The following is a 144,179-nucleotide window of genomic DNA, read 5'->3' as shown; positions in this document are numbered from 1 at the left end:
GCCTCTTAAATGTGGCAATTGTACCAGCCTCCACCATTTCCTCTGGCAGCTCATTCCGTACACGTACCACCCTCTGCGTGAAACAGTTGCTCCTTAGGTCTCATTTCTATCTTTCCCCTCTCACCCTAAACCTATGTCCTCTAGTTCTGGACTCCCAGATCCGAGAGAAAAGCCTTTGCCTATTTATCATATCCATGCCCCTCATAATTCTGTAAACCTCTATATGTTCACCACTCAGCCTCTGACGCTCCAGGGAAAACAGCCCCAGACTGTTCAGCCTCCCCCTCTAGCTCAGATCCTCCAACCCTGGCAAAATCTTTGCAAATGTTTTCTGAACTCTTTCAAGTTTCACAACATCTTTCCGATAGAAAGGAGACCAGAATTACACGCAATAGTCCAACAGTGGCCTAACCAATGTCCTGTACAGCCGCAACATGATTTCCCAACTCCTGTACTTAATACTCTGACCAATAAAGGAATGCATACCAAACGCATTCTCCACTATCCTATCTACCTGCGACTCCACTTTCAAGGAGCTATGAACCTGCAGTCCAAGGTCTCTTTGTTCAGCAACACTCCCTCAGACCTTCCCATTAATTATATAAGTCCTGCTAAGATTTGCTTTCCCAAAATGCAGCCCCTCGCATTTATCTGAATTAAACTCCATCTGCCACTTCTCAGCCCCTTGGCCCATCTGGTCCAGATCCTGTTGTAATCTGAGGGAACCCTCTTCGCTGTCCACTACACCTCCAATTTGGGTGTCATCTGCAAACTTACTAACTGTACCTTTTATGCTCGCATCCAAATCATTCATGTAAATGACAAAAAGTAGAGGGCCCAACACTGATCCTTGTGGCACTCCACTGGTCACAGGCCTACAGTCTGAAAAACAACCCTCCACCACCACCCTCTGTCTTCTACCTTTGAGCCAGTTCTGTATCCAAATGGCTAGTTTTCCCTGAGATCTAACCTTGCTAATCAGTCTCCCATGGGGAACCTTGTCGAACGCCTTCTGAAGGGCATATCGATCACATCTACTGCTCTGCCCTCATCAATCTTCTTTGTTACTTCTTCAAAAAACTCAATCAAGTTTCTGAGACATGAATTCCTACGCACAAAGCCATGTTGACTATCTCTAATCAGCCCTTACCTTTCCAAATACATTTACATCCTGCCCCTCAGGATTCCCTCCAACAACTTGCCCACCACCGTGGTCAAGCTCACCAGTCTGTAGTTACCTGGATTGTCTTTATTGTCCTTCTTAAACAGTGGCACCTCGTTTGCCAACACCCAGTCTTCCAGCACTTCACCTGTGACTATTGATGATACAAATAACTCAGCAAGATGCCCTGCAATCACTTCTCTAGCGTCCCACAGAGTTCTTGGGTACACCTGATCAGGTTCTTTGGATTTATCCACCTTTAACCGTTTCAAGACATTCAGCACTTCTTCCTCTGTAATCTGAACATTTTGCAAGATGTCACCATCTATTTTCCGACACTCTATATCTTCCATATCCTTTTCCACAGTAAATACTGATGCAAAATATTCATTTAGTATCTCCCCCACTTCCTGTCGATGCACACAAAGGCAGCCTTTCTGATTTTGAGGTGCCCTATTCTCTGCCTAGTTACCCTTTTGTACTGAATATATTTTTAAAAACCCTTTGGATTCTCCTTAATTCTATTTGCCAAAGCTACCTCATGCCCCCGTTTTGCCCTCTTGACTTCCCTCTTAAGTATACACCTATTTCCTTTCCACTCTTCTAAGGATTCACTCGATCTATCCTGTCTATACCTGACATATGCTTCCTTCTTTTTCTTAACCACACCCTCAATTTCTTTAGTCATCCAGCATTGCCTTTTTCCTACCAGCCTTCCCTTTCACCCTGACAGGAATATACTTTGTCTCGATTCTTGTTATCTCAATTCTCAAGGCTTCCCATTTTCCAGCATTCCCTTTACCTGCGAACATCTGCCTCCAATCAGCTTTCGAAAGCTCTTGCCTAATATCGTAAAAATTGTCCTTTCTCCAATTTAGAACTTCAACTTTTAGATCTGGTCTACCCTTTTCCATCTCAGGTGTACCCGTCTCAGAGCGATCTCTTCCCTCACTTTTTTCCCTTGGTCCCACCCTCCCCACCTTATTAATTTAAATCCTCCCAAGCAGTTCTAGCAAATTTCCCTGCCAGTATTTTAGCCGCCTTCCAATTTAGGTGCAATCCGTCCTTCTTCTACAGGTCACTTCTACCCCAAAAGAGATCCCAAAGATCCAAAAATGTCAATCCTTCTCCCACACACCAGCTTCTCAGCCATGCATTCATCTGCTCTATCCTCCTATTCCTGCCATCACTAGCTCGTAGAAATCCAGATATTACTACCCTTAAGGACCTCCTTTTTAATTTTCTGCCTAACTCCCTGGAATCTCCCTTCAGAGTCTCAACTTTTTCCCTTCCAATGCCGTTTGTTCCAATGTGGACAATGACCTCCTGCTGGCCCCTCTTCCCCGTGAGAACATTCTGCACCCTCTCTGAGACTTCCTTGATCCTGGCACCAGGGAAACAACACACGATTCTGCTTTTTCTCTGCTGGCCACAGAAACGTCTGTCTGTACCTCTGACTACAGAATCCCCGAACACAATTTGTTCCTGGAATGTGAGCATCACATCATCATGCCTTATTTCCCCTGGAAACTTGACGGTTAACAATGCAGATATGAATATTGGGTGAGGACAAGATGAGATTGAGTAGCAAGGCCTACTGTGGGAAAACATATTGTACTGGCTTAAATTGTACCTTGACAAGACAGAAACTTTGGGAGGAGAACAAAAATTGGAATTTATTCTTAAATACTGATGATCCCATTTATATCTCTCAAAAGGAGGTTGTTTCGTCGATCAAATTTGTAATGGCTCTTTTATTGAATTATTTACCTGTATTGAATTATATATCTGGAATCATTTCCTTTTCAAGAATTTTGCAATTATCGTTGCCTTTTACTAGCTCCATCACCTCTTCAAGATCATTCCAAATCGTATTAACTTGCTTGTTTTCTTAAAAATGGAACCATCTCACCCCTAGCCCAACCCCTTTTTAAAAAGCGGCTGCACTATTTCCAATCTGGTCATGCTTTCTAAATATTACCATGTAATTTTAATTATGACCATGTCTCTTTAGATTTCAATATATCTTTTCAAACGTAAAAATATCCATAAATGTACATAAACATGTAGTTAAGCCCTTTAAAGGTGTTATGTTCCACGAAGTGCAATCTTCCCCCTCGATAATGTATATTTACTCCTTTAGATATGACTATGTCTCTTAAAGGGATATTTCGGATTAAAAATAGGGCAGTATCTCTTCGAACCACATCCCTATGAAATATACTCATGTCTGTTTAAATCTCTTTATTTGCAGAAATAGCCCGTTAAAATGTCCATGTCCCTTTAAAATGCAGATTTCCCCAATTTGATATGATGATGTATCGTTATATGTCGGAATATCTCTTTAAATTGAGCCGTGAGCTTTTCCAATGTAGACAGGGCTCCTCGAAACGTGGCAGTGTCCCCCCTGCAGCTGCAAAGCGAGACAGGAGAGTTTGTTTTTGTGAATGAGCAGTTGTAGCGCGAGGTGGCTGTTACTTGGTGACGGTGAGGCTTCCCGGCCCCGCCCATCCCCCCTGAGCTGACGTCACGCGGGGGTGAAGGCGGTTGGGAGGAGAAGTCGCTCGAGCGGGGAAGGGGCGGCCGTTAGGAAAATGGCGCCGTGCGGCCCAGGGCAGACACACGTCACTGGGCACCACCGCCTTCCTGGCGCAGCTGCTGTGTCACGGCCACACCGCCCGGCTGTACAGCAGGTAGGAGCCGGTGACCATTCTGGAGGCGGATGGGGTTAAGGGCCTGTTTGGGAACCCGTCGGCCGCCTGGGTGGTGGAGTTCTACTGGTCGTGGGGCGGCCTCTGTGTCAACTCTGGGGCCACCTGGAAGGTACTGGGCCCGGGAGGTGAAAGGTGAGGCAGGTTGGGGGGGACGGAGGGGAAGGAATGTGGGGCCTGTTCTGTCATAGTGACATTATACACTCACTTTCCATCTGCTTTGACTGGCGCTTGTGCTTTTTAGGGTCACTTTTTAAATCCTTGTGCTTTTTACCTTTGCGGACTAAAATAATTTATAGATTAGGGTGTAGGTTAGGGAGGATTGGCTGTACTATATTACCCATAGTGCCCGGGAATTTGCAGGTTAGTGTGGATTGGCCATGGGAAATACGGAGTAAGGGGGTGGGTATGAGTGGGATGCTCTTCAGAGGGCCAGTGTGAATAGATGGACTGAATGGCCTGCTTCCACATTCTTGGGATTCTATGACATTCCGACCCACAAAGGAGTATTTTATCTGCATTTATCCTGTCAAGCTACTTTCAGAATTCTACTGGTTTCAATAAGATCACTTCTGGTTCATGGAGGTGTACAACAGAGAAACAGACCCTTCGATCCAACTCACCCATGCTGACCAGGATTCCAAACTAAACTCGTCCGACTTTCGTGCATTTGGCCCATACCCCTCTAAAACCTTTCTCTCCGTGCACCCATCCAAATGTTGTTTAAACGTTGGAACTGCACCTGCATCAACCACTTCCTCAGCCAGTTCATTCCACACAAATACCACCCTCTGTCAAACGTTGCCCTCAGGTTCATTGTAAATCTCTCTCCTCTAACCTTATAAAAAAGCCCCCTTGTTTTGAACTCCCCTCCGCTAAGGAAGAGCCCGTTGCTATTCACCTTCCTTCCGCCCCTCATCATTTTATAACTCTCAATAAAGTGGAGAAGAGGTCCCAGTGTCTCCTGAAACTCAAACCCTCCAGTCTTGTCAACCTCCTGGTAATCTTTACCAAACCCTGTTACCCCTATACTTCCTATTACCGGACCACCAGAACTGTACTCAGTACTCAAAATGGCCTCAACAACATCCTGTACTGTACTCAGTACTCAAAATGGCCTCAACAACATCCTGTCCAACCTCCACATGATGTCCCAACTCCGAAACTAAACGGTGTGAACCATGAAGGCAAGTGTGCTGAATTTACCAGAGATGCAAAGAACCAAGCACCTGAAGTCTTTGTGTTCACATAGTCTACTATGACACACTACTTATTGTTATCCACTAACGGTCTCCATTTACCCTCCCACACAGATCGTTATTCACTCCTTTGTCCCTCCTATTGTTCTCACTCTGAGCTGGCGGGAACGAGAGCAATGTACACTGGAGACTCTGAGCCAGCTGAAACTTGCTCAGTGTGAAATACATTACACTTTGCTCCAAGAATTGCAAGCAGCAAAGAGTTTCCAGAACATCTGCTTGTCATTCACGTCCGAACCGGCGTGGCAAATTACTGCAGGGAACGGACGAAATCGCAAAGTATGCGTTTGAACTTTATCAGCTCATTGACATCGCGACTCAGTTCATAGGAAACCGACGAAGAACAGGAGAAGACCACTCACACCTCCAAAAGCATGTTATTTGAACCGTGTGAGTTTCCCCCGTGCATCATACAGAACAGAACCATTGCAAAGGAAAGCTGCCCAAGGAGACATTACACAATAGCAGAGGTGGATTTTGAACCTTCGACCGCTGGGCTATGGGCCCAGCAAGCTCCCGCTACGCCACTCTGCTCTGTTAAGTGCCACCTTTTCCACAGGTCCCTTCAGTCTTTCATCTGGCGCGTGGCATGCACGTTCGAGATTGATGTCAAAGATCTCCACTGCTGTCGTCTTTTTGGTGTTGCGCAGACGTATGGAGGCTGTGTAAATATAAACTTTTTTCTAACTTCCCACATTCTGTTGGTCGAACTGTGATTTCACTCTGAATCACAACATTTGTCACAGCGCAGACGGAGGCTATGCGGCCCACCTTCGCTCTGCTGATTCTACACCGTAAGTAAACGTTTGTCTCTATTCGTATCATTTTCTTGCTTTCTCCGTGTAATTCTCCACATTGTTATTTTAAACATGACCCCCGAATTCCCTTTTGCGTCTCTTAAATCTGCCTCTTTGTCAATGTCAGACAGGGATTTGCTGACCCTAATGACTCCCTGTACGAAAGCATTCTTCCTAATACCACTTTTAGTTCTTTTCATCATGACTTTAAAACATTGTCGAATCGTGGCCGATCCTTTCAGGCGTGGGAACATTTTGACTACATTGCTTTCTCTGTCTGGACCCCGCATGACTTGGAAAACTTCAATCAGGCCAGATTTCAAATTTCAGTTCTCCGAGGAGAGCTGTTCGAATTTTCCAATCAACCCGCATCACTGACAATCCTCAAACAGCGCCACTACTCACGACAACCTGTTCAACGCTATCTCCAATCATTTCACTTCCCTACCAACATTCTGGCCCAATCGTACTCCAGGGAGCCCAACCTCGTTTTGCGAAGGTGCTTTTTGAGAAAACTAACCAGGCGCTTTTTCGCAAATCATGACATGCGGGCTTGTCTGGGATTATGAACCCGGGATCTCTCACAATTCTGCGGAGAAGAAAGCCCAAAACACGAAGTATACGCCTAGACCAACGAACCAGTCACCGGGCACGTATGTACACCGCGCCCAACCTCTTGAACCCACTGAGTCTTGCTCTGTGTGAAATTGATTTGACATTGCTCTAAGAATTGCAAGCGACAAAGAGTTTCCAGAACAGTTGTTTCTTATTCTGTCTCCCGGCTGCTGTTTGTCCCGTCCCCAGGAACCGGGCTCTCTCCACTGGCAGATAATTCAACCGTTTTGTTTCTAAACCTTTCTCTGACACTGGAGTGACCAGTGACAAGCATTGCCCTCCTCAACATAGGGTACACGAAACAGGAGAAGACCTCGCAGACCTCCACGGGTGTGTCATTTCAACTGCGCACATTGGTCCAGTACATCAATGTGTCATATTTATGTCAAAGTTTTTTGGGAAGCAGATGAGAAGGCAAGGTGCAGGACAGACCACCGTTCGATGGGAATGCTGCTAAAGACGACATTGAGCGAATAGGAGAGATGGTTTCCCATCTGGGTTATGCTCCCATCACGCACCCACAGACATATCGTGCAAATATGAACTCTGTCTAAATTCCCTCATTGTTTTTTCGAACCGTGATTTCGCTCAGAATCTCACAATTTCAACACTCGCAACGTTCACACTTTAACAAAGTGCTCATAGATATACTTTGCAAACACCTGGAAACATTCTTCCAAACGTCCCTGGGGAATTTCGGTTTGAGGGCTCTTGAACTTTAAGTGGAAGAACGGAAAGTTTGTTTCGAGGCTGTGCAACGTGGAGATGTATTCCCCATGTTAACTGGTAGTGGTTGGCCATCTCAGTGCTTCCCGATGCGGGGTTGCCCTGACCCACAGGGAGGTTTCTTTGATAAACTGTCCCTGAGCTTCTGGTTGCCTGTCACTTTAACACGCCACCCTGTTCCCTGGCCAACATCTCTGTCTCAGGCATGCAGCAGTGTTCCAGCAAAGCTCAGCTCCAGGTGGAAGAACAACGCCTCATTTTCCCCTTGAAGACCCTATAGCCCTCCAGTCTTCAATATTGAATTCCATGACTTTAGGGCCTGAAATCTGCCATGTCCTATTCTCTCCTATTCACTCAATGTCGTCTTGAGCAGCTTTCCCGCATAAGGGCGCTCTGTTCTGCACCTTGCCTTCTCACCTGCTTCCCAAAAATCTTCCACATAATATTTCACATTGATATTCTGGCCCGACGTGCATAGTTGCGGTGACACCCTCGTGGCGGTCTGAGTGGTCTTCTCCTGTTCTCTGTACCCTATGTTGAGGAGGGCAATGCTTGTCACTGGCAACCTTGGTGTCAGAAAAATGTTTAGAAACAAAATAGTTTAATTACCTGCCAGAGGAGAGAGCCCGGTATCTGGGGACGGGATAAACAGCAGCAGGGAGACAGAATGAGAAGCAGCAGTTCTGGAAACTCTCTGCCGCTTGCAATTCTTAGAGCAATGTCAAATGTATTTCACACTGAACAAGTCACAGTTAGTTCAAGAGGTGTGGCGGGTGGGTGCATGCCCGCTTTCTGGCTCGTTGGTCTAGGGGTATAAATCTCGCTTTGGGTCTTCTACTGCGCAGACTTGCCAGAGATGCGGTGTTTGAGGAATGTCAGCAATGAAGCTAGATTGGAAAATTGGGACAGCTCTACACGGAGAATGGACGCTTTGCTAGTCATGAGGGACCTAGAAACAGAGAATAATGTTGTGAAAATGCTCCCACGTCTGAAAGGATCCACAATGATTCTGCAGAGTTTTAAAGTCACGAAGAAAAGAAGGAAAAGTGACATTAGGAAGAACGTTTCCATACAGGGAATCGTTAATGTCAGTAAATCCCTGCCTGACAGTGACAAAGAGGAAGATTCATTGGACACAGAAGGGAATTCGGTGGTCATGTTCAGGTGTGCAGATTTACACAGGGAAGGCAATAGAATGATACGAATTCAGACACACGTTTACTTACGGCGAATAACCAGCAGAGCGAAGGTGGGCCGCATGGCCTCCCTCTGCGCTGTGACACGTTGTGGTTCAGAGTGAAATCACAGTTCGACCAACAGATTGTGGGAATTTAGAACAACGTTTATATTTAGACAGCCTCTATGTGTCTGCACAACAGCATATTACACGACAGCAGTAGAGGTCTTTGACATCAGTCTCAAACGTGCCTGCCACACGCCAGACGAAAGGTTGAAGGGATCTGTGCAAAACACTCCGTGCGGGAAAGTAGAGTGGGTTCATGTCACTCGATCGAAACTATCGTCTGCTATTGCTTCGCTTTGTAACGGTACTCTGTTCTGTATCTTGCCTTTGCCTCTGCTTCCCAACTCTTCGAGTACCTGAACTGAGTATGTCACTAAACACTGGCCCAATTTGCACAACTGAGGGGAAGTGCTTGTGGAGATTTGAGTTGTTTCCCGACAGTCTGCTCTGAACTGAATCCTAACACCTCTTCTCTGAAATCGGAATGAGCTGGTGAAGTTGAAACAATTCGAATTCGAATCCCTACCGTGTGGAAACAGGCCCTCCTCTTCAAGAAGTCCGTATCAACCCTCCGAAGAGTAACCCGCCCAGACCCTACATTTCCTTCTGACTGATGCGCCTAACCGGATCTCTGGGCATGGTCAATCCATCTAACCTGCATATCTTTCGACTGTGGAAGGAAACAGGAGCAGGAAACCCACGCAGACATTGAACAAACTACACTCGAACAAACTGCACACGGGTAGGATCGAATTCAGGTCCCGTTATGAGACAGCAGTGTTAACCATTGAGCCACAAAGCCACATTATTTGCGGTCGTATTCATTCCCTGCAATAATTCCCCACTCCGGTTCAGACGTGAATGACAGGACGATCAGCATTTCGAAAGCAGCATCACCACACAGACACAGTTCCCATGATGAGGACACATATCACCGATTGGGAATCATCTCGGAGAGATACAAGTGACAGAGAGTCACATGGAAATGATGGACTGAACGGCTTCAGGCTGCGGCGGAATGACGTCACGCGTTGATGCCGTCCCTCTCCCTGTCTCTGGGACAGAGCGGCTGAGGGAGAAACAATGGCTCATTTTCAACTTCATCTGGGACAGTTGGGGCTCAGATATTCACTGCTGCCCGTTCGCAGCAAAGAAACAGACGCCCGTGTTAGAAAGGTCTTTCTGCAGGATTGCTGTGTGAAGACGAATTCTGAACACCGAGCAAGCTGCACACAAATACACTCATATGAATTTACCTGAGGGAACAATTTCTGGTGTCCATTTCTCTCTGTCCCGCCATCACAGCATCTTTCTGTTTCTTTGATTACAGACCTTTGTAATGTATTTAAAACTTGCCAATTTCCGACGCATTAGTGGAACTGACGTCTCCCATCCAAAGTGATAGAGAGAGAGCAGAAGAGCGGATGGGCTCTGCCCTCCCCAGAACAGTTTGCAAGTAGAAACAAAATGGTTTAATTATCCACCAGTGGAGAGAGTCCGGTTCCTGGGAACCGGACAAACAGCAGCGTCCTGGGCGCAGGGAGAAAGAATGAGAAGCAAATGTTGTGGAATCTCTTTGCTGTTTGCATTTCTTGGAGCAATGTCAAATGTATTTCACACTGAGCAAGTCTCAACTGCTTCAGGGGAGGGCATTTGGGGTGTCAGGGGTCAGGGCAGAGACGGAATTCAACGGCCATTGGCTCGCTGGTCTAGCGGTGCGAATTTCGCTTTGGGTCTTCAGCTACACGCTCGGGCGAGAGACGCTGGGTTGGAATCCCGAACGAGCCCTCATTTCTTAAATTGCCTTGTGCAAAATTTCTCAATGAAACGAGATCAGACTGTCTGAAGGAAGGATGGGGCAGAGCACCAATTGCAGTGAGCTATGCGAAGGGATCATTTGTGAAAAGTGGAGTCAAGAATTGTAGATTGTTCGCCCGCGCAATCCGAATCATCCAGCTGCATTACTGTTCAGTTCTGAGTGCGAAATTTCAGGAAGCGGGAAGTGAAGTGATTGGAGACAGTGCTGAACAGGTTGAAGTGAATGGTGCGGTGCATGAGGAATGACAGCAGTGAAGGTAGATTGGAAAGTTGGGAGCTTTTGATGAACAGAAGGCTGAACGTTGGCCTGATTGAAGTTTTCCAAGTCATCAGGGGTCTAGACAGAGGAAGTAATGAAGTGAAAATGCTCCCATGAATGAAAGGATCGAGAACCATTTGGCAGAGATTTAAAGTCATTAGGAAAAGTAAAAGTGGCATTAGGAAGAATGTTTTCGCACAGGGAGTAGGGTCAGTAAATCCCTGTAAATCCCACAGTGACAAAGAGGCAGATTCAATGGACACAAAAGGGAATTCAATGGTCTTGTTCAGTGTAAAAATGTGCAGATTTACAGGGAGAGTGCGACAGAATGATACACACAGAGACACTTATTTATATATTGTCTCGAGCCAGCAGAGCGAAGCTGGGCTGCACGGCCTCAGTCTGCGCTGTCACGCATTTTGTGGTTTTGAGGAAAATCGGAGTTGGACCAACAGCATGTGGGACATTTGACAACCGGTATATTCTGTCCAACAGGATACTCCATCACAGCAATGAAGGTGTTTTGACATCATTCTCGAAGGTACATGCCACAATGCAGATTCAAAACGGAGTATTCCTTTGAATCACTGAGTAATTTGTTTACAGTTATTCAGTGAAGGTGAGCGGAGTTGCGCATTGGGAGCCACTCCAGCTGATAGGTCAAAGCCGTTTTTTCCTGTGTGATAGTCCCACCAGCACTCCAACTTGCTGCGCTTCCAGTCAGTAGATGCAAATAAATGTCCCATTCTGATATACAGACCACGGTGACCCAGCTGTGGTGACAAGCTTGTGCTGAGTGCTCTTCTCCTGTTGTCTGTCGGGCTGCTATGATCCGAATCATCAAATCTCTCTTCTCCGAGATAGGAATAAACTGGTGAAGGTGAAACACATCAGTTGCGGTGTGTTCCATGCGCAGGAGGCCCTGCAGTAATTCCCCACGCTGTTTCACACAGCAGCATCCTCTCGGTGAATTTCGCTTGGCAAAAAACGATTGAACCAAATCAGTGTCCGCGACTGGATTTTACTGACACCGTTTATAAAATTCAGGCTCACCGTTAATGTGGAGGGAGGATGTCAGACTGTAGTTTCCGCTCCTTCTGTTGGATAAAAATAATTTTAACTGTGTCCAGTGAGAGGAAAGAATTTGCTGTTGGTGGGAAACATTTCTATCTGAACTCGCTGTCACTCTCCTGATAGATTGAAACAGAAAGCTGGGAGTCTATAGATTATGTTGTAAAAACATCGGAATAATGTTATGCATATCCGCGCTGTCACCAACTGAACGAAGTGGCTGCCCACAGGGAGGCGGCAGTGTGTTTAAAACCCCTGATGAGAACAGTTCATATTTTACTTCTCACACTGGGGAAAGCTGAGCATTTACCCAAACAATGGGCACAGCACCTCCCTGACACAGTATTCACAAATCAAACTGACAGCAAAGCTTCATGTGTGATCGAAAGTGTCCGGGTAGCAGACTTGGCTCAACACACACCCGCGAGCATGTTCCTTTCTTGAGGTATCGTTGACTGCAGTGAGCCGGACGTGATTTGAACACGTAATCTTTGGAACTCGAATCAGATGCGCTACCGTTGCGCCACAAGCCTACAGAGAACAGTGTGTTTCTATTCATGGTTAAGGGAATTGATCGCACTGCAATGATTTTACGTTAAGAGGAACAACGGAGATCAACAGTTCATGTCTGTTCTATCTCTCCCCCCTCTCCCTCTGTCTATCGAAACAATTTCCAATTCTCTCTCAATAAATAACTGAAAGAATTGCGGATGCTGTATATCAGAAACAAAAAAAACAGGAGTTGCCGGTGATCCTTCCATAGAACTGATGGTGATTGCGAAAATGTCGGTTTATATGGGAAAGATATTGTGGGAGGAAGGCGGACGCAGTAAATAATAGATCAGGACAGAGCCCAAAGCGAGGGAAGAATTTTTGGACAGGAAAGGGAGTTGATAACAATCTGCGTGGGAGGGTGAACAACAGTAAATGGAGACTGTCCGTAGCTAAGAATACGTAGTGTGTAATGGCAGACTATGTGATAACAAGGCTTGGTGTGTGTGGAAGGGACGAGGATACTATGGAGTTCAGGCCCTAGATTTATTGAATTCGATATTGGGACCGAAAGGATGTATGGTCCCCAAGTGCAATATTTGGTGCTCTTCGTTCTGCTGGTACTGAGCTTCGCTGGAACACTACAGCAAACCTGAGACAGAGATGTTGGCCAGGGAACAGGGGAGGGTGTGGAATTGGCAGGAAACTGGAAGCTCGGGGTCTTTTTGCGGGCAGGACGAAGATGTTCTGTGCAGCAGTCACCCAGTTTACGCTTCATTTCCCCAATGGAGATGAGACCACATTGTGAGCAACAAATGCAGTGGACTGGGTTGTGGGAAGTGCAGGTAAAGTGCTGCTTCACCTGGAAAGTATGTTTGGGCCTTCGCATAGTGAGGAGGGTGCAGGTAGATGGGCTGGTGTTACACATACGACAGTTTCAGGGGAAAGTGCCTTGGGACGATTGGGGTGGGAATGGGGGTAGGGTTGATGGGAATGAAGGAAGAGTGAACCCAAGGTATAACTCCTGCCCATTTACTTATCCGTCAAATAGAGAAATGTATTAAGTGTGTACAAGGAAATTTTCTCAATAACAATCTGGATGTACATACTGGGGAGAGTGCAAAACCTAAGGGCCAGCAACCATAATTCTATTAACATTAGAATAGTGATTGAAAATAGTATATCAGATCTAAAAGTTCAAGTTCTAAATTGGAGGAAAACTCAGGTATTCGGCAAGATCCTTCAAAAGCTGATTGGGGGCAGATGTTCGCAGGTTAAAGGACTGCTGGAAAACGGGAAGCCTTCAGATACGAGATAACACGAGTCCAGACACAGTATATTCCTGTTAGGGTGAAAGGAAAGGCTGGTATGTTGGGGAATGCTGGATGACCAGAGAAGGTTAAGACAAAGAAGGAAGCATATGTCAGGTATAGATAGAGAGATCGAGTGAATCCTTCGAGTATAAAGGCAGTACGAGCATACTTATGAGAGAAATCATGAGGGCAAAAAGGGGACATGAGATAACTTTGGCAAATAGAGTTAAGGATAACCCAAAGGGTTTTTATAAATACATTAAGGACAAAAGGATAACAAGGGAGAGAATAGGGCCCCTCAAAGATCAGCAAGGCAGCCTTTGTGTGGAGCTGCAGTCGATGGGGGAGATACTGAACGGATATTGTGCATCAGTGTTCACTGTGGAGAAGGGCATGGAAGATATAGAATGTGAGAAAATAGATGGTTACATGTTGAAACAATGTCCATATTACAGATGAGAAATTGCTGAATATCTTGAAATGCATAAAGTTGGATAAATTCCAAGGACCTGATCAGGAGTACCCTAGAACTCTGTGGGAAACTGGGGAAGTGATTGCTGGGCCTCTCACTGAGATATTTGTATCATCAATAGTCACAGGTGAGGTGCCAGAAGGCTAGAGGGTGGCTAACGTGGTGCCACTATTTAAGAAAGGTGGTAAGGGAAAGCCAGGGAACTATAGACCAGTGAGACAGACATCCGTGATGGGCAAGTTGTTGGAGAGAATCCCGAGAGACAGGATTTACATGTATTTGGAAAGGCAAGAATTGTTTAGGGATAATCAGCATGGCTTTGTGCTTGGGAAGTCATGTCTCACGAACATGATTGAGTTTTTTGAAGAAGTAACAAAGTGGATTGATGAGGGTGGAGCGATGGACGTGATCGATCTGGACTTCAGGAAGGCGTTCATCAAGGTTCCTCATGGTAGACTGGTGAGCAAGGTTTAATCTCATGGAATGCAGGGACAACTTGCCATTTGGATACAGAACTGCCTCGAAGGCAGAAGACAGAGGGTGGTGATGGAGGGTTGCTTTTCAGACTGAAGGCTTGCCACCAATGGTGTGTCACAAGGATCGATGCTGGATCCACTACGTTTTGTCATTTATATAAATGATTTGCATGTAAACGGAGGAGGTATAATTAGTACGTTTGTAGATGACACCAAAATTGGAGGTGTAGTGGACAGCAAAGAAGGTTACCTCAGATTTCAACGGGATCTTGATCAGATGGGCCAATGGGCTGAGGAGTGGCAGATGGAGGTTAATGTCGATAAATGTGAGATGCTGCATTTTGGAAAAACAACTCAGAGCAGGACTTTTACACTTAATGGTAAGTTCCTTGGAAGTGTTGCTGAACAAAGAGACCTTGAAGTTCAGGTTGATAGTTCCTTAAAAGTAGAGACGCAGGAAGATTGGATGGTAAAGAAGGCGTTTGGTATGCTTCCCTTTGTTGGTCAGAGCATCGAGTACAGATGCTGGGAGCTCATGTTGCCACTGTACAGAACATTGGTCAGGCCACGTTTGGAATATTGCATGTAATTTTGGTCTGCTTCCTCTCAGAAACATGTTGTGAAAGTAGAAAAGGTGCAGAAAAGATCTACGAGGCCGTTGCCATGGTTGGCGGGTTGAGCTGTAGGGAGAGGCTGAGTAGCCAGTTTTCGCTGGAGCGTCGGAGGCTAAGGGGTGACCTTATAGAGGTTTATAAAATCATGAGGGATATGGATAGAGTAAATAGACAAGTTCTTTTCCCTGTGATGGGGGAGTCCAGAACTAGAAGGCATAGTTTTAGGTAGGAGAGGGGAAAGATATAGAAGGGACATAAGTGGCAATCTTTCCAGGCAGAGGGTGATGCATGTACGGCATGAGCTGCTGGAGTAAGTGATGGAGGCTGTATAATTACAGCATTTAAAATGCATTTGGACGTGTATATCAATAGGAAGGTTTTATGAGGATTAGGGCCAAGTGCTGGCAAGTGGGACTAGATTAGGTTAGGGCATCTGGGCTGCATGGACGAGTTGGACCGAAGGGTCTGTTTCCGTATTGTACATCTGTGTTACTCTGTGAGACTCCATGGGATTCTCTTCCCAAGACAGCAGTTGAGACAACTTCATGAAGTATATTGAAGGCACAGTTGGATGGGTTTTTGCATTGAAGGGGAATTAAGGGTGGTCGGGATAGTGCAGGTTGGTGGAGCTGTGATGTTAATGAATGACGGAGCAGGCTTGACTAAATGGTCTACTCCTGCTTCTGTTACTATGAATCTGTAACACTGCATTTCCCGCGGCAGGAGTTTCCCCAGGGCACAATTGGTTTTCTGAAATAAATTTAAACCACTTGCTTTGCTTGAACTCAAACTGCATTGCCTTGGAGGCGTGTGGGAGCTTGTGGCTCGTTGGTCTAGGGGTATGATTCTCGCTTCGGGTTTTCAACTGCGCGAGCATGTGAGAGATCCCGGGTTCAAATCCCGGACGAGCCCTCGTTTCTTACATCGCCTTGTGCAAAAACGGCCAATCAATTTTCTCAAAAAGCAGCTTCGTTGAACGAGATCCGACTGCCTGAATTCGGGGTGGGGCAGAGCTGCGATTACAATGAACGCGGTAAAGGCAACACTAACTCAAATTGAACACAAGTTTTACTTGTGGGCGTTTGGAACGCGTTGCCAGCAAAGGTGGTAGAGGGAGGCACGGTAGATTCGTTTAAGATGCGTCTGGATAAATGCATGAGTCGGGGGGTGGTGGGCGGCGGTTCGGGTGGCGGGAGTAGAGGGACACAGGTGCTGAGGTTTAGACAGGACATTTGTATCGGCTCAGGCTTGGAGAGCTGAAGGACCTGTTCCTGGGCTGTAAATTTTCTTTGTTCTATATGGTGTATATCTGATATTGTTGGCTGTTGTAAAAGTTTCTTTGCAATTATTATTCACCTTCTAATGTAGTAATGGAGTTACGTCATTTTTTGTCATTTTTTTATTTAATAGGTCAGTAGGAAGCTATTCAGCATCTTTACTGGCTTTCTTTTCTCAAGCAGCCTTAACATTTCATTTCCATATCCTTGATTCAGCTCCATTTCCAGCATCTTTGTCGGCAGTTTGTTCCATGTTTGGGAGAAGATTTGTAGCTCGGGTGCTCGTTGTTGTGGTAATAATAGTGTCGTCCCAGTCGAACTCATGACAAGCAACATGAGTTCTACTGGGACAACACTACTATTATAGGACAAGCCAAACAGAGAACAACCAGGGAATTCCGAGAGGCATAGCACTCATCCACTGATTCAATCAACACACACATCGACCTGGACCCATTACACCGGCCACTACTGCGGACAGCTGGAACTGACAACCGGAAGCGGCTGGTACAAATCATTGTAAATGCCGGAGGAAACATCACAGAAGCGCTTCACAGGAGGCTCCCAAGCACTGAGGATGTCACCTAGATAGGGGACGAGACGTCTGCAACAAAAATTCCCAGTTCGGTGAACAGAACCACAACAGTTTGTTCCATGTTATTGTCACTGAAATTAAGTTTTCCTCCATGCACAGCTGAGCCGACCTGGCTGCAGGAGGGTTTTCAGGTTTCTGTGGTCTGGATAATATGTGATCAGCAGATATCTCACAATCTTTCGGAATTGCCACCTATGTTATGTTCATGAACTGTACTGACAGTGATCACTTATTTTGTGATTTTTCTTCGCAGGAAGACGTGTAGAAAGAAATCGGAAAGCAAATGATAAATCAACTTCTGACAGAGCCACTTGATTCATTGAGACTTGAATATCAGCAGCCATTCCAATCAAGAAGACATGTTTGCTTTTGTTTGCTTGAGAAATTCTGGGCACTGGTGCGGCAGGGAGAATACTGAGACACCGGAGTGAGGGAGATTCAGTGCGCTGACTGTGAAAAGTGCTTCAAACCAATTACTCAGCTTGGGGAATCAAAGTCTCACCCCTCACGGTGGGAAAGACTATGTCCCCGTTCTGTTTGTAATTTCAATCCCAGAGCAACACAAGGAAAGTTCCCTCCAAAGGGGAAACCGTGCAAATGTGGGGACGATGGGAGAGGATTCCCTTCTCCATCCGTGCTAGAAAGCCACAGATGCATTCACACCTGGAGAGGCCATTCACCTGCTCAGTGTGTAGGAAGGGCTTCAGTCGGATCAGCCATCTGCAGACGCACGAGTGGGTCCACAAGGGAGAGAAACCATTCACGTGCCTCATGTGCGGGAGAGGGTTCACTCAGTCAGCTGCACTGCTGACCCACCAGTGGGTCCACACTGGACAGAGGCCATTCACCTGCTGTAAGCACCTGCTCCTCCCACCTGCGGAGGCACCAGCGAGTTCACGCGCCATCGCAGGGGGATTGAAGGAGCAATGGCCGAGTGCCAAGTGCTTATGCAAGTAACGTCGATTCTCCTGCTTCCTGGATGCTGCCTGACCTGCTGCGCTTTTCCAACACCACACTCTCAACTCTGATCTCCAGCATCTGCAGTTCTCACTGTCTCCTCGAGGACAAGGTTGGACTTCTCTTTTATTCACTCATTCATTCCTTACAACCTGTCCTTTGTTGTGTCCTAACTGCACATACATCAATGCAAGTTTCAGAAAGATTTCTGCAGCTTTAAAGAAAATAACATTCTTCCCGACTTTAACGAAGTTTCTGAATGTATGGTTTTAGTTATTCTCAATTTTAAAAATCAGCTATTTCTCACATGCCGTGTTTCCCAGATAAAGTCATCACCATCCATTCTCTCTCTCCCCAAGAAAGACTTCAAACAGCGACCAAAGAGGACTGATGCACGAGAAAGGACGATTGTGTTGGTTGGGGAGTGAGGGGGTCGCTGGTGATGGTGGGTAAAGGAGGGAAATGGACAGGGGAATAGACTGGGGTTAAGAGAGTTGGGAGAGAGATTAGACGGTGCAGTGTGAGGAGAGAGAACGGGAAGGGGGCAGTGGATGGGAAGAAAATGGACAGAAGGGCAGAATGTGAAGAGAGAGACAGCACAAATCCCACCTCCTCCAGGAATGGTGTCAGTGTCCCACGAACTGGAACCCACTCCTCCCATATTTCTCAGTATACGCGTGGCCAAGGCAGCGGAACCATATCATCCCTACAGGTCATTCACACCGACCTACCTAACAGCATCCCGCTCAGACCCACTCGATTACGCTGCAGCCCTGCAGCTCCCTCTGGCTATTTCCTGATGAAGGGTTTTGCCCGAAACGTCGATTCTCCTGCTCCTCGGATGCTGCCTGACCTGCTGTGCTTTTCCAGCTCCACACTCTCGACCCTAATCGCCAGCATCTGGAGACCTCACTTTCGCCCAGTAAGGGGTTAATGTTCCCTTCTTAGTCTTTTAGATCTATTAAAATCTTTCCCCCTCACCTTTACCCTCTAGTTTTGGAATACCTCTACCCAGGCGAAAAGAGAGAAACGTTGAGCAGCCAGGCAAAATGTGGAGGCACAGGGCGAAAAAATCGGCAAAAAGAATGGCTTCAGCATTTTTCTCTTGTATTCACATTTGGACGCTTAATATTTGTCATGATCGGGAGGTGCCCATGTTGGACTAAGGTGTACGAAGTTAAAAATCACACAACACCAGGTTACAGTCCAATAGGCTTGTTTGGAAGCATGAGCTTTCGGAGCGCTGCTACTTACATCAGGTGGTTGTGGAATATAACATCGTAAGATCATAAATTCTGTGTCTTACGATGTTATACCCCACAATCACCTGATGAAGGAGCAGGGCTCCGAAGCTAGTGCTTCCAAATAAGTCTGTTGGACTATAACCAGGTGCTTTGTGATTTTTTAACTTAAAAATTTGTAACAAATTCCTGCACACTGAGCATGCTCCGTGGTGTCAGCAAAGCACTGCGCATGACCGCCAGTGTCGGCAAAGCACTGTGCAGACTCTTGGGTGTCCACAGAAACGGCGTGCAAGCTCCTTTCCATGGTGCAATGGAGAACCTTGGAGGACCGGAAGGACTCTGGTCCTCCTGCCAATCAGAGCCGGCCATTGTCGAAATGTGGCGATTGGACCGTGAGCTCTGAAGCTGGAGCTGCTCTTTTCTCTCTGCATAAGATTAAACGTCATCCCTGACTGTAACTTCCTTCCTCTGTCTCACCATTGTGAGTATAATAGTGTTTTTCTCACCACTTATTCATTCTGGGGTTCAATTGTTCACTTGCAGCAATTGAAAGGAAAGAGTGAATCGAGGGAGGGGCAAGACTCTGGAAAAGTTGATCCCGGTCTGTGTGTCAACTTGCAAACACATGGCAAATGCAAGAGCACAATGTGAAGTTATAGCCTTTGCAGTGGCAGATGCTGGAAACCAGATTCTGGATTAGTGGTGCTGGAAGAGCACAGCAGTTCACGCAGCATCCAAGTAGCTTCGGAGGTATATGGGCCAAACACAGGCAGGTGTGACTAGTTCAGTTTGAGAACATAGTCAGCATGGATTAGTTGGACTGAAGGGTCTGTTTCTATGCTGTATGACTCTGTGACTGTTCTGTACTGGTCTTAAAAGCCATTTTCTCACCTTCCCCCATAAACATCCTCCTCTTTGTAGTTCAAAAAGCAGATGAACTCAGCCTTGAATATATTCAATAATTCCCGAACTGTAGACAGGCATCCCCACTTCTGAACTCAATTCCACTTGCTAATATACCACTTGCATTGCTCGCTGCACCTGATAACTGACATTGACTGTTGTAGAAGGATGCTGAGGCCCCTTTGTACATCCACACGTCATTCCTGATGAAGGGCCCGTGCCCGAAACGTCAACTCTCCTGCTCGTCGAATGTTGACTGAGCATTTCCAGCACCACACTTTTCGACTCTGATCTCCAGCATCTGCTGTCCTCACTTTCTCCAAATCCCAATATGTCCCCATTTAAACAATGCACCTCTTTTCTGCATTTTTTTAACTCCGCAAAGGCTCTAACTTCACATTGGGGTACTGAATTTCCATGTGTTGGCCAATTGAGGTCTTCGGGAGACAGAGGGGAAACGCGGGGAACGGTTCGCCGAGCGTCACAGCTGGGTCTGCAGAGGCCGACCTGGCCTCCCAATCACCACCCATTTTAATTCCCTTCCCACTCCCTTTCTGACATGACCATCTTAGGCCGCCTCCATTGCCACAACAAACCAAACTACAAATTGGAGGAACACCACCACATCTTCCACTTGGGCAGCCTACAGCCTGGAGGACTCAACACTGAGTTCTCCAATTTCAAATAACCTCCTTCCCCACTCCTCAAATCCCTTCCCAGGCTCATCCCCACCCTTCCCTGCCACCAACCAGAATCCTTCCTCCCAGTGACCAACCAGTTTGTTCTCTCTACCTGTCTCCACCTATCCCCAATTCACCACCCTGCTCCCAGCACACCCGTGTTCTGCAGCTCTCCCAACACCCACCCCCAGTCCTGAACAAGGGTGACACCCAAAGCAAGGAACATGTGCAATGCTTGTTGATACAGAGGAACGTATGCAATTATGCTCAGTGGCGATGCTGGTATTATTGACAGATTTTGAAGTGTCCAAATGCCAATAGGAGAAAAAAAAAGTAGAACTTTCTTATGTCTTTTCCCTAGTGTAGGGGGTGAAGGTCTGCACTACAGGGCCTCGGTTCAGTGTGAGAGCAGAAAGATATAAAAGGTACCTCAGGGGCAACGTTTCCATGCAGAGGGTGGTGCATGAATGGAATGAGCTGCCCGAGGAAGTGGTGGAGGCTGCTACAGTTAAAGCCCTTAAAAGGTCTCTGGATGGGTCTATGTGTAGGAAGGGTTTCGAGGCAGATGAGCCAAGTGCTGGCAAGTGGGACTGGATTAATTTAGGATATCTGGTTGGCATGGACGGGTTGGACCGAAGGGTCTGTTTCCGTGCTGTACATCTCTACCATTCTAAATAATAAAATGTATACTTTGATAAATTACAAACTATATCCATGTTAATAAGGCTTAGTACACTACACACTTCACTAACCATTCTCAACAGGTCCTACCCCTTCAATGACTGAGGAACATCCGCCTCCAGAATGGTCACCGGCTCCTACCTGCTGTACAGCCGGGCGGTGTGGCTGTGACACAGCAGCTGCACCAGGAAGGCGGCGGTGCCCAGTGACGGGTGTCTGCCCCGGGCCGCACGGCGCCATTTTCCTAACGGCCGCCCCTTCCCCGCTCGAGCGACTTCTCCTCCCAACCGCCTTCACCCCCGTGTGACGTCAGCTCAGGGGGGATGGGCGGGGCCGGGGGAGCCTCACCGTCACCAAGTAACAGCCACCTCGCTCTACAACTGCTGCTCCCTGAAGCGGGAAATCTGCATTTTAAAAGGCCATTTAACGGGCTATTTCTGCAAATAGATTGAAATGGACAAGATTACATTTCAAAGGGATGTAGGCACATTCAAAGGGATATCTTAATATGCAAAATGACGCAGTCATATCTAAATGAATCTACATTTCGAAGAGACGTTGCCCTATTTATAAGTAGAAATGACGCTTTAAGAGACAGTCATATCTCAAGGGGTAAATATACATTATCGAGAGGCAAGATTGCACTTAGAGGAACACAACACATTGAAAGGACGTAATTACATTTGAAGGGGCATTTTTATATTTAAAAAGACACATTGAAATCTCATAATTAAAAGAACATGGTAATATTTAGAAAGCATGACCATGTTTGAAATAGTGCAGCCACTTTATAAGAAAAGGGATTTGGGCTGGGGCGCGGGGGAAGATTTAATTTTTAAGAAAGTAAGCAAGTTATTACGATTTGGAATGATCTTGAAGGGGTGATGGCACCAGTAAGTGGCAAACGTTAATACAAAACTCTTGAAAAGAAAATGATTCCAGATATATGCGGATGCAGGGAAATAATTCAACAAAAGAGCCATTACAAATTTATGGAGCAAACAAAATCCTTTTGAGAGATATAAGTGGGAGCATCAATATTTAAATAGGAATTCCAATTTTTGTTCTCCTCCCAAAATCTGTCTTGTCGGGGTGCAGTGTAAGCCAGCACAATTTGTTATGCCAGAGTAGGACTTGCAACTCAACCTCATTGTGTCCTCACCCAATATTCATATCTGTGTGCTAAGCAGTCAAGGGAAAGAGGGGATGATGAAAAATACTGGTTTTGCCAGTGATGCTCACGTTCCATGAACAAATAAAACAGATCATGGTGCTGCCATCACTGCATGGGTCAGAATTAAATGATCAGAAAAATTCTGAACTCACTACAAACAGTTTGTGCATAATGCTGTTATTTCTACTTATTTTGATTGCAATTTAGTCTGTACCAAATTAAGAGCAGCCTTGGTTTACGTTTCATTGGCAATTCTACATGTTGACTTTCTATTATAAAAAAATTAAAGAGATTGTGATATGTATTTAAATTAATCTTCAGATTGTTCACAACTGAATGACATTACCAGACTGAAAATTCACAGCCTAAAAAATGTTTTGGCATTTGATGAAGTTATTTGGGCAATAGCAAATGAAATATCAAAGAAATACAAAGTTATGAGGAGGGATACATATCTTGTTTAATCAAGCACAATGGCAGTGCAGAGAATTTCAGAAATGCACAATAAATATTCAGTGTACCCCTTATTCAACTCATTCAAGAACTTCAAATTGTGTTTGAGGCAATTCAATGGCAAATGGCAACATTTGTTTGTTAATACACTCACCATAAATTGTGAATATAATTTGATAAATAATCTATGTTTAATCCCAAATGGAGCAATTAAGTGCAAAGTTACTTTCAACCATTTAATAAAACACTGCAAATTTTATTTCATATGAAAATACAATTGTTTTATAAAATCTTTACAAAGGAAATATATTAAACAAAATAGCTTTCCTGGGTGTCAATATTTACAGCAGTTAAGCAGCTATTATTTGGCAATCGACCAACTAATTGAAATAATTTCAGAATAAATTAGCTGTTTCATTATTATACATTGAGATATTTTAATTAAAATGTCACAAAGGAAATCTTTAACACAAAGCAAAAGTTAGATAAAATACAAAAGTATCTTGCAGAATTCACTTCAAATCATATCTGTTGAATCACAAAAAGATTATGCTCAATGTACTAACTGATGGACAAACATTGTAAAGAATGTATATATCTCAATTATATCTTAAATGAATATTTACTCTCCCTTGGACAACAACAACTGAAAGTTTTTTAACAAATTGACAACTACAATAGCAAAGCTTTAGAAAATCCACCACTGAGCCAAATCTTGCATAAAAGTTTTTTTCAGGAAATCCTTTAAAGATTTCAGGCTTCTCCAGCTTCAATTAGCTGAAGAAGAAAAAAATGCATCTGGTTGGAGACATGAATAGAAAAGAATCAGAGGGATATGGACCAAATGTTGGCAAATGGGTCCCGAGATTAATTTAGGATATTTGGTTGTCTGGACTGAAGGGTTTGCTTCTGTGCTCTACAACTCGATGACTCTATTTCTACATAGTCAGAATCAATTTCACAAAACTAGTATTAGGCCATTCATCCTTTACAGCCTGTCCTGGGCTGTGGCCTAACTGCGCATGTTTTGATGCAAGTTTCAGAAAGATTTCAGCAGTTCTTTTCAAAAAGTGAACATATATTCAGAAACATTGTTAAAGTCTGAAAGTATCAATGTAACTATTCTCAATGTTAAAGATCAGCCATTTCAGAAAGTCATTTAAATGTAGAGCTTTTCTAACAATAGGTGTGAATTCTGTCTGTGTCCCAATACTGACATTGTTGTTTGAAAAGCTCTGCATTTAACTGACATTCTTGAAGGTAATTTAAAACAAATTCTGGGATTAATGTACCAAAGAACCGAAGCCCATTCTAAAATGTGAAAGATTTAATCTAAAATTGTTTAGTGAAGGACATCTCCATGACCGTGGACTCCTTTGGCTATAAATTCTGTGATCATGATCTTATTGTCCATGACCACCTGATGAAAGAGCAGCACTCTGAAATGGAGTGATCAGTAAAAATGTCTCATTTGGATACCCCAAGGTTAGAAATGGAAGCATATCTCTTCAAGGTTACAGTTTGATTTGCCCTTTCAACGATCTTGAAATGTAAGGTGTTCCATTGTAGTGTTCAATTCTGATCCATTAAAATCAGTATCCAGTCTCATCTGAGTGCAGAACCAACTCAACTGACGGAACAAACAAAAACTTTTCGGTTTGCTTTTTAGATATGACATCTTCTCTCCCTCCCTCTCTGGTGACCCAACAGGACTACCAGAGCTGGAAGTACCACACTTGAAATACGATTGCTGACCTAGTTTTCTTGTGCTGCTGAACATAAGGATTTAAAACCTGGTAGCCTGATCTCTCACAAAGCACAAAAACAGACTGCTAACCCCTGTCTGCGTAGTGGAGAAATTTCAGGTGGAACAGATCACAAAATAACTGTTACCAGTCCCACAACACGTGTTTCCCATGGACAAAGTTAAAAATCTCACAACACCAGGTTATAAACCAACAGATTTATTTGGAAACACTAACGTTTGGAGCACCGCTCTCTTATCAGGTTGGTTGTGGAGAATGAGATCATGTTCATGGAATTTATAGCCAAACGAGTCCAGTGTCATGGAGATGTCATATATTAAAAAAAAATTAGATGAAATCTTTCATCTTTTAGAATGGGTTTCTGCTCTTTGGCATGTTAATTCCAGAAATTGTTTTTAATTTTCTTCTCAAGAAAGTCATTCAAATGCAGAGCTTTTCTAACAATAGGTGTGAATTCTGTCTGGGTCCCAGTGTTGAGTCAGACAGACATTTTTCTTAGAAATGTTGTGCATTTAAATTACATTCTTGAGAAGGTAGTTTTTAGATTAGGGTGTAGGTTAGGCTGGATTGGCCATGCTAAATTCCCCTTATTGTTCAGGATATGCAAGGTAGGGGGATTAGCTATGAGAAATATGAAGTAAGGGAGTGGGTCTGGGTGGCAATGGTGCTAAATGCCTTCTTAACCATCGAGTCTACCAGTTCTTTGCAGGTTGCATCACTATGTATCTGAACCCTCTTATGTCTCTGTTTTAACTGTACAAGCCCTGTCCTTCCTCGTTTTAGCAAAGTGCAACCCCTTGCTTTTATTCATACCTCTCTCATATACGCACACCCTAACACTCTCACACACTCACAGATTTATACTCCATCACACTCAACCAAGCATGCACACACTCTTACATGCACTCTTACATACAAACTCACATACGCACACACAACTCTATGAAGTGAATTTTTATTGTCAGAATTATATTTGCAGATACTTTCAATTTTGCTCACAAAGCACACAATCTACAAGTAGTCAATCCATGTAATATTTTATATATTCCTACTTTCAAAACAGAACGAGTCTGATTCAAGATTGGCATACTGACAGACTCGAACCTCACGACTTTAATGTATTGTGTGAGCTGAGATGTCACTATATTTTTTAAATATAAAACCATAAGTCATCTCAAGAACATGACTTAGATGTTGTTCTTGGAGTAACATATTAATGAACCGAAACCTGCAACCCATTCTAAAAGATATCAGTTGCATGACACTGTGAATTTTGCTATAAGATCTATGTCTTATGATCCTGCTCCACAGCTACCTGTAGAAGGAGCAGCGCTCCGAAAGCTGGTGCTTCCAAATAACCTGTTGGAATATAACCTGGTCTTGTGTGATTTTTAACTTTATCCACCCCAGTCCGATACTGGCACCTCCACATCGTTTCTAGTGAACACAGCCCATACCTCCCAGTAAACTTTACAATGCCAGTGAAACAATACAGTACACTCCTGAAAAATTTACAATTTCTAATGATACTAGCTCCCCATTCACTGCTCCATCTGATACACAACATTGCAAACTTAGTGCAGGAGGCTGAAAGAAATGAACAGCTTCAAAACAAAACACTTCTTGGGGCGGCAGAGGGAGAGACAGGAAGGGGCGGAGCGATAGGGCGCAGAGACGATCGGGGTCAGGGGAGGGGCGACTGGGTGGAGCCAGAGGCGGAGTGCGGCCGGACAGTGGCAGGAGCAGGTGTCAAGCGACGGCCTACGAGACAAAGGGGCGGGGCGAACGGCGGCTCCGCATTGCGCCTGCTCCGGATTGACAGGCCACACTGCTCTGCACAGTTTGCAAAAATCTTTTCCCTTCAGAGAATCCGCACGATGTAGAAGCAGGTCACCCGGCCCAATGAGACCACACCGACCCTCCGAAGGGTAACCCACCACTTCCATTCCCTTTCCTCTCCTGCCCGATATTTACCCCCCGAATAGACCTCACCTGCATGTACCTGGGCACTATGGGTAATTTAACATGGTGAATCCACCCTAATCTGCACATCCCTGGACCATGTGGGGCAATTTAGCATGGCCAATCCACCCTCACCATTCACAGATTAACTACTCTCCGGGAAAAACAGCTCTTCCTTAAATCTACTCCCCCTAATTTTATGGCCGAGTCTCATCCACCAGAAGAAACTACTAGACAGGGCAGGGAGCTGGTGGGCGTGCGTCTGGATGGCATGCTCTTCAGAGGGGTTGAATGGTCTATTTCCACACTGTAGAGATTGAATGATTTATTGCAGTCGTGTTTGCCCCGGATCTCAGCGCGCAGAACCTCCCACCTTCCACCAAATCAAAAGACAAGTCCCCTCTGCCCTCTCGTATGTGTGTTATCGGTCGGCTTAATCGTTTCCAGTGAATACGGCCCAAACCCCGCTGCTGTCAGTAAACTTTAAAATGCTTCGGAAACAATGTAACGAGGACATGCCGCAACCCAAAGGACTAGCCACACTACCATACATCAGGAGCATTTCTGAACTGACAGCCAGACTACTGCGAACACTAGGACTCATAACAGCACACAAACAAACAGCCACGCTCAGACAACTCACCAGAACGAAGGACCCGATACCCGGCATGAGCAAAACTAATGTAGTTTACAAAAATCCCATGCAAGGACTGCACAAAACACTACATAGGACAAACAGGAAGACAATTAACGATCCATATCCACGAACACCAACTTGCCACGAAACGACACGACTTAGTAGCCACACACACAGACGACAAGCAACATGACTTCAACTGGGACAACACTACCATTATAGGGCAAGCCAAATAGAGAACAGCCAGGGAATTCCTAGAGGCATGGCACTCATCCACAGATTCAATCAACAAACACATCGACCTGGACCCAATATACCGGCCACTACAGCGGACAGCTGGAACTGACAACCCGAAGCGGCAGAGACAGGCCACTATAAATGCCGGAGGAAACACAGAAGCGCTTCACAGGAGGCTCCCAAGCACTGAGGATGTCACCTAGACAGGGGACGAAACGTTTGCAAGACAAATTCCCAGCTCGGCGAACAGAACCACAACAACGAGCACCCGAGCTACAAATCTTCTCCCAAACTTTGAAAACAATGTAATACCTGAGGTACTGAAAACCGTAAGGTTTCTAATGATAACAGTGACTGATTCACTCCTTCTGATGTACAGCAGTGGAAATACAATGTTGGAGGCTGAAAGAAATGAGCAGTTTAAAACAAGAACCCACCTAACTCTTCACTTAGCACCCCACTCAGCACACTGTACTTACTGCCGGTAAAGCACTTCATCGCCACAGTGCAATGAATTCCCACCTTCCACTAAAATTCTGGATGTACTCATTCACTCAGTTGCTGTCCCACGAATTAAAGATTTCACTGTAACTTGTTCTGTGCAATGAACCAGAATTGATCAGGGACCTCGAAGTGAAGGAGCCATTGAGAAGTAGTGACCATAATGCAATACGCTTCAATCTAAAATTTGAGAGGGAGAGGGTACAATCGGAAGTGACAGTATTTCTGTTGAATAAAGGGAACCGTGGAGCTATGAGGGAGGAGCTGGCCAAAGTTCAATAGTGCAATACCTTGGCAGGGATGACGGTGGAGGAACAATGGCAGATATTTCTGTGTATAATGCAGAAGATTCTGGATCAGTTCATTCCAAAAAGGAAGAAAGATCCTAGGAGGAGGTATGGGTGGCCGTGGCTGATGAGGGAAGTTAAGAAACATAAAAAGTTAAAAGAGAAAAAGTATAACATAGCAAAAATAAGTGGGAAAACGGAGGACTGGGAAGCTTTTAAAGAACAACAGAGGATTACTAAGAAGGAAATACACAGAGAAAAAATGAGGTACAAAGGTAAACTGGCCAAAAATATAAAGGAGGATACTAAAAGCTTTTTTAGGTATTTGAAAGGCAAAAAAAGGGTTAAGACTAAAATTGGGCCCTTGAAGAAAGGGGAATATATTACGGGGAACAAAGAAATGGCAGAAGAATTGAATTGGTACTTCAGATCTGTGTTCACTGGGGTAGACACAAGCAATCTCCCTGAAGTAACAGTGGCTGAAGGACCTGAACTTCAGGGAATTTATATTTGCCAGGAATTGGTGTTGGAGAGACTGTTAGGTCTGAAGGTTGATAAGTCCCCGGGGCCTAATGGTCTACATCCCAGGGTACTGAAGGAGGTGGCTCCAGAAATCGTGGATGGGTTGGTGATTATATTCCAGATTTCGATAGATTCGGAATCAGTTCCTGCGGATTGGAGGGTGGCTAATGTTGAACCACTTTTTAAGAAAGGTGGGAGAGAGGAAACAGGAAATTATAGAGCAGTTAGTCTGACCTCAGTGGTGGGAAAGATGCTGGAGTCTATTATAGGGGATGAAATTACGACACATCTGGATAGTAGTAACAGAATAGGTTAGAGTCAGCATGGATTTATGAAGGGGAAGTCATGCTTGACTAATCTTCTGGAATCATTTGAGGATGTAACTCTGAAGCTGGATGAGGGAGATCCAGTAGATGTAGTGCATCTAGACTTTCAGAAAGCTTTTGATAAAGTCCCACATAGGAGGTTAGTGAGCAACATTAGGGCACATGCTATTGAGGGAAAAGTACTAACTTGGATTGAAAGTTAGTTGGTTGGCTGACAGGAAACAAAGAGTAGTGATAAATGGCTCCATTTCGGAATGGCAGGCAGTGACTAGTGGGGTACCGCAGGGATCAGTGCTGGGACTGCAGCTTTTTACAATATATATTAATGATATAGAAGATGGTATGAGTAATAACATTAGCAAATTTGCTGATGATACAAAACTGGGTGGCAGGGAGAATTGTGAGGAGGATGTTAGGAGATTACAGGGTGACCTGGACAGGTTAGGTGAGTGGTCAGATGCATGGCAGATGCAGTTTAATGTGGATAAATGTATGGTTTTCCACTTTGGTGGCAAGAACAGAAAGGCAGATTACTATCTAAATGGAATCAATTTATGTCAAGGGGCAGTACAAAGAGATCTGGGTGTTCTTGTACACCAGTCAATGAAGGTAAGCATGTAGGTACAGCAGGTAGTGAAGAAGGCTAATAGCATCCTGGCCTTCATAACAAGAGGAATTGAGCATAGAAGCAAAGAGGTCACACGGCATTGCCCTTTAATGTTAAGGGCCACTGCTTGTCACTGCCCACTCAGGTGTTTCCTTCCTTTTGGAGATTGGATCAGTGTGTGACTGTGACTCTGTCTGTGTGTACGTGCAAGAGAAAAGAAATAGAAGCAAAGAGGTGCTTCTGCAGCTGTACAGGGCCCTGGTGAGACCACACCTGGAGTACTGTGTGCAGTTCTGGTCTCCAAATTTGAGGAAAGACATTCTGGCTATTGAGGGAGTGCAGCGTAAGTTCACAAAGTCAATTCCTTGAATGGCGGGACTACCTTACGCTGAAAGGTTGGAGTGACTGGGCTTGTATACCCTTGAGTTTAGAAGGGATCTGCTTGAGACATATAAGATTATTAAAGGATTGGACACTCTGGAGGCAGGAAACATGTTGCCGCTGATGGGTGAGTGCCGAACCAGAGGACACAGCTTAAAAATACGGGGTAGACCATTTAGGACAGAGATGAGGAGAAACTTCTTCACCCAGAGAGTGGTGGCTTTGTGGAATGCTCTGCCCCAGAGGGCAGTGGAGGCCCAGTCTCTGGGTTCATTAAAGAAAGAGTTGGATAGAGCTCTCAAGGATAGTGGAATCAAGGTTTATGGAGCTAAGGCAGGATCAGTATACTGATTAAGGATGATCAGCCTTGATCATATTGAAAGGTGGTGCAGGCTCGAAGGGCAGAATGGCCTACTCCTGCACCTATTGTCTATTGCTCCCAGTAAGGGCAAAACATCTTTGAAAGCTGCTCTGAAAGTGCTCTGACTCTACTGCTTTCAGCAAAGCTGATTAGAGTTATAAAGCATGAAAACAGACCCTTCGGCCTAGCTTGTCATGCCAACCAAATATTCTAAATTAACCTCGTCGCATTTGGCCCATATCCCTCTAAACCCTTCCTATTTATGTACCTATCCAGATGCCTTTTAAATGTTGTCATTATCTGGTAGTTTGTTACACACATGCACCATCCTCTGCATGAACACCTTGCCGGTCACGTCCCTTTTAAAACATTCCCCTCTCACCTCAAACATATGCCCTCTAGATTTGGACTCCCCTACCCTGGGGAAAAGTGCTTGGGTATTTACCCTATCCATGCCCCTCATAAACATCTATAAGATCACCCCATAGCCTCCAATTCTCCAGGGAAAATATCCCTGGCCTCTTCAGCCTCTCACTCTAGGTCACAAGCATGGCAACAGCCTTGTATATCTTCTCCAACCAATTCCAAAGTTTCACAACCATTTTGCTATAGCAGGGAGACCAGAACTGAACACAGTATTCCAAAAGTGGCCTAAACAATGTCTTATCCAGCTGCAAAATGCAGCACCTCTCATTTCTCTAAATTAAACTCCATCTGCCACTCCTCGGCCCATTGGCCCACCTGAACAAATCTAATTTATAATGAACTCTCTTTCCTCTCTTATTCCCTAGAAGCTGAAAATCTCCATCCCACATACTCTCTTTCCATTTGCTGAACCTAATCCCTGCTGTGCCCCATCCTGAAGGGTCTGCTTCATGCTGACTAACAGGCCCACACTCAGGAGAGATCTAATTGAAACACAGAGAATACTGAATGGCCTGGATACAGTGGACGTTGGGAAGATGTTTCCGTTGGTATGAGAGACTCGGACCCGAGGGCACAGCCTCAGAGTAAAGAGAAGGCCTTTTAGAACATAGATAAACATAAAACTCTTCAGTCAGATAGTGGTGAATCTATGGAATTCATTGCCACAGAAGGTTGCAGAGGCTAGGTCACTGAGTATATTTAAGACTGAGACATATGTTCTTGAGTACCAAGGGGATCGAAGGTTATGGAGAGAAAGCAAGAGAATGGGATTGAGAAACCTATGAGCTACAATTGAATGGTATGAGCAGGCTTGATGGGCTGAATGGCCTACTCTCTGCTCCTATGTCTTATAGTCTCTTGCTGTCCTGGACACAGAGTGAGAACTGGGAACAGAAGTCGGCCATTTGGTTTTTTGAGCCTGCATAAGCATTGAACAGATCATAACTAGATATGAATCTAACTACATCTAAGTGGATAGGCTGGGACTTTTTCACTGGAGCACAGCAGGCTGCGAGGTGACCTTATAGAGGTTTATAAAATCATGAAGGATATAGATGAGGTGAACGGCGGGTCTTCTTTCTCTAGGGTGGTTACAAGATTAGGGAGCAAAGTTTGACAGTGAGTGGAGAAAGATTTTAAAAAGACATGAGGGGCACCAGTTTGTTTTAAAAAAACACAGAGCGTGGTTTGTGTGTGGAATAAATGTCCAGAGGAAGGATGCAGGTACCGTAACAACGTTTCAAAGAAATTTGGACAAGTCCATGAATAGGAAATGTTTGGAGGGATATGGGCCAAACACAGGCAGCTGGGACTAATATAGTTTGAAAACATAGTCAGCATGGACTAGTTGGACTGAAACTGTTCTAAAACCCTTTCCTTGCCTTCCCCCATAAACATCCACTTATTTGTTGTTCAAAAATCAGACAAACTCAGCCTTGAATACACTCAATGACCCCCCTAACTGCAGGAAGACATCCCACTTCTCAACTCAATTCCTCTTGTTAAAATACCACTTGCCTTGCTGATTGCTTGCTGCCCCTGTCTGACAACTGCTATTGACTGGTTTCAATAACATTCACACATCATTCCTGATGAAGGGCTCATGCCCAAAATGTCAACTCTCCTACTCCTTGAATGCTGCCTGACCTGCTGTGCTTTTCCAGTGCCACACTTTTCGACTCTGATCTCCAGCATCTGCAGTCCTCACTTTCTCCACACCCCAATACATCACCATTTAAACAATACACCTCCTTTCTGCTTTTTTTCACACCATAGGCTATAATTTTACATTGTGGGACTGCATTTGCCATGTGTTAGCCAATTGTGGACTTCTCTACATCGGGGAGACTTGGAGAACCCATCGTGCCTGGGCCCGCAGAGGCCGACCGGAACTCCCAGTCACCAGCCATTTTAATTCCCCTTCCCACTCCCTTTCTGTCATAACCATCTTTGGCCTCCTCCCTTACCACAATGAATCAAACTGCAAATTGGAGGAACAACATCTCATCTTCCGCCCGGGCTGCGTAGAGTTGGGAGGACTCAACATTGGGGAACTCAATTTCAAATAAGCTCCCTATCTTTCTCGCTTCTCCTCCTCCCTGCCATCAACCAGATTCATTCCTCTCATTGATGGCGGCTAGAGGGTGGGGCTGGGGAGAACAGAAAGAATGGACGGGGGCTGGGAGAATAGAGAGAATGGACGGGGGCTGGGTGGAGCTTTGGAGAACAGAGAGAGAGAATGGACGGGGGAGCAGAGGGTGAGGGAGAGGAGAAGGACTTGGGGGCGGGAAAAAGGCCTGCAGGGCAGAGCGTGGGCGACCCAGAGAATGGGGGGGAAGGGTCTGAGAGGGAGAATGTGGGGCTAGAGTGTTGGGGGGGCAGGAGAGAGAATGGTGTGGGGTGCAGAATGTGAGGAGAGACAGAGAATGGACGGGGGCAGAGGATAGATGGAGAGGGAGAATGAGTGACAAGGAGAGGGTGGGGGAAGTGGAAGAATGGGCAGCAGAGAGTTGGTGGAGAGAGAGAGAATAGACAGGGAACAGAGAGATGGAGAGCGGAGGGTGAGGGGAGAGAGGGAGGATAGATGGGGTCAGAGGGCGGGGAGAGGGAAATGGACATGGGGCACTTTGGGTAGCAGGGTGGAAATAGACAGGAGGAGCTGTGGATGGACAGGGGGTGCTGAGGGTGGGGGGGCGAACAGAAAGGAGGTGCTGTGGGTAGCAAGAAGGGAATAAGTGACCTCAAGGACAATCTTTTTATGCAGAGGGTGGTGAGGGTGGTGTGTGTGTGTGTGTGTGTGTGTGTGTGTGTGTGTGTGTGTGTGTGTGTGTGTGACAAGCTGCCAGGGAAGTGGTGGAGATAGGTACAATTACAATATTTAAAAGGCATCTGGGAGGGATACAGGCCAAAAGCTGGAACTTGGGACTGGGTCAGCTTGGACATCTGGTCAGCATGGATGAGTTCAACCAAAGGGTCTGTTTCCGTGCAGTGTGTCTCTAGATGTCTATAACTCTATGATTGAAACCAGATCTTTTTACTGATAATCTTCCTGCTGGACTTTTGTAGTGCACCCAGTTTCAGGAGATTTGTGGTGGGTATAAGTGGCACATGTCTCCTATCATGGGAATTCTGGAAAATATAAAGGGGCTGTTAAAAGTACTTCAACTTTGGGAACACTGGGTCTTGTGGAAGCAGGGCATTTGACAAACCTTTTCAGAGAAATTCTCTCCAACTGGTGGACTATAAACAGTTTTCCCAAGGAACATTACACAGATATTAAGAATGTTACCTTCTGTAAAACATTTTCCTGAAAATTGCAGAAGAATTCAACTTGCTAATGTGAAACAAATGTTGGAGAGAAAGGAAACTGCCAAGATCAAAAGGCTGATGAATGTCAACATTTATCAGATTGTTTCGAGAACAGAAAAACCTGCACTGGAGACACCCTGAAGAGGGTTGTCTCATACCTATTCCTTCAATTAGTTTTATATGTCTTAATTGTTAAGTCATACCTAGCACATGGAAAGATGGCTATGGTTTGTGGAGGTCAGTCATCTCGGCTTCACGACATCTTTGCAGGAGTTCATAGGCCAAACCATCTTCATCAATGATCTTCCTCCATCATAAGTTCAGAAGTGGAGATGTTGCAATAATTGCAGATGTTCAGCACTATAAACAACTCCTCATAAACTGAAGCAGTTCAGTTTGAAATGCTACAAGATCTTAACCATATCCAATGGGCTGATGAGTGGCAAGTAACATGAATGCCACGCAAATGTCACACAATGACTCATCCCCAAAAGAAATAATCTGACCACTGACCTGTGATATCAACAATGTTACTGTCACTAAATACCCCACGATCAACATCCTTGGGGTCTACCATTGATCAGAAAATCAACTACATGAACCGTATATACACAGTGGCTACAAGAGCAGGTCAGAGGCCAGGAATACTGCAGTGAGTAACTCACCTCCTGACTCTCCAAAACGTGTTCCAACTTCTACAAGCCACAAGTCAGCAGTGTAATGGAATACTCCCCACTAGCTTGGATGGGGTTGCAGCTTCAACTGTATTTGAAACGCTTCATATAGGTACAATTACAATATTTAAAAGGCATCTGGGAGGGATACAGGCCAAAGGCTGGAACTTGGGACTGGGTCAGCTTGGACATCTGGTCAGCATGGATGAGTTCAACCAAAGGGTCTGTTTCCGTGCAGTGTGTCTCTAGATGTCTATAACTCTATGACATACCATCCAGGTCAATATTGTCTGCTTGATTGGTACCATATCCACTGTTCAGAAGCAGTAGTGTGTAGTATCTGCAAGACACACTGCAAAAATTTACCAAAGCACCTTACAAATTGCCTTTCAAACTAACAACCACTTCCATCTAGAACGACCAGGAAAACAGATACATGGGAACACAACCTCTTGCAAGTACCCCTCCAAGCCACTCACCATCTCGACTTGGAAATATATTACTGTTCCTTCAGTGTCACTGGTCCAAATCCTGGAATTCCTTCCCTCAAGACATTGTGGGTCACCGTACAGGATGTGGACTGCAATGGTTCAAGAAGGCAGCTCACCATCACATTCTCAAGGAGAACCAAATGCTGGCCAGCCAGCGACGCCCATGTACCAGAAGTAGATTTTAATAAATTATTGAAACAGCGGGTTGGAATCTGCAAACTAAAGAAAATCAACGTTAAGAAGGGTCAGATGGAGAGCATTGATTCGGTGTTTATTTGAGAACAGATAAAGAGCGATTATACTGACACTGAATTGGAACTAGAGTTTAGAGTTAAACACCTGTAGTGTTCCACTCAATGCATAAATCTAAAATCGCTGAAAGATTTGCCCCTGACGTGTACTTCAGTAACACATGAATAGGACAATTAAGAAGGCATATGGGATACTAGATTTCATGACATTAATGGTGCCTTCAATTCCCACGATCCCATGCGATCGAGAAACCTCTCTATGGGGTCCTGGCAGTGCGCATGCGTGCGGTGAGTGTGAGCGAAATGGCGCCGGCGGCTGAAGGAACAAGAACAGAAATCGCTGGAAAAGCTGAGCAGGTCCGGCAGCGCCTGTCGAGAGAAATCGAGGAGGCGTTTCGGGTCCAGTGATCCTTCTTCAGAACAGGGTGAGACAGGGTAGGATTGGAAACCGCGGGAGGAGGGAGACTGGGGAGTTTATAAACTCCTCGGGGGAGGCCTGAGGCCTTGAATAAAACCTCCCCAGGCCCACTTCACCACCGGAGGAGCTCTCGTGTTGCCCGGGCAACAGGGCGCCATCATTGAAAGGATAAGGCTCATGTTGACTTGGGGCGGGGAGCGCGGGCGGCCATCTTGGTGAGGGCACCATCAGTCGTCATTTCCGGGAGAGAAATGACAGTTGGTGTCATTCAACTAGAATTTCCTCATTTCACTCAGAGACCTGTCCCTGAGCTTGGTCTGTGTGGCCTTCAGACAGGAAAAGGGAGTGGGAGAGAGAGAGAGATCTAGAATGACACGAAGGCGGACTCTGAATTTGAGGGGAATGAATCTGATCATTTGTGGCGCTGGGTACTTCCAAGATCGCAGTGACCAGGAGAGCATTGATGTGTTGATGTTATTTTCAGTTTGTAGACTGGGAAAAGAGAACGCCAGGAGTGGAGGAAAGACATGATGAAGATAGATTTGAAATTCAATACAGGAGGAGGGTTAACTTGAGCCAGCACCAGCCCATATCCCTCCGAACCCTTCCTATTCGTATACCCATCCAGATGCCTTTTAAATGTTGGAATTACACTAGCCTCCTCCACTTCCTCCAGCAGCTCATTCCATACACTTACCACTGTCTGCATGAAAAAGTTGCCCCTTAGTTCTCCTTTAAATCTTTTCCCTCTCATCCTAAACCTATGTTCTGTAGTTATCGACTCCCCCACCCCAGAGAGAAGACTTTGTCTATTTATTCTATCCGTGCACCTCATCATTTTATAAACCTTTATAAAGTCACCCCTTAGTGTTCGACTCTCCACGGAAAACCGCCAGACTGTTTAACTTCTCCCTATAGCTCAAATCCCTCAACCCTGGAATCATCCTTGTAAATCTTTTCTGAACCCTTTCAAGGTTCATACATCCTTCTGATAGGAAGGAGACCAGAATTGCATGCAATATTCCAAAAGTGACCGAACCAATGTCATGTACAGCCGCAAACAATACCTCCCAACTCCTGTACTCAGCACTCTGACCGATAAAGGAAAGCATACCAAACACCTTCTTTACTAGCCTATCTATCTGCAACTCTACTTACAAGGAGCTATGAACCTGCACTCCAAGGTCACTTTGTTCAGCAACACTCCGTAGGACCTTACCATTAAATAGTTCTGCTAAGATCAGCCCAAGATTTGCCAATTGCATGACCTCGGACCATAGTTTGGGGTGTGGGTTACCAGCACCAGGATTTGTAAACTTTCAATCCCATCAATTGCCCCAACACCATTTCCCCACAACTACTCATTTCCTTCAGTTCTCCTCTCAGTGGACCATGTGTTCCCCAACATTTTGGGGATGTTACCTGTGTCCTCCTTTGTGATGATAGAAGCAACATATGTGGGTAATTGGTCTGCCATCTCTTTGTTCCACATGAGAACTTTGCCTGTTCTAGTTGTTATTGTTTTCTCTATTTTTTTTTTGTCTTCACATACCCATTGTCCCCTTTTGATCAATCCTTTTGTTGAAACCTGAACTGCTCGCAGTCTTCAGATCTGGTACTTTATTTTTAGCCAATTTGTACGCCACTCCTTTGGATCTCGTCCTATCCATCATGTCCCTTGTTAGCCGTGGCTGTGCCACCTTCTGTGTTTTATTTTTTCAGACAGGAATGGACAACTGTTGCAGTTCCTCCAGGTGCTCTTTAAATGTTTGTCATTTCTTTCAATAATGTTACCTCCTTTATTGTGGCCTGTTTGTGCCTCTGCCATTGTAATTTCCTTGCTTTAGATATAAGTCCCCAGTCTCAGAATCACCTCTGTTCCTCTCCATTTTAATGGAAAGTTCTCTCACTTGGTTCTTCACTCTTCTGCAAGAGACCTCTTACAGCTACAATGCCAATTATTCCCTTCTCACGAAGAAATTAATATTTTGGAATTAAATTGCCATTGTTCAGCAGAACCATAGCCACTTTTGGAATGTTGTGTGCTGTTCTGGTCTCAGTCCTATCAGAAGGATGTTGTGAAACTTGAAAGGGTTCAGAAAGAATTTACAAGGATGTTGCCAGGGTTGGAGGGTTTGAGTGATAGGGAGAGGCCAAGCAGACTGGGGCTGTTTCCCCCTTGTGCGCTGGAGGCTGAAGTTGATAAAATCATGAGAGGCATGGATAGGGTAAATAGTCAAGGTCTTTTCCTTGAGATGGGATACTCCAGAATGTAAGGGTAATAGGTTAAGGGTGGGGTGGGGAAGGGAAGGTTTAAAAGGGACATAAGGGGCAACTTTTTCATTCAGAGGGTGGTGTGTGTAAGGAACAAGCTGCTAGAGGAAGTGGTGGGGGCTGGTACAATCACAACATTTAAAAGGCATCTGGATGGGTATATGAATAGGAAGGGGTTATAGGAGTATAGGCCAAGTGCTGGCAAATAGGCCTAGATTGATTCTGGATATCTGGTCGGCATGTTCACTTTCTCTCTGGTGTCGGTGTCAATACCTTGATGTCTCGTTTTCTCCCCCTTCCTGGGGACGTTAACCATTTCATGTCTCATTGTTCGTCAAGAAGCTGCATTGCAGGTTCACCCTGAATTGACGGTTTTTGCTTCCCAAAATCAGATCTGCTCACTCTCAGCAGTATTCCAGTGTTGGGAAAGAAACTAACTTTCAGGTGGAGCTATCCAAAATTCAGAGAGATGTCAGTCTTGACATTTTTGCTTTTCTGCCCCTGTAAGATCCTGAATCAGCACCTTCAGGAGAATTAGAGTGGAGTGAGAACAGAAGGGGGAGTGAGAGGGAGAGTGAGAGTGGGATAATGCTTTCAATTTTGTGGAATAACAAAAGAAAAGAATGTTCTGCAGAAAGTAGAGTTGCTTGTTCTGAATTTCTACCCTGGACTGACAGTGATGACTTTTGTAATTTTTTTTACAGAGTATTTGAAGATCTGAAGACAGAAGTTTCAAAATCAACAGATGAAGGCGTTATGCTTGAAACATCGACTCTCCTGCTCTTCGGATGCTGCCTGACCTGCTGTGCTTTTCCAGCACCGCACTTTTCAACACTGAATGTCCAGTGTCTGCAGTCCTCACTTTGATGTCAATGTCTGACAGTCACTCAATCCATTGGGAACACAACAATTTTCGACTGTGATTCTGTGAGAAGGAGCAAAGCTTTTTGGTTCCTGCTTCTATATGTTTTCAGAATCAGTGGAACTGGATGAGAGACCGTATGGTTGCAGTGCACTGAGTGTGGAGCCAGAAATAGTTATATGACCTGGAAAGAGGAATTCAAGGCAAGGAGTGGCTCTACACATGTTTGTGCGCAGCTGAAGTTTTGGCTATGGAGAAACCTGAGGGATCCTGCCCCGTAGAGAAACCATGTAAGTGTGGTGACTGTGGGAAAAGTTTCCATTTCCCGTCTGCCCTGGAGACTCATCGGCGCACTCACACCGGGGAGAGGCCGTTCCCCTGCACAGAGTGTGGTAAGGCCTTCAGCAATTCCTCTGACCTGCTGAAGCACCAACGGGTCCACACAGGCGAGAGACCCTTCAGCTGTCCCAAATGCGGGAAGAGCTTTACCCAGGCCTCCAGTCTGCTGACCCACCAGCAGGTCCACACCGGGGAAAGGCCGTTCCTTTGCACCAAATGCAGGAAGGCCTTCAGCAATTCCTCAGCCCTGCTGAGGCATCAGCGGGTACACACTGGGGAGAGGCCCTTCAGCTGCCCTGAGTGTGGGAAGGTATTTAGCAATTCCTCCGCCCGGCTGAGGCACCAGCGGGTCCACACGGGGGAGAGGCCCTTCAGCTGCCCCGAGTGCGGGAAAGCCTTCAGCAATACCTCCGACAGGCTCAAGCACCAGCGGGTCCACACGGGGGAGAAGCCCTTCAGCTGCCCCGAGTGTGGGAAGGGCTTTACCCACGCCTCCACCTTGCTGACCCACCGGCGGGTCCACACCAGGGAGAGGCCCTTCACCTGCCCCGAGTGCGGGAAAGCCTTCAGCAATTCGTCCGACAGACTGAAGCACCAGCGGGTCCACACAGGGGAGAGACCCTTCAGCTGCCCTGAGTGTGGGAAGGGCTTTACACAGGCCTCCACCCTGCTGGCCCACCAGCGGGTCCACACTGGGGAGTGGCCATTCACCTGCTCTCAGTGTGGGAAGGGATTCACCCGCTCTTCCCACCTGCAGAAGCACCAGCGAGTTCACATGCCATGGCAGGGGGATTGAAGGAGCAATGGCAGAGTCCCATTATTGACTGGACCCCTGGGTTTGAATCACGTCGTGGCAGATGGCGGAATTGGAATTCGGTCAGAAGTCTGGAGTTCGGAATCTAACGATGAAACCATTTTTGGGGGTGGGGGCATGAGAACCCCCATCTGATTCACTCATGTCCTTTTTAGGAAAGGAAACTGCCGTGTGGGAAAGGGTTCATTCAGTCGTCCCATCCTTTACCCGGGCTGGCCTACATGTGACTCCAGACCCACAGCTGTGTGGTCGACTCCCCCACCTGCGGAAATGAACAGGGAGAAACTTACTTGGATACAGGGTCTGGGTTGAAACTGCTGAGTGAGGCAATACTTCCTACGGGTTAAGGCTGTACCAAGGATCCAATTACAAAGGGATCACTTGGTGCTGACTAATAGTAAAGAAAGTGGGGGGTGGGGGGGGACTGTGTACTCTTTGACCTTGAGCTGTTTTTTTTTTAAAAAGCTACTTTTTCTCCGCCTTTTTGCTGGGGGGATCTGAAGCTGTAATAAAGTTGGGTCTTGATAAAGGTTACCGGAACTTACCGCTGGGCTCAGACTTTCATTGAAGGCTTTGAGCTCCAAGAGGTTTTTGTTTTAAAGCTGCTCATTTCTTTCAGCTTCCTGCACTAAGTTTCCAATGTCGTGTATCAGATGGAGCAGTGAATGAGGAGCTAGTATCGTTAGAAATTGTAAATTTGTCATGAGTGCAGGTCCTGCATCATTTCCTCAGCATTGTAAAGTTTCCTGGCAGCACCGGGAGGTGGGGGCTGCCTTCATTCGAAATGATATGGAGGAGCCAGAGATGGACTGGGTTGGATCAAGTTCAAAAATCACACATCAGGTTATCGTGGTTTATTTGGAACCACTAGCTTTCGGAGCGCTGCTCCTTCATCAGGAAGCTGTGGAGCAGGATCATAAGACAGAATTTATAGCAAAAGGTCACAGTATAGTGCAACTGATCGGATATATTCAACAAACCTAGATTGTTGTGAAGTCTTTTGTCTTTTAGAATAGGTTGCAAGTTTTAGTTCATTAATGTGTAAATCCCAGAAAGTCTTTGAAGTCAGATTCTCGAGATGACATAAAGGTTTATATAAATAGGTTTCATCTCAGTTCAGACAACAATGAAATGTGTGAGGTTTGAGTCTGTATCCCAATCTTGAATCAGACTGGTTCTATTTCCAAAGGAGGAATTTACAAATATTACATGTATCAACTGCCTGCAGGTTGTGTGCTTTTTGATCAAAATTGAATGTATCTGCAAATGTAAATTCACCCCATAGACCTGTGTGTGCATGCATGAGAGAGTGTGTGTGCATGAGAGCGCGTGTATCTGTTTGCGTAGGTGCTAATGTCTCCTCTGAAACGGTGAGGTGCTTCCATTGTCCTGTCCTGGGAGCAATGCTCTTGCTGGTGCCTCTCTGTCTGACCTGTCCTTTTGTGTGGCTTTGGTACTGCTGGGTTGTGAAACTGCCCTCAGGGCTTTGGGATAGCTGTGGTATTCTGTCATTGTTAGTGGGTACTTGAGGTGTACAGGTATTCCCTTGTCTGCAAGTGCTGTCTCGTTTCACTTGTCAGCCTGCTTGGTCCCTGCTAAGGCATTCTGGGTGTTTTGGTACAGTTTGGCCAATTTTGCTTTTGTGGGCCTATTGTGGGTTGCCAGGGTGGCAGATCTTTTCCCACATACAATTACCAGGAATACTTGGAATCCTGAGAAGGATTTAAGTGAATCCTCGAGAGATGTTGTATCCCTTGGACTATTCCCAGCAAGTGAATGAACTATCAAGACTCTTGTAAAGATTCGTGGGAACTCTTGCAGGGATGTAAAGAAAACTAGATTTACAATTTAAGGCCATGCATCCCATTCTGCTAAGTTACACCAGTTAATTGGTCATTTTTATTTGTTTTAAAATGTGAAATCTGAATGAAGAGTTCTTCCAGTTAATCACTGGGTATTCAAATTTCTCTTCAGAATTAAAGATCATAACAAAACTGGGTGTCATTGTGGGATGTTGAATCTGTAGTACGTGCTTGGTAAAATTTGGATGCGCAATATTTCAAAGTGAATTTTATCGTGTTAAGTACTAAGACTTTCTGGAGAGGAAAGATTTGCCCTTGTGTGTTTTGCAACACTTAATCAAGGTCAGTTCAATAGAATACGCAGACAAGTTGATGCTAGAGTTGAGAGCTATGGCAAACTATCAGAAATAATGCAGGCAGTAGCACGACAATTAGGGTTAGAAAGTTAGCTAAAAAATATATGAAAACAGGGTGGAAAGTTTTGTCAGCTTTTCTTAAAAATAGTTAACAAAATAAGTGTTGGTTCTGCAGAAAATGAGTCTGGGGATTCAGTAATGGAGGATAAAGAGATGGCAGATGAATTAAAAAGAGTTTGAATCTGACTTCGCTTGAGAGGATACAAGTAACACCCTAGACCTAGCTGTAAATCAGGAATTGAAAGGGAGGGAGGAACTGAAGAAAATTACAATCACCAGGGAACTAGTACTGAGTAAACTGTTGGAACTCTGAGCTGATAAGTCCCGGGTATTTGAAGGAATTCATCCTCGACTCTGAAAGAGAAATTAGGGCGTGAAATAAGACCATAAATCATCGGAGTGGAAGTAAGGCCATTCGGCCTATCGAGTCCACTCCGCCATTCAATCATGGCTAATAGGCATTTCAACTCCACTTCCCCGTAATAGTTAATGTATTGGTTTTAATTTCCAAACCTCATTAGTTTCAGGGGTGGTTTTTTTTAAGATTGGACAAATCCTTTCTTCAAAAAGGGAGACCATTTAACTTAACATATGTAATGGGGAAAATGTTCAAAGCTATTATCAAAGATATTATGACAGAGCACTTGTATAAGTTCAAGGTAATCAGGAGCGTGAATGTGTTTTTGTCAATGGGAAATAATGTTGTAATAATTTTTTGAAGAACGGCCTCTCCGCACTGCGACTGAGCTGATGAACTTCCAGTGCCCCCAGGGAATGGAATTCCTTCCCTCAGTCCCCACATTTCCCCAAATTCTCCGCAGTTCTGGTGTCCTTTTGGTTCTGTGTTTCCGATGAACAATTGAAATTGGGATCACACTCAGAAAACGTGTACAGTCACTCCCTCCTGCGAATAGTGTAATGTTTCTTCAGTCTGTGTAACTGGTTAAAGCGCTGCCCAAAGTCAGCTCACGGGGAGACTCTCTCAACAAGGGGAAAAGACATACAAAAGTTGAGCAGCGAGACAAAATGCAAAACCAATCAAATGTCGAACCACGGAGAAAAAATATTGTGGCTCTACCCCTTTTTTTCCTATTGGCATTTGGACACTTAAAATCTGTCAGTAACAACAGCATCCCGATAGAGCATACAGCGCATGTTTGACGGTGTCAGCAATGTCGTGCGCATGCTCGCCGGGTGTCAGCAAAATACTGGGCATGCTCATCGCAGTCCGCACAAAAAGGCGCGCAATCTTCTTTTGATTGACCAATAGGGAGTTCTGGAGGACCGGAAGGAGTCTAGTCCTTCTAATCAGAGACACCCCATTGTCTGAATGAGGAAGTTGGACCATGAGTTTCTGAAGATGCTGCTGCTCCTGTTTCTCTGAATGAAGATTGAGCTTCACCCCAGACTGCAATCTCCTTCCTCTGTCCAACATCTGTGAGTACGGCACTCTCTTTTCTCACCACCTTTTCCATGTTTTTTTCATTCTGGGATTCAGTTGTTGACTTGCAGCAACTGAAAGGAAAGGGAGTGAATCGGGGTGGGGACAGACTCTGGAAACGTTGCTCCACGTCTGTGTCGCAATTAGCAAAATAGACAGGCAGGAGGCTGGAAGAACAGAAGAAGCCAGGTAGCATCAGGAGGTGGAGAAGTCGACGTTTCAGGTGTAACCCTTCTTCAGGATTGGGGATGGGTGCAGATAAAGGGTGTCCTGGGGGCAGGGTGTGGAAGTGGGGACAGGTGAAAGGTCTGACCTGGTTGGTGAATGGGAGAAATAAATCTGGTTAGTGACAAGGAGGAGTGGAAATGAGGGGGAGGGGCTGAGAAGGGAGTCGTGGTTGAGGTGGGGGGTGGGGGGGAAGAGATGGGAAGTGAGGTTATTTGAGACTGGAGAACTTAATGTTGAGTCCGCTGGGCTATAGGCTGCCCAGGCGGAAGTGGAGACGCAGTTAGATAGGATAGTGAAGAATGTGTTTGCTATGCTTTCCTTCATTGGTCAGAGCATTGTGTACAGGCATTGGGAGATCATGTTGTGGCTGTAACTTGGTAAGGCAACTTTTGGAGTAGTGCGTCCAGTTCTGGTCTCCCTGCTTTCGGAAAGAACTTGTGAGACTTTGAGAGGGGTCGGAAAAGATTTGCGAGGATGTTGCTAGACTTGGAGGGTTTGACCTACAGGGAAAGGCTGAGTAGATCCAGGATATTTTCCCTGGAGCATCGGAGGCTGAGGGGCAGCCTTATAGAGGTTTGTAACTGGCATGGATAGGGTGAATATCCAAGGTCTTTTCCCCAAGGTAGGAGAGTCCAAAGCTATAGGGCATATGTTTGAGGTGAGAGGGGAATGATTTAAAAGGGCCCTGAGGTGCAACCTTTTCACGCAGAGGGTTGTGAATGTATGGAATGAGCTGCCAGAGGAAGTGGTGGGGCTGGTACAATTATATTTAAAATGCATCTGGTTGGGTACATGAATAGGAATGGTTTAGAACCATAAGATCCACATGCTGGCAAATGGGACTAGATTAATTTCGGATATCTGTTTGGCACAGACGAGTTTGACCAAAGGGTCTGTTTCCGTGCTGTATGACTACTTGTCTTCGGTGAAAGCAGAAGTGTGGTTGTGAAGACTGGAGGCTGGGAGCAGAAGAAGTTACAATGAAATATTTGATTTATGAGAGAGCAACTGAGTGAGTGTGGACATTTGGGATTTTGGTGGAAAGTGGGAATTCATTGCACTGTGGGGATCAAGCCCTCCCTATCCAGTCATTTCAGCTGGTGGATGAGACTTGGCAGTTCATGCAGGCAGTCAATCCAGATAATATTTTATAAATTCCTGCTTTGGAAATAGAAACAGTCTGAGTCAAGACTGAGATACAGGCAAACTCTGACCTCATACCTTTAATGCATTGTCTGAGCTGAGATGCCACCTTTTGTTGTAAAGCCTTATGTTATCTTGAGAGGGTGCCTTACAGGAAGTTCTGGGATTTACATATTAATGATACCTGCAATCCATTCTAAAAGATGAAAGACTGAACAATCCCGATTTGTTCAATATATCATTTCAGTGGCAGGACACAAATGTCTTTCCATAAATTCTGTGCCTTATGGTCTTATTCTCCACAACCACCTGATGAAGGAGCAGTGCTCCGAACGATTGTTCTTCCAAATAAACCTGTTGGACCATAACCTGCGTTTGTGTGATTTTTAACTGTGCCCAGGTTAGGGTGGATTGATCACGCTAAATTATGCATAGTGCCCAGGGATGTGCAGGTGAGGGTGGATTGGCCGTGTTAAAGTACCCATCATGCCCAAGGAGGTGCAAGTTTGTGTGGGTTAGCCGTGCTAACTTACACATAGGTCCAGGGATGTGCAAGGTAGGGTGGATTGGCCAAGGGATATGGGCCAAGTGCTGGCAAATGGGACTAAATTGATTTACAATATCTGGTCAGCATAGACGATTTGGACCAAAAGGTCTGTTACTGTGCGGTTTATCTTAATGACTCTGGCTTTCTACTAACGTTTGCCACGTCTCTTCTGTTCAGTTTCTCTCTAGTGTCTGTGTTAATACCTTGATGTATCTGGTTATTCCTCAAGATGCATTCCCGATTCATCCTGAATTGACACATTTTGTTTTGCTTCCCAAAATCAGACCTGCTCACTCTCAGCAGCATCCCACTGTTGTGAAAGATATTAACTTTCAGGTGGAGTTATCCAATATATATTTCTTGACGTTTTTGCTGTTCTGATCTTGAATCAGCACCTTCAGGAGAATTACTTAAAGCGGAGTGAGAACAGAGGAGGGGGAGGGGAGAGAGAGAGAGAAAGAAAGAAAGAGAGAAGGATGTTGCTTTCAATTTTGTGGAATAACGAAAGAAAAGAATGCTCTCAGAAAGTAGAATAGCTTGTTCTGAATTTCTACCCTGCACTGACAGTGTTGACTTTTGAAATATCTTTTTCTAGAGTATTTGAAGATCCGAAGGGAGAAGTTTCAAAATGAACAGATGAAGGCCTTTCGCCCGAAATGTTGACTCTCCTGCTCCTTGGATGCTGCCTGACCTGTTGTGCTTTTCCAGCGCCGCACTTTTCAACACTGACTCTCCCGCGTCTGCGGTCCTCACTTTCACATCAATATCTGACAGTCACTCAATCGATTGGGACAGCCACAATTTTTGATTACAATTCTGTGAGAAGGAGCAAAGCTTTTTGGTTCCTATTTCAGTACATTTTCATGATCAGTGGGACTGGATGAGAGACCCTACTGTTGCTGCGCACTGAGTGTGGAGCCTGAAACTGTTATACGGCCTGGAAAGAGGAATTCACAGCAGTGAGGGGCAGGGCACGCATTTGCTTGTGGCTGAAGCTTTGGACATGGAGAAACCGTGGAAGTGTGGTAACTGTGGGAAAGGCTTCCGTACTCCATCTGACCTGGAGATTCATCGGCGCATCCACACCGGGGAGAGGCCGTTCTCCTGTCCCAAGTGTGGGAAGGGCTTTACCCAGGTCTCTGCCCTGCTTAGGCACCAGCGGATCCACACGGGGGAGAGGCCTTTCACCTGCCCTGAGTGTGGGAAGGCCTTCAGCGATTCATCCTCCCTACTGACCCACTGGCGTGTCCATACGGGAGAGAGGCCCTTCAGCTGTCCCGAGTGCGGGAAGGCCTTCAGCGATTCCTCCACCCTGCTGAGGCACCAGCGGGTCCACACGGGGGAGACTCCCTTCAGCTGCCCCGAGTGCGGGAAGGCCTTCAGCCGTTCCTCCAATTTGCTGACCCACCAGCAGGTCCACACGGGGGAGAGGCCCTTCAGCTGTCCTGATTGTAGGAAGGCCTTCAGCTATTCCTACTCTCTGCTGAGGCACCAGCGGGTCCACACGGGGGAGAAGCCCTTCAGCTGCCCTGAGTGTGGGAAGGCCTTCAGCTATTCCTACTCTCTCCTGACCCACCGGCGAGTCCATACGGGGGAGAGGCCCTTTTGCTGTCCCGAGTGCGGGAAGGCTTTCACCCGCTCCTCCCACCTCCGGTGCCACCAGCGATTTCGCGTGCCATCGCAGGGGGACTGACAAAGCGACTGCCGAGTGCCGTGATCGACTGGACTATCGACCCAGTTCTGGGATCTGTTGGGTTTGAATACCACCGCGGCAGATGGTGGAATTGGAATACGGTCAGAATCTAAAGATGAAACCATTTTCTGGGGGGGGGGGAAGAGAAAACCCCAATCTGATTCACTCACGCCCTTTCACTCCACACTGCCCCCGTTCCAGGCCCCATGCGTTAAGGCTGTACCAAGGATCCAATTACAAAGGGACAACTCTGTGCTGACTGATAGGAAAGAAAGTGAGGTGGGGTAGGGGGAGGGGGGAGGGGGAGGGGGAGTGTGTGCGCTTTGAGCTTGAGCTGTTTAAAAAGCAGCTACTTTCTCTCCATCTTTTTGCTGGGGGGGATCTGAAGCTGTAACAAAGTTGGGTCACAATAAAGATTACCTGAACTTACTGCTGGGCTCAGACTCTCACTGAAAGCTTTGAGCTCCAGATGTTTTTTTGTTTTAAAGCTGCTCATTTCTTCCAGCCTCCTGCCCTAAGTTTCTAATGTCGTGTATCAGATGGAGCAGTGAATGAGTAGCTAGTATCATTAGAAATTGTAAATTTTTAAGGAGTACAGGTACTGCATCGTTTCATCAACATTGTAAAGGTTACTGGCAGCACTGGGAGGTGTGGGCTGTGTTCGCTCGAAACTCTTATCTTTAAAATTGAGAATAGCTAAAATGATATATTCAGAAACATCATTGAAGTCTAAACGCATTTCAATTTTTTAAAAGAGCTGCTGAAATCTTTCTGAAAATTGCACTGGAATATGTGCAGTTAGGCCACAGCTCAGGACAGGCTGTAAGGGGTGAATGACCTATTCCTCATTTTGTGAAATTGGTTTCAACTATGTAGACATAGTCAGAGTTGTACAGCCGGAAACAAACCCTTCAGTCCATATCTTAAATGAATCTAGTGACCCATTTGCCAGCATTTGGCTTATGTTCATTTGTACCCTTCCTATTCATATCCCCATCCAGCTGCCTTTTAAATGTTGTAATTGTACCAGCCTCCACCACTTCTGCTGGCAGTTCATTCCATACACGCACCACCCTCTGCGTGAAAATGTTGCCCCTCAGGTCCCTTTCCCCACTCCCCTTCTACCTATGCCCCTTTCGTACTGGACCTTTGGGAAAGACCTTGGATATTCACTCTATCCATGCCCCTTACAAGTGTCTATAATTTTAAGGAGGAGAAAATGAGGACTGCGGATGCGAGACATCATTTTCCACACCCCCACCCCACTTTATCCCAGTCCCGTGCCTTCAACTCAGTACGCTCTCTTGACCTTTTCCATCAACTTTTCAATCTATCAGCTCCACCCACTTCTCCAACCTATCCATCGCCAAACCGTTATTTCCCGATGCCTGGAGGAGGAACACCTCATTCTGCCTTGCGACCCTGCAACCACACAGGACAAATGTGGATTTCAACAGTTTCCTCACCTCCCCCACTTTATTCCAGTCCCAAGCCTCCAACTTGGCGCTGCCCCTTCTGACCTGTCCATCATATTTTCCTATCTATCTGCACCACAACTCCCTCCGACCTATCATCTTGCCACCCCACCTCTCTCTCTCTCTCACACACACACACACACACACACACACACACACACTACCTTCATCTACCTATGGCATTCTCAGCTACCTTCTCCCCCAACCTCACCCTCTTCCCATTTATATCTCAGCACCCCCCGCCCACAAGCCTCGTTCCTGATGAAGGGCTTATGCCCAAAATGTCAATTCTCCTGCTCCTTGGCTGCTGCCTGACCTGCTATGGTTTTCCAGCATCACATTCTCGGCATAATTTTAAGGTAACTGGAGGAAGGTTTCGGGGAGATGTCTGAGTAGGTTCTCTACTCCGATAGTGGTGGCTGTGTGAAATGCACTGTCAACAGTGGTTGTAGAGTCAGATACATTAGGGACATTTAATTGACTCTTGGATAGGTACATGAAAGTTAGTACAATAAATGGTATGTAGGTCAGTCTGATCTTAGAGTCGGATAAAGGGCCGGTACTGTGCTATATACCTAAGTGAGTCAAAAATGTTGTTTTATCAGCAGTACAGTCAGATCCGAGCAAACAAGGACATGCAGGTCATACTGCGCTTAGACAGAGTGAGGCATACAGAGTTACAGCTGCACAGGAGGTGCGCATAAGCAACATCAGATTTCATATTGGAGAGCTCCATTCAGCAGTCTAATAATAGCAGGGAAGAAGCTATTCTTGAACCTGCTGGTACATGTGTTCAAGCTTCTGTATCTTCTGCCTGGCAGAAGATGGTGCAGGAGATCATTCCCGGGGTGGGAGGGGTCTTTCAGGTTGGTAGCCTTTCCACGACAACGAGAAGTGTAGATGGATTTCATGGGTGGGAGGTTGGCTTCTGTGATGGACTGTACTGTGCACACAACCTTCTGTAGTTTCTTCCGGTCCTGGGCAGAGCAGTTGCCGTAGCAGGACGTGATGCACCCAGATTCAATGCTTTCTGTGGTGCATCTGTAAATGTTGGTGAGTGTCATTGTGGACATGCTGAATTTCTTGAGCATCTTGAGGAAGAAAAGGTGTTGTTGTGCCTTCTTGACCGTTGCATGGGTAGGTTTAGATATTTCACCACTCCTTTCTCATTCTTACTAACTCCTTTACTTGATGCAGTCACAGTCAGTTTCATACCTTGTGCTAATCTCTTTTGAAGGTCTTCTTCAGAAGGATAAAATATTATGAGGGGCAAAGGTAGTGTACATACATAATATGAAATCTTTAAACTTGAATTCATTTTAAAGAGCAGAACAACGTATTTATGGTAAAAATGGGTAAACTTAACAGGTTTTATGAAGGGTGAGAGTGGAAAGTATGTGGAGGTGCATGTTAAAACAGGACCGAGTCTGCATGGCTTTGACAACAGGAGGTCATGTCTGACAAATCTATTAGGGTTCTTTTGAGCAGGTAATGAGTAAGTTAGACAAAGGGAGAGCTCGGGGACGTGAGCGATTTGAATTTCCAGAAGGCCTTTGACAAGGTGCCGTGCAGGAGGCTGCTAAGTAAGATAAGACTCCCTGGTGTAGGAGCAAGGTCCACCTCATTCTTGTAGAGGATTGGCTGACTGGCAGAAGGCAGAGAGTTGGCATAAAGGGGTCTTTGGAGTTCCAAAGGGGTCCATGCTGAGAATGCTTGGACAGTCCAGGAGAATGGTCAGAGAAGGGGCAGATGGAATACAATGTGGTAAAGTCTGAGGTTATACACTTTGGGAAGACCAGAAACAGAGACTGTTTTCAAAATGGGAAAGGCCTCGCAAATGTGAAACAGAAAGGGATTGTACCATTCATTCGGGGTGGTGTGGAAAGGATCGTATCATTGAGACTTGGGAGGATTATACCCTTAACGGCTGTGGGGGAGTAATGGATTATACCATTCAGAGGGGGACGATTACATCATTCGAAGGTGGAGGGGTGTGGAGGAGGAAAAGGGGAGGGGAGGATTGTACCATTCACATCACGGGGTATGGATTGTACCATTCACAGGGAGAATTATTTAGTTTTATTTTTCAGAATTTTCAGGATACACGGTATATGCCAATTTTACCCACCAGAAATCGACTGAAACTGGGTGCACTAAAAAAATCCAGCAGGAAGATTATCAGTAAAAAGGTCAAGTTTTGGTCATAGCAGTTATGGACTAATAGTGTCACACTGCACAGAAACAGACACTTCAGTTCCACTCATACACGCCGACTAGATATTCCAATCTGGCCCAGTCCCAAGTTCCAGCATTTGCTTCATATTCCTCTAAATCCGAACTATTCATCTAGACACCTTTTAAATGTTGTAACTGTACCCACCTCCACCACTACCTCTGGCTGCTCATTCCATACACGCTCTACCTTCTGCATGAAAACGTTGCCCCTTAGTTCCTTTTTAAATCTTTCCCCTTCTCATCTTAACCTTATACCTTCTAGTTTTGGACTCCTCCATCTTGGGGGAAAAGACCTTGGCTATTCGCCCTATCCATGATTTAATAAACCTCTCAGGTCACTCCTCAGCCACCTCCACTCCAGGGAGAACAGCCTCAGCCGAGTCAACTTCTGCCTATAGCTCAAATCTGGCAGCATCCTTGTAAATCTTTTCTGAACCCTTTCAAGTTTCACAACATGCTACCAAGAGGAAGGATGCTGGAATTGTACACTTATTCCAAAAGTGGCCGAAACATTCTCCTGTACAGCCACAACATGACCTCTCAAATCCTATACTCAATACTCTGACTAATAAAGGAAAGTATACCAAACATCATCTTCACTATCCTATCTACCTGCAACTCCACTTTCAAGAAACTGTGAACCTGGTCTCCAAGGTCTCTTTGTTCAACAACACTCCCTAGAACCTTACCATTAAGTGTAGATGTGCTGCTCTGATTTGTTTTTCCAAAATGCAGCACCTCGCATTCATCTAAATTAAACTTCATCTGCCACTCCTCAGCCCACTGGCACATCTGATCAAGATCCCATTGTAATCTGAGGTAACTTTCCTTGTTGTTCACTACACCTCTAATTTTGGTGTCATCAGTAAACCTACTAACTATACATCCTATGTTCACATCCAAGTCATTTGCATAAAAAATATAGAAAGGAGTGGACCGAGCATCGATCCTTGTGACACTCACTGGTCATAAGCCTCCAGTCTGAAAAACAACTCGCCACCACCACCTTCTACCTTTTGAGCCAGTTCTGTATCCAAATGGCTAGTTCTCTCTGTATTCCATAAGATCTAACCTTGCTAACCAGTCTCCCTTGGGGAACCTTGTCGAATGCCTTACTGAAGTCCATATAGATCAAGTCCATTGATCTGCCCTCATCACTCTTCTTTGTTACTTCTTCAAGCACTCAATCAAGTTTGTGAGACATGATTTCCCACGCACAAAGCCATGGCGACTATCCCTAATCAGTCCTTGCCTTTCCAAATATGTGTAAATCCTGTCTCTCAGGTTTCACTCCAACAACCTGTCCACCACCGATGGCAGGTTCCCTGGCTTTTCCCTATCACCTTTCTTAAATAGTGGTACCATGTTAACCAACCTCCGGTTTTCTGGCACCTCTCCTGTGACTATCAATGATGCAAATATCTCAGCAAGGGGCCCAACAATCACTTCCCGTAGCCTCCCACAGAGTTCTCAGGTACACCTGATCAGGTTCTGGAGATTTATCCACCTTTGTGTTTCAGGACATCCAGCATCACCTCCTCTGTAATATGGACATTTTTAAAGATGTTATGATCTATTTCCCTACATTCTATATTTTTCATGTCCTTCTCCAGAGTAAACATTGATGCAAAATACTTGTTTAGTATCTCCTCCATCTCCTGTAGTTCCACACATTGGCTGCCTTACTCATCTTTGATGTGCCCTATTCTCTCCCTAGTGACCCTTTTGTCCTTAATGTATTTGTAAAAACTCTTTGGATTCTCCTTGACCCTATTTGCCAAAGTTATCTCATGTCTAGTTTTTGCCCTCCTGATTTCCCTTTTAAGTATACTCCTATTACCTTTATACTCTTCTAAGGATTCACTCAATCTATCTTGTCTATACCTGACATATGCTTCCTTCTTTTTCTTTACCAAACACTCAATTTCTCCAGTCATCCAACATTCCCTACACCTACCAGACATTCCTTTCACCCTAACAGGAATATACTGTCTCTGGACTCTCATTATCTCATTTCTGAGGCTTCCCATTTTCCAGCCGTCTCTTTACTTGCAAACATCTGCCCCCAAACAGCTTTTAAAAGTTCTTGCCTATTACTGTCAAAGTGAGACATTCTCCAATTTAGAGTTTCAATTTTTAGATCTGGTCTATCCTTTTCCATCACTATTTTAAAATTAATAGAATTATGGTTGCTGGCCCCAAAGTGCACCCCCACTGACACCTCAGTCAGCTGTCCTGCCTTATTTCCCAAGAGTAGGTCAAGTTTTGCACCTTCTCCATCGGTATATCCACATACTAAATCAGAAATCTTTCTTGAACAAGCTCAACAAATTCCTCTCCATCTAAACCCTTAAACCTATGGCAGTCCTGGTCTATGGTTGGAAAGTTAAATCCCCTACCATAACCATATAAGGGGAAATGAGTTTAAAGCTGGGCACAATCCTCCAGGTGCAATTTCAGCAATGCTATGTTTGGTTGCAGCAACACTTTCCTCCCATTATGTTCTATTCCTTTAGCGATAAAAGCGAATGCTGTATTCACTTTCTTTATTATCTAGTTTTCTGTGACTCATTAATGAGGATACCCAGATCTCTGTGCACCAGATCATCCCAAACCTTCTATTAGATAATAGATTGCTTTGCTGTTTTTGTTTTGACCAAAATGCATGACCTCACACTTATCCACATTAAACTCCATCTGCCACATTTTGTCCCACTCTCCTAACCTATCTCGATCCATTTGAATGGTTCATGTTTCCTCATTGCAATTTACCATCATGCCTATTTATGTGTCATCCACAAACTTGGCAAATGAGCCTTTTATACATGTATCCAAGTCACTAATGTAGATTGTAAATAGCTGGGGTCCAAGGACACAACCTTGTGGCACCTGACTAGTTACATCTTGCCATTCAGAAAAAAAGCCATCAATTTGGACTGTCTGTCTTTTGCCCATCAGCCAGTCACCTATCCAAGCTGATAACTCAGCCCATATCGCAGATGATCTAACCTTGTGAATTAACTTTGAGTGGCACTTTAGCAAATTCCTTCTGAAAAGCCAGATCTATTACATCTACAGGATCCCTATTATCGACTTGTTACATTGATGAAGAACTTAGTTAAATCTGATTTGCCCATCATAAAACCATGCTGACTCTGATGGATAGAGTTTTGACTTTTCAAATGTCCTGATATTGCTTCCTTGATAATTTACTCTAACACCTTCTCAACAACAGATGTGAAACTAACTGGTTTGCAATTTCCCACATATTGCCTGCCTCCCTTTCTGAATACAGGCATTACATTAGCATTTTTTCCAATCCACTGGAACCAGAGGATCCTAAGATATAGGAGCAGAAACTAAGTCATTCAATCATGGCTGAAACGTTTCTCAACTCCATTCTCCCGCTTTCTCCCCATAACCTTTGATCCAAGTTATCAGCTTGGATAGGTGACTGGCTGATGGGCAGAAGACAGACAGTCCGAATTGATGGCTTTTTTTTCTGAATGGCAAGATGTAACTAGTCCGGTGCCACAGGGTTGGGTCCTTGGACCTCAACTATTTACAATCTACATTAGGGACTTGGATACACGTATAAAAGGCTCATTTGCCAAATTTGTGGATGACACATAAATAGGCGTGATGGTAAATTGCAATGAGGAAACATGAACCATTCAAATGGATCGAGATAGGTTAGGAGAGTGGGCCAAAATGTGACAATCAAGAACCTACCTATCTCTCTATTAAATAAACTCAATGAATCTTTCTCATGTCCAGGGAATTTTGAAATATTGTAACTAATGTATCCACAATCTCCACTGCCACTTCCTTTAGTACCCTAGGATGTAGGCAATCAGGCCCAGGGGAGTTGTTTGCCCTCAATCCTAATAGTGTACCTATCGACGTTGATTTGACTTTGACTTTGACTTGCTCGTTCCAATCCGAATGGTACTGGTGTCCTCCAACGTGAAAACTGAGGAAAAGTATTGATTTAGCAGCTCTGTCATTTCAGTGTTCCCCTTATTAACTCACCTGTTTCACCTTCCAAGGAACCAACATTTACTTTAGCGACTCTGTTCCCTTTGGCACAACAATAGAAGCTTTTGATATTTTATATTAGGCTTCTTTAGTAATTTACCTTACCTATTTCTATTCATTTTTTAAAACCCCTTTGTTTGTGTCTGGAAGTTTCCCGATGTTTCAGCCTTCCAAAGGTCTGGAGTAACATTCCTGAACAGGCTGAACATTAAAAAGAAAACCACATTCACATTTAAATGACACCCACCTTTCAGGGGCTGGGGGCGGGGAAAACCAACCCCCATTGTCTCCTATTGGTTGGAGGGCTCCCCAACCACGCCCCTCAGTTGGTGACGACATTGTTTGGACCACGCCCCCTGTGTGTTGGCGCATGTGCAGTGTAGGTCCCGCGGCCGGACAATGACAGTGTTACTGAGTGTGGGAGAGGAATGGCGCCGGCGGCTGAAGGAACAAGAACAGGAGCCGCTGGAAAAGCTGAGCAGGTCCGGCAGCTCGTGTCGGGAGAAATGTGAGGACGGGTTTCGGGTCCCGGTGATCCTCCTTCAGGACAGGACCAGGTTTCAGAAACATCCCGGGGAGGTCGCCAGGCCCGAGCGCCAAGACCTGGCTCCTGCCCCCGGGGAGAGGAGACAGTGAGACAGGGTAGGATTGGGAACCGCGGGAGGAGGGAGACTGGGGAGTTTATAAACTCCTAGGGGGAGGACTGAGGCCTCCAATAGAAGCCCCACAGGCCCCAGTGTTTACTTCACCGGCGAAGGAGCTCTCGGGTTGCCCGGGCAACCGGCCGCCATCTTTGTGAGGGTCAGGCGCGTGTTGTCCTGGGACGGGGTTGTTGGATTGTTGTATAATATTGATCTCCTCTGTACTTTTAATCTTGAATATTTTAAAAATGCACACTGGCTTCAATTTATGAATTCTAAGTACAGAAGCAAATTATAAACATCTCCTTACATGGATCCCAACATGTGCATAGGAGCCAAGACTGCCTCAAGATTTACTGAGGTGCTGAATCAACAGCTCTTTCTCTTTTGATTAATGAAGGTGGTGCCCAGCAGACTCCTGCACACAGCCTGTTCTGTCAGCCTTTATGGGAAAGGTAGGATAGCGAAACATCTCTATGACTCTATAATTGCTGAGATTAGCTTTACAGCCTTTCTTAAACCAGGCTGCAATGTTTGCAGTTCTCTAGTCTTCTGGCACCTCCTCCAAGTCCATGGAAGACTGATAAATTATGGCTTCCACAATTTCTGTCATGCCTTCCTTCAAGATTGTTGGATGCATTTCATCAGTGCCTTGTCAAACTTTAAGTACCAAATGCTTATCAAAGTCTCCTTTCATGTTAATTTTGAACTCTTGGGAGGTCATGTTGAGGCTGTACAGAACATTGGTTAGGCCACTGTTGGAATATTGCGTCCAATTCTGGTCTCCTTCCAACGAAAAGATGTTGTGAAACTTGAAAGGGTTCAGAAACGATTTACAAGGATGTCCTAGGGTTGGAGGATTTGAGCTATAGGGAGAGGTTGAACAGACTGGAGCTGTTTTCCCTGGAGCATTGGAGCCTGAGGGGTAACCTTATAGAGGTTTGCAAATTTATGAGGGGCATGTATAGGATAAATAGACAAAGTCTTTTCCCTGGGTTCGGGTCTGTTTCCATTCTGTACATCTCTATGACTCTGGTTACATCTGTAAGATTCTGAATCAGCACCTTGAGCAGAATTAGAGTGGAGTGAAAACAGAGGGGGAGAGAGAGTGGGATGGTGCTTTCAATTTTGTGGAATAACAAAAGAAAAGTATATTCCGCAGAAAGTAGAATTGCTTGTTCAGAGTTGTTACCCTGCACTGAGTGTAATGACTTTTGTAATCTCTTTTTACAGAGTATTTGAAGATCTGAAGACGGAAATTTCAAAATTGACAGATGAAGGCCTTATGCCCGAAGCATTGACTCTTCTGCTTCTCGGATGCTGCCTGACCTACAGTGCTTTTCCAGCGTCACACTTTTGAAGTCTTGACTCTCCAGCATCTGCAGTCCTCACTTTCACATCAATGTCAGACAGTGACACTGGGACATCGGGACTGCAACGATTTTTGACTGTGATTCTGTGAGAAGGAGCAAAGCGTTTGCTTCCTGCTCGAGTACATTTTCATAATCAGTGGGACTGGATGAGAGACCCTACGTTGCAGCGCAGTGATTGTGGAGCCTGAAACAGTTATACGGCCTGGAAAGAGGAATTCACGGCAGGGTGGGGCTGTACCCACGTTTGTGTGCGGCTGATGCTTCGGCCATGGAGAAACCTGAGGAATCCCGCCCCATGAAGAAACCGTGGAAGTGTGGCGACTGTGGGAAAGGCTTCTGTGCCCCGTCTGCTCTGGAGACTCATCGGCGCAGTCACACTGGTGAGAGGCCCTTCAGCTGCCCCGAGTGCAGGAAGGGCTTTACCCAGGCATCCGCCCTGCTGACCCACCGGCGGGTCCACACGGGGGAGAGGCCTTTCAGCTGCCCCGAGTGTGGGAAGGTCTTCAGCAATTCCTTTGCCCTGCTGAGGCACCAGCGAATCCACAAGGGGGAGAGGCCACTCTCCTGCCCCGAGTGCGGGAAAGCCTTCAGTGATTCCTCTCACCTGCTGACCTATCGGCGGGTACACACAGGGGAGAGGCCTTTCAGCTGCTCCGAATGCAGGAAGACCTTTACCCAGGCCTCTGCCCTGCTGATCCACCAGCGGCTCCACACAGGGGAGCGGCCCTTCAGCTGCCCAGAGTGTGGTAAAGGCTTCAGCGATTCCTCCACCCTGCAGACCCACCAGCGGGTCCACACGGGGGAGAGGCCCTTCAGGTGCTGTGAATGCGGAAAGTGCTTTACCCAGGCCTCTGCCCGGCTGAGACACCAGCGGTCCCACTCCGGGGAGAGGCCCTTCAGGTGCCCCGAGTGTGGGAAGGGCTTCGCCCGGGCCTCCAACCTCCAGACCCACCAGCGCATCCACACGGGGGAGAGGCCCTTTAGTTGTCCCAAGTGCGGGAAGTGCTTTACCCAGGCCATCACACTTCAGAAACACCAGCAGGTCCACATAGGGGAGAGGCCCTTCAGTTGCCCCAGGTGCAGTAAGGTGTTCACCTGCTCCTCCCACCTGCGGAGGCACCAGCACGTTCATGTACCATAGCAGGGGCATTGAAGGAGTGCCATTATTGACTGGAGTATTAACCCAGTTCTGGGGCCTCCCGGGTTTGAATCTTGCCGTGGCAGATGGTGAAATTGGAATTCAGTCAGTAATCTGGAGTTCCAAGTCTAACGATGAAGCCATTTTTCGGGGGGGGGTGGGGGTGGGGGGTGGTGTTGGGGTGAGAAAACCCCCATCTGATTGACACACGTCATTTTTCGGGAAGGAAACTGCCGTTGTGGGAAAGGATTCACTCAGTCATCCCAGCTGCATCCTTTACCCTGTCTGGCCGATGGTTGACTCCACACTGCACCCATGCCCCCCCTCCGTGCCCTCCGCCCCCTTTCTCTCTCCCACTGGGCCCCTCCCATTCCCTTTTTGCTGGGGCGGGGGGAATCTGAAGCTGTAACAAAGTTGGGTCACAATAAAGGGTTACCTGAACTTACCGCCAGGCTCAGACTCTCATTGATGGCTTTGAGCTTCAAATGGTTTTTGTTTTAAACCTGTTGATTTCTTTCAGCCTCCTGCACTAAGTTTCCAATGTCGTGTATCAGATGGAACAGTGAATGAGTAGCTCGTATCGTTGGAAATTGCAGATATTTCAGGAGTGCAGGTACTGTGTTGTTTTATGGGCATTGTAAAGTTTCCTGGCAGCACCAGGAGGTGGGGGCTGTGTTCATTCGAAATGATGGGCAGTTGCTGGTGTTGGACTGAGGTGGAGAAAGTTAAAATCGACACAACTCCAGGTTAGAGTCCCAACAGATTTATTTGGAAGTGCTAGCTTTCGGAGCGCTGCTCCTTCATCGGGTAGGTGTTGAGCAGGATCATAAGACATAGAATTTATCGCAAAACATTACAGTGTCACGCAGTTGATAAGATTTCCTGAACAAGTTCAGTTGCAATTCAGTCTTTCATCTTTTAGAATGGGTTGCAGGTTTCGGTTCATTAACATGTATATCCCAGAACTACTTTTAAGTCACATTCTCCCGATGACTTAAGATTTTGTAAAACTCGGTGACATCTCAGCTCAGACAAAGCAAGAAAGGTGTGAGGTTCAAGTCTCTCTGTATCCCAGTCCTGAGTCACACATGTTCTATTTCCAAAGTAGGAATTTATAAAATATTACATAGATTGACTGCCTGCAGATTGTATTTTGCTCAAAAAGCACAATGTATCTGCAAATGCAAATTCACTGCATAGGTTTGTTTGTGTGTGTGTGCGCGCGCGCATGAGAGAGAGAGAGAGAGAGAGAGACAGTGTGAGTATTTGCATGTGCATGCTTGATAAAGTGTGTCGATGCAGTAGAGTATAAGCCTGTGAGAGGGTGTGTGCATGGATTTATGTGTGAGCGAGGGTCTGTGTGACTGGGTGTGTATGTGTGGGAGTGAGAGACAGTGTTAAGTGTAGTGTGGTCACCCAAGGTCTCGGTTGAGACCGTCCTCGTGGGTTCCAAACTTGGCTATCGGCCTCTGCTTGGCCAGTAGAAACAATTCAGCAGTTACTGGGTGACATGGTGGCTCAGTGGTTCGCAGTGCTGCCTCGCAGCACCAGGGATCCCGGTTCGATTCCCACCTCGGGCAACTGTCTATGTAGAATTGGCACATTCTCCACATGGGTTTCCTCCGGGTGCTTCAGTTTCCTCCCACAATCCAAAAGATGTGCAGGTCATGCTAAATTCCACATAGTGTTGGGTGCATTAGTCAGGGGTAAATTTAAGGTAGGTGAATAAGTCTGGGTGGGTTACTCTTTGGAGGGTCAATGTGAGCATTTTGGGCCAAAGGGCCTGTTTCCATACTGTAGAGAATCGAATCTAATCTACACACACACATTGGAGAGGGCAGGGTGAGACTTGTCTTTCACTTTGCAGAAGGTGGGAGGTCCTGGATGCTGTGATTCAGCGTAAACACATGCTGGAAGACCTTTGGCTCAGAGAGATGGAGTTGGTAGCCAGGCTGCAGACACGTCACTGGGAAAGTTAACCGGACACTTTACTCCAGGAGATGGTCATTCCCCTCTGGACAGAGCCTTCTGATTAGGTCAGTGGACAGGGTCAGAAGGGTGTGAGTGTGAATCACACAGGGAAAGGGGATCTGAGATTGGGAGGCGGGGGAGCAGCTAACTGGCTGAGTGGTGGGGGGACGCTGGGGGTAAGGGCAGAATATTGACAGGTGATTGTCGTCTTTCTCTGAAGTTAGCAGCAGGAGGCCAGATGGCATCGGTGTCTGTCTGGCACCAGGTTCAGGAACCGACGTGCTCAGGACAGGAGAAGTGGGAAAGGGAGGCTGCAGTGGGTGTGGTCCACAAATCTCAGGAGGGCAGAGCCTCTGCTGAGGGCGCATGAGAAATCAGAAGCTAAAAAGATAAAGCAGAACATCAAAGCTCTGGGTGGCATGGTGGCTCAGTGGTTAGTACTGCAGCCTCATAGTGCTGGGTTTGATTCCAGCCTCAGGTGACTTTGGCACATTGTCCCCCTTGTGTCTGCGTGGGTTCCTCCCACAATCCAAAGATCTGCAGTTTAGGGTGGATCAGCTGTGCTGAAGTGTCCAAGGATATGCATTTTCAGGTGGGTAAGCCATAGGGAACTGCAGGGCTGTATGGTAAGTGGGTTGGTCTGGTGGGATGCTATTTGGAAGGTCAGTGTGAGGTAAATGGGCTGAATGGCCTGCAGGGATTATGTGATTCTACTGCTTTAGCCATTTGTATATTGAGAAATTATTACTGTGGTGCTGGGGAAGGTGGGATTTGAAGTGTCACTGCCCTCTGTCCATTCTCTTTCTGTCCCGGTCCATTTTCTCTCTTGACACCGACCCTTACTCCTCCAACCTCAACCATTCTCTTTCCCCACCACCTGTTATTTCTCGTGCCTCCATCCCTCTTTGATCGCTGTAACAAGCCCTTGTAAGAAGAGAGAGACAGATGGTGATGACTCTACCTGGGAGATGGGGGTGCACGAGAAATGGCTGATCTTTAACATTGAGAATAGCTACTCAGAAACAACATTAAAGCATGTTCAATTCTATTTTTTAAAAAGCTGCAGGCATCTTTCTGAAACTTGTGTTGAAATATGTGCAATTTGGCCACAGTTGAGGACAGGCTGTAAGGGGTGAGTTGCCTATTCTAATTTTGTCAAATTGGTTCCATGTAGAAATAGAGTCATGGAGCATGGAATGGAACAGTGCCGACCAGATATCCTAAATTATTCTATTCCTATTTGCCAACATTTGGCCCAAACCCCTTTAAACCTTCCTATTCGTACACCCATCCAGATGCCTTTTAAAAGTTGTAATTGTACCAGCCTCCGCTCCGGCAGCTCATTCAATACATTTACCATCCTCCGCGTGAAACAAGTTACCCCTTAGGTCCGTTTTAAACCTTTCCCCACTCACCCTAAACTAATGTCCTCTCGTTCTGGCATTTCTTGAGGCAAATTAAAAGTCACACGTTTTTTCTAATCCTTTGGTGCCTCATCTTTCCCCACTCAACCTAAACCTATGCCCTCCAGTTTGTGGCTCCCCGAACCGAGGGTAAAGAAACACACAAGTTGAGCAGCCAGTCAAAATGCAAAAGGAATACAATGTCGAGCCACGGGGGTGGAGGGGGGAAGGAAATTGTGGTTCAACTTTTTCTTCCTCCGATTGGCATTTGGACACTTCAAATCTGTCAGGAACGTAAGCATTTCTGAAGTGCATAATGCGCATGCCCCTCGGTGTCAGCAAGAACTGCGCATGTCTGCTAGTGTCAGCAAAAGACTGTGCATGCTCCTGGTTGTACGCACAAACGACTTATGACCTACTTTTGATGGACCAATAGGGAACTCGGGAGAACCGGAAGGAATCTTGTCCTCCTGCCAATCAGAGCACCGCTATTGTCTGAATGCGGAAGTTGAACAATGAGCTTCTGAAGCAGCACCTGCTGCTGCTCCTGTCTCTCTAAATGAAGATTGAGCTTTATCCCAAACTGCAACTTTCTTCCTCTGTCCAACAACTGTGAGTACGGCACTCTCTTTTCTCGCCATCTGTTCCAATTTTTTTCCATTTTGGCGTTCAATTGTTGACTTCCAACAACTGAAAGGAAAGGGAGTGAATTCAGGGTGGGGACAGAGTGTAGAAATATTGGTCGACAGTGTGGTGCTGGAAAAGCATAGCAGGTCAGGCAGCATCCGAGGAGCAGGAAAATCAACGTTTCGGGCAAAGGTCCTTCATCAGGAATTTTCCTGCTCCTCGGATGCTGCCTGACCTGCGTGCTTTTCCAGCACCACACTCTCGACTCTAATCTCCGGCATCTGCAGTACTCACTTGTCTAGAAATGTTGGTCCAGATCTGTGTCTCAATTGGCAATCACATGACAGATGCATGACCACAATGTGATAATATAGCCTTTGCTGTGGGAAAACAAAAGCAGAAAGGAGGTGCATTGTTTTAATGGTGATATGTTGGGATATGGAGAAAGTGAGGAGTGCAGATGCTGGAGATCAGAGTTGACAAGTGTGGCCCTAGAAAAGAACAGCAGGTCAGACAGCATCCAAGGTCCGGGAGAGTCGACGTTTTGGACACGAGCCGTTCATCGGGAATGTTATGTGGATGTACAAAGAGGTTTCAGTGTCTTTCTACACCAGTCAATACCCATTGTCAGACAGGTGCACTAAGCAGTCAGCAGGGCAAGTGGTGTATTAGCAAGAGGAATTGAGTTCAGAAGTGGGTGGGGCCTTCCTGTGGTTAGGGGGTTATTGAATATATTCAAGGCTGAGTTCATCTGATTTTTGAACAACAATGAAATGGATGGTTATGAGGGAACAGAAAACATGGTTTTAAGAACAGTTACAGAATCGTACAACACAGAAACAGATACTTGATTTCATGCTGACTATATTCATAAACTAAACTAGTCCTACCTTGTTTGGCCTATATATCTCTGAGCCTTTCCTATTCATAAGAGCAGAAATTAAGCCATTCAGCCCACTGGATCTGCCCATACCATTCAATCACGGCTGAGAAGTGTCTCAGCCCCATTCTCCTGTTTTCTCCCTGTAACCCTCGATCCCCTTGATAATCAAGAACTGTTTCTGTCTCAGTGTTAAATATCCTCAGTTACCTGACCTCCACAGCCTTCTGTGGCAATGAATTCCATCAGTTCACCACTCTCTGGCTAAAGAAATTTCTCCTAATCTCCGTTCTGAAAGGTCTTCCCTTTACTCTAAGGCTCTGCCCTCGGCTGCTAGTCTCTCCTTCCAATGGAAACATCTTCCCAACATCAACTCTGTCCAGACCATTGAATATTCTGTTTGTTTCAATTAGATTCCCCTGAGTGTGGCCCTGTTAATCAGCATGAACCCAGACCCTTCAGGATGAGGTACAGCAGGGATTAGGTTCAACAAAGTGAGAATGGAGGGAGTGTGTGGGATGGAGATTTTGAGCTTCCAGGGAATAAGAAGTACAGAGAGTTCGCTATAAATTAGAATTGATTGGATGGGGCAATGGGCCAGGGAGTGGCAGATGGAGATTAATTTAGGGAAATGTGATGTTTGCATTTTGGTAAGGTAATCCAGGTAGGACAGTTAAGGGAGTGTTTCAGAACAAAGAGACCTTGGAGTGCAGGTTCATTGTTCCTTGAAAGTGCAGTCTCAGGTAGCCAGAATAGTGAAGAAGGCATTTTGTATGCTTTCCTTTATTAGTCAGAGCATTGAGTATCGGAGTTGGGAGGTCATGTTGTGGCTGTACAGGACATTGGTGAGGCCATTTTTAAAATACTGCATTCAATTCTGGTCTTCCTGCTACAGGAAAGATGGTGTGAAACTTTGAAAGGGGTCAGAAAAGACTTGAAAGGCTGTTGTCAGAGTTGGACGGTTTGATCTACAGAGAGAGGCTGAATCGGTCAGGGATATTTTCCTGGAGCATCGGACGCTCCGGGATGACCTTATAAATACTTATAAGGGGCATGGATAGGGTGAATGCAAAAGTAGAGAGCATATGTTTGAGGTGAGAGGGGAATGATTTAAAAGGGACATGAAGGGCAACTTGTTTCCTGCAGAAGGTAGTGCATGTATTGAATGAGCTGTCATAGGAAGGGGTGGAGCCTGATACAATTACAGCATTTAAAAGGCATCTGGATGGGTACAAGAATAGGAAGGGTTTAGAGGGATATGGGCCAAATGCTGGTAAATGGGACTAGATTAAGTTAGGATATCTGGGCGGCACATACGAGTTGGACTGAAGGGTCTGTTTCTGAGCTGTATGACTCTCTGGGTCTTTGGTGAAACCAGAAGTGTCATTGTGAAGACTGGACTTTCAGAGCACCCTTCAAAGATGGTTTGTCCTTACTGGGAGCAGAAGATGTTACAATGAAATCTTTCATTTATGAGACAGCACCTGAGTGAGTGAGTACATCTGAGATTTTGGTGGAAAGTGGGATTTCATGCACTGTGGGGATGAAACCCTACCCTATCCAGTCATTTCTGCTGGTGGGTGAGACCACTCCAAGATTAGTTGGAGTAGATTTAGGATAGAGAGAAGGAAGAACTGCTTTTCCCAGAGAATAGTGAATCTACGTAATTCTCTGCCCAGGGAAGCAGTAGAGGCAGCTTAATTAAGTATATTCAGGACACAGTTAGATGGGTTTTTGCATGGTAAAGGTATTAAGGGTAGTTGGGACAATGCAGGGAGGAGAAGCTGAGACAATGGAGAGATCAGTCATTATCTAAATGAATGGCAAAGCAGACTCGATGGGCCAAATGACCTCCTCCTGCTTCTATTACTATGAAACTCTAACCATGCATTTCCCATGGCTAACCCGGCTAACCCACCTAACCTGCACATCTCTGGACACTATGGGCAATTTAGCATGGCCAATCCGAATCAAGGCCAGTGAGCAATACAGTGATGTGAAAAATGAACATCCGAGAACGACAGAAAGACATGGAGAGTAAATGTCCCAGCAATCAAAACTGGATTCTAAAGATCATAAAAATTGAAACTAAAAATGGTATGTCTGAATGTGTGCTGCATTGCAGCAAAAGCGAATGAATTGACTGCACACATTAAAGGGAATAATTAAAATATGGGACTCCTTACAGAGATATGGCTCCAGGATGACAAGGATTGGATCCTCAATATTGAGGAGGTGATCAAATGGAAAGTAAGATCAAGGTAGAGGGTTAGCACAGGTAATCAAAGAACTGATCACAGGGGAATCTGGTGTCAGCTCCGATTTCAGGTCCTGATTTCTCACCCCTTCTGGATTCCTGCTGTGATGCTTTGACCCCCCCTTTTTCTTTACACCTTTCGGAACAATAAGTCAATCCAGACCCACAATCTCCCAGCCTGTTAACCATCCAGACACCGAGTGTAGTCATAGCAGGGAATAAAACAAGAAATGTGAACCAAAATTAGAAATAAGTAGGTGCTTGTGCTTAATATTGTTCAATAGGAAGGAAACCAGAAATACTATTCTCCCAGGATTTCTACAGTGCCTTATTTGAGGAATTCCCACACTGTTACATCGAGCTAATAGTACCCACTATGATTTACAACAATATGTATACCAACAGAAAAAAAAGTATCTGTTGTCAAATTGACATCGAGGTATACAGCATGGAACAGACTTTTTCTCTCTCTCATGCACACACATGCACGAGACCATGGGGGTGAATTTGTGTTTGCCAAATGATATTTACATATGCATTCTATTTTCCTCAAAAAAATGCACAATCTGCAGGCAGTTAATACATGTAATATTTTGTAAATTTCACTTTGGAAATAGAACCAGTCTGACTCTAGACTGGGATACAGACAGATTCTGACCTCACACCTTTAATGCATTGTTTGAGCTGAGGTGTCTCCTTTTGTTATAAAGCCTTAGTTATCCTGAGAAGGTGCTTTACAGGAAGTTCTGGGATTTACATATTAATGATATCTGCAATCCATTGTAAAAGATGAAAGATTTAACGATTCAGGTTTGTTCAATATATCATTTTAATGCCAGGACACTGTAATGCTTTTCCAGAAATTCTGTGTCTTGTGATCCTACACTTCACAACCACCTGATGAAGGAGCAGCGCTCCAAATGCTAGTGCTTCAAGATAAACCCATTGGACGATAACCTGGTGTTGTGATTTTTAACTTTTTGTCCAGGTAAGGTTTGATTGGCCAGGTCAAATTACCCATAGTACTCAAGGATGTGCAGGTTAGGGTGGATTGGTGGTGCTAAATTACCCACAGTTCCCAGGGATGTGCAGGTTAGGGTGGATTGGCGGTGCTAAATTACCCACAGTGCCCAGGGATGTGCAGGTTAGATGTATTAATCAAGGGGTAAATGTAGAGCATTGCAGGTTCACCCTGAATTGACATTTTTTGACTTCCCAAAATCAGACCTGCTCAGTCTCAGCAATATCCCAGTGTTGTGAAAGATATTAAATTTCAGGTGGAGTTCTCCAAAACTCAGTCTTGACGTTTTTGCTTTTCTGCCCCTATAATCAACACCTTCAGGAGAATGAGTTAGAGCGGAGGGCGGGAGAGAGAGAGAGAGAGTGAGTGTGGGATAGTGCTTTCAATTTTGTGGAATAACGGCACAAACAAATTGCTTGTTCTGAATTTTTATTCTGGACTGACAGTAATGAATTTTGTAATCTCTTTTTTCAGAGTATTTGAAAATTTGAAGACGGAAGTTTCAAAATCAACAGATGAAGGACTTAAGCCCAAAATGTTGACTCTCCTGCTCCTCAGGTGCTGCCTGACTTGCTGTGCTTTTCCAGCATCGCACTTTTCGATACTGACTCTCTCGCGTCTGCAGTCCTCACTTTGACGTCAATGTCTGACAGTCACTCAATCCATCGGGACCGCAACAATTTTCAACTATGATTCTGTGAGAAGGACCAAAGCGTTTTGGTTCCTGTTTCAGTCCGTTTTCACATCAGTGGGACTGGATGAGAGACCCTACTGTTGGAGTGCACTGAGTGTGGAGCCTGAAACAGTTATAAGGCCTGGGAAGAGGAATTCACGGAGGGGAGGAGCTCTACACGTGTTGTGTGCGGCTGAAGCTTCGGCCATTGAGAAACCTGAGGAATCCTGCCCCATGGAGAAACCGTGGAAGTGTGGTGACTGTGGGAAAGACTTCCGTTTCCCATCTGCTTTGGAGATTCATCGTCGCAGTCACACCGGGGAGAGGCCATTCCCCTGCACAGAGTGTGGGAAGGCCTTCAGCAATTCCTCCGACCTGGTGAGGCACCAGCGGGTCCACACCAGGGAGAGGCCCTTCAGCTGCCCCGAGTGTGGGAAGGCATTCAGGAATTACTCCGACTTGTTGAGGCACCGGCGGGTCCACACGGGGGAGCGGCCCTTCAGGTGCTCTGCATGCGGGAAGGGCTTTACCCAGGCCTCCACCCTGTTGGCCCACCGGCAGGTCCACACTGGGGAGAGGCTGTTCCTCTGCACAGAGTGCGGGAAGGGCTTCAGCAATTCCTTTGCCCTGCTGACCCACCAGCGGGTCCACACGGGGGAGAGGCCATTCCCCTGCACAGAGTGCAGGAAGGCCTTCAACAGTTCCTCCGACAGGCTGAAGCACCAGCGGGTCCACACTGGGGAGAGGCCCTTCAGCTGCCCAGAGTGTGAGAAGGGCTTTACCCAGGCCTCTGACCTGCTGAGACACCAGCGGGTCCACACAGGGGAGAGGCCATTCACCTGGTATCAGTGCGGGAAGAGTTTTAACCGCTCCTCCCACCTGCAGAGACACCAGAGAGTTCACATGCCATCGCAGGGGGTTTAAAGCAGCGACGGCTGCGTGCCTTTATCGACTGGACTATCAACCCAGTTCCGGGAGCTGCCAAGGCAGATGGTGGAATTGGAATTCGGTTAGAAATCTGGAGTTCAGAATCTAACAATGAAACAATTGTCAGGGAGGGGAGGGGGAATCCCCATCTGATTCACTCACAACCTTTTTAGGGAAGGAGACTGCTGTTGTGGGAACGGATTCACTCACTCGTCCCAGTGCATCCTTTACCCGGGCTGGCCTACACGTGACTCCAGACCCACAGCAGTCTGGTTGACTATTCTGCACTCCTTCTTTCCCACCCCCCCACCCCAACTCCAGCCGATGAGGGGGGAGAAACCTACTTGGAGACAAGGTATGTGTTCAAATTGGTGCATGAGGCAATACTACTTCTAGTTTATGGCTATACCAAGGATCCAATTACAAAAGGACAACTCGGTGCTGACAAATAGTAAAGAACGTGGGGGTGAGGGGTGAGGGGGGTGTGGGGAGAAGTGTGTGTGCTTTGACCTTGAGCTGTTTTTTTTAAAAAAAAGATACTTTTTCTACACCTTTTTGCTGGGCGGATCTAAAGCTGTAACAAAGTTGGGTCGCAATAAAAGTTACCTGAACTTACTGCTGGGCTCAGACTCTCATTGAAAGCTTTCAGCTCCAAGAGGTTTTTGTTTAAAAGCTGATCATTTCTTTCAACCACCTGCGCTAAATTTCCAATGTCATGTATCAAATGGAGCAGTGAATGAGTAGCTAGTATCATTAGAAATTGTAAATTTTTTAGGAATGCAGGCACTGCGTTGTTTTATCAGCATTGTAAAGTTTCGTGGCGGAAGTGTGGGCTGTGTTCACCAGAAACGTTGTGGAGGTGTCAGTGTTTGGACTGGTGTGCACAAAGTTAAAATCTCACAACACCAGGTTAGAGTCCAACTGGTTTATTTGGAAGCACTAGCTTTCAGAGCGCTGCTCCTTCATCAGGTAGCTGTGGAACAGGATCAGAAGACACAGATTTTATAGCAAAAGATCACAGTGTCATGCAACTGATAGGATATATTGAACAAACCTTGATTGCTGTTAAGTCTTCCATCTTTTAGAATGGTTTGCAGGTTTATGTTCATTTAATATGTAAATCCCAGAACTACTTTTAATTCATGTTCTCAAGATGACTTAAGGTTTTATAAAAATAGGTGACATCTCAGTTCAGACAATGCATGAAAGGTGAGAGGTTCGGTCTGTCTGTATCCCAATCTTGAATCAGACTGGTTCTATTTCCAAAGTATGAGTTGATAAAATATTACATGAATTGATTGCCTTCATTAACTGCCTGCCGATTTTTCCACAAAAAGCACACACTGAATCTATCTGCAAATATAATACTGCAAATGCAAATTCATCCCATGGACTTGTATGTATGTGCATGCATGAAAGAGTAGTGTGTGTGTGTGTGTGTGTTTTTGCATGTGTGATGGAGTATGAGGGTATCTGCAGTGGTGGATTTGTGTGTGTCTGAGAGAGACCATGTGTATGAGAGAGGGTCTGCGTGAGTGTGAGAGAGTGTAGGGTGTAGTGGGGTCACCCAAGGTTCTCCTCGTGGGTTCTGAACTTGATCATCAACCTCTGCTCAGCCACTGGAAACAGTTAAGCAGTGACACAACACACATCGGACAGGACAGAGTGGCACTTGTCTCACAGAAGGTGGGAGGCTCTGGATGCTATCATCCAGGGTAAACACACACTGGAGGACCTTCGGTTCAGATTCAGCTAGAGGCCAGGCTGCAGACACGGTGGTGGGTGGGGGGAATCTTAACCGGACACTTTATGCTGGGAGACGGTCATTCCCCTCAGGACAGCCTTCTGATTGGCTCAGGGATTGTCTCCGTTCTCTACAGTTCCCAGCTGGAGGCCAGATGACATTGGTGTCTGCCTGGTGCCAGGCTTCAGGAACCGATAAGAAGAGGGAGAGAGAACGGATGGTGATGACTCTACCTGGGAAATGGCTTATTTTTAAAATTAAGAATAGCTAAAATGATATATTCAGAAACATTATTAAAGCATGTTCAATTTTATAAGAAAGCTGCAGACATCTTTTGAAACTTGCATTGAAATATGTGCATTTAGGCCACAGCTGAGGACAGGCTGTAATGGGTGAATGGCCTATTCCTAGTCTTGTTAAATTGGCTCAGACTATGTCAAAAAAGAATCATAGAATTGTAGAGCACAGAAACAAAGCCTTCGGTCCCAACTGACCAGATATCCTAAATTAACCTAGTCTCATTTGCCGGCACTTTGCCCATATCCCTGTCAACCTTCCTGTTCATGTCCCCATCCAGATACCTTATATATGTTATAATTGTACCACTTCCTCTGGCAGCTCATTCAATTTACGTACTACTCTCTGTGTGAAACAAGTTGCCCCATAGGACACTTTTAAGTTTTTTCCCCTCACCCTAAACGACTTCTAGTTCTACTCCTGGACCTCTCCACCTCCGGAGAAATACCTTGTCTATTTACATTATCTATGCCCTTCATGATTTTATAAACCTCTATAAGGTTACCCCCTCAGTCTCCAATACTCCAGGGAAAACAGCTCCAACCTTTTCAGCCTCTCTCTGCAGCTCCAAACCTAACAACATCCTTATAAGTAAGTCATTTCTGAATCCTTTCAAGTTTCACAACATTCTTCCCACTGAGTGATCAATAGGCTGTGAACAATTTATTTTTTTGTTGGGGTGTAAGAGAGGGCATTTTTTAAGACCAGTTAACTTTCACACTTTTTCTTTCTAATCCGAGGTCACTCAAATCTTTCCCCACTTACCCTAAACCTATGCCCTCTCGTTTAGGACCCCCAACCCTGGGGAAAAGATATACAAAAGGTGAGCAGCCGAACGAATGCAAAAGGGCTAATAAATCGAGTCACAGATGGGGAAAAGAAAGTGGCTCCAGCCTTTTTTTCTCCTATTGGCATTTGGACACTTCAAATCTGCCAGTAATACCACCTCCCAGGATCTCCAGCGTCTCTGTGGCAGCGAGCACTGCGCATGCTTCTCGGAGTCAGCCAAAAAAACTACACCAGCTGCTCGGTGTCCGCGCACACGGCTCGCGCCCTTCTTTTGATGGACCAATAGGAAGCACTGGAGGACCGGAAGGAGGCTGATCCTCCTGCCAATCAGAGCGCCCCTATTGTCTGAATGCGGAAGTTGGAACATGAGCTTCGGAAGTTGCCGTTGTTGCTCCTCTCTCTCTCTGAATAAAGATTGAACTTCACCCTAGATTGCAACCTCCTTCCTCTGTCCAACATCTGTGAGTACGGCACTCTCTTTTCTCACTACATTTTCAATTTCTTTTCTAAGTTCTGAGCTTCAGTTGTTGACTTGCAGCAACTGAAAGGAAATGGGGTGAATCGGGGGTTGGGGGAACAGACTCTGCAAGCGTTGGTTCAGGTCTGTGGCTCCATTGGCAAACGCATCAACACAATGTAATGATTTTGCCTTTGCTGTGGAATAAAATGCAGAAAAAAAGGTGCATTGTTTAAATAGTGATATATTGGGCATGTGGAGAAAGTGAGGGCTGCACATGCTGGAGATTAGAGTCGAAAAGTGTGTTGCTGGAAAAGCACAGCAGGTCAGGCAGCATCCGAGGACCAGGATTGTTGGTGATTTGGACACGAGCCCTTCGTCAGGAATGATATGTGGATGTACAAAGGGGCCTCAACATCCTTCCACACCAGTCACTGCCAGTTGTCAGACAGGTGTAGTAAGCAATCAGCAAGGCAAGTGGTACATTAGCAAGAGTTCAGAAGTTGGGATGGCTTTCTGTGATCAGGCAGCCATTGAATATATTCAAGCCTGAGTTCATCTGATTTCTGAACCACAAAAAAGTGGATGGTGATGGGGGAAGGCAAAAATAATAGTTTTAAGACCAGTACAGAACAGTTACAGAGTCATACAGCTCAGAAACAGACACTTCAGTCCAACTAGTCCATGCTGAATATATTCACAAACTAAACTAAACTAGTCCCATGTAGTTTGGCCCATATCCCTCTGAACCTTTCCTACTCATGTACTTATCCAAATGTCTTTTAAATGTTATTACTGTACCTATATCCACCACTTCCTTAGGACATTGATTCCACACACAAACCACTCTCCTCCAAAAAAAGGTGTTCCTCATGTCTTTTTTAAATCTTTCTCCTCTCTCCTTAAAAGTTTGCTCCCTAATCTTGAAACCCCTATCTGAAGGAAACAGCACCAGCCACTCACCTCATTGACACCCCTCTTGGTTTTATAAACTTCTCAACTTCCTGTGCTCCTGTGAAAAAAGTCCCAGCCTATCCACTTAGATGTAGGTATATTCATATCCAGTTATGATCTGTTCAGTGCTGGTGCATGCTCAAAAGACCAAATGGCTGACTCCTGCTCCCAATTCTCTCTCACTGTGTCCAACACAGCGAGAGACCATAAAACATAAGAACAGAAATTAGACCATTCAGCCCATCAGGTCTTCTCATACCACACAACTGTGGTTGATAAGTTTCTCAACCTCATTCTCCCACTTCCTCCCCGTAACCCTTGATCCCCTTGATACTCAAGAACCTATCTATCTCAGTCTTAAATACCCTCAGTGACCTAGCCTCCATAGCCTCATGTCGCAATAAATTCCACGGATTCACCACTCTCTGGCTGAAAAGATTCTCCCTTCCAAAAGGTCTTCCCTTTTCTAGTCTCTTTCAGGTCCTGGTCTCGCCCATCAATGGAAACATCTTCCCAATGCCCACTTTGTTTAGGCCTTTCAATGTTCTGTATGTTTCAATTATATCTCCCCTGAGTGTGAGTGTGGGGCTGTGTTATGGGCTAAACCAGACCACTCAAAACATTCTTAAGCAGGCAGCCCCAGACCATAACTTTGCAATTTGATTTGGTAAGTGTACAATGAAAATTACCTGGAGTAAATTAGCTCAGTTGACTACTAGATTTTAAAACAGACAAAAATTTATTCACAAAATTACACAATGAAACACAAAGATCAGAATAAAGAACCCCTACAGAACTCAACCTTGCCAACTAGACTCAGTTATGCTGTTCTGAATATACACAACAGTCCCAATAAGCCAACTCCCTTTGAAAACCAGTACAAATGGAACACATGCTTATAGGTTGAAGTTGAGAGGCAGAAAAGAGAGAGATTTTCCACACAGCTCCCTGTTGAACTTCCAACCAGTTCAATACTGAACTAAAACTGCTCAGCTCACTCCCCTTGCTTTATACAGGTCAATTCTAAAACATGACCAATTTGGCCTAAAGTCACACCTGTTTACATATAAACAAAAGGCCTTTCAAATTCCCTTTCATCTCTGTTCAAACCAGACTGATCAGAACCCGGCCGGTTTATTACCTCTCTGAAAAAAGTCATGGACAGAGTCTCCTTGAGCCAGGGAAAAGCTTTTAGTCAAAAAAGGAACTAGCTTTGTGACACCTGTTAATCAGCATGAACTAGACCCTTCAGGATGAGGTACAGCAGGGATTAGGTTCAGCAAAGTGAGAACGGAGGGAGAGTGTGTGAGATGGAGATTTTCAGCTTCCAGGGAATAAGAGAAGAAAAAGAGTTTGCTGTAAATTAGAATTGATTGGATGGGCCAATGGACCGAGGAGTGGCAGATGGAGTTTAATTTAGAGAAATGTGAGGTGTTGCACTTTGGTCAAGCAATCCAGGCAGGACTGGCACCATGAAGGGGAGTGTCACAGAACAGAGAGATCTTGGAGTGCAGGTTCATGGGTCCTTGAAAGTGAGTCTTAGGAGGTCATGGAGTGGCTGTACAGGACATTGGTTAGGCCACTTTTAGAATACTGTGTTCAGTTCTGGTCTCCCTGCGACAGGAAAGATGTTGTGAAACTTTGAAAGGGTTCAGAAAGGATTTTCAAGGCTGTTGCCAGAGTTGGAGTGTTTAAGACACAGGAAGAGGCTAAATAGGCCACTGAAAATTTTCTGTGGAGCATTGGAGGTTGAGGGGTGACCTTATAGATGTTTATAAGGGGCAGGAGAGGGTGAGTACCCAGGTTAGGGGAGTCCAAAACTGGACGGCATAGGTTTGTGGTGAGAGGGAATGAGTTAAAAGGGACCTGAGGAGCAACGTTTTCACAGAGGGTGATGGAGTCTGATATAATTACTACAAAATTTAAAAGGCATCTGGATGGGGATATGAAGAGGAAGGGTTTAGGGGGATATAGGCCAAATACTGGCAATTTATTTAGATTAATGTAGGATTTCTTGTTGACACAGATGAGTTGGGTTGAAGGGTCTGTTTCTGTGCTGTATGACTCTAATCATCTTCGGTGAAAGCAGAAGTGTTGTTATGAAGACTGGACTTTCAGAGCAGCTTTCAAAGATGTTTTGCCTTGACTGGGAACAGAAGTTGCAATTAAATCTTTTATTTATGAGACAGCAACTGAATGAGTGAATACATCTTGGAAAGTGAGAATTCATTGAACTGTGGGGATGAAGCCCTACCCTATCCAGTCATTTCTGCTGGTAGATGAGACTCTGACTCAAGATTAGGGGGAGTAGATTTAGGACAGAGATGAGGAGGAACTGCTTTTCCTGGAGAGTAGTGAATCTATGGAATTTTCTGCCAAGGAATCAGGAGAGGCAGCTTCATTAAGTATATTCAAGTCACAGTTGGATAGGTTTTTGCAATGGTAGAGGAATGAAGGGTAGTTGGGACAATGGAGGTAGGGGTAGCTGAGACGATGGATAGCTCAGCCATGAGCTTAATGAATGGCAGAGCAGGCTCGATGAGCCAATGGCCTACTCCTGCTTCTATTACTATGGAACTATAACCCTGCATTTCCCATGGCTAACCCATCGAACCTGCACATCCCCTGGACACTTTGGGCAATCTAGCATGGCCAATCCAAATCAAGGCCAGTGAGCAACGTCGTGATTGGAGAATTAACATCAGAGAATGATAGAAAGGGACAAGGAGAGTAAATATACCAGCGATTGAAACTGGATTCTAAAGATCACAAAAATTGAAACTAACACGGTGTGTCTGAATGTGTGCTGCATTGTAACAAAAGCGAATGAATTGACTGCACACATTGAAGAGAGTAATTATGATCTGTGACTCCTAACAGAGACATGACTTCAGAATGACAAGGATTGGATCCTGAAAATTGAGGGGGTAGTCAAATGGAAAGCAAGATAATGGGAGAGGTGCTAATGAAAGCACTGATCACAGGGTAATCTGGTGTCAGCTCGGATTTCAGGTCCTGGTTTCTCTGTCCTCTGTTGATTTTCCTGTTCCAACAGAGTAAAATGTGGGTCTGCTCTCAGCTCTGCTGGATTTCTGCTGAAGCTTTGACATGACCCCCACCCCTTTACACCTTCTGGAACAATAAAACATTCAGTGAATTGAGACCCAACCCACAATCTCCCAGTCTCTCAAACTAATCAGACACAAGAGTGTAGTCATAGCATGGAATCAAACAAGAAAAATGAAACAAAGTTAAATATATAAGTGCTCGTGCTTAATTAGATTAGATTCCTATATTATGGAAACAGGCCCCTCCACCCAAAAAGTCCACACTGACCCTCCGAAGAGTAACCCACCCAGACCCATTCCCCTACATTTATCCCTATATAATGCACCTAACATTATGGGCAATTTTGCATGACCAATTCACCTGACCTGCGCAACATTGGACTGTGGGAGGAAACGGGAGCACTCGGTGGAAACCCACTCAGACCCTGGGAGAATGTGCAAACTCCACACAGAATCAAACCCAGGTCCCTAGTGCTGTGAGGTAGCAGTACTAACCACTGAGCCACCATACTGCCCCCCAATTAGGAAGTAAACCAGAAATAGAGCTTTCCCAGGATTCTTATAGTCCCCTACTTGAGGAATACTCTCTCCCTTACATCTATTAGTACCCAGCTATGATTTACAACAATATTTACACCAATGTAAATAAAGCATCTGTTATCAAATAGACATAGAGATCTACAGCATGGAAAGAGACTTTTTCTCTCCCTCATGCATGCAGGCACACACGTGACTGACAGGAAGTTCTAGGATTTACATATTACATATTATTGTTACCTGCAACCCATTCTAAACGATGAAAGACTTAATCCAGGTCTGTTCAATATATCATTTCAGTGGCAGGACACTAATGTTTTTCCATGAATTCTGTGCCTTATGATCTTATTCTCCACAATCACCTGATGAAGGAGCAGCGCTGTTAACACCAGTCCTTCCAAATAAACCTGTTGGGTGTTTGATTTTTAACTTTGTCCAGGTTAGGTTGGATTGGCCAAGCTAAATTACCCGTAGTGCTCAGGGATGTGCATTAGTCAGGGCAATAGGGGGAATGGGCGTAGGTGGGTTACCCTTCGGAGGGTCGGTATGGACTCCTTGGGCCGAGTGGCCTGCTTCCACACTCTAGGAATTCTCTGAAAGGAAGGGATTACTCTGTTGCAAATTACAGGGCAGCGCAGGCGCAGTGCGCGGAGCTGTTGTCGGCCTTTCCCCGCCCCCTCACTTCATATATGACGTCATAACGCGGAAGTGGCCCTGTCCGTTTCAGAGTGAAACTCCCTCCCTCTGGGCAACTCTTCATCCTGGGAGGGAGTGGGGGGAAAATCTGTTCACTTGAAGGAACTGGAGTGATTCCAGGGAGGGGGCAGACTCTGCAAACTCAGGTATGTGTCTTAAATACCCGGGTGAGGAGGGACGGAGGGATGGGATGGGGCTGTTTACCCTCCTGCGCCAGAGACTTAGGGGTGACCTTCTCGACTTCGAGAAAAGAATGAGGGGCATGAATAGGGTAAATACACAAGGGCTTTTCCTTGGGATGGGGGAGTCCAGAACCAGAAGGTAATAGGTTTAAGGTCGGGGGAAGATTTAGGTTAGATTATATTCCCTACAGTGTGGAAACAGGCCCTTTGGCCTAACCAGTTCACACCGACCCTCTGAAGAGTAACCCACCCAGACCCATTTCCCTCTGACTAATGCACCTAACACTATGGGCAATTTAGCATACCCAATTCACCTGACCTGCACATCTTTGGACTGTGGGAGGAAACCGGAGCACCCGGAGGAAACCCGGACACGGGGAGAACGTGCAAACTCCACACAGACAGTCTCCCGAGGTTGGAATCGAACATGGGACCCTGGTGCTGTGAGGCAGCAGTGCTAACCACTGAGCCACCGTGCTGCCAACCTAAGGGGCAACTTTTTCATGCAGAATGTGATGTGTGTAAGGAATGAGCTGCCAGAGGAAATGGTGGATGCTGGCATCTGGATGGGTGTTTGATTAGGAAGGGTTCAGAGGGATATGGGGCAAGTACTGACAAATGGGACTAGATTGATTTTAGGTATCTGGTTGGCACGGAAGAGATTGACCGAAGGGTCTGTTTCTGTGCTGTGTATCTCTATGACTCTGGCTTTCTGCTAACGTATGTACAGTTTCTCTCTGGTGTCGGTGTTAATGCTTTGATGTCTCCTTTCCCCCCCCACTTCCCAGGGACGTAAATGTGAGAACAGAGGGGGAGAGTGAGATGGTGCTTTCAATTTTGTGGAATAACTAAAGAAAAGAACGTTCCCCCAAAAGTAGAAATGCTTGTTCTGAATTTCTACCCTGGAATGACACTGATGACTTTTGTAATCTCTTTTTACAGAGTATTTGGCGATCTAAGGACGGAAGTTTCAAAATTAACAGATTAAGGGTTTATGCCTGAAATGTCGACTTTCCTGCTCCTCGGATGCTGCCTGACCAGATGTGCTTTTCCAGCACTGCACTTTTCAGCACTGACTGTCCAGTAACTACAGTCCTCACTTTGTTGTCAATGTCTGATAGTCATTCAATCCATTGAGACTGCAACAATTTTTGACTGTGATTCTGTGAGAAGGAGCAAAGCTTTTTGGTTCCTGTTTGAGTACTTTTTCGGCATGAGTGGGACTGGATAAAAGTCCCTACTGTTGCAGCGCACTGAGTGTGGAGCCAGAAACAGTTGTACAGCCTGGAAAGAGGAATTCGCAGTGAGGAGGGGCTCTACACGCAGTTGTGTACAGCTGAAGCTTCAGCCATGGAGAAACCTGAGGAATCCCACCCCGTGGAGGAATCATGGAAGTGTGGCGACTGCGGGAAAGGCTTCCGTGCTCCATCTGCCCTGGAGGTTCATCGGCGCAGTCACGCCGGAGAGAGGCCATTCATTTGCCCCAGGTGTGGGAAGGTCTTCAGCAATTCCTCCGCCCTACTGAGGCACCGATGGGTCCACACGGGGGAGAGGCCCTTCAGCTGCCCCGATTGCGGGAAGGACTTCAGCTATTCTTCTGACCTGAAGACCCACAGGCGGGTCCACACGGGGGTGAGGCCGTTCTCCTGCACTGTGTGTGGGAAGGCCTTCAGCACCTCCTCCACCCTACTGACCCACTGGCGGGTCCACACTGGGGAGAGACCATTCACTTGTTCCGAGTGCAGGAAGGGATTCTCTCAGGTGGGCAAGTTGCGGACGCACCAGCGGGTCCACACTGGGGTGAAGCCTTTCAGCTGCCCCGAGTGTGGGAAGGCCTTCAACGATTCCTCTGCCCTTCAGACCCACAAGTGGATCCACACACAGGAGATGCCTTTCCCCTGCACAGATTGCGGCAAGATCTTCAGCAATTCCTCCACCCTGCTGAAGCACCAGCGGGTCCACACAGGGGAGAGGCCCTTCAGCTGCCCCGAGTGTGGGAAGGGCTTTACCCAGGCGTCGGTCCTGCTGATCCACCAGCGGATCCACACGGGGGAGAAGCCTTTCTGCTGCCCTGAGTGTGGGAAGGGATTCACTCAGATGGGCAACTTGCGCACACACCAGCGGGTCCACACCGGGGAGAAGCCCTTCATCTGTCCCAAGTGCGGGAATGCCTTCAGCGATTCCTCCACCCTACTGAAGCACCAGCGGGTCCACACTGGGAAGAGGCCATTCCCCTGCCCCGAGTGTGGGAAGGCCTTTAGCAATTCCTCTGACCTGCTGAAGCACCAGCGTGTCCACACGAGGGAAAGGCCCTTCAGCTGTCCCAAATGTGGGAAGGCCTTCAGCGATTCCTCCGCCCTGGTGAAACATCGGCGGGTCCACACGGGGGAGAGGCCCTTCAGCTGTCCCGAATGTGGGAAGGGCTTTACCCGGGCAGCCACCCTGCGGAGGCACCAAGGAGTTCACGTGCCATCGCAGGGGGATTGAAGGAGCGACTGTCGAGTGCCATTATGGACTGGGCTATCAACCCAGTTCTGGAACTCCCAGGTTTGAATCCCACTGCAGCAGATAGCGGATTTGGAATTCGGTCAGAAATCTGGAGGTCAGAATCTAACAATGAAACCATCGGGCGGGGTCGGGGGGAAGCCCCATTCTGATTCAGTCACATCCTTTTTAGGGAAGGAAACTGCTGTTGTGGCGAAGGATTCACTCAGTCGTCCCAGCTGCATCCTTTCCCTGGTCTGGCCTACACGTGACTGAGACCTACAGCAGTGTAGTTGACTCCACCTGTTTCCCCCCCACTTCTTTCCCTCCCGGCAGATGGGCAGGGAGAAACTTACTTGGAGACAGGGTATGGGTTGAAATCGCTGAGTGAGGCAATACTTCTTCTGGGTTAAGGCTGTACAAAGGATCCAGTTACAAAGGGACAAGTTAGTGGTGACCAATAGGAAAGAAAGTGGTGTTGGGGGGGTGGTGGCGGAGGGGTGCTTTGACCTTGAACAGTTAAAAATCAGCTACGTTTTCAACACCTTTTTGCTGAGGTGATCTGGAGCTGTAACAAAGTTGGGTCGCAGTCAAGGTAACCTGAACTTACTGCTGGGCTCAGACTTTGAAAGCTTTGAGCTCCAACAGGTTTTTGTTTTAAAGCTGCTCATTTCTTTCAGCCTCCTGTACTAAGTTTCCAATGCCATGTATCAGATGGAGCAGTGAATGAGTAGCTGGTATCATTAGAAATTGTAAAGTTTTCAGGAGTGCAGAGTGCGTTGTTTCATTGGCATTGTAAAGTTTACTGGCAGCACCGGGAGGTGTGGGCTGTGTTCACGAGATACGATATGGAGGGGCCGGTATTGGAGTGGGGTGGATAGAGTTAAATATCTCACAACACCAGGTTATAGTCCAACAGGTTTATTTGGAAGCACTAACTTTCGGACCGCTGCTCCTTCATCAGGTAGCTGTGGAGCAGGATCATAAGACACATATTTTATAGCAAAAATCAGAGTGTCATGCAACTAATAGGATATATTGAACAAACCTAGAGTGCTGTTAAGCCATTCATCTTTTAGAATGGGTTGCAGGTTTTAGTTCGTTAATACGTAAATCCCAGAACTACTTTTAAGTCATAGTCTTGAGATGACTTAAGGTTTATTTTTTAAAAAAGTGATATCTTAGCTCAGACAATGCATTACAGATGTGAACTTCGAGTCTATCAGTATCCCAATCTTGAATCAGACTGGTTCTATTTCCAAAATAGGAATTTATAAAATATTACATGGATTGACTGGTTGCAGATTGTGTTTTTTTTTGAGCAAAATTGAATGTATCTGCAAATATAATTCTGCCAATACAAATTCACCCCATAGAGTTGTGCGTGCATGAGAGAGTGTGATTGTGTGCATGTCAGTTTGTGCATGCGAGTGTGCGTAAGACTGTGTGAACATTTGGTAAAGTGTGAGTGTGATGGAGTATAAGCCAGTGAGTGTGTTCGGGCAGGGAGATGGGGAGGTGTGTACATGTATATGTCTGAGAGAGAGAGAGAGAGAGCGTGTGTATGAGAGAGGTATGAATAAAAGCGAGTGGTTGCGTTTTGCTAAGACAAGGGCAGGACTTGTACAGTTAATGGTAGGGCCCAGGTCATGTTGTAAAACAGAGACATGGGGGGAGTTAAGGTACATAGTTCTTTGAAAGTTGCATCACTGCTAGACAGGATGCTTAAGAAGGCACTGAGCAGCATTGCCTCCACTGTTCACACCATTGAGTTGGGACATCTTGTTGAGGTTGTACAGAATGTTGGTGAGACCACTTTCCGGGTACTGAGTACAGCTCTGGGTGACCCTGTAAGAGGAAGAATACTATTAGAGAGGGTTTGGTAAAGATTTACCAGGACTGGAGGGTTTCAGTTGCAAGGAGAGGCTGGGACTTTTTTCACTAGAACACAGGAGGTTGAGGGGTGCGCTCATTGAGATTTATAAAATCATGGAGTGGAGATAAGGTGAATAGAAAGGGTCTTCTTAGTGTAGGGGAGCTCAAACTTGGGAGACATTTTTTTTAAGGTGTAAAGAGAGATGTAAAAGGAACCTGAGGAGCAACGTTTTGACAGAGGGTGGTTTACATGAGGAATGAACTTGCTGAGGAAGTGGTAGATGCAGGGACAGTTACAACGTTTAAATGACATTTGGATGGGTACATGAAACGAAAGGTTTAGAGGGATATGGGCCAAATACAGGCAAGTGGGACGAGTTCAGTTTGTGAATCAGTGGATGATTTGGACCAAAGGGTCTGTTTCTGTGCTGTATATCTCTCTGAACCAGAAGTGATCTTATTGAAATCAGTAGAATTCTGAAAGGGGCTTGACAGGATAGATGCAGATAAAATGTACCTTTGTTGGGGAGGGTCACAGAATCCTGACAATGTGAAAGCAGGCCATTCGGCCCATCTATTCCACATTGGCCTTCCATATTGCTACCCATCCATACACACCCCCTTACTCCATATTTTCCATGGCTAATCCACCCTAACCTGCACATCTCTGGGCACTGTGGGTAATTTAGCACTGCCAATCCACCCTAATCTATAATTTACCTTCTCAAGAATGTTATTTAAGTACAAAGCTTTTCTAAGAAACATGTCAGTCTGACTGGACATTGGGACACAAATAGAATTCACACCTCTGTTCAAAAAGCTCTGCATTTCAATGGCATTTTTGAGAAGGTAATTAAAACCAAATTCTGGGATTAACAAACCAAAGAGAAGCAACCCATTCTAAAAAATGAAAGATTTAATCTAAAATTGTTTAATATATCACATTTCCATAATACTTGACTCCTTTGACTATAAATTCCGTGATCATGATCTCAATCTCCACAACCATCTGATGAAGGAGCGGTGCTCCAAAAGCTAGTGCTTCCAAATAAACCTGTTAGATTATAACCTGGTGTTGTGTGATTTTTAACTTTGTCCATGGAAACTCATGAGTTGTGGGACTTGTAACAGTTGTCATTTTGTGATGTGCTCCAAGTGAAATTTATCCTCTGCTCAGGCACAGGTGAACAGTGTGTTCTTTGACTTTGTGGATGGCCAGGCTAGCAGTTATTAAATGCTTCTGTTAACCAGCAGAAGCAAACTGTAGATCAGCAATCGTTACTCAATAGTCCTGGTAATCCTGTTGGGTCAACAGAGAGAGAGAGAGAGAGAGAGAGAGAGAGAGCGCGAGGATGTCACATCTAAAGTACATACAGAAAAGTTGTTTTGCTTGTTCAGTCAGTTGAGTTGGTTCTGCACTCAGATGAGAGTAGATACTGCTTTTAATGGATCATAATTAAACACTATGATGGAACACCTTAATTTCAAGGAATGCTGAAAGGGCAAATTGAACTGTAACCTTGAAGAGAGGTGTTCTTCCATTTCTAACCTTGGATAACCCAACTGAGATATTTTTACTGATCGCTCCAGAATCATTTTACTGCTGGATTTTTTCAGGGCAAATAATTTATGGGAGAAAATTTCGATATTGGGAAGGCAGGGAAATTTAAAGAAAAGGCTGTTAAAAGCATTTTAACTGGCCCTACGAGCTCTCATGGGACAGTGCATTTGCCATAAACATTTCAGAGAAATTCTGTCTTATTGTTGGACTGAAAACAGTTTCCCCATTGAATGTTAAACAGCTATTGAGAACATTGCACATTATAAAGTGCGTTCTTGAGGAACGGAGGAGGATTGAATTTGCCAATGTGAAGCACATTTTGCAGAGAGAGGAAATTTCTCAGGATTGAAGAGGTTGATAGAAGTCAACAATTGTCAAATTATTTCATGAAAAGTACAGCTGGTATGGGGCGATGACTCGGGATCACAGAAGAGGAGTATCTGTAATGAGCACATAGAAACAAACCCTTCAGTCCAGGCCAACCAGATATCCTAAAGTAATCTAGTGATCCATTTGCCAGCATTTGGCCCGTATCCCTCTGATTCCTTCCTTATTCATATCCCCATCCAGATGCATTTTTTTCTTCTTCGGAGAATACTTGGGTGAGAGCCAAGATATTGCTATTGCTCATCCTTTCCACACTGTGCCTAACCTTCCCTTTGTGCTAATTGTAGCTGGAGAAGCCTGAAATCTGAAAAGGATTTCCTGAAAAAAAACACTGATTCGAGGTTGGGCTCAGTGATGGATTTTCTAAAGCTTTGCTGTTGTAGTTTTCAATTTGACAAAAAAATTTTCAGTCATTAATGTCCAAGACAGAGTAGATATTCATTTAAGATATAATTGAGATATATATGTTCTTTACAATGTTTTTCCTTCATTACCAGTGATTGTCTGTCATTTGGTACATTGAGCATCATCTTTTTGTGATTTAACAGATATGATTTGAATTGAATTCTGTAAGATGGTTTTGTATTTTATTTAACTTTGTGTTAAAGGTTTCCTTTTCATGACTTTATTAAAATATCTTAATGTATTATAATGAAGCAGCTAATTTATTCTGAAATTATTTCAATTAGTTGGTCAATTGCCGAATAATAGCTGCATAACTGTTGTAAATATTGACACCCAGGAAAGCTATTTTGTTTAATATATCTTATCAAAACAATAAAATTGTTTTTCATCGGAAATAAAATTTGCAGTCTTTTATTAAATGGTTAAAAGTAACTTTGCACTTAATTGCTCCGTTTGGGATTAAACATTGTGACTTTGATAAAAATACTCTTTCAGAGATTACGGTGAGTGTATTAACAAACAAATGTTGCCATTTGCTCTTGAATTACCTCAAGCTCAATTTGAAATTCTTCAATGAGTTGAATAAGGGGTACACAGTGAATATTTATTGCACTTTGCTGAAATTCTCTGCACTACCAATGTATTTGGTTAAACAAGATATGTATCTCTCCTGATAACTTTGTAATTCTTTGATATTTTATTTGTCAGTGCTCGTGCCCAAACATCCTAAAAAAAATGTTTTGGCATTTGGTGAAGTTGTGAATTTTCAATCTGTTTCACAATTAAATGACACAACCAATCTAAAGATTAAATACATATCACCATCTCTTTGCCGTTGTTATAATAGAAAGTCAACATGTAGAATTGCCAATGAAACATAAAACGTGGCTGCTCTTAATGTGGAAAGACTGAATATCAATTGAAATGATCAGAATTAGTAGACATGATGGCATTGTGCACAAACTGTGAGTAGTGGGAGTTCAGAATTTTTCTGATCACTTAATTCTGACACATGCAGTGATGGCAGCATCATAATCTGTTTTATTTGTTCATGGAATGAGAGGATCACTGGTAAAACCAGTATTTTTCATCATCCCTTAATTTCCGTTGAATAGTGGGTGAGGATAAGATGAGGTTGAATTGCAAGGCCTACTGGCTTACACTGTCCCCTGACAAAACAGAGACTTTGGGAGGAGAACAAAAATTGGAAATTTAAGATATTGATGCTCCCATTTATCTCTCTCAAAAGGCAGTTGTTTGGTCCATCAAATTTGTAATGGCTCTTTTTATAGAGTCATAGAGATATACAGCACAGTATTCTTCCAATAACAGAGTGACTAGACCTGTACTCAGTACTCTAGAAGTGGCCTCACCAACATCCTATACAACCTCAACATGATGTCCCAACTCCTATATGCAGTGGTGTGAACAATAAAGGCAATGGTGCTAAATACCTTCTTAACCACCCTGTCCACCAATGATGCAACTTTCAAGGAACGATGTATCTGAATGTCCCTCCACACCGACATTTCTCTGTTTCACAACATGATCCAGGGCCCGACCATTAACTGTACAAGTCCTGCCTTTCCTTGTTTTAGGAAAATGCAAGCCCTCACCTTTATTCATACCTCTCACAGCTAACCGATGAAGCAGCAGTGTTCCGAAAGCAAGTGCTTCCAAATAAACCTGTTGGATTATAACCTGGTGTTGTGTGAATTTTAACTTTGTCCACCCCAGTCCAATACCAGCTCCTCCATATCGTTTCGAGTGAATACAGCCCACCCCTCCCGGTGCTGCCAGTAAGCTTTACAACGCTGATGTAACAACACAGGACCTGCACTCCTGAAACGTTTACAATTTCTAACGATACTCGCTACTCATTCACTGCTCCATCTGATACACGACATTGGAAACTTAGTGCAGGAGGCTGAAAGAAATGAGGAGCTTTAAAACAAAAACCTCCTGGAGCTCAAAGCTTTTAATGAGAGTTTGAGCCTGGCGGTAAGTTCAGGTAACCTTTATTGTGACACAACTTTGTTACAGCTTCCGATTCCCCAGTAAAGAGGCATGGAAAACGTAGCTGCTTTTTAAACAACTCTGGGTCAAAGTGTGCATACACCACCTCACCTCACTTCCTTTACTACTGGTAACCACCAAGTTGTCCCTTTGTAATTGGAACCTTGGTACAACCTTAATCCAGAGGAAGTAGTGCCTCACTCAGCAATTTCAACCCAGACCCTGTCTCCATGTAAGATTCTCCCAGCCCATCTGCTGGGGGAGGGTGGTTGGAGATTTGGGACAGTGTAGAGTCAACAAGACTGCTGTGGGTCTGGAGTCACCTGTCAGTGAGACCAGGTAAAGGATACAGCTAGGGTGACTGAGTGAATCCTTTCCTCAAAAGGATGTGAGTGAATGAGATGGGATTCACCACCACCCCCCCAACCATGAAAATGGTTTCATTTACAGATTCTGAACTCAAGATTTCCGACAGAATTCCAGTTCCACCAACTGCCACAGCAGAATTCATACCCGGGAGTCCCCGGAACTGGGTTGATAGTCCAGTCAATAATGGCACTCAGCCATCACTCCTTCAATCCCCCTACAATGGCACGTGAACTCGCTGGTGCCTCCACAGGTGGCAGGAGTGGGTGAAACCCTTCCCACACTGAGAGCAGGTGAAGGGCCTCTCCCCAGTGAGGACCCGCTGGTGGGTCAGCAGGGTGGAGGCCCAAGTAAAGCCCTTTCCGCACTTGAGGCAACTGAAGGGCCTCTCCCCGTGTGGACCGGCCGATGCCTCAGCAGGGTGGAGGCATCACTGAAGGCCTTCTCACAGATGGGGCAGGAGAACAGCCTCTCCCCGGTATGGCTGTGCCAATGAGTCTACAGGGCAGACGGGGCACGAAAGCCTTTCCCATAGTTGCCACACTTCCACGGTTTCTCCATGGGGCTGAATTCCTCAGATTTCTCCATGGCCGTAGCTTCAGCTGCAAACAATCATGTGTACAGCTCCTCCCTGGTGTGAATTCCTCTTTCCAGGCCGTATAGCTGTTTCAGGCTCCACACACAGTGCGCTGTAACAGTAGGGTCTCTCATCCAGTCCCACTGATGCTGAAAATGTACCGAAACAGGAACCAAAAAGCTTTGCTCCTTCTCACAGAATCATGGTTGAAAATTGTTGCAGTCCCGATGGACTGAGTGACTGTCAGACATTGACGTCAAAGTGAGGACTGCAGACGCTAGATAGTGAGTGTCGAGAAGTGCAGCACTGGAAGAACACAGCAGGTCAGGCAACATCAGAGCAGTAGGAGAGTCTGTTTTGGGCATAAGGCCTTCAGCTGTTCAGTTTGAAACTTCAGATCTCAAATACTCTGTAAAAAGAGATTACAAAAGTCATCACTGTCAGTCCAGGGTAGAAATTCAGAACAGTTAATTCTACTTTCTGCAGAATGTTATTTTCTTTTGTTTCTAGATTAGATTCCCTACACAGTGTGGAAACAGGCCCTTCAGCCCAACAGGTTCATACTGACCCTGCAAAGAGTAACCCACCAAGAACCATTTCCCTCTGATGAATGGACCTAACACTACGGGCAATTTAGTATGGCCAATTCGCCTAAACTGCGCATGTTTGGACTGTGGGAGGAAACCAGAGCACCCAGAGAAAACCCACGCAGACACTGGGAGAATGTGCAAACTCCACACAGACAGTCACCCAAGACTGGAATCGAACCCAGGTTCCTGGCGCTGTGAGGCAGCAGTGCTAATCACTGAGCTACAGTGCCGTACCCTCCACAAATTTGAAAACACCATGCCACTTACTCTCTTCCCCCTCTGTGCTAACTCATTCTCCTGAAGGTGCTGATTCAGGATCTTACAGGGGCAGAAAAGCAAAGATGTCAAGACTGACATCTCTCTTTCTTTTGGATAACTCCACCTGAAAGTTAATATCTTTCACAACACTGGGATCTGCTGAGAGTGAGCAGGTCAGATTTTGGGAAGCAAAAAAAAGTGTATCAATTCAGGGTGAACCTGCAATGCAGCTTCTTGAGGAACAACCAGACGTGAAATGGTTAACATCCCCAGGAAGCTGGGAGCAAATTGAGACATCAAGGCATCAACACAGACACACTTCAGTCAAACTCTTCTGCTCCCAAGAAGGGCAAAACATACTTGAAAGCTGCTCTGAAAGTCCAGTCTTCACAACCACACTTTTGCTTTCACCGAAGACAATTAGCACCAGACAGCACTGAAACAGACCCTTTGGCCCACTTCATTTGAGTTGACCAGATATCCTAAATTAATCAAGTCACATTTGCCATTATTTGGCCCCTATATAGGCCGGGTGCTGGCAGATGGGACTAAATTGGATTGGCTATCTTGTCGGCATGGACGAGTTGGACCGAAGAGTCCGTTTCCATGCTGTACACCTCTATGATGCCAGTCACATTTGCTATCACTTGGCCCCTATCTGTCTGAACCGTTTGTATTCATGCACCCATCCAGATGCCTTTTAACTGTTGTAATTGTACCAGCCCCCACCACTTCCTCCAGCAGCTCATTCCATACATGCACCATCCTCTCTGTGAGAAAGCTGCCCCTGAGATCTCTTTTACATCTCCTCCACCCTCACCTGAAACCTATTACCCTTGAGTTCTGGACTTCCCCATCCCAAAGAAAAAGCCTTGTCTACTTCCCCTATCCATGCCTCCCATGATTTTATAAAAGTCCATAATGTCACCTATCAGACGTTGGTGCGATGGTGAAAACAGCCCTACCCCATCCTTCTGTCCCTCCTCACCCGGGTAATTAAGACACATACCTGAGTTTACAGAGTCTGCTCTCTTTCTGGGTTCACTCCAGTTTCTGCAAGTGAATAGATATCCCCCCTCCCCTCTCTCCCACAGGAGGAAGAGTTGCCCAGAGGGAAGGAGCTTCACCCTGAAACTGACAGGGCCACTTCCACGTTGTGACGCCATCAATGGGTTGGGGTTGGGTATGGTACGGGAGAAGGGGCGAGAGAAAGGGGTGGGGTGAGATCCAGGGCTCAGCCAGCAGTGGGACCCAACACTGCGCCTGCGCTGCCTTGCACAGTTTGCAGAGATTCCCTTTCCTCCAGAGAATCCCCACAGTGTGGAAGCAGGCCACTCAGCCCAACAAGGCCACACCGACCCTCCCAAGGGTAACCCACCCACACCCATTCCCCTACCCCTCGTGCTCTACATTTAGCCCCTGACTAATACACCTAACCTGCACATTCCTGGGCACTATGGGTAATTTAGCGTAACAAATCCACCCCCCCCCCCCCCCCAACCAGGACAAAGTTAAAAATCACAACACCAGGTTATGGTCCAACAGGTTTATTTGGAAGCACTAGCATTTGGAGCGCTGCTCCTTCATTAAGTGGTTATGGAAAATAAGTTACAGAATTTATAGAAAAACATTATAATGACCGGCCATTGAAATGATATATTGAACAAACCTGGATTGTTAAGTCTTTCATCTTTTCGAATGGGTTGCAGGCATCATCAATATGTAAATCTTGAACTTCCTGTAAGGCACCTTCTTGAGATAACTTAAGGCTTTATAACAAAAAGTGACACTTCAGCTCAGCTGTGCAAAAATATACATTCACTCCCACGGATTTATGTTTGTGTGTGCTTGAGAGAGAGAAAATGTCTATTTCCATCCTGAATGTCTTTGTATCTATTCGAGAACAAATGCCTCACTTCTGTTGGTGTAAATATTGTTGTAAATCATAGCTAGGTACTAATAGTTAGATGTAAGGGAGAGCGTTGTCCTCAGGTTGGGCAGTATAAGAATCCTGGGAGACCCCCATTTCTGGTTTACTTCCTAATGAACAAACATTAAGCATGAGCACCTATTTCTTTCAAATTTGGTTTCATTTTTCTTGTTTGATTCCCTGCTATGATTACACTGTGTCTGGACAGTTGACAGGCTGGGAGATTGTGGATTGGGACTTGATTGACTGAATGCTTTATTGTTCCAGAAGGTGTAAAGGAGGGGGGGGGGGGGGGGTCAAAGCTTCAGCAGACAGACAGAACAGACAGACATCTTACTCCTTGGGAACAGAACAGAGAAATCAGAACCTGAACTCTGACCTGACACCAGCTGACCCTGTGATCAGTGCTTTGATTGGCAGTGCTGAAAATGTGTTGCTGTAAAAACGCAGCAGGTCAGGCAGCATCCAAGGGGCAGGAGAATCGACGTTTTGATTAGCAGTGCCAACCCTCTACCTTTACCTAGTGTCCCATTTGACTACCCCCTTCATATTCAGGATCCAATCCTTGTCATCCTGAAGCCATGTCTCTGTAAGGAGTCTCAGACCATAATTATTCTCTTCAATGTGTGCAGTCAATTCATTCAGTTTTGTCACAATGCAGCACACTTTCAGACACTGTTTTTAGTTTCAATTGTTGTGATCTTTACAATCCAGTTTTGATTGCTGATATATTTACTCTCCTTGCCCCTTTCTGTCATTCTCTGATGTTCATTTTCCACGTCACTACATTGCTCGCCGGCCTTGATTTGGATTGGCCAGGCTAAATTGCCCATGGTGTCCAGGGATGTGCAGGTTAGTTGGGTTAGCCATGGGAAATAGTAATAGAAGCAGGAGTAGGCCCATTTGTCCCGTCTACCCTGCTCAGCCATTCATTAAGATCATGGCTGATCTATCCATTGTCTCAGCTCCTCCTCCCTGCATTATCCCAACTACCCTTTATTCCCCTATTATTGCAAAAACCCATCCAACTGTGTCTCAAATATACTTAATTAAGCTGCCTCTACTGCTTCTTTCAGCAGAAAATTCCATAGATTCACTACTCTCCAGGAAACGCAATTCCTCCTCATCTCTGTCCTGAATCTACTCCCCCTAATATTGAGGCCTGGTTTCATTCACCAGCGGAAATGACTGGATAGGGTAGGGCTTCATCCCTACAGTGCAATGAAATCCCACTTTCCACCACAACCTCACTCACTCAGTTGCTGTCTCACAAATGCAAGATTTCACTGCAACTTCTTCTGCTCCCATTAAGGGCAAAACATCTTTGAAAGCTGCTCTGAAACTCCAGCCTTCACAATCACACTTCTGCTTTCACCGAAGGGGATTAGTCATACAGAACGGAAACAGACCCTTTGGTCCAACTTGTCCGGCCAAACAGATATCCTAAATTAATCTAATCCAATTTGCCTGCATGTGGCCCATATCCCTCTGAACGCTTCCTATTCATGTACCAATCTAGATGCCTTTTAAACCTTCCCCTCACCTCAAACATATGCCTTCTAGTTTTGGACTCTCCTACCTTGGGGAAAAGACCTTGGGTATTCACTCTATCCATGCCTCTGATGAATGTCTGTAAGGACACCCCTCAGCCTCCAATGCTCTTAGCAAAATATCCCCAGCCCATTGAGCCTTCCCCTGTAGCCCGAACCCTCCAACTCTGACAGCAGCCTCGTAAATCTTTTCTGACCCCTTTCAAACTTTCACAATCGGGTATTCCGGTTTCCTCCCACAGTCCAAAAATGTGCAGGTTCGGTGAATTGGCCGTGCTAAGTTGCCTGTAGTGTTAGGTGAAGGGGTGAATGTAGGGAAATGGGTTTGCACTTCAGCAGGTCGGTGTGGACTTGTTGGGCTGAAGGACCTGTTTCCACACTGTAAGTGATCTAATCTAATCTAATCTAACCTAATCTTTTTTATAACAGGGAGACCAGAAATGAATGCAGTTTTGCAAACGTGGACTAACCAATGGCCTATACAGCCACAACATGACCTCCCAATTCCTGTACTCTCTACTCTGACCAATAAAGAAAAGCATACCAAACACGTTCTTCACTATCCTGTCTACTGGTGACTCCACTTTCAAGGAACTATGAACCTGCACTCCAAGGTCTCTTTGTTCTTCAACACTCCCCTTCACTGTGTCAGTCCTGCCTGGATTACTTGTCCAAGATGCAAACCACACATTTCTCTAAAGTATACTGTCACTCCTTGGTCCATCAGCCCATCCGATCAATTCTAATTCATAGTGAACTCTCTTTCCTCTCTTACTCCCTCGAAGTTGAGAATCTCCATCCCATACACTCTCCCTGTATTCTCAGTTTGCTCACCTAATCCCTGCCGTACATTATCCTGAAGGGTCTGGTTCATGCTGATTAACAGGCCCACACTAAGGAGGGTTCTAATTGAAACATAAAGAATACTGAATGGCCTGGACAAAGTGGAAGTTGGGAAGATGTTTCCATTGGTTGGAGGGACTAGAACCAGTGGGCACAGCCTTAGAGTAAAGGAAAGACCTTTCAGAATGGAGGTAAGGAGAAACTTCTTCAGCCAGAGAGTGGTGAATCTATGGAACTCACTGCCACAGAAGGCTGTGGAGGCCAGGTCACTGAAGATATTTAAGACTGAGATAGAGACGTTCTTGAGTATCAAGATGATGGAGGGTTATAGAGACAAAGTGGGAGAATGTGGTTGAGAAACCTATCAGCCATGATTGAATAGCAGAGCAGACTTTGGACAGCCTAATTTCTGCTCCGATGTCTTATGTCTTATTTCCTCCTGCAACATGTATGAGGTGAGGGATGCCATGGTCGTCCCTGCTAATTACACTTGCAGGAAGTGCACCCATCTCCAGCTCCTCCAAGACCGTGTTAGGGAACTGGAGCTGGAGTTGGATGAACTTCAGATCATTCTGGAGGCAGAGGGGGTCATAGATCGGAGCGATAGGGAAGTAGTAACTCCAAAGATGGCAGATAGATGGGTGACAGTGAGGGGGACTGGGAGGAAGCAGCCAGTGCAGGGACCCCCTGCGGCCGTTCCCCTCAAGAACAAGTATACCGTTTTGGATACTTGTGGGGGGGACGACTTACCAGGGGTAAGTGACGGGGCTAGGCCTCTGGCACGGAGCCTGTCCCCGCTACTCAGAAGGGAAGGGTGGAGAAGAGCAGAGCAATAATAATTGGGGACTCGATAGTTCGGGGCACAGATAGGCGGTTTTGTGGGAACGAGAGAGACTCACGTTTGGTATGTTGCCTCCCAGGTGCAAGGGTACGTGATGTCTCTGATCGTGTTTTCCGGGTCCTTAAGGGGGAGGGGGAGCAGCCTGAAGTCGTGGTCCATATTGGCACCTTTGACATAGGTAGGAGGAGTGCTGAGGATGTTAGACAGGCTTTTAGGGAGCTAGGTTGGAAGCTCAGAGTTAGAACGAACAGAGTTGTTGTCTCTGGTTTGTTACCCGTGCCACGTGATAGAGAGTCGAGGAATAGGGAGAGAGAACAGTTAAATGCGTGGCTACAGGGATGGTGCAGGAGGGAGGGATTTCGGTACTTGGATAACTGGGGTTCTTTCTGGGGAAGGTGGGACCAATATAAACAGGATGGTCTGCACCTGAACCTGAGGGGCACCAGTATCCTTGGGGGGAGGTTTGCTAGTGCTCTTGGGGGGGTTTAAACTAACTCTGCAGGGGCATGGGAACCCAGACTGTAGCTTTAGGGTGCAGGACCTGGAGTGTAGGGAGGTTAGGAATATGGCATCAATCTTAAAGGAGGGTGCCTGTAAACAGAAGAGTGGCTTGAAGTGTGTCTACTTTAATGCCAGAAGTATACGAAATAAGGTAGGTGAACTTGCAGCATGGGTTGGTACCTGGGACTTCGTTGTTGTGGCTATTACGGAGACATGGCTAGATCAGGGACAGGATTGGCTGTTGCAGGTTCCAGGGTTTAAATGTTTTAGTAGGGTCAGAGGTGGGGGTAAAAGAGGGGGGGGGTGTGGCTTTGCTTGTCAAAGATAGTATTACAGCGGTGGAAAGGAAGATGGACGAAGATTTGCCATCTGAGGTAGTTTGGGTTGAGGTTAGGAATAGGAGAGGTGAGGTCACCCTGTTAGGAGTCTTTTACAGGCCTCCTAATAGTCCTAGAATCGTTGAAGAAAGGATTGCGAAGATGATTCAGGAGAAGAGTGACAGTAATAGGGTGGTTGTTATGGGGGACTTTAACTTTCCTGATATTGATTGGGAAAGCTATAGCTCAAGTTCGTTAGATGGGTCAGTGTTTGTCCAATGTGTGCAGGAGAGTTTCCTGACACAATATGTAGATAAGCCAACAAGAGGTGAGGCCATACTGGATTTGGTTCTGGGTAACGAACCAGGCCAGGTATTAGAACTAGAGGTAGGTGAGCACTTTGGGGACAGTGACCACAATTCGGTGATTTTTACTCTAGTGATGGAGAGGGATAAGTGTGTACTACAGGGCAAGAGTTATAGCTGGGGGCAGGGAAATTATGATGCGGTGAGGCATGACTTAGGACGTGTGGATTGGATAAGTAGATTCCAAGGCAAGAGCGTAATTCATATGTGGAACTTGTTCAAGGAGCAACTATTGAGTGTCCTTGATAAGTACGTACCTATCAGGCAGGGAGGAAAGGGTCGTGTGAAGGAGCCATGGTTTAATAAGGAATTGGAATCCCTTGTTAAATGGAAGAGGGCGGCCTTTGTAAAGATGAGGCGTGAAGGTTCAATAGGGGCGATTGAGAGTTATAAGGTAGCCCGGAAGGACCTGAAGAGAGAGCTAAGAGCAGCAAGGAGGGGACATGAAAGGTCCTTAGTTGGTAGGATTAGGGAAAACCCGAAGGCTTTGTATAGATATGTTAGGAATAAAAGAATGACTAGGGTAGGAATAGGTCCAATCAAGGATAGTAATGGGAAGTTGCGTGTGGAGGCTGAAGAGATTGGGGAGGCACTGAATGAATACTTTTCGTCAGTATTCACTCAGGAACAGGACATTGTTGTCGATATGAATACTGAGGCACGAATAAGTAGAATGGATGGCTTTGAGATATGTAGAGAAGAGGTGTTGGAAATTCTGGCAAGGGTGAAAATAGATAAGTCCCCTGGGCCTGATGGCATTTATCCTAGGATTCTCTGGGAAGCAAGGGAGGAGATTGCAGAGCCATTGGCCTTGATTTTTGTGTCCTCTTTGTCTACAGGAGTAGTGCCAGAGGACTGGAGGCTAGCAAACATGGTTCCCTTGTTCAAGAAGGGGAGTAGGGATAACCCTAGTAACTATAGGCCAGTGAGTCTCACTTCTGTTGTGGGCAAAGTCTTAGAGAGAATTGTAAGGGATAGGATTTATGCACATCTGGATAAGAATAATGTGATCAAGGATAGTCAGCATGGTTTTGTGAAGGGCAGGTCGTGCCTCACAAACCTTATTGAATTCTTTGAGAAGGTGACTAAGGAGGTAGATGAGGGGAAAGCGGTAGATGTGGTATATATGGATTTTAGTAAGGGGTTTGATAAGGTCCCCCATGGTAGGCTACTGCAGAAAATACAGAGATATGGCATTGAGGGTGAGTTGGAGGTTTGGATTAGGAATTGGCTGGCTGGAAGAAGACAGAGGGTAGTAGTTGATGGCAAAGGTTCATCTTGGAGTGCCATCACTAGCGGTGTTCCTCAAGGATCTGTTTTGGGACCATTGCTGTTTGTCATTTTTATAAATGACCTGGAGGAAGGGTTAGAAGGTTGGGTGAGCAAGTTTGCGGATGATACGAAAGTCGGAGGAGTTGCAGACAGTGAGGAAGGATATGGCAGGTTACAGCGGGATATAGAGAAGCTGCAGAGCTGGGCAGAAAGGTGGCAAATGGAGTTCAATGTGGGTAAGTGTGAGGTGATTCACTTTGGTAAGAGTAACAAAAAGATGGGGTACTGGGCTAATGTTCGGATACTTGGTAGTGTGGAAGAGCAGAGGGATCTTGGTGTCCATGTACACAGATCTCTGAAAGTTGCCACCCAGGTAAATAGTGCAGTGAAGAAGGCATATGGCGTACTGGCTTTTATTGGTAGAGGAATTGAGTTCCGGAGTCCTGAGGTCATGCTGCAGTTGTATAAGACTCTGGTGCGGCCGCATCTAGAATATTGTGTGCAGTTTTGGTCGCCATACTATAGGAAGGATGTGGAGGCACTGGAACGGGTGCAGAGGAAGTTTACCAGGATGTTGCCTGGTATGGTAGGAAGATCCTATGAGGAAAGGCTGAGGCACTTGGGGTTGTTTTCATTGGAGAAAAGAAGGTTTAGGGGTGACTTGATAGAGGTGTACAAGATGATTAGGGGGTTAGATAGGGTTGACAGTGAGAACCTTTTTCCACGTATGGAGTCAGCTATTACAAGGGGGCATAGCTTTAAATTAAGGGGGGGTAGATATAGGACTGATGTTAGTGGTAGGTTCTTCACTCAGCGAGTCGTAAGTTCATGGAATGCCCTGCCAGTAGCAGTGGTGGACTCTCCCTCTTTATGGGTATTTAAGCGGGCATTGGATAGGTATATGGAGGATAGTGGGTTAGTGTAGGTTAGGTGGGCATTGATCGGCGCAACATCGAGGGCCGAAGGGCCTGTACTGCGCTGTATTCTTCTATGTTCTATGTTTTATGTTTTATGTTCTATGTTCTCTTGCTGTCCTGGACACAGTGTGAGAGAATTGGAAGCAGGAGTAGGCCATTTGGTCTTTCAAGCCTGCACCAACATTCAACAGATTGGTTGTGAATCTGCCGACATCAAGCTGAATAGGCTGGGACTTGTTCACTGGACCACATGAGGTTGAGAGGTGACCTTACAGAGGTTTATAAAATCATGAGGGGGATAGATGAGGTGACTGCTGGGTATCCTTTCCCTAGGGTGGGGGTTTCAAGATTAGGCAGTAAATTTGAAGGTGAGAGGAGAAAGATTTTGAAAAGGCAGGAGGGGCACCTTTTCTTTTACACAGAGTGGTTTGTGTGTGGAATGAATGTCCAGAGGAAGTGGTAAATGCAGGTCCAGTAACAACATTTAAAAACCATTTGAATAAGTACATGAATAAGGAAGGTTTGGACGGATATGGGTCAAACATAGCAGGTGGGACTAGTTTAGTTTGTGAATATAGTCGGCATGGACTATTTGGACTGAAGGGTCTGTTTCTGTGCTGTATGGCTCTGTAACTGTTCTATATTGGTCTTAAAATCATTTCCTTGTCTTCCCCCATTGACATCCACTTTTTTGTTGTTCCAAAATCAGATGAACTCAGCCTTGAATAATATTCAATGACCCCCTAACTGCAGGAAGATATTCCCACTTCTGAACTCTATTCCTGTTGCTAATATACCACTTGCCTTGCTAATTGCTTACTGCACCTGTCTGACAACTGGCAGTGACTGGTGTAGAAGGACATTGATCATTTGTACATCCATACATCATTCTTGATGAAGGGATCATGCCCGAAACGTCAAATCTCCTGCTCCTGGATGCTGCCTGACTTACTGTGTTTTCCAGTGCCACACTTTGACTCGGATCTCCAGCATCTGCAGTTCTCCCTTTCTCCACATCCCAATACATCAACATTTAAACAATACACCTCCTTTCTGCTTTTTTTCACAGCAATGGCTATTACTTCACATCGTGTTACTGCATTTGCTATGTGTTTGTCAATTGTGGTCTTCTCTACATCGGGGATACAGAGGGTAAACTTGCGGAATAGTTGGCTGGTCATCGCAGCCAGGTCCACAGAGGCCAACCAGACCTCCCAGTCACCACCCGTTTTCATTCCTGTTCCCACTCCCTTTCTGACATGACCATCTTAGGCCGCCTCCATTGCCACAACAAACCATACCACAAATTGGAGGAACACCACTTCATCCTCCGTCCAGGCAGCCTAGGGCCTGCAGAACTCAACATCGAGTTCTCCAATTTCAAATAATCTCCCTTTCCATCCCCCGACTCCCTTCTCAGCCCCGTATCCCTCATTTCCACTCCTTCCTGCCACCAACCCGATCTCTTCCTCCCATTGAATAATCAGGTTGTATCCTCTCCCTATCTTCATCTATCCCCACTTTAGCCCCCGGCCCCGGCACCTATCTCCAATCCTGAAGAAGCATTAAACATTGACTTCTCCACTTCCTGATACTGCCTGGTTTGCTGTGTCCTTCCAGCCTCCTGCCGGTCTATTTTGCCAATTGAGACACAGACCTGCACCACGTTTCCAGAGTCTGTCACCTCCCGGATTCACTCCCTTTCCTTTCGGTCGCTGCAAGTCAACAAATGAACTCCAGAATGGAAAAGGGGGCGAGAAAAGAGAGTGCCATCCTCACAGATCTTGGACAGAGGAAAGATTTTGCAGTCTGGGTGAAGCTCAATGTTGATTCAGAAAGAGAGGAGCAGGAGTAGCAACTTCAGAAACTCATGGTCGATCTTCCGCATTCAGACAATGCAGTGGCTCTGATTGGCAGGAGGACCAGTCTCCTTCCGGTCCTCCCTGGTTTCCTATTGGGCCATCAGAGGAAGGTCGCGCGTTTTTTTCAGTTTTGCTGACACCGGAAAACATGCGGAGTCCGCTCACTGCGGGTGCTGGTGTTTTCAGAGTCCAGATGCCAATAGGGAAAAAAGGGGTAAAGCCACAATTTGTTTTTCCCTGTGATTCGACATTTTAATGCTTTTGTAATCAGTCTGGCTGCTCAACCTTTATGCGTCTTTTCCCCTGGGTAGGGGCGTGAGTCCAGAACTGGACGGCAGAGGTTTAGGGTGAGAGGGGAAAGATTTCTGATGGGCAACCTTTTTGCACAGATGGCGGGGCGTGTATGGAATGAGCTGCCAGAGGAAGTGGTGGAGGCTGGTACAATGATAATGTTTAAAATGCACCTGCATGGGAATATGAATAGGAAAGATTCAGAGGGATAAGGGGCCAAATGCTGGTAAATGGGTCACTAGATTAATTTCGGATATCTGGTCGGCGTGGACCGAAGAGTATGTTTCTGTGCTCTGTGACTCTATTTCCAGATAGACGGAATCTACTTCACAAGACTAGGGACTAGGCCATTCACCCCTTTACAGTTAAGATCTGAGTTCAGCTGGAAATGCACAGCAGGCCAGGCAGCAACCGAGGCCCAGGAAAATCGATGTTTTGGCCAGGAGCCCTTCATTCCTGACAGGAGCAGAGTGTGGGTGTAGAGAGAGACTGGGGAGGAGGGGGGGGGGGTGTACAGAGGGTGGTACAGAGAGAAAGAGAATGAGTGGGCTTGATAGAGAGATTGGGCGGGGGGAGAAGTGGGATCTGGCACGGGGCAGGGTGACACTAGGTACATGGATACACAAGATGGCCGCTGAGCCATCCGTTGGCCAACTTGACACACAAAAAGGCCCCCGGATCACAATACGGAGAGAAACAGCAGAGCAGGTACAGATACTGCCTGGGCCGACCACAATACCAGCAAAATGGACTCACTACCCAGTTGATTAGTTTAAGGCGGGTGGGGGAGACAATACTCATGAGTAATGAACACTGCCCGCCGAAGTGTCTGGGTCCAGCCAACACCTCTTACAGAAGTGCTAACAGCTTGATACAGACTCAATACGAAATGCTAATAGCCAGGGCTGCAATAATCCCCCTTCTCAGGAAGAGCAATTCGCGCCCATTACTACAACAATGGATTTCCATGCAGACATTGAAATGGACAATGTCTGCACTGAAACTGACAATGACTGTGCGGACATTAACAAAGGCTGTGCTGGAACTGACAAAGACTGTATGGAAACTATCAACGATTCTACAATGATTACCATAAACAAATCATATGAGGGGCATGGATAGGATAAATAGACAAAGTCTTTTCCCTGGGGTCGGGGAGTCCAGAACGAGAGGGCATAGGTTTAGGGTGAGAGGGGAAAGGTACAAAAGAGACCAAAGGGGCAACGTTTTCACGCAGAGGGTGGTGCGTGTATGGAATGAGCTCCCAGAGGATGTGGTGGAGGCTGGTACAATTACAACATTTAAGAGGCATTTAGATGGGTATATGAATTGGAAGGGTTTGGAGGGATATGTGCCGGGTGCTGGCAGGTGGGACTAGATTGGGTTGGGATATCTGGTCGGCATGGACAGGTTAGACCGAAGGGTCTGTTTCCATGCTGTACATCTCTATGACTCAATGTTACAAAGACAGTAATCTCATCACTGATCGATTGTATCATAAGATGCATAAAAGTTTCTTGACATGTGCTCTGGGTCGAGAGAAGACACACAGCTGACACTGTGTTGTTGGTGTCTTTCTCTCCCCTGAGCGCCGGTATTTCATTATGCAATAAACTCTGTCATTGAACCCCAATTCTGACTCTGAGCCTCGTGTTTTTCCCACAACAGGGGAGAGAGAATGGGCGGGGGTGGCGGATGGTGGGGGTGGGGTGGGAGGGAGAAAGAAAGAATGAATGGTGGGGGACTGGAAGAATGGACATGGGATAGAGGGTGTGATGAGAAAGAATAGATGGGGGCAGAGAGTGGGTAGGAGGACTGGAAAGGAGGCAGAGGGTGGGGAGAAAAACAACAGGGGTGCAGAGGGTTGCGTGAGAGAGAATGAACAGGGTGGTCGGAGTATAGAGGGAGAATGGACAAGATGCTGGGGATGGAGAGAGAATGCACAGGGGGAGCTGTGGGCGGTGGGGGGGAATGGACAGGGAGCGCAGTGAGTGACAAAGATCAAAAAGGTTGATGAAAGTCAACACTTATCAGATTGTTTCTGGACCAGAAAAGCTTGCACTGGAGATTTACAAAAGAGGGGTGTCTTCTGTGTATTCCTTCAATTAGTTTTGAAATATTGTTTGCGTGTCTTAATTGTTAAGCCTTACCGGGCACATAGAAAACTGGCTATGGTTGTTGGAGGTCAGTCATCACAGTTCCAGGATGGTCTCTGCAGGAATTCATAGGGTAGTGTCTTAGGCTCAACCATCTTCATCAATGACCATCCTCCATCATCAGGTCAGTGGCGGAAATATTCGCCAATAATTGCACAATGTTCAGCACGATTCACATCTCCTCACAAACTTCAGTTTGAAATGCAACAAGACCTTAACAATATCCAATGGGCTGACGAGTGGGAAGTAATATTTATGTCATACCAATGCCAAACAATGACTCATCCCTAAAAGAGATAAATTGACCACTGCCCCATGATATTCAATAGTGTTACTGTCACTAAACACCCCGCTATCAACATCCTTGGGGTTTACCATTGAACAGAAACTCAACTAGACTAACCACAGCCACAACGACAACAAGAACAGGTTACAGGTGGCTCAGTGGTTAGCACTGCTGCCTCATAGCACCAGAGACCTCGGTTCAATTGCTGCCTCGGGTAACTGTCTGTGTGGAGTTTGCACATTCTCCCTGTGTTTGTGTGGGTTTCCTCCGGGTGCTCCGGTTTCCTCCCACAGTGCAAAGATGTGCAGGTTAGGTGAATTGGCCATGCTAAATTGCCCATAGTGTTGGGTGTATTCGTCAGGGATAAATACAGGGTAGGGGAATGTGTGTGGCTGGGTTGCTCTTCGGAGGGTTGGTGTGGGTTTGTTGGGCTGAAGGGCCTGTTTCCATAATGTAGGTCATCTAATCAGGTCAGGAATACTGCGGCAAGTAACTCACCTCCTGACTCCCCAAAACCTGTACATCTTCTACAAGGCACAAGTCAGCAGTGTAATGGAATACTCTCCCACCAGCTTGAATGGGTGCAGCTTCAACAGCATTCAAATAGCTTGATACCATCCAGTACAAAGTCGCCCACTTGATTGGAACCATCTCCACATACATCCACTCCCTCTGCCCCACTGTTGAGAATCAGTGGTGTGTCCGATCTACAAGATGCACCACAGAAATTCACCAAAGATACTTAGAAATTACCTTCCATACCACAAACCACTTCCATTTAGAAGGACTGGGACAACAGATACTTGGGAACAGAACCTCTTGCAAGTACCCCTCTAAGCCACTCTCCATCTTGACTTGGAAGCAACTTGCTGTTCATTTAGTGTCGCTGGAGCTAAATCCTGGAATTCCCTCCATAAGGGCATTGTAGGACACTGTATAGCATGTGGATCACAGCTTCTCCACCACCACCTTCTCAAGAGGAAATAAATGCTAGCCAGCCAGAGATGCCCATGTACCATGAATAACTTTTAATAAATGGTTGAAACAGAGGGTTGGAACCCGCAAATTTAAAAAAAAATCGACGTTCAGGTGGAACAGATGTCGGGCTTTGATTCAGTCCTTATTTGAGGACAGATAATAGACAATAGACAATAGGTGCAGGAGTAGGCCATTCTGCCTTTGAGCCTGCACCACCATTCAATATGATCGTGGCTGATCATCCTTAATCAGTATCCTGTTCCTGCCTTATCTCCATAACCCTTGATTCCACAATCCTTGAGAGCTCTATCCAACTCTTTCTTAAATGAACCCAGAGACTGGGCCTCCACTGCCCTCTGGGGCAGAGCATTCCACACAGCCACCACTCTCTGGGTGAAGACGTTTCTCCTTATCTCTGTCCTAAATGGTCTACCCTGTATTTTTAAGCTGTGTCCTCTGGTTCGGCACTCACCCATCAGTGGAAACGTGTTTCCTGCCTCCAGAGTGTCCAATCCTTTAATAATCTTATATTTCTCAATCATATCCCCTCTCAATCTTCTAAACTCAACGGTATACAAGCCCAGTCGTTCCAGTCTTTCAGTGTAAGGTAATCCTGCCATTCCAGGAATTGACCTTGTGAACCTACATTGCACTCCCTCAATATCCAGAATGTCTTTCCTCAAATTTGGAGACCAGAACTGCACACACTACTCCAGGTGTGGTCTCACCAGGGCCCTGTATAGCTGCAGAAGCACCTCTTTGCTTCTATACTCAATCCCTCTTATTATGAAGGCCAGCATGCTATTAGCCTTCTTCACTACCTGCTGTACCTGCATGCTTACCTTCATTGACTCGTGTACAAGAACACCCAGATCTCTCTGTACTGCCCCTTTACCTAAATTTAGGTAGTAATCTGCCTTCCTGTTCTTAGCACCAAAGTGGATAACCATACATTTATCCACATTAAACTGCATCTGCCATGCATCTGACCTAACTTGTCCAGGTCACCCTGTAATCTCCTAACATCCTCCTCACATTTCACCCTGCCACCCAGCTTTGTATCATAAAGAGCGATGTGCTGACACTGACTTGGAAATAGAGTTTAGAGTTGAACACCTGTAGCGTTTCACTCAGTGTAACAGTTTAAAATCGATTAAAGATTGGTTTATGATGTGTACGTTACCAACGCATGGAAAAGGACGATTAAGAAGGCATGTGGCACTCTTGATTTCATGTCTGTAATGGCCGATGTAGTCTCCACAATCCCAGGCGATCCAGGAACCGCTCTATCGGCCGTGAGCAATGTTCATGGTGCGCATGTGTGAGATGAGTGGGGCCCCACCCCTCATCGTTCTGATGGACGGGGAGACCAACCTTTGGGAATCCCTGGAGGACCGGAAGGAGACTGGTCCTCCTGCCAATCAGAGCCCCCCCATTGTCTGAATGCGGAAGTTGGACCACGAGCTTCGGAAGTTGCTGTTGCTCCTCTCTCTCTCTGAAAGAAGATTGAACTTCACCCCAGACTGCAACTTCCTTCCTCTGTTTAACATCTGTGAGGACGGCACTCTTTTTTTTCATCCCCTTTTCCATTTTTTTTCTCATCCTTGGGTTCAGTTGTTGGTCTGTAGGAGCTGAGGGAAAAAGAAAGTCAATCGAGGGGAAGGGACAGACTCTGGTCTAGATCTGTGTCTATTAATGTTTGACAGGCTTTGTTTCCTCAGCTTGACACATTTACTTGTCTGGCAAAAATGGGTGGCCCCTTGATCCATGCTGGGACTGGAAATAGATTATGCTGTGGGTGACTTGCTTGTAGTAGTCCAATTTAGATATGTAATCATGACACAAAAACCTTGGGTTATTGACTATTCATTCAGGAGCTCACAGGGAGAGCTAAGTCAACCTAATGGTCACAAGTCACTCCAATGAGAAAGAGAGAGTTGTGTGATAATTTAACAATTAGCAAACTAAGTCACTTTGCCCAGTGACTTAGTGTCTAGACAGTGTTGGTTAGTAGCTGATAACTATATAATAGGTCCTTGCAAAGAGAAGAATATTCCCATGCAAGGAAAGAATGTGTTTAACAGGTAGCAGTACAGCTGCAAGGCCGACTGTCTCTGATGAACCTGGAAAAGACAATCTTTTCCTGGAAACAAGCTTGAGCAAGCAGGCACTGAGCTGAGATTGAAAATGGTTTCCAGGTTTTTAATATGTGACAAAATGGCTGACCAGAATGCAATAATTCTCCCACAATTCCTTCTTTCTTTTCACCAAATCAGGAGGGCAGTTCAGAGGAACCGGCAAAAGGAGGGACGTAGCGGACCCAGTGGTGTGTGTTGGTGGTGGGGGTTTAGAATCGCCTAGGTAACTGTCATAGTCAGGGTCACCAGGATCGAGAGAGTGAGAGTCAGTGAAACCATCCATTGGTGGGGGAATGTCAGAAAAGGTTTTTCCTTCACTTTAAGGCTGGGCACCCGGGTCTTAGTCTCTCCTCCCAATGGAATCATCTTCCTAATGTCTACTCTGTCCAGGTCATTCAATATTCTGTATGTTTCAATTAGATTCCCCCTGAATGTGGGTCTGCTAATCAGCGTGAACCAGACCCTTTAGGATATGGTACAGCAGGGATTACGCTCATCAAATTGAGAATGGAGGGAGAGTGTGTGGATGGAGATTTTCAGCTTCAAGGGAATAAGAGAGGAAAACTGTTTGGTATAAATTAGAATTTACCTGATGGGCTGAGGACTGGCAGATGGAGTTTAATTTAGAGAAATGTGAGGTTTTGCATTTTAGTCAAGCAATCCAGGCAGGACTGGCACAGTGAAGGGGAGTGTTGCAGAACAAAGAGACCTTGGAGTGCAGGTTCACAATTCCTTGAAAATGGAGTCTCAGGTGGACAGGTTAGTGAAGGCGGCGTTCGGTATGAAGATGAAGAGGAGCTCCATTTTCTGTTGAGTAGTGAATCTATTGAATTCTTTGCCGAAGAAAGCAGTAGAGGCAGCTTCATTAAGTATAGTCAAGACACAGTTGGATGGGTTTTTGCATGGTCGGGGAATTAAGGGATTACTTGTGACATGCAGGGAGGAGGAGCTGAGACAATGAGCCACGATAATAACGAATGGTGGAGCAAACTGGACGGGTCAAATAGCCTACTCCTGCTTCTATTACTATGAAACTATAACCCTACATTTCCCATGGCTAACCCATCTAACCTGCACATCCTGGACACTATGGGCAATTTAGCCTGGCCAATCCAAATCAAAGCCGGTGAACAATGTAGTCATGTGGGAAATTAACATCAGAGGACAATAGAAAGGGACAAGGAGAGTAAATATACCAGCAATCAAAACTAGATTCTAAGGATCACAAAAATTGAAACTAAAAACGGTGTGTCTGAATGTGTGCTGCATTGTAACAAAAGTGAATGAATTGACTGCACACATTGAAGAGAATAATTATGGTCTGAGACTCCTTACAGAGGCATGGCTTCAGGATGACAAGGATTGGATCCTGAATATCAAGGGCATAGTCAAATAGGAAGCTAGGTAAAGGCAGAGGGTTGGCACTGCTAATCAAAGCACTGATCACAGGGTAGTCTGGTGTTCACTCTGATTTCAGATCCTGATTTCTCTGTCCTGTGCTGATCTCCCTGTTCCCACAGAGTATGATGTCGGTCTGTTCTCAGCTCTGCTGGATTTCTGCTGAAGCTTTTATGCCTCTTTACAGTTTCCAGAACAATAAAACGTTCAGTCAATCGAAAGCCTACCCACAATCTCCCAGCCTGTCAACCATCCAGACACACAGTGTAGCCATAGCAGGGAATCAAAGAAGAAAAACGAAACAAACTTAGAATAAAATAAATGCTTAATGTTTGTTCATTAGGAAGTAAACCAGAAATAGGGGTCTCCCAGGATCCTGATGTCTACTACATGAGGAATTCTGTCTCCCTTAGATGTAACTGTTAGTGCTGTTGGAACAAAGTGTGCCAAATCATTTAAAGCAAAGTAGTCAGGAGAGGAGACCTTGAGCAATTAACTAGCTTTATTCATTGCCATTGGGAAGACCTATTTGGAGTACGTTGGACTTTGTGTTGAACAATGAAATACAGAATGTTACAAGTTTTATGATAAAACACAAGCCTACTGTCCATTAATTATGCAACGGAGGGGCAGTTGTAAGGTTCACATTTCTTAATGTCTGCAAAACTGAATGTTATCTTCTACTGCTGGTTTAGCTCAGCTCGAATCACCAATAAGGAACAGAGGGAAACAATACATCATAATATGAAGCAGCACAGTCTAATGGTCTGAGGAGCAGAGACAGCCCGCAGCTGCAAGGTCAGGCTATCAAAACAGAATTCCTTAGCCACAGCTCAGACAGCATTATGTTAGCAGGCTACATTTTACTGCTAACATTGCTTTGTGACAAAATGACTTCCACGCAGTTTTGTGTCAATTTTGGTCAAATTCTCCCACAATCTCTCCTTTTTTTTAATTAAAAAGAAGAGATTAGGGGTGTCAGCAAAAGGGGAATTATACCCAGAGCAAGAGGGATTGTCAGGGGTTGTGGTTGGAGATCAGACAGATAGTCCTCTGGTTAGTAAGGACAGGGGCAGAAGGCTCCAGGGATTGGGAGTCATCATCAGGGGTTTCATCAGGAAGGGGAAATCTCGGCAACTGGGAGATCACTGGAGAGGAGGGCCACAACAGTGAACTGAGCCAAGCGCAGGATTGTCTGCGGGGTGACTTTGATTTTCAGTTGAGCAGTTCCAAAGGCAGGGGAAAGAAAGGTGCAAGTTGGTTAAATTCTATAAGTGCTCGCTTGGTGCAAGTTTGGGATGAATGGGAATATGGGCACATACCAGCAGCTAGAGTGGTTGACCTTCTGTGTAGAAAGAAAAGTATTAACCTGTAATTCCCGTTTACTAGAGGTTATCAAGTCCAATCAAACGTAGTTCATGAAAGAAAGCTAAGAAAGAACGCAGTGAAAGGCAGAATGATCAGGCTGAGCCATTCACGGATGAAGGCTGAAGATCTATCTCTGACGGGGTCTTCTGTGTTCCTCCAGGAGGTGGCGCTCTTTTGCATTCTGTTGTGTGTGTCCATGTGGCCTCCCTTGACCTTGACTGCTGAATGGGTGACCAACAGGACTAGGAATGGGCCCTTCCATCTCGGCTCCAATATGCCCGGTACTAATTCTTAGGCTTGGCGTACCTGTGAATGCAAACTTTGAAGAGTTTTGGTTAATTGATGCAAATATTTTGCATTTGTCCAACACTATAGTGGCAGCTGTTTCAATCATTGGGATGGTTTTGATTCATCTACTAAATACATCTACTCTTATTAGACAATATTCATAACAACGTACGCAACAATTCTATCTGAGCCGGTTGTAGACAGGTAAAAAGGCCCACGAGGCAAGGAAGTGGTTAACCAAGACAGGGCAGCCCTCTTACAGCATGCATATTGTTTATTTACAAATTAAACACTCTTCAGCTCTTTTCCTCGCTACTTTCTGAAAATCTGGGCACCACCAAGTTTGTAACAGAGTATTAACCGTTCCCTCCCTGCCCAAGTGTGTACAATATTGCATATATTCAATTGAAATAGGCAGCAGCAAAGAAGGAACACAAACCAGTCCATCAGGGGTCACCCACATTTTGGTTTGGGTGTGGAGGGAGTACCCTATTTGAGGCCATAGTTTGTGTTCTTCTTCAGGGGCGTCCCCTGTGATTTCAGCACCATACCCAGGCAAATGTGCATTCAAACCAGATTACAAAGTGTTAACCTTTATGCAACCTGGAGGGTTTCGGCACTGAGTTGAAAAGTGTGGTGCTGGAAAAACACAGCAGGCCAGGCAGCATCCGAGGAGCAGGAGAATTGACGCTTCGGGCATAAGCCCTTCTTCAGGCCCGAAACATCGATTCTCCTGCTCCTGGGATGCTGCCTGGCCTGCTGTGATTTTCCAGCACCACATTTTTCAACTCTGGTCTCCAGCATCTGCAGTCCTCACTTTCTCCTCGGTGTAGGCACTGTGTCAGTCTCTCCCTGCCGATGTGCCTCTCTATTTTTGCACTTGTCTGTGTCTCTCTCTCTGCCTGCGCCCCTCTTTCTCTCTCTTCCTGCCTACGCGTCTCTCTCTCTGCCTGCCTGTTCCTCTCTCTCTACATACATGCCTCTCTCCGCAATATTTTCCAACTTTCTTCGAATCTCAGTTTCAGTTTTTGTTTATTCCTTCCTTTCAAGGGTAATGAGACACGCTCATTCCAGAACAGTCCAAGTTCAGGAGTTGAGCCTCATAAATCCTGGCTGTGACACATAGCTGCCTAACCAACTGTGCAAACTCTAAATACCTCTCAGCTATTCCATTTGCAAATTGAACACTGTTTTCAAGGCAAGTTTTTGGGCAGCACGGTGGCACAGTGGTTAGCACTGCTGCCTCACAGTGTCAGAAACCTGGGTTCAATTCCCGTCTCAGGCGACTGTGTGGAGTTTGCACATTCTCCCCGTGTCTGCGTGGGTTTCCTCCGACAGTCCAAAAATGTGCAGGTCAGGTGAATTGGCCATGCTAAATTGGCGGAGTTTTAGGTGAAGGGATAAATGTAGGGGAATGGGTCTGGGTGGGTTGCGCTTCGCCGGGTCGGTGTGGACTTGTTGGGCCAAAGGGCCTGTTTCCACACTGTAAGTAATCCAATCTAATCTAATCAAGTTGTTAGTGTCTCTGCATTAGTCCACAACCCAGGGGAAATACAACAGAGTATTTAATAGTTGCCCACTGCGTCGTGTATGCCAAATTTATTCAAGTCTGGACATTATACTTATTGCAGAATTTTACTAGCCAATTAAAACTAATGTTGCGCATTTGAATGGATCGGTGGCATTTTGAAGCCTGCCGCAGACATCAGTGTAGCTCCAGGTCTTATCAAAGAAGGTTTCACCAGCCATAACCCTGGGGCAAGCAAATTCTTTATTACTCATTTTTTAAAGCATAAGCTGCTCTCAGCAGCATTACGTCAGGACACTCTCACTCGTATCTTGTGGCTGAGTAGCGAGAATTGTATCACCATTTTTGTCCCTGGCCAGCTTTCCTTTTTATTTGGACACAACAAAAGCAGCAACCACCCTCTGTGTTTCATCTCTCAAAGGATATCAGTCAGTGACCTGGCAGCAGCAGGGTATCTCCTGGCTGACTCGCCAACTGTGGGGGATGGAAATAAAGTCCCATGCAAAGAAAGAATTTGTTTATCAGGGAGCAGTACAGCTGCAAGGCCAACTGTCTCCACTGAGCCTGGGAAACATAAGCTCTGGAAAGCAAGCACTAAGATGAGATTCAAAATGGTTTCCAGGCTTCAATATGTGACAAAATGGCTGACCCAAATCTAACAATTCTCCCACGTCATTGCAAGGAATAAAACAATGAAAATGCAATAAAATTAGAAATAAACAGACGATAGAGCGTAATGTTTGTTCATTAGGAAGTAAACAAGAAATAGGGGTCTCCCAGGATTCTTATCATGCCCTACTTGAAGAATTCTCTCTCTCTTACATCTAACTAAGATTTACTACAATATTTACATCTATAGAAATAAAACATCTGTTATCAAATAGACATAAAGGCATCCAACACTGATGTAGACTCTTCTCTCTCTCATGCACATACGCGCATACATAAGTCCATGGGAGTAAATGTGTATTTGCAGAATTATATTTGCAGGGTTAAAAATCACACACACCATGTTATAGTGCAAAAGGTTTAATTGGAAGCACTGGCTTTCAGTGCAGCTTCTTCATCAGGTGTTTATGGAGTGTGGGATATAGGTAAATTAATGTTACTTCTGCAATTCTGCAATTCCATCTTACAAAGTAAAATGAACTCACACCAGTGTGTAATTGTTTTAGCCACGAGCTGAGTCAACAAGAATGGAAACAATGTGGAGGAAATATATAATTGTTTTTGTATTAGCTAAAACTGTATGTCAGAAGGTAGACATTATGGGCAAGTAGATAAGATGTTGTGAGGGGATGAAGTTAAGCTAGATACGCCTGTACAAACAGTAGAAATAAACATGTGTTTCCCACTTTTACAAAAACACAGGAACAAACCCCAATTAAAACGGTCATTGGGATCAGAACGGCCTCGGGAAAGGCACAGATGAAGGGGGTAGATAATGATGAAGAAAGAATATGCCCAACAATGACCTACAGCAGGATGAGGTCAAACAGCCTTGTGAGACCAGAAATAAGCATTTTATCACAGACAAGGCCGGATAAGGCAAGAGATAAACAGGGGTAATGGGGGCCGGTCTTAGGGAAGTGGACGATGTAAGCAGGGGAGGAGCAGTGTAAAACAATAGACATCAAATCATATAAATATTATGTATGAATTGAATTTGGTGTGTATGTCCCTTGCCTTGAAGACAGTGGACATCACACCCACTTGCAAGTGTAAAATAAATGACACTACTGATTCAGATCTTGTCTCGGACTGAAATTATTGAAGTGAGTGGGCTTTGTTTCTCACAATTGGGGGCTCGTCCGGGATTTTCTTCCATCACCAGGGGGAGTGGCTGGCCTTGGACACTGGGAAGACGCGTCCCGTTCCCCATTGAGGAGCGGTCTCGTGTCCTGGTTTGGTCTGCTCCCTTGTGCGACTGGTACGAATCCCACAAGAGAGACATCTGAATCAGACAGTGATAGGAGCTCGATAGACAATACGGCACAAAGGGGCCAGGCAACTCTGTGCACAGACCAAGGTAAGAAACCTGACTTTTAAGTATTGCCTTGGTGGCCGGGATTGAGTTTTAGTAGTTAATAAGGGACTAACGAAGGAACTCAATATGGGTTGTGCTGTGGGTAAGGAAAAAGCCTCCGGGAAAACAAAAGAAGGAAAAAGCAATGGAATTGGAGGCGGGGTCCCTTACAACATACCTCCAGAAAGTTCTTTGGGGAGGATGTTGTGGAATTGGCAAAATAATACTTGTACAGGGGAAAAAGATGATTAAATATTGTTGCTTCATATGGACTAAGGAATCCATTCTTCGTCCCGCCTCTTTTGGCCAAAATTCAGGTCGGACAAAGACTGGGTTTGTAAATATCTGAATTTATTTGTCAATGAGTGAGAGAGAGAGAGAGAGAATGAGGAGAGCTGTACAGCTGGTCGAAAGTTTAACCCTTTGTGATTTGGTTTGAATGCACATTTGTTTGTTGGTGATTGAATGTTTGTGTTTTATTCCCTGGAGCTTGAGTTCCGGGACTGTTTTGAATCTGATTCTTATTATGGAAACTTAACATGATTTCTTTAAAGGTTAAGGATTCTATAGAGATTATAAAAAAAAAAGAATGATAACTCCTGTTCTTCTTACAGGTCATGACTGCCTTACTATCAGTTTCTAACTAATCTCTTTTATCTTTACATGAAAGCGATTTATGGAGGACAGTTGAAGTTTCAGTTCAACATTAGATTGTAGTAAAAACAAGATCCTATGGTTAATATCTGTGACCTTGGATTCGGCCATTGTTCATGCATTAGAAGTTTTTTTTCTTTAAACTTGAATAGACAAATAATTTTAAGGCAGCTCTGATTATTTCACGACCTATAGTATTGTAATTGAGCAATGATTGGTCAGCACTACTTAAGAAAACTAATTTTGGATTTAAATTAAGGGACTAAAACTGGGTGATTACAGTGGATTTCAAAATTGAGAACTGTATGCATTTTACATTTTGAATATTAAATACTGAATAAATGAATAAACTTATAAATATATTTACAAGTTTGGAACAGGCTTTAAAGTTAGTCAAGCATGAATTGATGAATTGGTTTTTGAAGTTATGGGGAGCTAGAAATATTGCAATATTTCATTAAAAAAAAGAAAGAGGGGAAGAACGTAATGACTTATCCCCTTCGGGAGGTACCAATAGGGGACAAAGAGATTGGGTTTGTAAGTGTCCCCCTCAGCAGTGGGGAGGTCAGGACATTTAAAAAAAAAATGAAGGTCCTAGTTGAGGATCTGGTAGGGTTGTCTGAACAAACTGATCAATTTTTGGGGCCCAGTCTGTATACCTGGGCTGAGTTAATGTCTATTTTGAATATACTATTTACTGGGGAAGAAAGGGGACTTATATGGGGAGCAGCCATTAAAATATGGGACAGGGAACACCCCATTGGAGATGGAGATGCTGGACAGGGAGAGGTGAAGTTTCCCCTCAGAGACCCCCAGTGGGAAAATCAAAATCCGGAGCAGAGAGAAGAAATGAAGGAATTGAAAGACCTGATTCTAAAAGGAATAAAAGAGGCAGTTCCGAAGTCACAGAATTTGACTAAAGCCTTTGAAGTTAGACAGGAGAAAGGTGAGACTCCCTCAGCTTTCTTGCAAAGATTAAGAGACTCAATGTGGAAATACTCTGGAATGAACCCTGAGGACCCAGTGGCACAGGGTCTTTTGAAAGTATATTTTTGTGACAAAGGAATGGCCAGACATACAGAGAAAGATACAGCAAATAGAAGGGTGGAGTGAAAAGCCATTAGATGAATTGTTAAGAGAGGCCCAGAAAGTGTTTGTAAAGAGAGAGGATGAGAGACAGAAACAGAAGGTGAAAATGATGGTAGCTGTGGTTGATGAGGTAGTTAAAGAAAAGAGTGGAACCAATATTGAGCAACTGGAGCGGTGGGTGGCAGCATGTAGAACAGAGAGGAAGGGGGAAAGGGAGAGAGAGAGAGAGAGAGGACAAGGGGGAGTATTTGATAGAGGGTTCGAGCGACAGGGGCAGAGCTGGAGGTCTCCACAGGCAGGATGCTATTATTGCGGAAAGATAGGGCATTTTAAGCGGGAGTGTCCTGATGTACAAAGGGAAGAGAGGGCAATTCCGCTTATGAATTTTGATGAAGAATAGGGGTGTCAGGGGTTCCTGCCCTTGGGGGCCCACCAGGAACCCTTGATAAACCTGAAGGTGGGACCCTGTAGGGAAGAGGTAGTCTTCCTAGTAGATACGGGGGCAGCACGGTCATCGCTGAATTTTAAACCAAAGAAAGTAGGAATGTCAACACGGTCAATTACTGTTTCGGGGTTAAAAAGGGGAAGGATTTACTGTTCCAGTATTTGAACCTATGATGACAGAAGGTCCTAAGGATAGGGTCACAGGGGAACTGTTGTATATCTCTGATATAGGAAGTAACTTATGAGGGAGAGATTTAATAACCCTCTTAGGACTGGAGATTGGAATTCAGGAAAAAGAATTAGTTGTACAAAGGCAATGTTGACAGAGGATGTGGAGAGAGAGATAGACCCTATTGTATGGGCTAGGGAAGGGAATTGTGGAAAACTACAGATCCCTCCCCTTGAAGTAAATTTTAAAAAAAAGGAAAAGGGGACGTTGTCTGTGAGCGACAATATCCCATTTCCATAGAAGGTAAACGAGGACTGCAGCCAGTAATTGAAGGACTGATTAGAGATGGACTGTTGGAGCCATGTATGTCTCCTTATAATACCCCAATTCTACCAGTGCGGACATCCGATGGAACTTATCGATTGGTGCAGGATTTGAGAACATTAAATTGAATAGTACAGATCAGGCACCCAGTGGTGCCAAACCCCTCTATGTTATTAAGTAAGATCCCTCATGACCACAAATGGTTTAGTGTGATAGATTTAAAGGATGCCTTTTGGGCTTGTCCCTTGGCAGAGGACGGTAGGAATTTGTTTGCCTTTGAGTGGGAAGACCCTAAGACAGGACAGAAACAGCAACCCAGGGGTTTACGGAATCCCCGAATTTATTTGGGCAGATGTTAGAACAAGTATCGGAGAAATTTAGCAGCCCCAAGGGGACTACCCTGTTGCAGTATGTAGACGACCTCTTAGTAACAGGAAAAAAGAAGAGAAAGAGTAGTAGAAGCCACTAACAAATTATTGAATTTCCTGGGTCAGCAAGGACTGAGGGTATCTAAAAACAAACCACAATATGTGGAGCAAGAAGTGAAATACTTGGGACATTTAGTTAGTGAGGGAAAGCGAAAGATAAGCCCGGAACGGATAGAGGGAATAGTGGGAATGCCGCTGCCCAGCACTAAACGGGAGTTACACAAATGTTTGGGTCTCACGGGTTATTGCAGATTGTGGATTGATTCCTATGTACAGAAGACTAAGAAATTATATCTCAAACTATTAGAGGGGGAACCAAAATGTCTAAGTTGGGATGATGAGGCAAAAGAGATCTGATCCATGCCCCCGTGTTAGCCTTACCTTTCCTAGATAAACCTTTCCACCTCGTTGCTACCGTGGATAAGGGAGTGGTTTTGGGAGTATTAACCCAGAGGTGGGGGAAGGGATTAGTACATGAAGAATTGATTAAACGGGTCTTGGAGCCCCTATTACTTCCCCGAGAAATAGCAGTAGTGCATGTAAATGGTCATCAGAAAGGAAATGAACTAGGGAGGTTAGGGGAAATAGATTAGCCGATGAGGTGGCTAAGGAAGCAGCCCTGAACCCACAAGAAGTGGTGATTCATTCCCTAATACCTACTGTCCCAGGTCCTTGGGAAGCTCCTATATTTACTGAAAGCGAAGAAAATGAATTGAGAGATTTAGGGGCTGTAAAAACAGCAGAAGGGCATTGGAGGTTACCTGATGGAAGGGAAATGTTAAACAAAATGATGATGCAAGAGATTATGGCTGTCCTACACCAAGGCAGCCATTGGGGAGTACAAGCAATGTGTGATTTAGTTCTTAGGGAATATGGATGTAAAGAAATATATACAATTCCTAAACAAATATGTGATGGATGTATCATATGCAGAAAGGTAAATAAGAAAGTCTTGAGAAAACAGACCCCGGGAGGAAGAGACCCAGGATTGAGACCTTTCCAGAGTATACAAGTAGATGATACTGAACTCCCCAGGGTAGGAAGACTAAAATATATGTTGGTTATAGTAGATCATTTATCTGGTTGGGTTGAGGCATACCCCCTAGCTACCGCCACTGCGAGTGGGGTGTCTAAAACAATATTGGAGCACATAATTCCCCTATATGGGCTCGTGAACCATATTGATTCCGACCAAGGAACTGACTTTACCTCTAAAGTGATACGGGGGGTAATGAAAGGGTTGGGAATTTCCTGGGAGTTCCATACTCCATGGCACCCGCCATCATCGGGAAGGGTTGAGAGAATGAACCAAACACTCAAACGACAGCTCTCTAAATTGATAATAGAAACCAGACTCCCCTGGATCAAATGTTTACCTATAGCTCTCTTGCGAGTATGAACAGCCCCAAGGAAAGATTTGGGACTATCCCCCTATGACATCTTATTTGGATTACCTTACTTGGGAACGAATGGAGAATTGCCAATTCCCGAAACTAAAGATTTGTTTTTAAAGAAGTATATACTGGGTTTGTCCTCCTCTTTGTCTTTCCTCAGGAAACAGGGTTTATTGGCACAGACTCCACCCCTTGAATGCACCATTCATCCCATCTGGCCAGGAGATTGAATCTTAGGAAAATCATGGACAGAGACTAAATTGCAGCCGGACTGGGAAGGGCCGTACCAGGCTCTTTTGACTACCGAAACGGCAATAAGGACAGCGGAGAAAGGCTGGACTCACTACACTCGGATCAAAGGGCCAGTGGACCCTCCAGTTGAGGAAGAAGTCTGGACAGCCGAATCAACGCAAGATTCGCTGAAACTCAGGCTAAAGAGACTTTGAGTAACTGATTATACAGTGGCGACGCGAGCGCGGGATTATTTCTGTAAGATTGTATATTCAGCATGATGGTTAGAATACTGGGAATGCTGCTAGAGATATGATGCTAGCCCTTTTAGTATTGGGATTTTGTCAAATATCATTTTCATATGTATTATTAACGGTCCCCAAGTCTGATAATCCACAAGTAATAGACGCTGATGTATGCAGCTTAGTAAATTGTGGGGATGTAGATAATCAGAGACAGTACCGCAGCTCTGAGATACATCTTAAGTCCTATGGGGATAGCCTTGGGGATGGTATTTAGTATAATGGTCTCGTCACAGTACACCAGGCCCCCTTCCGACCAGCTCGTGATTGCCCTGATAAAAAGTGTAACCCAATATACCTAACAATAAGGAAAACCACATGGCACGAAACAATCCTGGTGGGGGGGGGGGGGGGGGGTGGGGGGGGGCACCTACGAGATACAATGAAATGAAATGTTTGGGATAGAAATGAAAGCAAATGGGAAGGATTTCTTGGGCTATTGTTTTTGAATTAGCGTAGGACAGGGAAAACGGGTAGAACTACTGGGTAATAAGATACAATCTTTCACCCCTCCCGATGATCCTAAAGTAGTAAAATTTATAGAGGTAAAGGACTTGAAACAGACCATTGAAATAGAAACTGGGTACGGGGATGCAAATGGTTGGGTTGAATGGGTAAAGTATACTGTGAAAAGTCTGAACAAGAGCAATTGCTATGCATGTGCCTCCGGTCGGCCAGTGGCCCAGGTGGTTCCCTTTCCGCTCGGGTGGAAGCGAGACAGGAAGGGCATGAAATGTATGATAGCCCTGTACCAGGATGATACTGCGTGGAATGATAGGAATTGTACCTCCCTATCACTGATGTTCCCTCCCTTGGAGAATAAAGATGCAAAAGGTCCCCCCCCTGTTTTCTGCCGCAGTTGGAAATCATACATCGTGTGCGGAGACGAGGTACAAGTCAGTCGAAAGATTTGGGGGAGCTGAAATTATGTACAGAAATTAAGAATGTTACCGAAACGGAGAAGGGAGGGAACTACTCAGCACTAAAGGTTCCCCGAGCGGATCTGTGGTGGGACTGTGGAGGCAAAATATTGAGACCCACGCTACCTCCAGATTGGAGAGGGATATGTGCAATTGTACAATTGGCAATTCCATTTACCCTGGCATTTGAGAAGGAAAACAAAGGAGGGAAAAAGGGAAGGGGTAAGAGATTACTGTTAGACACTTCTTTTGATGACAGGATTTATCTCGATTCGGTAGGAGTCCCTAGGGGGGTTACCTGATGAATTCAAGGCTCGTAACCAGATTGCAGCAGGCTTTGTGTCAGCTCTCTTTTGGTGGGTAACAATTAATAAAAATGATCATACCCTGTATGCGAGGGGTCACCCAAAGACTGATTGAAACAGCCTTGATGAAACAGGTGCCCCTGAAAGAAAAATGCAGAAGATAACAAATGGTAATTAAAGAAAAGGGGGAAATTGTGGGATATAGGTGAATTAATGTTACTTCTGCAATTATGCAATTCCATCTTACAAAGTAAAATGAACTCACACCAGTGTGTAATTGTTTTAGCCAAGAGCTGAGTCAACAAGAATGGAAACGATGTGGAGGAAATATATAATTGTTTTTGTATTAGCTAAAACTGTATGTTAGAAGGTAGACATTATGGGCAAGTAGATAAGATGTTGTGAGGGGATGAAGTTAAGCTAGATACGCCTGTACAAACAGTAGATATAAACATGTGCTTCCCACTTTTACAAAAACACAGGAACAAACCCCAATTAAAAGGGTCATAGGGATCAGAACAGCCTCGGGAAAGGCACAGATGAAGGGGGGAGATAATGATGAAGAAAGAATATGCCCAACAATGACCTACAGCAGGATGAGGTCAAACAGCCTTGTGAGACCAGAAATAAGCATTTTATCACAGACAAGGCCGGATAAGGCAAGAGATAAACAGGGGTAATGGGGGCCGGTCTTAGGGAAGTGGACGATGTAAGCAGGGGAGGAGCAGTGTAAAACAATAGACATCAAATCATATAAATGTTGTGTATGAATTGAATTTGGTGTGTATGTCCCTTGCCTTGAAGACAGTGGACATCACACCCACTTGCAAGCGTAAAATAAATGGCACTACTGATTCAGATCTTGTCTCGGACTGAAATTATTGAAGTGAGTGGGATTTGTTTCTCACAGGAGTATAAGATGGTAAGACACAGAATTTATAGCAACAGTTTACAGTGTGATGTAACTGAAATTATACATTGAATAAGACCTGGATTTGTTAAGTCTCTCATCTGTAAGGATGACCATGTTGGTTTCAGTTCTTTCATATGTAATTTACATACGTTTTTGAAAAGTTAAATTCTCATGTGAACTTTAGCAATTGGTGTCGTGTCAGCCCAGATAATGTATTGAAGGTGTGAGCTCCCCTGTGTGAGACTGTCTGTGCCACAATGGTTAAACTGATTTACGGAATCTTACATGGATTCATGCAGTTTTGAGTAAAGATGTAATTCTGCAAGTACAAATTCACCCAACAAACGTGTGCGTGGCTGGGGAGGTATATTTGCAGATACATTCTATTTTGTTTAAAAAATGCACAATCTGCAAACAGTCCAATACATGTAATAGTTTGTAAATTCCACTTTGGAAATAGAACCAGTCTGACTCAAGATTGGGATACAGGCGGACTCTGACCTCACACCTTTAATGCATTGTCTGACCTGAGAAATCACCTTTTGCTATAAAACCTTGTTGTCTCGAGAAGGTGACATACAAGAAGTTCTGGGGTTTACATTGTAACGATACCTGCAACCCATTCTTAAAGGTGAAAGATTTAACAATCCAGGTTTATTCAATATACCATTTCAGTGGCAGGATGCCTTAATGTTTTGCTATAAATTCTGTGTTTTATGATCTTATTCTCCACAACCACCTGATGAAGAAGCAGCACTCCAAACGTTACTGCTTCCAAAGAAGCCTGTTGGACTACAACCTGGAGTTGAGATTTAAACTTTGTCCAGATTAAAAGTGGATTGGCCATGCTAAATTACCTATTGTGCCCAGGGGTGTGTAGGTTAGGGTGGATTGGCTCCGCTAAATCATGCATAATGTCCAGCGATATGCAGCTAAGGTGCGTTACTCAGGATTAAATGTAGAGCAGTGGGAGTAGGGGAATGGATGTGGGTGCGTTACCCTTGGGAGGGTCGGTGTGACCTGCTTTCCACGTGATGGGGTGTTGTCCTCCCCTTGTGCTGCCGGGCACCGCATGCGCAGTGCGTGGGCCGCTCTCGGTCTGGTCCCGCCGCCTTTACCGTCATTTGGCTCCGCTTTTCGCCCCGCCCCTCGTTCCTTTATTGACGTCACAACGCGGAAGTTGCCCTGAAAGTTTCAAACTGAATCCCCCTCCCTCTGGGCAACTCTTCATCCTGGGAGGGAGACAGAGATGGCAGGAGGGGAAATTGTTCACTTGTAGTAACTGGAGTGAATCCAGGGAGGGAGCAGACTCCGCAAACTCCGGTATGTGTCTTAATTATCCGGGTGAGGTGAAAGAGAAGGATCGACGTTGGGAAGGCGGATGGTAGATAGCTTTTCTGTTTTTATTTTTAAAATGCACCCGATTCCTACAAGTAACTGCAGCAGGTGCAATATTCCTCATTGCAGCTTGAAGCCGGTTTTGTATCCTCTGTTCTTCCTGCGCCTTGGCTCCAGCACATTCAGTTTCCTTCCCTCATTCTCATCCCCCGCCCTGATGTCCAAGCTGACCCGCAAAAGTTCGGTTTGTTCCTCCATTCTTTCCCGGTTGTCTTTTGTGGGTTGTGAAAACTTTCCCAATCCTCTGATTATACGAGCTGGGAAGTTATGTTGTAGCTGCACCAGACATTGGTTAGGCCACTTTTGGAATGTTGTGTGTACTTCTCGTCTCTCTGCTATAGGAAGGATGTTGCAAAAATTGAAAGGGTTCTGAAAAGATTGACAAAGATGTTGTCAGCGTTTGAGCTGAACAGGGTGGGGCTGTTTTCTCTCGAGCGCCAGAGGCCGAGGGGTGACCCTACAAACCTTTGTAAAATCATGAGGGGCACGGATAGGATAAATAGACAAGTCTTTTCCCTGGACGTGTCATAGGTTCACTGAGGGTGAGATTTAAAAGGAACCTAAGGGGCAACTCCTATATTCAGAAGGTAGTGCGTGTAAGGAATGAACTGCCAGAGGAAGTGGTGGCGGCTGATACCTTTTAAATGCTGTAATTGTATCTGGATGGTTATATGAATGGGAAGGGTTTAGAGGGACATGGGCCAAGCGCTGGCAAATGGGACGAGATAGATTTAGGATATCTGGTCGGCACAGATGAGTTGGACGGAAGGGACTGTTCCTCTGCTGTAACTCTCTAACGTTTGCCATATCTGTTTGTTCAGCTTCTCTCTGGTGTTGGTGTTAATGCCTTCATGTCTCATTTTGCTCCCCACATCCTGGGGACATTAACCATTTCCTGTTCGGTTGTTCTGATGTTCTGAACTGCTGTCCAGGTCTTCGGGTTTCTGGGATTGGTCGATAAATGCACCTGGAAATGACTCTTTGTTGATCACACAAGCAATTGTTTATTCTTTAGTATGGCCGGGTTGGTAGACTGATCAGCCCAGAAGGATGAGTACTCCTAGACTGCCAAAATAATCTGCCGACTTTTTCAGAGTTTGTATAGAGCTTATATACATTGTTTATAGTCAAACACTGAGCATGATGACATAGTAACAACTGTCATGGAAATTAGAACATAGAACATAGAACATAGAACAATACAGCACAGAACAGGCCCTTCGGCCCACGATGTTGTGCCGAACTTCTATCCTAGATTAAGCACCCATCCATGTACCTATCCAAATGCCGCTTAAAGGTCGCCAATGAATCTGACTCTACCACTCCCTCGGGCAGCGCATTCCATGCCCCCACCACTCTCTGGGTAAAGAACCCACCCCTGACATCTCCCCTATACCTTCCACCCTTCACCTTAAATTTATGTCCCCTTGTAACACTCTGTTATACCCGGGGAAAAAGTTTCTGACTGTCTACTCTATCTATTCCTCTGATCATCTTATAAACCTCTATCAAGTCACCCCTCATCCTTCGCCGTTCCAACGAGAAAAGGCCGAGAACTCTCAACCTATCCTCGTACGACCTACTCTCCATTCCAGGCAACATCCTGGTAAATCTTCTCTGCACCCTCTCCAAAGCTTCCACATCTTTCCTAAAGTGAGGCGACCAGAACTGCACACAGTACTCCAAATGTGGCCTAACCAAAGTCCTGTACAGCTGCAACATCACCTCACGACTCTTGAATTCAATCCCTCTGCTAATGAACGATAATACTCCATAGGCCTTCTTACAAATTCTATCCACCTGAGTGGCAACCTTCAAAGATCTATGTACATAGACCCCAAGATCCCTCTGTTCCTCCACCTGACCAAGAACCCTACCATTAACCCTGTATTCCGCATTCTTATTTGTTCTTCCAAAATGGACAACCTCACACTTGGCAGGGTTGAACTCCATCTGCCACTCCTCAGCCCAGCTCTGCATCATATCTAAGTCCCTCTGCAGCCGACAACAGCCCTCCTCACTGTCCACAACTCCACCTATCTTTGTATCATCTGCAAATTTACTGACCCACCCTTCGACTCCCTCATCTAAGTCATTAATAAAAATTACAAACAGCAGACGACCCAGAACTGATCCCTGCGGAACTCCACTTGTAACTGGACTCCATGCTGAATATTTACCATCTACCACCACTCTCTGACTTCGACCGGTTAGCCAGTTTTCTATCCAATTGGCCAAATTTCCCTCTATCCCATGCCTCCTGACTTTCCGCATAAGCCTACCATGGGGAACCTTATCAAATGCCTTACTAAAATCCATGTACACTACATCCACTGCTCTACCCTCATCCACATGCTTGGTCACCTCCTCGAAGAATTCAATAAGACTTGTAAGGCAAGACCTACCCTTCACAAATCCGTGCTGGCTGTCCCTAATCAAGCAGTGTCTTTCCAGATACTCGTAAATCCTATCCCTCAGTACCCTTTCCATTACTTTGCCTACCACAGAAGTAAGACTAACTGGCCTGTAATTCCCGGGGTTATCCCTATTCCCTTTTTTGAACAGGGGCACAACATTCGCTACTCTCCAGTCCCCTGGTACCACCCCAGTTGCCAGTGAAGACGAGAAGATCATTGCCAACGGTACTGCAATTTCCTCTCTTGCTTCCCACATAATCCTAGGATATATCCCGTCAGGCCCGGGGGACTTGTCTATCCTCAAGTTGTTCAAAATGTCCAACACATCTTCCTTCCTAACAGGTATCTCTTCTAGCTTATCAGTCCGTTTCACACTCTCCTCTTCAACAATACGGTCCCTCTCGTTCGTAAATACTGAAGAGAAGTACTTGTTCAAGACCTCTCCTATCTCTTCCGACTCAATACACAGTCTCCCACCACTGTCCTTGATCGGACCTACCGTCGTTCTCGTCATTCTCAGGTTTCTCACATACGCATAGAATGCCTTGGGGTTATCCTTGATCCTATCCGCCAGGGATTTTTCATGCCCTCTCTTAGCTCTCCTAATCCCTTTCTTCAGGTCCCTTCTGGCTATCCTGTATCCCTCCACTGCTCTGTCTGAACCTTGTTTTCTCAACCTTATGTAAGCCTCCTTCTTCCTCTTTACTAGACATTCAACCTCCCTCGTCAACCAAGGCTCCCTCACACGACCATTTCTTTCCTGCCTGATCCGTACATACATATCAAGGACACGTCGTATCTGCTCCTTGAAAAAGTCCCACATTTCCACCACATCCTTCCCTGACAGCCTATGCTCCCAACGTATGCTCCTCAAATCCTGTCTTACAGCATCGTAATTTCCCTTCCCCCAATTGTAAAAACTTCCTTGTTGTGCGCACCTATCTCTCTCCATAACCAAGGTGAAAGTCACAGAATTGTGGTCGCCATCACCAAAATGTTAACCCACTAACAAGCCCACCACTTGTCCCGGTTCGTTACCGAGTACCAAATCCAATATGGCCTCCCCTCTGGTTGGACACTCTACATACTGCGTTAGAAAAGCTTCCTGGACACACTGCACAAACACCGCCCCATCCAATCTACTTGATCTAAAGAGCTTCCAATCAATATTTGGGAAGTTGAAGTCGCCCATGACTACGACCCTGTGGCTTCTGCACCTTTCCAAAATCTGTTTCCCAATCTGTTTCTCCACATCTCTGCTGCTATTGGGGGGCCTATAATAAACACCCAACAAGGTGACTGCACCTTTCCTATTTCTGACTTCAGCCCACAATACCTCCAGAGGCAGATCCCCCTCAAACTTCCTTTCTGCAGCCGTTATACCATTTCTAATTAGCAATGCCACCCCCCCTCCTTTTTTACCACCCTCCCTAATCGACTCGATTCAAATGTTTATTTCAGACCTTTGCAAAAGGACCCAATACATTGGCAAGATGCTTCACGTAAGGGGCGCCTGAGAGCTCTCACATCCTCCCTTTATATTATAATTCGCTTTTCCTTATCAGCTCCTGCATGGCCAGAGGCCTGGGTCATTCAAGTTCCTTTCCAAATATGGAGTTGATTTTCTCCTTTCTTGGCTGCTGATATGGTAGTTTAACTGGCCGTGTAAGTCTGCTGTTAGGTCGGTTTGCCTTCACATTTTTGTTTGTTTGTAATCCCCTTTGTTCCAGTCAGACCCTTACTTCTTTGTTCCCCTATGTCTTTATAGATTTCACAATAAATGTTAATTTTCCATTTCATGACAACAATGACATGAAAATATACCGAGCCAGATAGCTATATATCATCTGCTTAGAGAGCACCAGGCCTTTCCTCCAACATCATCTACCTGGAACACAGTTTTCTGGTGTTATCGCCACTTGCTCTGGTGTGCCCTGTACATAGCCCATTTTCACACGTCACACACTTCAACATTACTGTATGGTGGGATCCACGCAATCAGGTCTTCCTGCGGTGGAACCTCTGGTCGTTTTACCTCTTGGTATCCTGCTGCACTCCTAAGCAAACGCCATAGGCAGGTACACAAGCAGGGTCCTTATACAAAGCACTATCAGTATGACCATCCCTACAACTAGTAGAGCGTGTAGAATCTAATACCCCCAAGCTTCCCAAAGGGTGGTAAGCTGTTGGAACTAAGAGTCATATGCTGGGGGAGGCGGTCTTACTGCCGCCTTCATATGATTTATCACACTAGTGATATTCTGGGACTCATCGGGAATATTAAAACAGCAGGAGGTACATGACAATTTGCAGACGCCCCCTCTCTCTGCCATCAGTATGATTAGTACTAATCGATTTTGTATCGCTGCTTCCCTTACTGCCGTTAGTTAATTAATGGTGAGTGCTAGACCTTCCTCCGTCTCACTTGCTAACAGTAATATACTATATGCCACGCCATTAATCTTGTTTATTGCCAATGTTGTCCCAGCTCCCAAGAGAATAGACCACCCAATGTTCGCTCCTGGTGTAGTCCAGGGGACTGCGAGTGTGTTCCCCTTCCAATGCAGTGGCACGTCCCTTCGGGTTTGCCCATTACTAGCTTTTGGGATGAACACTGTTGTGCCAGTGGACAGTACCATGGGGTAGCAGCACCCTTTCCATCCCGGAGGGAGGTGGTGGTACCCTCTCTCTCCACAGGCCCATATTATACCCGCCATCATGGTCTGATAACTGATTAAAGGAACAAGTAATGTTGACGTACCATTTGCATAGGTTGCTGAGCAAGAATCGTTGTTCAAGTACAATGTCGTAATACATTGGGAGATCCCCAAATGGAGTCTACCCTGATTTCTGCAAATACACATTTCTCCCCTGCCTTCCACTATATAGAAGGCTGTGGTCGGGAGTGTGTCTGCCTTTGGACTGCAGTTAGCCTTGTGTTCGGGTGGTGGTGCGAGTTTTGCCCTAATTGCTCCCCCTATCAGGGTCAGGGCAGTCGCTGCCCGCAGAAGCAGGCAGCTAGCATTTCTTGCCGGGCTCTGTGATTGGTTCGGCAGTCCACCATTGGGCTGTGTGCAAACATATCCAACAAGGGTAGCCAACCTCTAATCTCCGGTGTTGTATTTGGGCCAAGGCACAAGCTCTGTTCCCTTCACATCTAGCGATGGCCCTTCGCACCTCCCAACCTACTGGCGTGGCATTTACACCATTTATCTCATGGAGGGCCAATTCCACTACCGAGTTAGACTGGCTCCTGAGCCCCGGCTGACTCCCTCTAGGTTCTGGCGTGACATGAATGCCCTTTGCCCTGCTTCGGGTTATGTCCATGATTTGGTTTGTTTGGTTGTCGTGCACTGGTGCTACTATCTTCTGTAGGACCTTCTGCTGGGTTGGGGGTGTGGGGAACTGTACCACTATATTCACCCTTCTATAAATGTCGGAGAAGGGTCTATCTATTCCACACCACCAGACACCCTCATCATTCTTCTGAGTCTTGGTTATTATTACCTGTGTCTTGGGACCTCCTTCCTTGATAATAGAATACCTATTTCCTGTGTCAGGTGCCTCTGTAGCCGTGGTGGCCACTATTAAGTGCCAGTCACTGGGACACAAGGATCCTTGCATAAATATTTATCATCCCATTTATAGTCATCCTGGTTACTAAACAGCTATGGGTCACATTTAAAGTTCCCCTTAGCACCCTTGGTTATGATTACCATCTGCGGCTGTATCTCAGATGCCCCTGCCCTTGGGAATAGTCCTGCCAGGGCGCTTACTGACAGTGTGAGCTGGGACAGCCCCAAATTTCTGAGGCATCTAGCAACCTTACAATCCCCATGTATATAAGTCTAATCTGGTTATCGGAGTTTCACTGCTTGCACTTATTTGGTTCTGGTGTCGTCCGATGTCTCCTCAGGTCCAGCTACACATTTGCAATGGCTGGCGTGTATCCATGTGGTTCTTTCAGTGACCTTAACAGCTGTCTGTGTTGTAAGGAGCACTTGAAATGGCCCCAGCCACCACTTTGCCTTCCAGCTTTTCCTCCTGAATTCTTTCATCACTATCCAGTCTCCAGGTTCTAGATCGTACAGTTTCCCTTCTGCTGGTTGGGGTAGTGCTGCTTTCACTTGATTCTGTATTTGAGACACAAGTCTAGAGTTTTATACAGTAACACAACATCTCATCCCCACAGTGGTCTGTTATTTGTCTTGCTTTAGGTCTTGGGCCAACTCCTGTGTTGGGTGGTCTACCAAACGAAATCTCAAACGGGCTAAGATTAGCTCTTTCTCTCCTCCTAGTTCTCATATACACTAGCACAATTGGAAGTGTCTTTGTCCATGTCACTCCTAGTTCCTCACAACATTTTGTCAATTTATTTTTTAGGGTAGCATTCTGTCGTTTCACTGTCCCATCGCTTGCTGGGTGGTAGGCACAGTGTTGTCTCATGTTTATTCCCGAATAATCACTGGTCTGCTGTAAAGCATTATTGACAAATGGTGTCCCATTGTCACTCCTAAGCCTTTCAGGGATGCCCCATCTTGGAATTATTTCAGTTAGCAAAGCCTTGGCTACGGTACTGGCATCCTGTTTAGACGTGGGGAATGCTTCCACCCACTTGGAAAACATACCAACTATTACCAAGCAAAACCTTTTCCCTTAGCTGGGTATTAGTCCAATAAAATCCATCCGTAAATGTTCAAAGGGTTTTTGGGGTTGGGGGTGTGCTGCCTGACTCATCTGTATTCCCCTCCCCACACTAATAATGGCGCAGATAACACATCATTCACAATATTTCTAGGAGTAGTGAGTAAATCCCTTAATGTACCAGTGTGCCGCAATACTGTTGTACATCCCCCCCCCCCCGACCTTTTTTGACACATGGTCCTTACCGTGTGTCAGTTTGGCATAGAATGGGAATCATGATCACGGTAGACAGTGTTTATCATTGGTGCCACACCACACCCCTTCCTTCATGCTGCACCCTGCCCTTGTCCACTCACGCTTCTCCTCCAGCGTGGCCTGTGACTGTAACTCCCATATGTCTGCTGTTGGGGTACAAAGTTTTGTCATACGCACGTCAAACTGATCACTTGGCAGCTGCTGGGCTGCTGTCTTTGCTGCTGTTTGCTTTGCCTTGAGAAATGGAATTGTTATTTTTCGTGTGGGCTTCACACTTAAACACAGCGAGTGATTTGGGCAATAGTACCGCTTCCAGGAGGTCAGACATCAGGCCAGGGTGTGTGATGGGCTTTCCAGAGGAGGTCAAGAAGCCCCTGTGTTTCCATAGGGTTCCAAAATCATGTACAACCCCAAATGCATATCTGCTGTCTGTGTAAATATTCACTGTCCTTCCCTTTGCCTTGACTGAGGCATGTAATTTGACTATCAGCTCTGCTGCTTGCGCTGACAGATGAGAAGGGAATGATCCCGCTTTGACTACCTTGTGGGTAGCAGTAAAGATGCAGCATGTGGGGCCCGTAAGGTTAATTCCCTATCGCCGACTATGTCCCTGGACGCTACAACACCCTTTTTAGCTGCAGCCATGGCTCGCAGGCATTTAGGCAATCCTGCCACAATGGGGTTTAGTATTGCCGAAAAATAAGCTACCGGCCTCAATTTTGCCCCATGATCCTGCAACAGCACCGATGTCATGCAGCCATGCTTCTCATCGACCGTTTGTACAAAAGGCTTGTTTGGATTCTGAATCCCCCGTGTCTGTGTACTTTGGAGGGCCTTTTTCAATTCAGCAAAGGCCCTCTTGGCCTCTGGGGTCCACTGCTACAGACTCTGGCTTAGCGACCCTTTGCCATGGGCTATGTCACTTAGGGATGCCTCAAGGGTTGCGTAATGTAGATAAACATTCTACAGTAGGAGTACATGCCCAAAAAGGACAGCAATTGTTTCTTCGTGTGAGGCTTTGGAATTTGCTGGATTGCTTGAACAATGGTCTTCCCTTGTTCAGATATTAAGTGACCTAAGAACTTCATCAGTTGTTGCACAAATTGTAGCTTTGCGAGACTAGCTTTGTGCCCTTCCCTTGCTGGATGGCAGAGCAATGCAAGGATATCTTTCTCACATTGTTCCTCTGTTGGTGCTGCTATTAAGCAACCATCTACATACTGCAGAAGCGCTGACTCTGGGGTTAAAACAAGAGTCTCCAGACTCCTGCAGAGACCCTCATTATATATGGTGGGGGGACTCACAGTAATCTTGACCAAGTCGCGTGAAGGTATATGATTTTCCTTTGAATGAAAAAATGAACCAGAATTGTCTATCTGGGTGTACCGGTACACTAAAGAAGGCATTTGCTAAACCCACAATAGAGAACCATTTACTGTCTGGTGAAATTTGAGCTTATATAGTATAGGGGTTGGGAACATTTGGGGCGCGCAGAACAACAACGTTATTGACTGCCTGCAGGTCTTGAACAAACCTCCATTCCTCTGGTTCTCCCGGAATATTTGCTTTTTTGACTGGAAAAATGGGGGTTCTCGCTAGTGAGTTTTCTCAGGGGATTATCATTCCAGCCTTTAGGAGGGATTCAAAGACTGAAGTAATTCCTTTTATAGCCTTGGGTTTTAATGGGTGTTATGCTCTGTAAGGACAATACTCAGACTTCAGGGTTATTTGTGTGGGTTCACAGCCTGATATGAGCCCTACGTCATGTTTGCCTTTTGCCCACAACTCCGTAGGGACCTTTCTCAATCTTGGGTCCGAGATTTCTACTTTAAGAAAATGCCAGTATAGTATAAAGCTACCTTCCTAGGCTCTCCAGGGCTAGCCGGGGTTACCTGGACTGCCCTATCTGCCTGAGTTAGCCAATTTAGTTTCTTCCTCTATGTCCGCATATCTTCACTGAACCAGATACCCACATCGTCCCTCAAGACACAATCTTTTGTTTTTTGTGCCTTTAGTACCCATGGTCCCAAATCCTGCCACCCATTGCCAGACGCCTTCGCCAATGACACGTGAGAAAAAGAGCCTTCCACGTCAAAAAGCTAGGCTCTAATTGCCGTCCCAGAGACCTTCGATAAGTTCACACTGACTGCACATCTGTAGTCATTCCAATAAAATTCGCACAATGACAATTGATCTGGTTTAACCCGTCTCCTGAACCAATCCTTCCCATATGATTGGTCAGGGCTATCGCGGTGTATGTGTGCTGTGCAGTGCAGCATATCCCCAGTGAGAAAATCGGTGTTAATAGGATGAACTTGGTTACTTGCTTCCATGGCGAGTGAATCGCTCACTGATCTTATCGCTGTCTGGCTTAATCACCATTCATAGACATACATCAGGGGTCGTGAGTTGTATTTTACAGCCTGCACTGGTAAATCATTCTTTCGTATTACCTGCTAGCCTGACGGGATACTGAGCAAATCCAACCCCAGTCTCACTGAGATCCTGAGCCATCAGATTTAAAGGACAGAATTCCAATAACAAAACTGAGAATTGGAATGTTTCCCCATTACTGGTTTTGCACAACTGGGGTGTAGTAAACCCCTCTCTTATCACAACTCCTGCTGCACCCACTGAGTTCAGGAACCTTCCACTCATCTTTATTTGCGTTGACTCTCTGAACTGGCCTGATTTTAAGGACTGAATATGTTGCCCCTGAACCTACCAAAAAGGTAACTGGTGTACGTTCCACGTGTGACATAGAGGTAGGCATCATCGTATACGCATCAATGTTATACTGAATGTATGGTCCACGCTCCGCAATCTCAGCACTCACTATGGAGGTGGGACATGTTTCAGTGCCTGGAAGGTTAGTAGAAGAGATTAGCATAAGCGAGTCTTCATTGCCAAGCATAAAGGAAAGAGGCTTACCTGTTCCTTGTGGGCTGCCCACCTCCACCATAGCCTTCCCCCGTCAGTCACCCTGCTGTCCAGCCTCCAGGGTTGACTGAGGCTGTCTATGTGGGCACTGCCTCACCCGGTGGTCCATTGTTCCACAAACAAAGTACCTGCCAGATCTACCTCAGCCAGCCCCTCTTCCTCTTCCGCGACCTCCACCTCTGCCTCTCCCTTTTCCCACAGCATCTCCCTCCAACGGCTGGGCGACCGTTTGCATCATAGCAAGCTGAGCTTATCCTTCTCTTGAGCCAGCAATTTTTCAGCATGTATCGCGTGTTGTTCTATCAAATTGAGCTTTCCCATGTCCCAGGTAATAAATGTGTCTTTTACCTTTTTTGCTATTTTGTCCTTCATTCCATTGATGAAGCTGTTCCTCAGGTGTGCCTCATACGGTGTGATTTCTGCCGTTGTTATGTCCTCGGATGGTGTCAGTCCACGACAGGCATCATGGATTAGAGTGAGGCGCGGAAGGTATTGGGACACTGTCTCACCTTCTTGTTGTTTACACTTTGCAATGTTGGTCATGTCCATTCATACTGGAATGTCCGTCTCTCTTTCTGTCTCTCTCTCTTTCTGTGTGTGTGTGTCTCTCTGTCTGTCTGTCTCTCTCTCTCTGTCTGTCTCTATTTTTTTTTGCTAATATGACTTTTATCTCCAGAGGGTCCCTCTCATTGGGCGCATCCGGGCAAGTCCAACTCAGCCAGTGGTGGTTCCAGGGCTAAAAACCACCCTTAAACCTGCTCTTTCTTAAACGCTCTAGAGTCAGCAATACTTTCCCTTGAGTTTTACTCTAGTACCGCGCGAGAGTTCACTGGACCCTACTCCTGATTTATTTATTCTCTTAGAACGAGTCTCTATGTAGGATTTTTTAAGCAACGACTCTTACCTGGAACCTATTTGATTCGGATCCCGGCGCCAGGATGATCCACAGATTCCCAACTCTCTCGCGAAAGGGGCCAATTTAGCGCTTGAGATGAAGTGAAAGTCCTTCAAGGCGCTGGCGCCTACACCTCCTGGGAATCTTCAGAATCTTCCCCAGTTGCGGGGTCCTGGGCGAGCCCCCAAGTTTACTATCATGCAAATTAAATCGACTCGACTAATAGCAACAGCAAAGAAAAAGTTTATTTTTAACCTCTGCAAAGGGACCCGATCCATTGGCAAGACGCCTCATGTAAGGGGTGCCTGAGAGCTTTCCCATATTCCCTTTATAATATAATTCTCTTTTCCTTATCAACACCTCAAGGCCAGGAGCCTGGAACATTAGAGTTCCTTTTCATATATGGAATTATTTTTCTCATTACTTTCTGTTGATATAGTAGTTTACTGGCCCTGAAAGTCTACTGTTAGGTCGGTTTAATTTTACATTTTTCTGTCTGTCTGCAATGCTTGCCCTCTGCAAAGTCAGGCCCTTACTTCTTTGTTCCCCTATGCTTTTATAGATTTCACAATAAATGTTAATTTTCCAATACACTTCCCAATGAACAAACATTAAACATAAGCACCTATTTATTTCTAATTTTGTTTCATTTTATTTGCTTGTTAACCCTGCTATGACTACACTCCACGTCTGGATGGTTGACAGGCTGGTCAATTGTGGTTTGGGTCTCAATGGACTGAATGTTTTATTGTTCCGGAAGGTGTAGCAGGAGGTCAGAGCTTCAGCAGAAATCCAGCAGAGCTGGGAACAGACACACATCTTGCTCTGTGGGAACAGGGAGACCAACAAGGGACAGAGAAATCAGGACCTGAAATCCGAGCTGGCACCAGACTACCCTGTGATCAGTGCTTTGATTAGCAGTGTCAACCCTCTACCTCTACCTAGCTTCTGACTAAAACCTCTATATTCAGAATCTAATTTCTGCCATCCTGAAGGCGGGTCTCTGTAAGGAGTCTGTGATCATAATTATTCTCTTCAATGTGTGCAGTCAATTCATTCACTTTTGTTACAATGCAGCACACATTCAGACACACAGTTTTTAGTTTCAGGTTTTGTGATCCTTAGAATCCAGTTTTGATTGCTGATATATTTTCTCTCATTGTCCCTTTCTTTAGTTCTCTGATCATTTTCCACATCACTCACCAGCCTTGATTTGGATTGGCCAGGCTAAATTGCCCAGAGTGTCCAGGGATGTGCAGGTTAGGTGGGCTAGCCAATGGGAAATGCAGGGTTATAGTTTCATAGAAGAGAAGCAGGAGTAGGCCATTTGGCCCGTCCAGCCTGTTACACCATCGTTTAGATGGTGGCTGATCTTTACATCATCTCGGCTTCTCCTCCCTGCATTATCCCAACCACCCTTTATTCCCCACCATGCAAAAACCCATCCAACTGTGTCTTGAATATTTTTAATGAAGCTGCCTCTCCTGCTTCCTTGGGCAGAGAATTCCATAGATTCACTATTCTCTGGGAAAAGTAGTTCCTCCTCATCTGTGTTCTAAATCCCATCTTCCAAATCTTTTGGCCACCAGCAGAAATAACTGGATAGGGTTTGGCTTCATCCCCATAGCGCAACGAATTCCCACTTTCCACCAAAATCCCGGATTTACTAATTTAGTTGGCTTGCTGTCTCAGAAATGAAAGATTTCATTGTAACTTCTTCCGGTCCCAGTAAGGGCAAAGCATCTATGAAAGTTACTCTGAAAGTCCAGTCTTCACACTATACTTCTGCTTTCACCAAAGGTGATTAGAGTCCTCCACCATGGAAACAGACAGTTCGACCCAACTCGTCCGTGCCAACAGATATCCGAAATCAATCGATTCCCATTTGCCAGCTTGTGGCCCATGTCCTTCTCAACCCTTCCAATTTATGTGTGCACTCAGATGTTTTCTAAATGTTGTCATTGTACCAGCCTCCACCACTTCCCCTGGCAGCTCATTCTATACGTGCGCCACCCTCTGCATGAAAACGTTGTCCCTTAGGTCCCTTTTAAATCTTTCCCCTCTCACCTCTAGCTTATGCCATCGAGTTTGGACTCCCCCACCATGGGGAGAAGACCTTGGGATTCACCCTATCCATGCCCCTTATAAACGTCGACGAGTTTACCCCTCGGCCTCCGATGCTTCAGGGAAAATTTCCCTGGCTTACTCAGCCTCTCCAACCCCGGTAACAGTCTTGTAAATCTTTCCAACCTCTTTCAAAGTTTCACAAGTTCTTTCCTATATCCGGGAGACCAGAACTGAACGCAGTATTCCAAAATAGGCCAAAATAATGTACAGCCACAACATGACGTCCCAACGCCTATACTCAATGCTTTGACCAATAAAGGAAAGCATACCAAATGCCGCCCTCACTATCCTATCTACCTGTGACTCCACTTTCAAGGAACTATGAACCTGCACTCCAAGGTCTCTTTATTCTGTAACACTCCCCTGAAGTGTGTCAGTCCTGCCTGGATTGCTTGACCAAAATTCAAACCTGACGTTTCTCTAAATTAAATTGCATCTGCCACTGCTCGGCCAATCCAATCAATTCTAAGTTATAGTGAACTCTCTTTCCTTTCTTATTCCCTAGAAGCTAAATATCTCCATCCCACACACTCCCTCGATTTTCACTTTTCTGAAAGTGGGAGAATAGGGTTGAGAAACGTATCAGCTACGATTGAATGGTATGAGCAGACCTGATGGGCTGAATGGCCTCATGTCTGCTCCTATGTCCTATGGTCTCTTGCTGTCCAAGACACAGAGAGAGAATGTGAGCAGGAGTCGGCCATTTGGTCTTTTGACCCTGCACCAGTATTGAACACGTCATAACTGGATATGGATCTACCTACATCGAGGTGGATAGACTGGGACTTTTTCACTGAAGCACAGACGGTTGAGAGGTGACCTTATCGAGGTTAATAAAATCTTTAGGGGGCGGGGGGAATAGATGAGCTGAATGGCAGGTGTCATTTCCTTCGGGTGGTGGTTTCAAGATTAGAAAGCAAATTTTGAACATGAGTGGAGAAAGATTTTAAAAAGTCTTTGGGGCACCATGTTTTTTCATAGAGTGGTTCATGTGAGGGATGAATGTCCAGAGGAAGTGGTGGATGCAGGTACAGTTACAATGTTTTAAAAGACATTTGATTAAGTACGTGAGTAGGAAAGGTTTGGAGGGATATGAGCCAAACACAGGCAGGTGGGACTAGTTTGGTTTGAGAACACAATCCGCATGGACTAGTTGGACTGAGGGGTCTGTTTCTGTGCTGTCTGACTCTGTAACTGTCCTGTACTGGTCTTAAAAACATTTTCTTGCCTTCCCCCATAAACATTCACTTCTGTGTTGTTCCAAAATCAGATGAACTCGGCCTTGAATATATTCAAGGACCCCTGAACTGCAGGGAGATATCCCCAATTCTGAACTCAATTCCTCTTGCTGATTGCTTGCTGCATCTGTCAGATGACTGGCATTGACTGGTGTAGGAGGACGCTGAGGCCACTTTGTACACGCACACGTCATTCCTGCTGAAGGGCCTGTGCCCGAAACGTCGAGTCTCCTCCTTGGATGCTGCTTGACCTGCTGTGCTTTTCCTGCACCACACTTTTTGACTCTGATCTCTAGCATCTGCAGTTCTCACTTCCTCCACATCCGAATACATCTCCATTTAAACAAAAGCTATGACTTCACATTGTGGTTCTGCATTTGCCATGTGTTTGCCAACTGTGGTCTTCTCTACATTGGGAAGACCAAGCGTAAACTTGGGCAATGGTTCACCAGGCATTGCAGCCGGGTCTGCAGAGGCTGTACAGACTTCCCAGTCACCACCCGTTTTCATTCCCATTCCCCTTCCCACTCCCTTTCTGACATGACCATCTTTGGCCTCCTCCATTGCCACAACAAACCAAGCCGCAAATTGGAGGAACAACACCTCACCTTCCACCTGAGCAGTCCACAGCCCAGAGGACTCAACATTGAGTTCTCCAATTCAAATAACTTCCTTTCCCATCCCCAACTCCCTTCCCAGTCCTTCCCCCTCCCTTCCACTCCTCCCTGCCACCAACCCTCGTGATGAAAGGCTTATGCCCGAAATGTTGATTCTCCTGCTGCTCGGATGCTGCCTGACCTGCTGTGCTTTTCCAGCACTACACTCTCGACACTGAGTTAGGATACCTGGTCGGCATGAACGGGTTGGACCAAAGCATCTGTTTCTGAGCTGTACAACTCTATGACTCTAAATAACAAAAAGTATACTTTGACAAATATCAAACTCTATCCTTGTTAACAAGGCTTGGTACATCACATGCTTTACTAACCATTCTCAACAGGTCCTGCCCCTTCAGTGACTGGGTAACATATACATGTTAGTGCATAATCTCCTTCACTAGTATTTACACATTACCCTAAGCAATTGCACAAGTAACAGCAAGGGTAAACAGCACAAGGATTAAAAAAAGTATGGGTAAACAGCACAGGAATTTAAAAAACAGTGAGGGTAAAAAGCACAAGCCCCAGTAAAAACAGATGGAAAGTGAGTGTAACATGTCACTATGACAGATTCTAGATTAGTGGTGCTGGAAGAGCACAGCAGTTCAGGCAGCATCCGAGGAGCAGTAAAATCACCGTTATATGTGCGCATGTGGGTCTTTGTCGGTCTGGGTTGGGGGTTGTGAGTGTGAGAAAGTGTATGTGTGTGTAGTGAGTGCAGAGTGTCTTAAGTCTGTGAGGCGGTGAATGTGGGAGTGTGTGTGTCTGTAAGGGTGTGTGTGGGTGTCTGTGTGCGCGTATGTGTGTGTATGTGTGTGTGTGTGTGTATAGTGTACTGGTGGTCACCTGTAATGTGACATGAACCCAAGGTCCCGGTTGAGGCTCTCCGTATGGATACTGAACTTAGCTATCAGCCTCCGCTCGGCCACTTTCCTCTGCTGCATGTCCTGAGAATGCTAACCCGAGAATGCAACTTTTTTAAAAAAAAGGTTTTGTGATTTACACATGAAGGAAGTGAAACTATCACTGTAATCTAACAGATAAAAGCCTTAACAGACAATCAATTTTTCAATGTATAATTTCAGTTACATCACACTGTAAATTTTTGCTATAAATTCTGTGTTAGGATTGAGCCCTCCACTATCACCTGATGAAGGAGCGTCGCTCCGAAAGCTAGTGTGCTTCCAATTAAACCTGTTGGACTATAACCTGGTGTTGTGTGATTTTTAACTTTGTACACCCCAGTCAAACATGACTGTTATCAAACAGGCACAGAAATATACAGCACAGAAATGGACTTTTTTTCTCTCTCATGCACATACACATTTATAAGTCCATAGGGGTGAATTTGAACTTGGAGAATGATAAATGCAGATACATTCTATTTTGCTGAAAAAATGCACAATCTGCAGGCAGTCAATCCATGTAATAGTTTGTAAATTCTGCTTTGGAAATAGAACCAGTCTGACTCAAGATTGGGACACAGACAGACTCTGACCTCACACCTTTAATGCATTGTCTGAACTGAGATGTCACAGTTTGCCATAAAATCAAGTTATCTTGAGAAAGTGACCTACAAGAATTTCTGGGATTTACATAGTAATAATAACTGCAAAAGATGAAAAACTTAATAACCCAGGTTTGTTCAATACAGCATTTCAGTGGCAGGACACTAGAATGTTTTCCTTTTAATTCTGTGTCTTAGATTAGATTACTTGGTGTGGAAACAGGCCCTTCGGCCTAACAAGTCCATACCGACCCTCCGTAGACCAACCCACCCAGACCCATTCCCCTACGTTTACCCCTTCACTGAACACTACAGGCCACTTAGCAAAGCCAATTCACCTGACCTGCAGATCTTTGGACTGTGGGAGGAAACCAGAGCACCCAGAGGGTGCCCACACAGACACGGGGAGAATGCAAGCTCCACACAGACAGTTGCCTGAGGCTGGAATTGAACCCAGGTCTCTGGCGCTGTGAGGCAGCAGTGCTAACTGCTGTACCACCCTTATGATCTTTTTCGTCCACAGTCACCTGACGAAGGATCAGCATTCTGAAAGCGAGTGCTTCCAAATAAACCTGTTGAACTATAACCTGGTGTTGTGTGATTTTTAACTTTGCCCAGGTTAGGATGGATTGACCATGCTAAATTACATAGTGCCCAGGGACGTGCAGGTTAGGCACATTAATCAGGGGGTAAATGTTGAGCAATAGGGGTAAGGGAATGGGTGTGGCTGGGTTACCCTTCAGAGGGACAGTGTGGAATATTTGGGCCGAGTGGCCTGCTTCCACACTGTGGCGATTCTCTGAAGAGAAGGGATTGTCACAAACCTTTTGCTTCCCAAAATCAGACCTGTGCACTCTCAGCAGTATTCCAATGTTGTGAAAGATATTAACTTTCAGATGGAGTTATCCAAAATTCAGAGAGATGTCAGTCTTAATGTTTTTGCTTTTCTGCCCCTGTGAGATCCTGAATCAGCAACTTCAGGAGAATTAGATAGAGTGGAGTGCGAACAGAGGGGGAGAGAGAGTGGGATGGTGCTTTCAATTTTGTGGAGTAAGAAAAGAAAGGAATGTTCCACAAAAAGTAGAATTGCTTGTTCAGAATTCCCACGCTGGACTGACAGTGATGACTTTTGTAATCTCTTTTTACAGAATATTTGAAGATCTGAAGACGGAAGTTTCAAAATTAACAGATGAAGGCCTTCTCCCCGAAACGTTGACTGTCCTGCTCCTCGGATGCTGCCTGATCTGCTGTGCTTTATCAGCGCTGCACTTTTTGACTCTGACTCTCCAGCATCTGCAGTCCTCACTTTGACGTCAATGTCTGATAGTCACTCAATCCATCGGGATCGCAACTGTTTTCAACTATGATTCTGTGAGAAGGAGCAAAGCTTTGTGGTTCCTGTTTGAGTACGTTTTCAGCATCAGTAGGACTGGCTGAGAGACCCTACCATTGCAGTACACGGAGAGTGGAGCCTGAAACAGGTGTACAGCCCAGAAAGAGGAATTCACGCCGGGGAGGGGCTGGACACACGTTTGTGTGCGGCTGAAGCTTTGGCCATGGAGAAACCTGAAGAATCCTGTCCCGTGGAGAAACGGTGGAAGTGTGACGACTGTGGGAAAGGTTTCTGTGTCCCGTCTGCCCTGGAGATTCATCGGCGCAGTCACACCGGGGAGAGGCCGTTCTCCTGCCCAGAGTGTGGGAAGGCCTTTATCAGTTCCTCCGACCTGCTGACTCACCGGCGGATCCACACGGGAGAGAGGCCGTTCTCCTGTCCTGTGTGTGGGAAGGCCTTCATCAATTCCTCCAACCTGCTGACTCACCAGCGGGTCCACACAGGGGAGAGGCCCTTCAGCTGTCCTGAGTGCGGGAAGGCCTTTACAAAAACCTCCAACCTGCTGACCCACCGGCGGATCCACACAGGGGTGACGCCCTTCAGTTGCCCCGAGTGTGGAAAGGCCTTTACCCAGGCCTCCACCCTGCTGACCCACCAGCGGGTCCACACAGGGGAGAGGCCCTTCAGCTGCCCTGAGTGCGGGAAAGCCTTTACCCAGGCCTCCAACCTACTGACCCACCGGCGGATCCACACAAGGGAGAGGCCCTTCAGTTGCCCAAAGTGCGAGAAGGCCTTCAGCCATTCCTCTGCTCTGCTGACCCACCAGCGGGTCCACACAGGAGAGAGGCCCTTCAGCTGCCCTGAGTGTGGGAAGGCCTTCACCCAGGCCTCCAACTTGCTAACCCACCGGCGGATCCACACGGGGGAGAGGCCGTTCTTCAGTCCCGAGTGTGGGAAGGCCTTCATCAATTCCTCCAACCTGCTCACCCACCAGCGGGTCCACACAGGGGAGAGGCCCTTCAGTTGCCCTGAGTGCGGGAAAGCCTTTACCAAGGCCTCCAACCTGCTGACCCACCGGCGGATCCACACAGGGGTGATGCCCTTCAGTTGCCCCGAGTGTGGAAAGGCCTTTACCCAGGCCTCCGCCCTGCTGACCCACCAGCGGGTCCACACAGGGGAGAGGCCCTTCAGCTGCCCCGAGTGTGGGAAGGCCTTTACCAAGGCTTCCAACCTGCTGACCCATCGGCGGGTCCACACGGGGGAGAGGCCCTTCAGCTGCCCAAAGTGCGGGAAGGCCTTCAGCCATTCCTCTGTTCTGCTGGCCCACCAGCGGATCCACACGGGGGACAGGCCCTTCAGCTGCCCCCAGTGCGGGAAGGCCTTCACCCAGGCCTCCAACTTGCTAACCCACCGGCGGATCCACACAGGGAAGAGGCCCTTCAGCTGCCCTGAGTGCGGGAAGGCCTTCAGCAATTCCTTCGACCTGCTGACCCATCGGCGGGTCCACAGGGGGGAAGAGGCCCTTCAGCTGCACTGAGTGCAGGAAGGCCTTCATCCGTTCCTCCCACCTGTGAGTTCACGTGCCATTGCAGGGGGATTGAAGGACTAACGGCCATCATTACCGACTGAACTATCAACCCAATTCCAGGGCTCCCGGGTTCGATTCCCACCGCGACAGATGGTGGATTTGGAATTTGGTCCGAAATCTGGAGGTTAGAATCTAATGATTAAACCATTGACGGTGGGCTGGGGGTGGAAGAAAACTCCCATCTGATTCACTCAGTTCCTTTTTAGGGAAGGAAACTGTCATTGTGGGAGAGGATTCACTCAGTCGTCCCAGCTGCATCCTTTACCCAGTCTTGCCTACATGTAACTCCAGACCCACAGCAGTGTGGTTGACTCTACACTGCCCGTCCAACTTACTAGGAGACAGGTTGAAATTGCTGAGTGAGGCAATACTTCCTCCGGGTTAAGGCTGTTCCAAGGATCCAATTACAGAGGGACAACTGGTGGTGACCAATAATGAAGAAAGTGAGGGGTTGGAGGGGGTGTGTGCACTTTGACCTTGAGCTGTTTTTAAAAAATTGCTACTTTTTGTACGCCTTTCTGCTGGGAGCTTCTGAAGCTGTAACAAAGTTGGGTCGCAATAAAGGTTACCTGAACTTCCCGCCGAGCTCAGACTCTCATTGACAGCTTTGAACTGCAACAGGTTTTTGTTTTAAAACTGCTCATTTCTTACAAGTCAAAGTGAAAACTGCTGATGCTGGAGATTAGACTGGTGCTGGCAAAGCACAACAGGTCAGGCAGCATCCGAGGAACAGGAAAATCGACATTTTGGGCAACGTTGATGTTCCTGCTCCTCGGCTGCTGCCTGACCTGCTATGCTCATTTCTTATAACCTCCTGTATTATGTTTCCGATGTTGTGTCTCAGTTGCAGCAGTGAATGAGTAGCCAGTATTGTTAGAAATTGTAAATTTTTCAGGACTGCAGGTACTACATCATGTCATCGGCATTGTACAGTTTCCTGGCAGTGCTGGGAGGTGTGGGCTGTGTCCACTAGGGTGGATAAAGTTAAAAATTACACAACACCAGATTAAGGTCCAACAGGTTTATTTGGAAGCACTAGTTCAGAATGCTGCTCCTTCATTAGGGAGCTGTGGAACAGGATCATAAAACACCGAATTTAGAACAAAAGCTCAGTGTCATACAACTGATAAGATATTGTACAAATCTAGATTGTGGATTAGTCTTTCATCTTTTACCATGGGTTGCAGGTTTCAGTTCGTTAATATGTAAATCCCGAAACTATTTTTAATTCATCTTCTCGAGATGGTTTAAGGTTTTATAAAAATAGGTGACATCTCAGCTCAGACACTGCAAAAAATGTGTGAGGTTCGAGTCTATATCCCAATCTTGAATCAGACTGGTTCTATTAACCAAAATAGGAATTTTTAAAATATTACATGGATTGACTGCCTGCAGTTTGTGTGCTTTTTGAGCAAAATTGAATATATCTGCAAATGCAAATTCACTCCATAGACTTGTGTGTGCATGCAAGCTTATGCATGCATGCTAATGAAGTGTGTGTTTGATGGAGTATAAGCCTGTGAGACGGAGTGAGTATTGGGTGTGTCTGAGAGATTAACAGATGAAGGCAAGGAGTTGCATTTTACTAAAACAAGGACGGAAAGGACTTGTACAGTTAATGGTAGGGCCCTACGTCGTCATAGAGACGTGGGGTGGGGGAGTTCAGGTACATAAAGTAAAAATTCACACATCATCAGGTTGGAAGCACAAGCTTCTTCATTGGGTGTTTGTGGAGCAGGATCATAAGACACAACCACCTGATGAAGGAGCAGTGCTCCAAAAGCTGTGCTTGCAAATGAGCCTGTTGGGAGTATCACGGTGTTGCGTGAATTTTAACTTTGTACACCTCAGTCCAACACCAGCATCTCCAAATCAGGTACATAATTCTTTGAAAGTTGCATCATTGGTAGACAGGACGGTGAAAGAGGCGTTTAGCACACTTGCTTTCATTGTTAAAGCCGTTCAGTGTAAGAATTGGGACAGCATGTTGATGTTGTACAGGATTTTTGCAATATTGGTGAGGCCACGTTTAGAGCACCGAGTACAGTTCTGGTCACCTTATTGACGACCACAGGTTGACGGGTGACCTTATTTCGAATTATAAACTCATGAGGCATGTTGGAAAGGTAAATATCACCAGGGGAAAAAAGTTGTGAATCTCCCCTATTTTTACTTCACTTGGCATTTGGACACTTAAATTCTGTCAGCATCGCCAGAGCGCATACTGCCGGTGTCAGGAAGAAAATGCGCAGGATCCTGACTGCACGGAAGGTACGCATCACGACTTTCTTTTGGTGGCCATGATTTGGAGATGCCGGTGTTGGGCTGGGGTGTACAAAGTTAAAAATCACACAACACCAGGTTATAGTCCAACAGGTTTAATTGGACTAGCTTTCCAGGTTGTTACCGCGATGCCATCCTTGTGGGGGGTGCTGGTATAGAGTGTGGAAACGTCCATTGTGATGAGGAATGTTCGACTGGTCCGTGGGTGCCGAGTTTCTGTAAGAAATCCGTAGTGTCGCGATAGAAGCTGGAGATCCCCTGTACAATAGGTTTCAAGATGCCTTCCACATAGCCAGAGAGATTCTCACATAGGGTCCCATTGCCCGACACGATGGGACGTCCCGGTGTGTTGGCTTTGTGTACCTTTGGAAGACAGTAGAAGTCGCCTACACGAGGAGTACGTGGGATGAGGGTGCGTAGGGAACTCTGAAGGACTGGGTCCAAAGTTCTGATCAGTGTGTTTGATTCTCGGGTGTGTTCTTTGGTCGGATCAGCTGGTAGTTGCCTGTAGTGTTCCTAGTTGTTCAGTTGTCGGTACACTTCCTTGCAGTAATCTGATCTATTCTGAATGACAATGTCATCAAACCAGCAGATAAAGGAGGAGCCAATTTTGTGATTGGTTTTGAGAGCGTGGATGGCATTGCGCTGTGAACGGGTGATGTTTTGCTCTACCTTGTGGGTACGGCTGAAGAATCTGGCATTTATAATATTTCCTGACGGTTTGAGCATACATGTCAAGCCCAGGGCAGCGGCCCTCCGGTGGGGTCCATGTTGACACCTCCTTTGGTCGCTCCTCTACAGATCGCTGTGATGACTGTTCCAGTTCATCAGTGGGATCACTGCCGGCACCTTGAAAGAATTCCCGGAGTCTCATTCGTCTGATGAACTCCTGTGTCTGCTGCCAGAACCAACGGATCCATTTTGGTGGTGGGGCAGAAGTTGAGACCCCTCCTCAGGACTTCAATCTCTTCCGGTCGAAGGGTATAGTCCGATAAGTTGACAATAGACTTCCCCGCAGTGATAATGTTGTCTACTGTGGTTTCAGGGCGGGCTTTGCTATTACTGGTAAGAATGCCAAGCTTCTCCAGTTTTTTGTTCTTGGCGTGTATGTACGTGATGTAGTTTTGTCACCTTGTCTGTTTGGCAATGTCACATAATTGTACTGATGTATCCTGTGTGCAGGCTGAGTGTGGACTCCATCTGAATTTCAAGGTTGTGGCGCCTGCTGTAGAGTTGGTGTATGAGATGATGGAGAGGTTTACGAGAGGTGCAGTGGCAAAGTCTCTCTGCGTAGTCTGTGTTGTAGATCGACCTAAGTGGGTTCGTGATCCGTAATCCTTTCGGGATCTTGCCTGTATTCCTGTAGAAACTTGATGTCTGTGTCGATATGTGCAATCTTCTTGGAGATCCTCTCCACTTTAAGCCAGTGGTTAGTGGTGTCAATAGTAGTCATGATTACTACTTAATTACACACACGCTCACGCTCACACACACACACACACACACACACACACACACACACACACTTTCTCACACTCACAACCCCCATCCCAGACAGACAGACAGACACACACACACAGACAAAGACCCACATGCACACATATACTTTGTGGGGTGAATTTGTACTTGCAGAGTTACATTGCCCTTTGCTCAAAAGCTGCATCCATTCATGTAGAACTCTGAGCTCAAAAACTGCATGAATTTATGTAAAACTCTGATTCTAATCTAAAGAGTGAGATAACAATCTAAACATCAGGTCATAGACAGAGAACACAGGGGCCTAACACCTTCAACATATTGTCTAGCTATCACTATTGGTAACAGCGAACTCGAGAATGTACCTTTAAAAAAAAGGGTTTAGTGATTTACAAATGAAAGAAGTGAATCTATCACTGTATTCTAAAAGATGAAAGGCTTAACAGACAATCAATTTTTCAATGTATAACTTCAGTTACATCACACTGTAAATTTTTGCTAGAAATTCTGTGTAACGATCGAGCCCTCCACTATCACCTGATGAAGGAGCGTCGCTCCGAAAGCTAGTGCTTCCAATTAAACCTGTTGAACTATAACCTGGTGTTGTGTGATTTTTAACCCCGAATGCTTGGAGGACTCGCTATCTCCACAATAAATGTCCCAGGCTTTATTATGGAAAAATAAAACTGATAGACGACAATTGAAATTCTCGGCGGGGAGGCTGAATTATGAATTCACTTAGCGATGGTGCAGAGCCCGTCATCGCCTGTCTCTGTGGCGCAGTTGGTCGGCGCGTTCGGCTGTTAACGGAAAGGTCGGTGGTTCGAGCCCGCTCAGGGGCGATGTGTTCGCTCCCCTTCTTTGGTTTCGAAACTGTGCGCTTTTAATGGGGTCAGGAAAATGTTCCCCAAACTGAAACCTTCTCCACAAAGGGGTTTCGGAATTGAATTAATGTCTAACGGAAGGGACTGCGTATGCTGAGAAGACCAGACCAGAAGAGAAACTCGGCAGGTTTGACAGTACCTGACGGAGAAAACAGAATTTTGAAATGTTGCCTCTGATTCTCTTTCCACAGATGTTGCCTGACCTGCTGAGTTCCTCCTGCAATTTCTAACTGAAAGTTCATTTCATCTTTTGGGGTGAAACACCTAAATATCTGCAAACACCATGTGCCGATATTTAACCCTTTCGAATCACTGTGAAGTGATTGGATTCAAACAAACTCTGCGATGATTCACTCTTTCTCAGCTCCATAGGCAGACAGACCTGGGAAGTCAAGCTGTCAGTGTGGTTCTGTGTTCGTGGGCCGAGTCCTTAATGCGATGTACATGAAATCCATTGCTGTTTCCCCACGCAGGTGTGAACCCTTCCGAGTACAAAATGAGAAATGTCGTCGAAAAGAAAGGGAGTTTGCTCTCCGGCTTCTTCTTTAAGATTCAAATCAGTGGAGGGGGAAAACTATTTCACTCAAATTGGGACTGGTGGGAATCTGCAACCAACTGCCTGTTCGGGTGGAACAAGCAGATACCCGCAGAGCTTCTTTTGAGGCTATGAGCAAAGTGTTTGGAAATGAGACTAGAACAGTGAGGTGCTTGAAATCGTGATCGAAATGAAGCAGGCACCTGAGGACAAGGGTGTTTCCTTTGCCAGTGAAAGATACTGCTTCACAAAGTTGGGCCTGTGGAAGGGAATCAGTGACGGTGATTATCTTCAGTTGTTCACATTGTGAATGAACCCATTGCTGCGCATGTCCGTGTCAACGTCAGAACTCTGCAGCATGGT

At 45.6% G+C, this 144,179-nt stretch overlaps 3 protein-coding genes, 1 long non-coding RNA gene and 1 other non-coding gene across 5 annotated transcripts; 4 read left to right on the top strand and 1 right to left on the bottom strand.

Annotated features, from left to right (window-relative positions):
• The first annotated feature begins 15,850 nt into the window (after positions 1 to 15,850).
• trnap-cgg (transfer RNA proline (anticodon CGG)) lies at positions 15,851 to 15,940 on the top strand. The gene is given in 2 exon segments: positions 15,851 to 15,886; positions 15,905 to 15,940. It is a non-coding gene; the product is annotated as a tRNA-Pro (tRNA).
• Positions 15,941 to 36,024: 20,084 nt separating this feature from the next.
• Positions 36,025 to 47,981, top strand: LOC140460652 (uncharacterized). The gene is made up of 3 exons (XM_072555270.1): positions 36,025 to 36,155; positions 39,127 to 40,392; positions 47,081 to 47,981. Exons 2-3 carry the CDS (start codon positions 39,535 to 39,537, stop codon positions 47,705 to 47,707), a joined length of 1,485 nt encoding a protein of 494 aa, XP_072411371.1. The 5' UTR covers positions 36,025 to 36,155; positions 39,127 to 39,534; the 3' UTR covers positions 47,708 to 47,981.
• A 7,774-nt stretch (positions 47,982 to 55,755) lies between these two features.
• Positions 55,756 to 68,843, top strand: LOC140460126 (uncharacterized). The gene is made up of 4 exons (XM_072554524.1): positions 55,756 to 56,097; positions 57,330 to 58,609; positions 60,803 to 60,875; positions 67,407 to 68,843. Exons 2-4 carry the CDS (start codon positions 57,738 to 57,740, stop codon positions 68,361 to 68,363), a joined length of 1,902 nt encoding a protein of 633 aa, XP_072410625.1. The 5' UTR covers positions 55,756 to 56,097; positions 57,330 to 57,737; the 3' UTR covers positions 68,364 to 68,843.
• Positions 68,844 to 76,917: 8,074 nt separating this feature from the next.
• LOC140460650 (uncharacterized) lies at positions 76,918 to 139,123 on the top strand. Its single transcript, XM_072555268.1, has 3 exons — positions 76,918 to 77,054; positions 78,033 to 79,550; positions 137,364 to 139,123. The coding sequence occupies exons 2-3, from the start codon at positions 78,441 to 78,443 to the stop codon at positions 138,585 to 138,587; spliced, it is 2,334 nt and encodes a 777-aa protein (XP_072411369.1). The 5' UTR covers positions 76,918 to 77,054; positions 78,033 to 78,440; the 3' UTR covers positions 138,588 to 139,123.
• Positions 87,059 to 98,029, bottom strand: LOC140460656 (uncharacterized). Its single transcript, XR_011954262.1, has 3 exons — positions 97,925 to 98,029; positions 89,279 to 89,378; positions 87,059 to 87,170 (listed from the first exon to the last, which is right to left on the bottom strand). It is a non-coding gene; the product is annotated as an uncharacterized lncRNA (long non-coding RNA).
• Positions 139,124 to 144,179: the final 5,056 nt, after the last annotated feature.

Source organism: Chiloscyllium punctatum, chromosome 36 (genome assembly GCF_047496795.1).
Source record: "Chiloscyllium punctatum isolate Juve2018m chromosome 36, sChiPun1.3, whole genome shotgun sequence".
Classification (NCBI taxonomy): domain Eukaryota; kingdom Metazoa; phylum Chordata; class Chondrichthyes; order Orectolobiformes; family Hemiscylliidae; genus Chiloscyllium; species Chiloscyllium punctatum.
This window is presented reverse-complemented; position numbering and strand designations above follow the sequence as displayed.

Bases quoted from the DNA above. Each gene is read 5' to 3' on its own strand.
- LOC140460126 (XM_072554524.1), top strand. From the start codon at position 57,738: ATGGAGAAACCTGAGGAATCCCGCCCCATGAAGAAACCGTGGAAGTGT. The intron at 58,610-60,802 runs GCAGGGGCATTG...CTCTGAAGTTAG, and splicing joins CAGCACGTTCATGTACCATA to CAGCAGGAGGCCAGATGGCA. The intron at 60,876-67,406 runs GTGGGAAAGGGA...TCACTTTGACGT, and splicing joins ACGTGCTCAGGACAGGAGAA to CAATGTCTGACAGTCACTCA.
- LOC140460650 (XM_072555268.1), top strand. From the start codon at position 78,441: ATGGAGAAACCTGAGGAATCCCACCCCGTGGAGGAATCATGGAAGTGT. The intron at 79,551-137,363 runs GTTCACGTGCCA...TCTGCCCTGGAG, and splicing joins CCCTGCGGAGGCACCAAGGA to ATTCATCGGCGCAGTCACAC.
- LOC140460652 (XM_072555270.1), top strand. From the start codon at position 39,535: ATGGAGAAACCTGAGGGATCCTGCCCCGTAGAGAAACCATGTAAGTGT. The intron at 40,393-47,080 runs GTTCACATGCCA...TCTGACCTGGAG, and splicing joins ACCTGCAGAAGCACCAGCGA to ATTCATCGGCGCATCCACAC.